The sequence below is a fragment of the Pelmatolapia mariae genome, linkage group LG18, assembly GCF_036321145.2.
Source record: "Pelmatolapia mariae isolate MD_Pm_ZW linkage group LG18, Pm_UMD_F_2, whole genome shotgun sequence".
NCBI classification, from domain to species: Eukaryota; Metazoa; Chordata; class Actinopteri; order Cichliformes; family Cichlidae; genus Pelmatolapia; species Pelmatolapia mariae.
In genome coordinates, this window is record NC_086243.1 from 26,241,576 (window position 1) to 26,355,000 (window position 113,425).

The following is a 113,425-nucleotide window of genomic DNA, read 5'->3' on the forward strand; positions in this document are numbered from 1 at the left end:
TTCTGCAACATTTTATACCGTCTTTGAAGATCTCCGGAAAGGGAATGGCTTGCGGAGTACTGTTACATATCTCCCCTTCTTTTTGTGGCGACGTTCCTTCCATTTTTCTTCGTCCACTCTAAATTTCTGAACAAAATATGGGAGTCATTGAACATTGTTTAGGAATTACAAGCGAAATGCTGTGACAACATTTTCCTTAATTCATAATAAAGCAAAACACACAAAAATGGCCAGTAAGACACACCGGTGCCACCAAGCTGTAAAATCACAATGTGGGGCACCTCAATATCCCACCACATGAAGAAGACTTCTTTTTAATGTTACATTTTGAAACCGCAAAGCATTGATGGACATCAGCCAGTCATTTTGCAAACCTTTCTTTGAAGCGTTCTTTTTGAGTCTTCGTACTCCTTCAGCAGCGCTGTGTGACTGATTTGGTAATGGACAACAAAGTCATCCAGCCTGGTGAGCCTTCCCGAACGTAGACGGATATGTTTCAGATCCCACTGGCTCTTCTCCATTATCCCCTGCGTTTTATTATTCTCAGTAATATTCTGAAAAATAAAATTAAGAAATCATTAAATGTAATTTTTTTTTTTTAAAGATACACATTTTTGTGGTGTGCAATGTTGTATGATCTGCAATACAGATGACTCCACTGGACCCGCCGTTTCTTAATCACTCCACACAAATATGTATATATACAAAAAATCATGTGTCTTACTTGTCTCTTGATCTTTCTTAAGGCATTGTATTTGTTGTGGTACTGCTCATACATTTTCCCAGTGCCATGTCTTCCAAGGTCACCTTTGGATTTTGAAGATTAGAATAATATTGATGTGTGTAATTTCATTTTATAAACTAATTACTTGTCTACTTTAAAATGGCTTAGCTAACATTATTGCAGACCATAATCCAGAAAAAGGAAGAAGATATTTGCTGATGTGCTCCATGAGCCCCTTGCTGTAGTAAGGGTTTGCCTCACCATCCATCTCCAATGATGTGTTGGAAATGAGCTCCTTAAAATGTCTCCCAAAGAGGTTGTTTCCCTTGACTCCCTAGCCAACAGACAAAACAGAATAATTATGTGATTTTAACATTGTGTGCACTCATCTTTCATATCTATAATCTAAAAACCTAACATTATGTTGTATAAAACATTTAAAATTAATTGTGACTTGTGATTATTATGCTATTACAAAGTATTTAAAAAAGATGTATAAGAGGCAAAATGTTAGCCTTTATTTTTAATAAAAATTGACTTCAGTTTACCTTCAGGTCCTCATCAGCTTTTGAGTTTCTGGCATTGCCATCAACATCAACATTGGCTTTCTGCATCCATAACTGCAGGTTGTGAAAATGTTTTTCGACATTCTCACCACTGCAAGGACTCCCAAAAACAACTGCAGCACTTCGAACCATGTCAGAGAGGTCTTTTAAGGAAGTTGCAGTAGTGAAGACTCCAACAGTGTGCATTGCAAGATGGTAGTTCTTTGGTGCACTGCAGGTTAAGAAAAAATTATCTTTAAGTGTTTCCAAAACAGTAATAATGTTTTCCGAAATTGAAAAATGAAATGCCATGTCACATGTCACAATAAAAAACAAACAAAGAAGTGAATACTGTATTAAAAGGACTACACTTACTACTTTTTACAGATCTCCTTGGCATTCTTCATAACATGACTAAGGCATCTGTGAAGAATTGGAACCTCGAAGTCTTCCTTGCTTCCTTTCCCCGAAGCGATGTTATAATAGTGATTTATTGTGTCAGACAGATTTTTTTTTGCAAAAGCTAAACAAATAGCTTGCATTAGGACCATAGATCCATCACACATAAGCATTAAAGGTGAGCGCATGGCTTTGCGCCCAAAGGCCCTTGCAACATCAGTCAGAAATGCTTCCAAAAAATATGTGACTGAGGCAGTGGTATGGTCACATGTTAAATATGTAGCCACTGGTAGGGGAGAGCACATTTTTCGTGGATTCCTTACTACAAGTTCATAAACATAGAAAGGAGGCGAACCCTTTCTTTTTTTCATGATACTTCCTGTAGCATCCAAATAAACTATGTCCTCCCGACAGCGGCTCTGGAAAATTTCAATGCTCCTGGAAGACCATAAAAAAACACCTTTTGGATGTAACATCACTTTCTGCAATACATCCTCTGGGTTGTTCTTCTTGTTTTCCACCATTAACTGGAGACTCATAATCTCATTATGATGAAGACGACTTTTCTTTCTGATTTCCAAGGCTATGTTTCTCAACACTTGAGGAGTTGGAACTTCATCTCTACACCCCGATTGCACAACATCATCATCCATTTTACTCATTTTTTCCAGATACATGGCTCGAGGTAATTGTTTTTCCAATTCATGGCCAATTTTATCTCTCTTATGAGCTCTTACTGGTCTTCTTTTCAGTTCGTAGTGGTTGTGCACACACTCAAGACCTTGAAAATTGACTTTTGCCTTTAGATCGTCTTCATTATCTACAGTGACAGTGACAGTGACTGGACAATCCTCAAAACTGCAGTAACCCAGACACCAGAAGAAAGGGCCCTTTCTTACTGAGTCCAAAGCCTTGACTCTGTGCCTTTTGAAAGCAAAGGAACAATATGGAAATACTGTCCGTATTCCGTCTGAAATCAGATTTGTCCACTGTAGTCCCTTGTATCCTCTTTGGGATCTCTTATTTTTTATATTAGTCCATTCTTTCCTTTTCAAGAAAAAAAAAGTCTGTTCAAGTGGGACCCTGATTCTTATAAATCCATCATCCGATGAGTTGCTGTTCGGCTAAAAAAAGAGGAAAAAGTCATTTTGTGAGAAAACGTTTTGTCCATGTTACATAACTACTACAATATCAGTAAATATACTTGAAATACTCGTGTATTTTAAGTATATTTACAGCCAGTGTTTCTAATGTCAGAATATATAGCAAAAATTCATGTTGAGAAGTGTCATGAAATATAAATTTCATTCTATGTTACAACATTTGATAAAATTTATTGATGCATTCTCAATCATCCAGGAAAGTAAATCTCCAAAAGTTGAATCTGTTCATCTGGACGTAGCGTTTTGTGGGAGAAACGTTTCGTCACTCATCCAAGTGACTTCAGTGGGCTGGTTTCAGTCATTATCCAAATGTACTGTTTATAAGGTTTGGGGAAACCTGCAGTCAGCTGAGACTGAAGAAGTCACTTGGATGAGTGACGAAACGTTTCTCCCACAAAACGCTACGTCCAGATGAACAGATTCAACTTTTGGAGATTTGATAAAATTCTTTATTTAATTGTATATTGTGTTTTTAAAAATACTTTTTATGTAATATAAAGTGGTCATTTAAACAATGATACTAGCAGCAATCTTATCAAATAACTTATTTGAAATCATTTTTAATGACTGACCTGCCCAGGAGACAGCTGTCCATCCTCCTGCGAGGAGATGTCCGGTGACAGAGAAGCGGCAGCTGATAGTTCTTCCGGTTGCTATTACATGAGTTGAGGGGTGTAACTTTAGTGTAATTGCATGGAAGTGTTAAAGAGAAATTATGATATTACAGACTGACTGACCTGCTCAGGAGACAGCTGTCCATCCTCCTGCGAGGAGATGTCCGGTGACAGGGAAGCGGCAGCTGATAGTTCTTCCTGTCGTAAATGACATTACCCGTAACAATATTAAGTTTAGGGATAACTTCAACAGTAACCCATTGACTAAAATGTGGTATACCAACATATTTGATATCAAACACATAGAATTTTATTTATGGAACCTGCTCTGTTGGCTTTTGTCCATTATCTGAATCCCCTTTGACTGGTATAGACAAGTTCTGTGGAGAACATGCATACATTTTTAATAAATTTGATTTTAAGAAAATAATGTAATACAATATATTTGTAAAAATTAAGTGAAAAGAACTAACCTGACGAAATGCATCACAAATTCTGTAGCGGTTATTTTTATTATTCTCAATACCAAGTGTCAGGCAAACTTGACCCCAGGGGCCGTCTTTATGAAGTGCATGGTCCTCCAGTTGCATGCCATGTTTTTTCAGCTGTTCAACAGTTTCAATAATGTCATTGATTGTAATCGTTTTCTTTTTGTTCTAAAACAAAAGATATAACATTTTCACTTTTATTTTTACTGGAAAATGTATATGAAAGAAAAGAAGAAAAAAATACATACCCCAAATAAGCAGAAGCGGTAGACTCTAAGTGAAAAAAAGAAAACATTACAGTGGTATTTATATCATTGATGAATATTAAATCATAACATTTTATAAAGAATATGTATAATATTGTCAACGAATTGAGAAGAATTTTAAATCGGTGCCACTAATTACAAAACTATCAACTTTGTTTCGACTGAAGTACTATTTGAACATGTTTTTGTGAAATACAATGCCCCTGAACAAAATGTGCAGCACTTGATGTTAAAAAGCCATTGCATGTGCCTGTTATAGAACACGTGTTAATTAATTTCTGCCATATGCTGCAACTTTGCCTGAGTCCTGTGCGCAAATCTTTTTTTGTTTTTGGTTATAGTGAAGCCTGTTATCAAATAAAAACAAAACAGTAATAATATGGTGAAATAAATGTAATTTTACGTGTTACACATAAGAAAAAAGACATTTTTACAATCAGAAATAACCTAGCTAATATCTTAAGCTAGGCTACAAGACTTGATTACTCAATAACATGTAATTGGAGATGAACTACTTTGTTAGCAACTTTTAAAAGTTAATATTTAAAGTTTATACTTAAAAAAAGGAACTCACCCCTTCTCCTTCTTCGGCATTTTTTCTGCACAAGACTTTTATGTTCAAAATGACATGTTTTGACCTCTAGTTTTTGAAATGTCGACAGAGACAGACACTCAAAGCTCGCCTGTTTAATTGTAGCGTCCAGTAGTGGGCGGTATAGGCTCTCAAACGATTTTGTTTGAGAGCCTATACCGTTTATAATATAATGGTAATGGCAAAGCCATAATGGTAAGTGGACCATTATGGCTTTGCAATATTGCTCCACTTGATTAAAAAATTGAAATATCTTTATTTATTCAGTCATTTTATTGTAAATTTAAATTTGCAGTTATTATCAAAGGAATACACATAATTGGTTGATAGGAAATATTAAGACTTAGACAAGAGACGTTCAAAAGAGGGGAAAAAAACAGAGGGGATGAGGGACGGTGACACAAGACAGTAAATTCCATTGGATTACCTACTGGAAGAAAAAAACAGAAAAGAATACAAGCAAAAATATAACATAGTACACAACAGCAAGTATCACAGCCACAACCTAGATAAGTATAAGTAACATTAGATAATAAATATTGGTGTCAGCACGGCCCCTGCCGAGAAACCTTATTATCTACATGTATTTATAATTGAGACGTAGGCACCGGCAACTTAGGAGAGGTTGAATACACAGACCATCCCTTGGATGCCATTCAGCATGCCCAGCACAAGTGATGTTGATGTATAGATTGTGGAATAAGACTGAGGTACAGGTGGTCGGAAGGGGACACAGCAGGAATGTCTCACATCCACCTCAGTGAAACAACTGTACGCCAAAGCCCTGCATGTGTGGCGCTGTGATGGAGTGTGGATGAGGAGTGGAGGGACGTGAAGGCAAAGTACTCTCTCGTGTGGCCAGGTCCCCCACTGACCCAAGTAGGCACCCCTGGAAGCCACAAATGCCCATCTGGACGAGGGCCTACATTAGCACCACCACCAAGCCCCATGGAGCCTGGGGTGGTGGGCGAACATCGTAACCCACCACAGAGGAAAATACATCCACCCAAACATTCAATAATCTCTCTGACTGCATAAGACAAAAGACACCACGGCTGAGTTTCTTCTCCACCTCTGTACTAATTTTAAAGTTAACTATTGTCTTTTTTGTTTTTTTTTTAAATGTGGTGAATACTTGACAAACAAAGTAAAAAGAAAAAAACAAAAAAGACAATTATGAATTCAAGGGCCTTGGAGATGTCATTCAAACTAACACCAATGCACATCAAAACATACATGTGAGTAACAGAAAGAATAAAAAAAACATTACAGAATAATTCTAAGGTGCAATTACCCTGTGGAAACAGGAATTTTCCATTTTAGAGCATTTTGAATTCGTTTAAGGTAGGTCAATTATGGGCAAATTGAAAATGCTTTTATTTTGGAAAGCAACATCAGACTGAGTTGATATTGATATGGTATCACTGTGGGGTTGTATACTGTTGATCTAAAGTAGAACTACCCTGTGGAAACAGGAATTTTCCATTTTAGAGCATTTTGAATTCGTTTAAGGTAGGTCAATTATGGGCAAATTGAAAATGCTTTTATTTTGGAAAGCAACATCAGACTGAGTTGATATTGATATGGTATCACTGTGGGGTTCTATACTGTTGATCTAAAGTGGAACTACCCTGTGGAAACAGGAATTTTCCATTTTAGAGCATTTTGAAATCACTGAAAATTAGGTCAATTATGGGCAAATTGAAAATGCTTTTATTTTGGAAAGCAACATCAGAATGACTTGATATTGATATGGTATCACTGTGGGGTTCTATACTGTTGATCTAAAGTGGAATTACCCTGTGGAAACAAGGATTTTCCATTTTAGAGCATTTTGAAATCATTAAAAGAGTCGGTCAATTATGGGCAAATTGAAACGGCCTTTATTTAATAAGGCTACATCAGAATAACTTGATATTGATTTGGTATCACCGTGGGGTTGTATACTGTTGATCTAAAGTGAAATGACCCTGTGGAAACAGGAATTTTCCATTTTAGAGCATTTTGAAATCATTAAAAGAGTCGGTCAAATATGGACAATTTCTAATTGCTGTGGGTGGATAGTGTTGATACAAAATGCAACTACTCTTTGGAAATATGACTTTTGATTTTAAGAGCATTCTGAAGTCATTGAAAGAGTAGTTCAAAAATCAAAATTCACAGGGCTTTTACTTTGAAATCCAAAATAAGATGGCCTTGATATTGACAGGGCGCTAATAATGAACAAGCCTAAATTATTTGTTATTATGTTCTTAAAATATCTGATAATTCACTCGAAGTTGGCTTTTATTTTGAAATCCGGTTTCCACATCCATTCCCGTAATATTTTGAATACACAGGAAACAGAAAATAAACTGGAGGCTGGCTTGACTGCAATGCTGGAATTGGAGGCTGGCTTGACACCAGTGGGAGGCAGGGGGTGGAGAGACCCGAGGCGGCCGCCGGTCCGAGTGTCAGGTGAACTGAACTTCAGGTAAGAAGTTATGACCTGCAGTCTATCTGGGTCAGATATAAACCAAGTTTAGGTGGAGTTTATTTTCGTTGTGCTGACTTTTTACCGTCAGTTACAATAACTCGTACTGCGTACTAGCTAGCATGAAGGAGTTTCTATACAGCTGGGTGGGTGCTATGATGTTACTGATAGTGAACTTTATTTTATTCATAAGGTTAGTTAGTAGAGTTGCCAACCATCTCCTAAAACACGGAATCGTCGCATATTCAGAGAAAATATTACACGTTTCTATTGAGGTGAAAAGGAACACAGTTTGTCCCGGACTTCAGCTAGAATGGAAAAAGACACAAAGCTGGAGTTATTCTGTGTCGTTATGCTGTCAGCTGCTTCTTCTTCTTCTCATTCTCTCCCCTCCCTCTCCTGTTGCTACTTCAATCATAAAACTGATCAATGATCAGCTGATCGGCTTTTCTCTTTTGTTTGTTTATCGCTCACTTTGCGCCAGAAAGAGGAAACCAGCGGATTTCGCGCTAAACAACAGCAGCACCTTTAAGCTTGTTCAGCTGTTGTTAGAATTTATTTAATATTAATTTCTAGTATCAGCTGAGGTTTGCTGGAGCCACAGCTGTAAAAGCTGCTGGTCATGATATCGGTTTGTTTATCTGGTGAGAGGGAAACATGAAGATGAAACCAGGAGATGTCCTTACCGAATCATCAGAGCTGAACAGGTGATGGAGAAACAGGTTTACCTTTTAGGTGACATAAATGAGTTGAAGGGAAGTTATATGAACTGTTTCTGAGAGACAAATAACAGCAGGATACTTTTCTAAGTAGCTGACAGCTGGTAACTGTGCAGGGACGGGTCTAGCAAAGTTTTGCCAGGGGGCCAGGTAGGGCATTAACAGGGAAAGGGGGGCACAAAGATATACTTTCTTATACTCATTTAAAATGTCTAGCTTTTATTAAATAATTATCTGAAGCTTACAACCAAAGTTTTTATCTGATGTAAAATGTATAGAAATTATACATATACCAACAAGACTGTACATCACTGTCACAACAGTGTCTGCTTTCATTCAAAGGCTTTATGGCTTTAATACCTGGTGGGCTGGTCTCTAGTCAAAGTGCCCGGGCCGATTTTTTTGTCCCAGTCCAGCCGTGAGCACGACACGCAGTGAATTAATCTGAGAAGTTGCATAAAAAAATAAATGGCCGGGCCAGCGGTTAATGACGGTATCTTAGCTAACAACCCCAACTACCAGATTCAACTTGTAATTGTCTAAAAATAACTTAGCCTACTGATGAGAGGGACATTTCACCAGTACATTCCAACACTTCACATGCTTCAGGAGCTGTCCGCTCAGTGCAGCATCAGCACCGCGCAAATACATGGATACATCCGTAGACTTGAAACTGATCAAACCAGAAAGCTTTAATGAGCAGCTGGATTTGTCTCGCATTAACTGGCTGAGTTAATGCCAGTTAATGCGACATCGAAATGCAGCTGATTGAACTGAAAAGCTCGATTCTGAGGGGGTCAAAGTTTTGCAGAACTACAAACGCAGCTGGAATCCATAGCTGTGCGTGTTCATGGAGCTTGCTGGACATCACTACCTGACAAGTTTAACTGTCTTCAGAACATTGCAGAGGCCTTATTGACAGTACTTGGCTCTACATATCTGTGTGAGCAGATTTTCTCTCACATGAAGAGCGTCCTCAGGTAGCCGTCTGAATGCTGGACACTCGGAAACCTGTGTCTCTGAGTGGGAGACCAGAGGTCACATTAACATGTGTATCTCTGTATTAACAAACATGCCATATTGGCCCAGTTTATTTTTCTTATCATTGTTGTGAGGAGACCATAAATAGCATTTACATTTTCTGTTGTACAGTTCATTTGCTGTTATGGAGTTCTTGTTATGGATAAAAAGTGTCTTTTTTGTTTCAAAATAGCTGATAACTATTCGATGATAGCTGCAAACATCTGCGAACAAATATAATTCTATAAAGTTGTTCTATATAGTGTGTAACTGTTAATACAGAGCGTTATTAAATTTATTGCTAATGCAATCATATGGCACATTGACTTCTGAGGAAATTTTAGATGGCACTCATCATCACAAAGGTTGCCTACCCCTGATCTAAACTATGTTAAAGTTAATATAGTTTTGCATGAAAACATGATTTGAAATATATTATTTACCAATTATGTATACTGGGAAGGAAAAGAAAATACAACAACAACAACAAAAAAAAAAACTAAATAGAGAATTAAAATAAAAATTTTCCATCAGTGCTAAACTGCATAATACCAACTGAAAGAAATGCATTTCTTAATATATGTATACCGTATTTTTTGGAATATAAGGCGGACCGTACTATAAGGCGCAGTAAGCAAACAAAACAGTCAGATAAGTCAAACTTCACTCAACTCATTCTTCTTGATTCCTCCACTTCCCTACTATTGATTCATTAATGTTGAATTCTCTCGCAGCTGCTCTAGTCCCATGTTCTACTGCATGACTGATAGCCTTGAGTTTGAAATCTGCTTCGTAAGTATGTCTCTTCACATGTGCCATTTTGTGGTCCTTATACACACAATACAGTAATATTATGATGAACCACAGTACGTATCACTCCGCGAGGCTCCTGACTACGGTAGCCGTAATGCTCCGACAATCCATCAAGCGGTGCGGCTTCGTAGCTTAGCAAAGTCGTACTAAAACATTTCTTGACAGGTTTTTGAGCGTCGTGTACCACATAAAATCAGTTTGAGATCAGTAAGATCAACCAGAATTCATACATAAGGCACACCGGATTATAAGGCGCATTTTTGAGAAAATTAAAGGATTTTAAGTGCGCCTTATAGTCCGAAAAATACGGTAACTGCAACACATTTACAAAAGGACAGACAGTTAACATATCACCACAACCCCAACCACCACAAATTGTTCGCTTTGGAAGTCATGTTATAGATTGTAAGTCCCTGTGTACACGTTGAGTAGCTTCTAGCTCTACAGAGGTTCGACTGTTTTAAAACACTGCGAGCAGCTAAGTCATTCCTGAAGGTAAATGGGGCAGCCAGCTTTTATGGAATGACTCACTAGATTGAAACAAGCTATAAACTTAAGCAAAGTCCAAACTAGGGTTTTTCAAACAGCTGGTGCAGCAGTATAAAATCCAGTTACCTTTTTTTTAAATTTGCTCTTTTCATTAAAGTATACAAAACTAATAAGCCATTCTTGATGTTATCTGAAACATACCAATACCATCAAGGCAAATGCATCTTTAAAAAAGTTGGATCCTTTATTTCAGGTTTAGATATTTAACTTAATATTTTAACCTTTAAGGGCTCCTTTTGGACAATTAAAATATGCCTGATTGCAGTTTTACTTTAAAAATCTGGCACCAACCACCTCATAGATAGTAAAATACAAAACATTTGCTTGTCTTTTGGGAATCGGACTGAGTTTTCCTTTAACCCTTAACAAGGAAGCAAAGCTGAAAGTACTTCCTAGTTATGTGTCAAACATATTCTTGGTTCTCAAGGTCCTTTTTGATGGCTTTTTTAATGCGGTCGATTTCATCTTCATCTGAGCTGTCATTGTCCTTCTTTTCACTGTTCAAATCTTTTCCATCCTTCTCTCTTTTCTTTGTTGTCTTTCTCTTTTTTCTCACTGTCCAGATCTTCTGTGGTCTTCTCAGAGTCTTTTTCTGGTGAGTTGAACTGCAGCTCTTGGTGTATTGAGTTCAGCTCCACCAGACCATCGTGCAGCTGTTGTGCAACCTCCCTTATTTTGGCTGCAAACTCTGATTTTGCCCCTTTCTTGAGTTCTTTGGAGTCTTTGGACACAAAGTAGATATCCATAACTACAAAGAGGCCAGTAAGCACACCAGTTGCCATACTAGCAATCTGGACTGCTCTGGCTGCGGTGCTACCTGCTACATGGGCAAACTGGACAAAACGCATGATCTCATTGGCATTGACGAGGATCGCCTTTCCTGCCATGGCGCCATCTTCATAGAATCTGCTAGTAAGTGCAGGAAAGTCCTGATTGTATGCGCTATTCTTCATCTTGATCAGATCAAACCTGCGCAGATTCTCAATACCCTGTTTGATGAACGTCAGGCACTTGTTCAGGTCTTCCATCTTCTCCTGGTAGTCCTGCACGATCTTCTCCACCTTCTTGCGGTCCATGGTGTTGTTGACCTGGTTGGAGATGCCGGCACCTGCTGATGTCAGACCGCCCGCTGCAGCAATGCCCAGGCCCACTGCAGTCACAATCAAGGAAGTTCCCATGGTGAAGGGAGCCAGGGCGAGGCCAGCAACAGTGGCGACGCCCCCAACGGCGCTGGTGGAGCCGCCTGTGATTTGAGCGATCTTTGTGTTCTTGCTGAACTTGTCGAGCCCATCAGCGATGCCGTTGAGGTCGATGACATGCTGCCAGAGACTCTCTGCCCTCTCCGTGAACAGTTTGTTGAAGACTCTGATGCCCTTCTGCAGCTTCTCGGCGGTCAAAGCAAAGGCCCTGAGAAAAGAAATTTAAGTCCTATTATACAAAGTAACTCCATCAAAAAAGGCCATTTTGTCTCATTTACACAAACAGAATTAGTGTTAATTAACCAAAATATATATATGACATTTAACTAGTGATTTTGAGGAAAGCAGAAGATCTTGTTTCTCAAAGCATGACAAAACATCAAACCTTTTTTTAAAGATTATTCACACCACTGTTTTCATTGGAATTGATTATTGATTATCCTTCTGCAGGAGAAAAGTTAAGTGTTGTTGTTTCGGGGTATGAGCTTCTTCAGTTCTCCATGGTGGATGTTTATGATGCAGATATATTATAAATTTTGTGTTATCCAATGGTGGGCCTAGCAATATTTGAGCAGCTCCAGAATAACTTTTTACATTTTATTCACATCACAATATGATAACAATATGGCAACAAAGAAAGATACCAAAGCAATATTTTATATTCAATTCTTGAATCTTAGCCATCGGAGCAGCCTAAACCTTCTGGCAAAGATAGCAGGCGACAAGGAATTAGCAGCCTCGATTTAATGGTTAATAAGGAAATCAACATAAAATGCTACCATCTTCTTAAGAGACACAGCAAAGACATTTTAATGTGCTGCCTCCCTAAATTGATGCATTTAAATCAAGATAATATATTGTAAAAACAAGTATAGGAGAACAGACCCCTGAAAGACCAAAAACAGCATTTAATGAAACAAACACCTATATTAAAGCATGATAAAGCTTACTTGGCCTCTTCTTTTTCTGTCATGTCTTTATGTTGAGGTGGGTCTTTCCATTCTGAAAAAAAAGAAAAAAGAATGATTTATCATCGTTTTGTGCATCTTAGCGGCCCAAAAGTATGTGAATGCAAAACTATTACACTCATGCGTGATATTAATCTGCTGCTATAACAGCAGGCCTTCTACCAGATTTTAACATCTGGCTGAAAGAATTTGGTCCCATTTCACCACAAGAACATGAGTGAAGTTAGTTTCTAATGCTGAGGGATAAGAATTACTCAGCAGTTGATGTTTCAAAAGGTGCTTAATAGGATAAATCAAGTCTAAAATAATCGTTTTCTTTGTGCAGATGACTCAAACGATGGTTAAGTATTAAAACAGTTGTTTCCACATGTTTGTTTCAGTAACTTAAGTGGTTAAAAATAACAAGCAAAAAAGCCTTCGCATTCTAAGAAAAATAAAAGCAAAGAAAATCCCCCCCCCCTCTTAAAACATTTCATTTTCAACTTACGCTCCACAGTTTTCCACCATTCCATAAGGTCCACATCCTGAAAGACATCATTAGGTTCCATGTTTGTTATTTTTGCTTTCCAAATAATGAGTGAAGACTGCATTAAAATATCAAAAACCTACATTACTATCTTCAGCTGAGGCAGTGCCAATACGGTAGTCCTCTAGCTGGTCAAACACAGACCTGTTCGCACCTTCACTCTGAGATGAAAGAAATAGTAAATAATAAAATTACATATCAAAACCACCATTTTAATCATAATTACTTCAACAAAAGATTGTGTCTGCCGTGAAACTGAAAAAAAATACACAGTACTTGAGCATGAATGAAATTATCATGCAACACATTTGGTCAGTTTCATTTTTTACATGGCTGTTGCGCATCTAAAGAGGAGGAAGTTTTGGTGAAAGGGATTCTGGGAATAGTGACTTATTTCTGCTGTTTTTGCAGAAGTTAAAGGACTCAACAGAGGAAAAAGGAAGCAGAGAAAGAAGTCTGGGTATACTGTAACCTAATCTCGTCTCATCTTCCATGGTATAGACAAACACTGTGCGACTGTTGTGTGTGGGTTTCAGCACTGGAAAGGGGAAAAACATGTAGACCACAACTGAGTCTGTTGGAAGGAGCAGACACTCTAGAGACAAGTTCTGCTAAGACTGTAAGTCTTTGTTTTCAGAGTGGAGGAAGGAGGCATTAGGTGACAAAAACAGGCTTTTTGTAATGGTAATTTGCAAGTCCTGAACAACAGTAGTTAAACCAGCAAAGTGTCAATGTAGTGGGCAAATACAGTGAGACTCTGAGATAAAAAAAAAAAAAAGGTTAAAAAGTTACTTTTGGTTTTAAAGTTTGATGTACGAGGGGTGAGAGGGAGAAGGAAAGAAAAGAAAGAAAGTTTCTTGATATATTATTTTGATTATATTGTCTACCTCTGCTTGGGCTGTTTCTTGTGCACGTCTCTGTATCACTTTGGCCTGAAATAAACAAACACAGACACACAGTTCAATCATTTGTAATACCAACACAGGACTTATCTGGATGTTTTATGATCTTAGACATAAAATAAATAAATAATTTAAATAAGTAATTTTTCTTCAAGGAAAAAAATAGCTGAAAAAGGAAAAAACATACAATTTCTTCCTTTTCACTTTCTTTGGTATTCAGGTTTAAGACTAGGTCAGTGAATTGCTCAAGAAGGCAGGCCATGGTAATTCATTTATGTAAGCTTACCTGCCAAAACAACACAGAAATACTCCTTTGCTCAAGAACAGCAGAGAAATTTGGAGCTAGTTTGTTTATTCATTTCTCAAAGAAATAAATAAACAAATTCTGTTTGTGTAACAGTATATCAGAAGGTCTTTTTACCACCTTAATCAAAATTCTTTATGAGCTCAAACAGAGTTCAGTGCTCAAGATTTTAAGGGAGAAGCAATTTTGGAGACATCGTAGTTAGAGCCAAGTTACACTGTTCTATTTCTGTCTTTGGGTAATTTTTATGCCATTCAAAGCTCAAGCAAGATTGAAAACGTGGGGGAAGCTTCACCATTTGTTAATAGCAGAGGTCACTGGGGTAGTTGAAAAGCTCCCTGATGGCAAGGCAACAGGTTTAGATCAGATCTGCCACCAGATACAGGCTCTGGATGCATGCTCAATTATCTATTTAAGTAAATCTCAAAAGGTAGCGCTTTCAGTGAGAGAAACGTTTCGTCACTCATCCAAGTGACTTCTTCAGTCTCAGCTGACTGCAGGTTTCCCCAACCTTATAAACAGTACATTTGCACAATGACTGCAACTAGCCCACTGAATGAACAATGGGCTGTGAGGTCAGTTCCTTGATCATTAATATGCAAATTGTCATGACCATTGATCAACAACCACCAATCAAAGACCATTGATCACTGATCAAAGACCATTGAGCAATGACCATGAGTACCATTCACAGAGAGTTGGGGAATGGCTGCAATCACAGCAACCACTGGAGCACAAACTGGGTGTCATCAGGACACTACAACAGAGAGCGAACACCATCTCCACAGACACAGCGGCCAGGGAAGCAGAAGAACATCACATCAAGAAGGCCCTGAGTAAATGTGGTTACCCCATCTGGACATTTGTCAAAGCTGGCAAATCAAATTCAAATTCAAGTTTTATTTGTCACACACACAACCATACACAGTATGACATGAGGTGAAATGCTTATTGCTGTGCCCAACCATTAAGTGATAGTAAGAACTGACAGTAATATTTACAGATTAACTTTTTACAGCAAGATGTGCAAATAACAGTTTACATAAGAAATTATAAATAAAAAGAAATTATAAATTGAAAGAAGTGTGCAAAAGGAAAAACCAGAGTGCGTGTGGAGATGAGATGTGTGTGAAAGAGTCCAGCCCTACAGTGATGTGATGTGTGTGAGAGAGTTCAGTCCTACACCAGGTTCAGTGCCCGAATAGCCTGGGAGAAGAAGCTCCTGCTCATTCTCTCTGTTTTGGCCTTAAGGGAGCGGAAGCGCTTCCCAGACCTCAACAGTGAGAAGAGTCCATTGTTGGGATGGGAGAGGTCCATCAAAATCTTCCTGGCTTTGGTCTTGCACCGCTTGGTGTAGATGGACAGCAGGTCAGGAAGCTCTGATCGAATGATGCGTTCGGCCGAGTGCACCACTCTTTGCAGATCTCGTCTGTCTTGCTTGGTGCTGTTCCCAAACCAGGTGCAGATGTTTCCCATCAGGACGCTCTCAATGGTGCAGGAGTAATAGGTTTTAAGCACCCTCAATGGCAGATGGAAGTCTCTAAGTCTTCTGAGGAAGAAGAGACACTGGCGGGCTTTCTCAACCAGGGTGTTAATGTGACAGGACCAGTGATGGGAATAACGGCGTTACAAGTAATGGCGTTACAAGTAATGGCGTTACTTTTTTCAGTAACGAGTAATCTAACTAATTACTATTCCTATTGTTACAACGCCGTTACCGTTACTAACAAGAAAATGTGGCGCGGTCGCGTTACTATTTTTCAACAAACAGACGGTTGAAGCTGTGGTCATCTTACCGCACGTTATATCAGTTGCACGGAAATAGCTGTCTATGTAAGTAATCTGGGCGCTACAGCTTTAAGTAGCTGCGCACGCTCCCGTGCATAGGATTTTAAAATTGACAATTTATATTTGCATTTAAAGTTATGAAATATGATTCAATAAACATGTTTGTGGTTGTTACAGTAAAAAAATCTAACTTTTTCTACTCGGATTTCATGTTTTTTGTGTGATTTTAGATCAATTGTGTTAATACAGTATGTCAAAATGAAAACATAACTGTAAATTCAGACACGTGAGGTTGTGCTGAAAAGAATGATACCAAACAAGGCAAAGTAAATAGTTTTTAAAGGTAAATGTGGAGGGAAAATCAAAAGTAGTCAAAAATGGCCAATTATACTCTGGACCCCAGAGGGTTAAACATTTTTTTAAAGTAATGCAAAAGTTACTTTTCAAGTAATTACTTACTTTTAGAATCTTGTAACAGTTACTAACTCAGTTACTTTTTTTGAAGAAGTAACTAGTAACTATAATTAATTACTTTTTCAAAGTAACTTGCCCAACACTGGGCAGGACCATGACAGGTCCTGAGTGATGTGGACACCCAGGTACCGGAAACTGTGTGTCCAGTGTGGCAAGGCGCCTAAAAGCTATAGCTGATCCAGGAGAGAAGGACAACTGCCTAGGCAAGAAACCCGTAGTGATCGGAACACAGTTGAGACGCATTTTTTCCCAAACACAGCGTCTCTGTGGCTTTTAACCCTTTCATGCATAGTGCCACCCACTGGTCAGCCAGTGTTGTCCACCTAAGTGGACATGTAAAAAACTCTTTGAAAAGTACATGTTTAAAAAAATGAAGTTCAAAAATCTTTTTTCATGCCTAAAGATGAATAAAAATACTTAAGAAAAAAATCCTGATTGAGGTTGTCATACTTCATGCATGAAAGGGTTAAACACCAAAACATGCTGCACCAAAAGGTGATCCACCCAAAAGATCGGGTCCCTCAACACAGAGTAATATAGTATTCGCTGTTAAGTGCCAGGAGAATTGCCATTCTGATCATTAGACTTCTCTAATGATAACTAGCACAGAATAAATGGGTGGATACGCTTTTCATGAAAGTGGCATGTAGCATGATGTCAGGTTGGATCAGTCTGCTCAAATTCTGGTTTCTCCAGCTCAGTGTCAGCTCCACAAAAGACGACCCCCCACCCCCAAAAACCCCCAAAACTGACTGATTATTTTTATGAGAATGTCGGGGGAAGCTTTGGTTGTGTTGTGTAAACCAAAATGGAAGAGAACTGTTTGTACATGTTTCATGTTTGAATGTTACCTTTACATCAGGCATGAACGGGTTGTGCTTCTTTTTTTTCTTGACTTTGGTCTAAAAGAAAAAAATAAAATAAAAACAAAAAAGATATCAGAATTATTGTAAAGGTCAAACACTGAAATACTCCTGCAGTACAATCAATAAATGTTTGTTCTTAAAAAAAAAAAAAAAAAAAAAAAGCTGTTCATGAACAGAAGGAATGTAGCTTAACGACCTCCATTTTTTCCTTGACCTCTTCTTTATTCTTTTCCTCCTTGGATGCAGATTCCTCATATGCATTCAGCCCCACATCATCCGATGCAGCCTGAAGTAAATAAGAAAAACAAAACAATAAAAAGGTCAACGTGAGCATGAAATAATAATCATCACGTCCTGGTTTATGTTAGTCACAACCCCAGACCTTTCTCTACTGATGAGTATAGATATAAAAATAGATATGTGCCATGTGTTTCTTTGTTTTCTTGTCTTTAGTCTAAAAAGAAAACACAAATAAAAAGGTCAAATTATTTTATTTTATTTTCTCCTATAAAAAAATAATCACGGTGTATTTTTTTTATCACTTAAAACACAAGGGTAAAAATGTGGAAATTAGGTTAAAACCTCTTTTTTCCCCTTGCTCTCCTCTTCATTCTTTTCATCTTTGGATGCAGACTCTTCATCATCTTTGAGCCTTTCATCATCAGTTGCATCCTGAAGTAAATAATAAAAACACCATAATGCAAGTGAGCCCAATTAACTAAATACACTTACCAGCCTGGTAATGAACAATGTAAAATAAAACATAAGTCCAGTGTATGACGGCTATCGGTTACCTTGGCTGCCGAACGTAAATGTGCAATAAATGGATTGTGATGCTTGTGTTTTTTCACTTTAAGTCTGTGAAAAAAGAATTATCATGTTCTGTTCTGTTTTCTTTCCAGATGATCCCACACTGCTACAGTAATGTTGAAGTTGTGGAGGCCAATCCATGGCTGATACTGTTTCACTGTGTGTTTTTCTATTAAAGTATGCTATAAAGTTTATTAAGATACCAAAACTATCAACCAGTTTGGATATATGCAAATAAAGCAAAATATTTGAATAAAGTCATGACTCCTGAGTTGGAAACTTAAAGTGCATCTTTTTAGAGGTTCCACCATCCAGGCTTAAAATAAAGGACTGGCTGAGAGGTGCTTTCAGGGGTTTTTGTCCCAACACTATAGCTCCTTTTCCATTAGTACCTACTGGGTTCGACTCGGATTGACTGGTTTTCTATTACAACCCAGTAGCACCTTAGCTGTGTCCCAATTACTAGGCCGCATCCTTCGGAGGCCACAATTGAAGGCCTATTACATTACAGCGACATGACGAGGGCTGTCACAATTCGAAGGCTGCTCCAAATGCGACCAACAAATGTGTCCTTCATTTCCCCGGATTTGAAGGATGGGTCGGTAGTATCCTTCGTGGCCCAACCTAAACTGGAATTGCGACCCAGCCAATTCCAGTTTCCAACAATGGCAGCAGCTACTTCGTTTTTATATTACTCTACTCCAGCCCACGTAGACCGCAAAGGCCGGGTCCTTCGAAGGATGCGGCCTAGGAATTGGGACACAGTTCTTGTTTGCCTGCTTGTCGTCATAGCAACGCGTCTGCGCATGTTGTTGTTGTTTTTTTTACTCATTTTATGTATTTTCAAATGTTTCGATATTGCTATTGTTGTAAATTCTGTCACAGGCGACTTTGTTTTAGGTGGAAAGGTGAAATAGTAATTAAGTTGCTTTTATTATCTTTGATAAATGATTGACACGACACATAATGTATAACACCATCAGGCAATGAAACAGTATTAGTATGAGCATATGACAAGGCAGTGAAGAGGTTAAAACTCCATGCGAGGAGTAAAAACCACGAGGTGTCACAAAGCAGACATTTGCATGTGTGGCTGTGACATAAAACACTCGATAAGAAGGAAGCAAGAACTTGAAAAGTTAGGATTAGCCACCACAAATACTTCAGGTTTGTTTTCATCGGCATGTAGCAGCACACAAGCTTTTATACCACACAGTATAAAACCCCCCCAAAAAAACAACAACCCCAGGCTCACGCACGTCATTCTATTTAGATCGGTCCATCTATATAGATATGTATTATTTTGAAAACCCAAAAAACTGGCATATGCAGAGGGTCTAGTCTGACCCACAATGATGACAAGACAAACTTAACGTTTTGCCCTCATCATCGCCGTCTTTGGCTACAGCAGGTTCATCTCCTTTTACACCTTCTTCACCTGATGGTCTCTGCCGCAAATTAAACTAATCAGTTAATTGCAATGGTTTTTTTTGTATTGTGCAGGAATGTACTGAAGTAGCAGATAATGATATTATGAATCAGGTTAGCCAAACATTTGATCAGTTATATCTGATCCCACAGGTTTGCTCACATGCTAAAATGAAACGCAAGGAGAAACTTCAATTCTTCACAAGAATAAAGACATTTCTGACTAATTTCATCTAAGTTTTTCATCTTTTTTTGTAGCGGCAGTCAGAAAGAACCATCCTTCATAGTCAACTTCTGATAATCAGTTGATAATCAATACTTGTCTAAAATAACATTAAACCCTTTTTTAGAGTCTAATCGTTGTACTGTATGAAAATGTTAATACCTGTTGGTTGTTCTGCTCTTGTCGACTGTGTCTAATTATTCTGTTCAGCTCCTGAAATTAAACCACAACAGTTTTCTAAACGATAAGGGTTTAAAGTAGTGCTTTAATACACATCATCACAGACAGAAACTATTCCCTAAACTCAGGGAGCTCACCTCTTCTGATGGTCGGGCAGGAACTGCAGGAGGCTTAGCAGGTTTTTCTTTCTTCTCTCTGGAGGTCATGTCTTTGCCTTCCTGTACAGGACAAAAATAAAATACTTGTTCCAAACCTGAAACTGAATGTGAAACAGCCAGTTAATGCAAAGTACTGGCTTTCTATTTATACAGAGCAGTGCATTTTAAACATTTTGATTCTTTTAAAGCCACTCAAATGATCTAATCTGTATTCTAACAGCTTTCAAACATAATAAAACTCTGGGCAATTAAAGCAAAACCTGAGAAATGCAAACCGTACATTGTTATCCTCACTTCTTCTTGGTTTTACTTTGTCATGTGACGACGTCCCCTTCACCTCCTGATCAAAGAAATCACATCAACAAAGAGAGCAGAAGTTAGAATATTCCAACAAAGACCACACGTCACAAAAAGAGGCAGCGGTGTTTGACTGCATGTGAACCTCCTGAGTTGGTCTGGATGGGACCAGGATAGCTGCACTCCTTTCCCTTCTTTCGTACTGGTTCATGTTACTTTTGACCTCACAAGGGCACACACACACACACACAAAAAACAAACACAGTGTAACTGAACGCACTAGCGCATGACGACAGGGAGGTTTGATAAGAGGAAGCCATGCATGGAGGAGAAGAAGGAAGTGGTGAAAGGTACGGAATAAGAAGTGTGAGTATTTTTGACTGCATGTATGTGGGTGGGTAATTTGAAGACTCACGGTGACGCATTAAATAGACTTACTGGTTTTGATTTTTCTCCCACTTCTTTTTCATTCTCCTTGAGTGTTTCTGCATCTTCTGTGTCTTTCTGAACAAAAGGAAAATAAATATTAGGCTTAAGAATATAAAAATGAGGTGGCACTTTCATGAAATTAGGGAACCAAATGGAAAAAAAAATACACCCCACACCAGCACTTTATGTAGTCTGCAAAATCTGTGGGATAAATAGTACCATCTACACCACTGCCACCATCCCTAATGTGTGCAAAACATCGTTACTGCTAAAAATGAACAATCACCACCATCACCAAAAAACAGCCACGATTACAAGTGCCTCAGTAACACCTTGACCAACATTAAACATATTTAGCAGTGTAGTTACTTTTTGGCGGAAAGATATCAGTTTGGACATGGTTCCAACCACGGCATTCTGGGAGGGAGAAAACATCAGGAGAACATTGAAGCTTAAAGTTAATAAAGCTTTTATTCGTGTGGTGTCCGAGACTATATTTACAGTGGCTTGCAAAAGTATTCGGCCCCCTTGAACTTTCCCACATTTTGTCACATTACAGCCACAAACATGAATCAATTTTATTGGAATTCCACGTGAAAGACCAATACAAAGTGGTGTACACGTGAGAAGTGGAACGAAAATCATACATGATTCCAAACATTTTTTACACATAAATAACTGAAAAGTGGGGTGTGTGTAATTATTCAGCCCCCTGAGTCAATACTTTGTAGAACCACCTTTTGCTGCAATTACAGCTGCCAGTCTTTTAGGGTATGTCTCTACCAGCTTTGCACATCTAGAGACTGAAATCCTTGCCCATTCTTCTTTGCAAAACAGCTCCAGCTCAGTCAGATTAGATGGACAGCGTTTGTGAACAGCAGTTTTCAGATCTTGCCACAGATTCTCGATTGGATTTAGATCTGGACTTTGACTGGGCCATTCTAACACATGGATATGTTTTGTTTTAAACCATTCCTTTGTTGCCCTGGCTTTATGTTTAGGGTCGTTGTCCTGCTGGAAGGTGAACCTCCGCCCCAGTCTCAAGTCTTTTGCAGACTCCAAGAGGTTTTCTTCCAAGATTGCCCTGTATTTGGCTCCATCCATCTTCCCATCAACTCTGACCAGCTTCCCTGTCCCTGCTGAAGAGAAGCACCCCCAGAGCATGATGCTGCCACCACCATATTTGACAGTGGGGATGGTGTGTTCAGAGTGATGTGCAGTGTTAGTTTTCCGCCACACATAGCGTTTTGCATTTTGGTCTCATCTGACCAGAGCACCTTCTTCCACATGTTTGCTGTGTCCCCCACATGGCTTGTGGCAAACTGCAAACGGGACTTCTTATGGTTTTCTGTTAACAATGGCTTTCTTCTTGCCACTCTTCCATAAAGGCCAACTTTGTGCAGTGCACGACTAATAGTTGTCCTATGGACAGATTCCCCCACCTGAGCTGTAGATCTCTGCAGCTCGTCCAGAGTCACCATGGGCCTCTTGGCTGCATTTCTGATCAGCGCTCTCCTTGTTCGGCCTGTGAGTTTAGGTGGACGGCCTTGTCTTGGTAGGTTTACAGTTGTGCCATACTCCTTCCATTTCTGAATGATCGCTTGAACAGTGCTCCGTGGGATGTTCAAGGCTTGGGAAATCTTTTTGCTTTAAATTTCTCAATAACTTTATCCCTGACCTGTCTGGTGTGTTCTTTGGACTTCATGGTGTTGTTGTTCCCAATATTCTCTTAGACAACCTCTGAGGCCTTCACAGAGCAGCTGTATTTGTACTGACATTAGATTACACACAGGTGCACTCTATTTAGTCATTAGCACTCATCAGGCAATGTCTATGGGCAACTGACTGCACTCAGACCAAAGGGGGCTGAATAATTACACACACCCCACTTTGCAGTTATTTATTTGTAAAAAATGTTTGGAATCATGTATGATTTTCGTTCCACTTCTCACGTGTACACCACTTTGTATTGGTCTTTCACGTAGAATTCCAATAAAATTGATTCATGTTTGTGGCTGTAATGTGACAAAATGTGGGAAAGTTCAAATACGAATACTTTTGCAAGCCACTGTAGATCTCCAGATTTAAATTCTGTGGAAGCCTTATGGCCACAGCGGGGTGGCATTCCTGGCTTTGTTTTGTCTTAGTCCTTTTTTAAAATGATTTTTTGAGGGGGACTTTTAAGCCTTTGTTGAGACAGGACAGTGGAGAGAAGACAGGGAATAAGTGGAGAGAGGGCAGGGGAAAGACATGTAGTAAATGGCCTCAGGGCACTACCTTTATAAAACATGGGTCACCTCCTCAACCCAGTGAACTACACCCACATCTTTTGTTGTCCTTTTTTTTTTTCAAGTGAGTGAGTTGTTGTAAATGAAGGCACAATAAATGACAAAAATGGTTTGAGAACACAGAGTCTGGCTGATTACGGATATTCAAGAAGTTTTGTCTCAGCAACATTTAATTTAAAGACTTAATGTAGGAAGATCTCAACAAGCCTGACAGGAAAAATGAGGCAGGACTGCAGACAGGGCCTATGGGAACAACTGCTTGCCAGGATTAAAAATGCACTTCACTCATTCCCATATTTACATCAATGGTGGTGAAACTAAACCCAACTTTTAACTGAATGAACAGGAAGCAGCAAGCTTCCTACTAAATAAGGCTTCCCCTCAGTGTCTGTCAAACGTAACTTGAATTAAATAAACTGAGAAATGTCAAACAAATGTACTTTAATCAGGGAAAAATATCTATAACCGTACCTGCTTATGGCCTGATGACTTCTTGTTGCTGACAGTTGAATCTTCTTCTATTGAGCCTGCTTCCTTTTCATTCTGTACAGAACAGACAGAAATTAACGGATGAACGCGGCTGTACAATCCTCAGATTTTTTTCCCCCAAGGGATAATCAGGAGCATCCTTACTTTGTTTGCATATCGAAATGGATTCAGCTTCGTCATTCCCCCAGCCAGTTTATTCTGGATATGAGGTAAAACAGAATTAAAAAATAAATAAATAAGAAAGAAAGAAAGAAAGAAAGAAAGAAAGAAAGAAAGAAAGAGGAAGAAGAAGAAGAAGATCCAAACATTAACACAAACCTGTTTTTGAGTGGGCTGGTTATCTCCATGGTCCACTTTCTCCTCGTCATCGTTGTTGGAGCTTTTCTCCTGTGGATGATGCCGATTTTGATTGAGTTAATGTCACAATAACCCGCTCACTTCGATCTTCTTCTGCTATCCAATTTGCTGTGGCTTCTTTCCGCGTCAGCACCATGGGAAGCAGAGCTTTTGGCTGCTCTGCTCCCAGGCTGTGGAACTCTCTACCCTCAGATGTAAGAAACACTGGTTCTCTCCCCCAGTTTAAATCTCAACTCAAAACCCATCTGTTCAAATCAGCATATTCACTGTGAACCCACTGTTTGTTAATTTTATCTTGTGCTTTTGTTTTTATTGTTCTTCATTTTGTCATCTCTATTATGTTTTATTCTATTGTTAAGTGTCCTTGGATGTCTTCAATAATCATTTTTAAAATGCTTTTGAGGCATTCGCTCTCTCCGTGCCTCACATATTTTAAGCGACCTCTCACCTGTTTATCACTGTAGAGCATGCTCTTCATCATTTGACTGAAACCATTATGAGGTAAAACAAAAACAGCTACCATTTAGAGTAAATCATCAAGCCAAACTGCTGTTTTCCTTCAAAAAAATTTAAACACTGTTATATTCGTGCATCCTCTGATTAAGCACGGGGAAAGGTTAAAATAATGAGGTCAGTGTATATCATCAATCACTGTGAGGCAAAATCTCAGGGTTAAGGCTCCTTTAAAGAGAGCTGAAATTCAGCTTGGTGAAACAACCAACCTCCTTGGTTTTAGGCTTCTCTGTGGCAGAACTGTTCTCCTGTGAGTCTCCTGAGTGGTCAGTCTTTTCCTTATCCTGGTAACATACAAAGTATGTATATCACAAACCAGAAAGCATAATCACATGTGCATCGCACAGGCAGGTAGAGGACGTGATATGACGTGATATTACTGAGAAAGGAAATAACCTGAGAGGAGGAGGTAAAGGGACTCCTCAAGACCTTTGCAACACCACCCTGACAGAATTCAGAGCAGCTGGTCTACCTCCTGAGCTACAGCCACCCAAAAGCTCACAGCACCTGGTATTCCCAGGCGGTCTCCCATTCAAGTACTAACCAAGCCCAACCCTGCTTAGCTTCCGAGATCAGACGAGATCGGGCGTGCGCAGGGTGGATGAATATTTCCTGTATATTGTAACAGTAACCTTATCACTTACTTTTGAAGACTTCTCCACGGCACTGTCATTACCAGCAAGGAGTTCATCATCGACAGACAAATCATCCTTAGCAAAAGGGAAATAGTAATCAAATAAAAAAGTCAGTCAGACAAAAACAGCAGTGTTAACTCCAAAACAACCCAGCATCAAAATGATTCATTGTTAAAGTCATACAAGCAATGTCCTTACATTTGAGCCCTGCAACAAATCACCAAATCACTTTTGAAAATAAAACAAAATCGATCAATCTTTTTTTTTTTCTTTCAAATGCCATGCTTTGTGTCTGGCATAAAAAAAGAGCATTTGGGGGTCGACTATATATAGTCTTAAACATGACTGGAGTGACAATTAGTGACACTTGTGTCACCTTATTTACTTATGGTAGCTGACTTTTGTTTGGTTTTGTTTTTTTCAAACGGGAAAAAACCAACTTACCTTTGCGTGGTTCTTGTCATTGCTGCCAGAGAGATCATCTGGTGCAGCAAAATCCTCCTGAAGGTCAGAAAAAAAAGTTTTAAAACTTTATCAGCGACAATACTCATAATAGTCCAGAAAATGGACTGTAACATTGTTATTAATCTCTTACCTGAGGGTTTGGGGATTTTTTAAACATACTGCTAAACTTCCCACCTGTCTCCTAAAGAAAAAAATCAAATCACATTAAAATTGGTGTTTGGCAAGGATTTGACGCTGCGCGCTACCTTAACAAGAATCACTCGGAAGCATCACGGCGTGGTATGGCTTACGGCCATACCACCCTGAGCACGCCCGATCTCGTCTGATCTCGGAAGCTAAGCAGGGTTGGGCTTGGTTAGTACTTGAATGGGAGACCGCCTGGGAATACCAGGCGCTGTGAGCTTTTGGGTGGCTGTAGCTCAGGAGGTAGAGCAGGTCATCTACTGATCGGAAGGTTGGTAGTTCGATCCCTAGCTCCTCCAGTCTGCATGTCAAGTATCCTTGGGCAAGATACTAACCCCAAGTTCCTCTCTGATGCATCCATCGGAGTGTGAATGTACTTAGAAAGCACTATGTATACAGAAAGTGCTTGTGAGAATTGTGTGATTGGGTGAATGTGGCATGTTGTATAGAGCGCTTTGAGTACTCCGGGAGAGTAGAAAAGCACTATATAAGAATCAGTCCATTTACCATCACTATTTTTATTTCTAGCTGCTTATAGGGTGAAAGCGAACTTTAAAACTAGTTGCTGCAGATGGAGGAAGCAGCTTTTAAAAAACTCACCTTAGTGTTGCTGTTCACAGGCAGATTGTCGTTGCTGCCTGAGATCTTAACGGTTGTGGACAAATCCTCCTAACAAGAGAAACAAAACCTTTTGACCACTTAATATGTATTTCAACACAGGTGAAACTACGAGGAGTGAGACCCATTTTGGAGTCCTTTTTAAAAAAAAATTAAAATTCTACTTGTCATCCACCTGACTCCTAAAAGTAACAAAAAGAGATGTGCAAAGATACATAAAGAGATGTATAAAAAACACCTTTTTTTTTTTGTTTTAAATGAATAAAGTAGCAGTTCCTTTGTTTAAACTGGCTCATCAGTCACATGGACAGGGAGGGTTCAGTGCCCCAAACATTTGCCAGCACTTTTTCCAGATAGCTGATGCATGCAGGTTTTTTCCCCCTCGTACAAACACACACAACAAAAACCTGTCCACTCAGGCACATTGCTACTGTAGCTCAAAATCACCAACGTATTGTAAGTCACTAATAAAGCACATTTTGATTTTCCAGGGGATGATACTAGAAAATTCACACATAAAGGTTTTAACAGATAACCATTTCATAAATCTCTGAAAAACATGCTCTTGCCCAGTACATTTATCTGTGGTTGAAGTGAAATTTATCATCTCCCTTTTTTCCTTTGGTGTTTGAAGTTACCATTAAGATTCAATCAAATAAATTCATTCATTCAGTTTGGATACTTTTTTGTATTATGAAGTGTTAAATGCACTTTTAATAACAAGCGACAGAGCCGGTTAGTTAACTGGAGAAATAATCAGTAAAAGGAGGCATTGTCATTCCCTATACTGTTATTTAAATGATAATATTACCATTTTTATTAAGATGTATTTCTTTGTTGCATTTCTTATGTTGTAGAGTTTTGATTGTATCTGTTGTAGAGATTTTGACTAATGCTTTTTGATGTTAGCATGGACCTCTCGTCGATGTAATGTAGTTTTGTTAATAAAGACATAAATGGGAACTTTAAAAGGGAATCTCAAATTGCTGTTTGCTGATCAGACCTACCTTTGCATTGGTGTCCTCAGACAGATTGTCATTACTGGCTGAGATGTCCTTTAGATCCTGAAGCACACAAGAATGCACAGTAAATAACAAATAACACAATAATATGCAGTTTAGCCAGTTAGTCATTAGTAGTATTTCCTGCATGAACCTCCAGTGAGTGGAGGACATGTAATAACAGAGTGTGTTTAACCTGTGAAAGCCTCCGCACATGTCTTGGTTTGGGAGATAGTTTCCGTAATCCACCCAGCACACCTGATTTATCCTGAAGAGAAATGTCCAGAAAAGAATTTCAAAACATAACACTAGGTAGGAAATCCACAGAGATTACATGAATTTTGATAGTCGTTGTTCTCTGTCCAACTAAAACCAAATCATTTATAGGTATTAAATATTTAACAGTCCAGCTTAATGATTGGCTAAAAGCAAATAATAGCAGCAGCTATTTTAATGAACTACATTGCAATTATTTTTAAATAATGTATTTTTTTTTACTCTGTTTCATTGTAGCTTTGAAGATTTTGCCCACTTATAAGCATTTAGTGGAGTTTTGTAGCTTTAGTTTACATATATAAGATCTGCAGGTAATTAAATAGGGACAGGATTGAAAACTAGCAATTGCTATAATTTCTGCACATCATCATTTCTATGCTTATGTTAAACTACAAGCAAAATATGACTTGAAAAATATGTATATCACAGAGAGAGAGCAAATTTACCTTTGACTTGCTGGTTAAACTGTCATTGCTGGCAGACAGTTCAGGATTTTGTAATGTCAAGGCGGCCTGCAAAAACAAAAAATGTGTTTTTGGTTATATGAAACTAAGAAAATTAAAGCCACAAAGGCAGAAAACTTTTATTCCCTGTTATCTTATAAATATTTAAAAACATGACCAATAAAACAAAAAGAAACCTGAAGCAAAAGAGGAAACAAACAGGAAAATATTACTTTTATCAATGCATGTGGTACTGATTATCCAAACTTGCTGTTAGGGCTTAATCATTTTTTTTCTTCTGTATACAAACTTAAAAACTACTTTTGGTTTAGAGAAAATTCCTGTGGGATAATTTTCATTACATACTTGTTTGGGATATTCATAACATAAAGTTTTGATTTGACAGGATTTGCATTTGTAGTATAATGTCATGTCTGATCCTCATTTTTAGGCATTCCTTTAAGCATTCCAGCATAATTACAACCACAAATATGAAAAAAATAATAATAATAGATTTAATAAAATTACTCACTGAACTAATGAATTAAATATCCAATTAATAAATGATATGATTCATTAATTGGAGATATAAGTGTGTAATTATAAAAAAAAGTTGCTTTAAATTTAATTACAAATACATACATTTGACTGTTTCAAGTTAATTAATTAAAATTAGTTACGGCTAATTGCTGCAATCTGTTGGAAGTCAGTCCTCGATCCAAGCTTTTGAAAAGACAACAAAATAAATAAACAAATAAGCATAATAAGGATAATTAAAGCTGCAACGTTACCTGTGCAGATGGAAGCAGTTCTTTAGACTTGGAGGATTTTTTGAATATCCCACTGAATAATGAGGCTTTTTGCTGATTGAGAATTAAAAAAAAGAGACATTCATTTACTGAAATCCATCTCAAAGAAACATTGCCATTAAAAGATGTAAATCTGCAGTATAAAAAAATGCCTCGCTGATTACAGTTCTGCTGTCAGGACTCAAAACTGAAAAGATTTTAACTAATGCAATTGTTACTAATACACTTACACATTTTAAGGCTCTCACTCCAAACTCATGTTTGAATTTAAAATCTGGAATTGAAGCTGATTTCATGTCTGAACTTGGAAAACATCATGAGTGATTTTTATATTTACAGCATGTGTAGGTACAAGTTAAAAGTGGACCACAATGCTTCTGACCACTTAAGTCTTCCTTTGGGCCTCACGGTAAATTTCCTGAGCAGCTCAGACATAATCAGATTGTTTAATATTTATTCCAGTATATTACAGGTGACATGTCAAAGAAAAGTTATTCATTTTCTGTGTTTTGTACTACTTTGTTTAGTACAGAACTTCATACTGTCCAAGCTGTGCATTACACTAGCAGCACATAAAACCATAAAAGTGTCAAAAATCAAATATACTATAAAAAAGGCTTTGATTTTGAAAGAAAAAAGTAATAGTAAACAAAAGAATTAATAAATTACTAACAGTTTTTGTTATAAGTTTAATTTATTTTAACTTAAAATCTTTATTAAGTAATTTGTATGTATCTATATCGAATATAATGGACACGCATGTGCTAGTATATTAAAGACTAGAATGTGAATGTACTACAACTATATCTCAACCAATCGTGGGAACATGCAGAGTCACCGCCCCAACTTTGAGTTTTGAAAAAGTCTGATAAGGAAAATGGGCATTACTTTACACAATGAAACACTGTCCGACAACAAATATAGTGCTGGATATGAGCCCTGTGGATCTACTCGAATGTTCTGGCTGAAGAAAACAGCAGGCCTGGAAATATTCTTCTGCGTCACAGGAAAAAACAAACAAACATGTTTGTTCATTATTGTGAGTGTGGTCTTTGTAGATTAGTTGGGGCAAGGTCCTTCTGGGCAAGTCATGCCGTCTTGGTGACACATTCAGGCAGTTATTTATTCCAGAGGGAGGATATTATTCCAAGGTCAGCTGTTGTAAGAGACCGGCTTTATTGGGCATGATGCAGGATCATGTATCATACAAGTGCCACCTTTTGTGATAGTCACCATAGATTTGGACTGCTATTCTTTAAGTTAAACATCACTAGTTTAGTGAATGGTACATACTCACTGGGGTAATGTTAGAGGACATTTAAACCAACGTCTCATAATTGTAGGATCAGGGCAAAGAATTGATTTAGAACAGTATCACGATATTTTGCATGGAGATATGGTATTGATGCAGGGAGACCAAACATCAATATTTTATTAAATATATTAAAATAGTACTCTGTGGATACTACGGACAAGAGGGCTCATTTTGGCTGGCAGACAGCTGGTTGTATTATGGTCATATTCCTATAGGACAGAAAGGTTGCTGTGTACAAATGCGACAATTCATGTGAATTTCTGTTAAATGCAAATTTACGTCCACATAGCAAGATATGATTTTCAACAAATAGTTTATATCTAAATTATCAGAAACAGATTGTATGGAATTGCCAACTTGACCCTGTTCAGTTGCAGACTTATAGCAGACTACTGCGTCTTGGTGTTGGTGTGCTTAACAATCTCTCATGTAAAAAAGTGAGAAAACTTTTGAATTAAAAAAATCGTATGTTTGAGCTTTGAGCAACCTAAGCAGATCTTTTTTTACCTTTACTCACTATTTTTAATGAGTTTTATGAGTTTGTCCTAGCGGACAAACCTGAAAAGTATGGAAGTTTAACAGTGAAAGACAGAGCTAACGAGGGATCCGGAGGGTTATTTTCGCCTTCGATCAAAAATAAACCCTTAAAGTAACCTCGCAGGCGTTACTTTGCGATGAAGAGCCAACGTGAACTCTCCGCATACTTATGCGTCTGTTTGCGGTCGCACAGTTTGCGGTCGCACAGTTTGCGGTAAAAGTCAGTAAAGTGTTGAACATGCTTACTGGCTGACTTCAGGAAGAAACAAAACAAACCTCGACAAACTAAAGTTGTACTCACAGAGACAGCTCCTCCACCACACTCCAGGTCCAAATCAAGGTTACCGTACCGCTCCTGTAACAGACAGGAGGTTACATATTTACTGTATCAACGCTATTTTTTATAAAGGCGTTCACCATAAAGGGCGAAACGTGTAACGGCCACCGTACCATTAACGTACCATTACAGGGAACTGCTGTCTCCCTTACGGTGAACTTGTCACGTTTGTTGTCAGAGGTTAACGGATATAAAAATAAAAGTCCCGCTCCTCAGAAGGACTTTGTGTCCTCTGCTTGTTGATACTGTCGGTTGTTTTCACTCAGCGAGCTGCGCAGGTCAGGATCCTCCCTCCTTTGTAGGAAAAAAAAAATTACAAAACAGAAGGAAAAAGAAACTGGCTGGGAATACTTCCCCCAGATCTGGGTTATCGCTTGAAACTGGCGGAGGTTCTCTGCTTCACCTATACCCCGTGGTCCAGGTGAGGGTGAGTGATCGTCTCCTCTGGGAGCGGTCAACCCGATTCTGCTGCATTCGGGAGCAGTTCGGAAATTCCCTTTACAGCCTTAGGGTATAAAATACAACTAGAAGGATATAAGCAGGTTAAGTACTTAAGTTAATGTCTCTCAAATAATTGTAAAAAACTGTCTGTGTACTAAAAATAAAAGCACCTATTATACCATCAACAGCTGTGGCAAGCACGCTTACTGTACATTTTAACCTTTTTCTTAATCAATGTGACATTTAAAGCTACTTCAAACAATGTTTGGCGTTTTAGAATTTGTGTAAATTTACACAAAATATAGCTCATTAAATACGGTGCGTTTTTTTCAAACTTAAAACTTAGATACATTTAGAGAAAATCCCTTCAAAAAGTATAGTCTGTGTTGAAAATCATTAATACCGACACCACTTTTGATCCCTCTATATACTGACTCTTTGAGGTCAAAAGAAGTCACTGCACAAACATTAATTAGAAATATCCGGGGGGTCTCTGCTAGAATTTTCATTAAAACGTTAGTAAATAAAATGTGTTTTTTTTAAATAGGTAAAACAACTGTGAAATAACCAGTAATTAAAATCAAAACAACCCATATCTGCTATCATCTAACGCTTGAAGAACTGTCAAGGGAAAATCATGTAAACACTTGAAAAATATGTAAAAATATTTAATAAAATATACACCAAAAAAACCCCAAAATAACACAATGGGAAGAATTTAAAAAAGACGCAAACACATTTTTCTCTTCTTCTGCTTGATTTTTTAATTAAAGAGATCTTTCACAAACGTAAACTAACATTTGAAGCTTTATTTTTTATTAACCTTGCTTGTCATGTTTGCAAGTTTCACCATCTAAATCAAAGGTAGGTCAAAAAATGTGTCAAAGTAAACATTTCAGTTTCTTTTTTCTTCACATGAATTTATTGCACATTTGACGCCAAAATGAAAGCATTCCTATTGGTCTTTGTTTAGTGTTGTGACTTGTTACAAACTATCCTGAATTCCTAAAGCTTAGAGTGTAACGCAGAGAGAATTACTCTGTCCAAGAGAGGAAGTAGAGCTTTCTTTCTCCGTCACTGCAGACCAGCTCAGTGGGTCTTTGTGGATTCACCTCCAAGATCAGAACAGGACCTCCACACACAAACAAGCCCACCTGCAGAAAGAAAAAGAGACAGGGTGAAGAAAATCATGCTTGCTTTAAGAGAAGTTAAAATAATTTGACAATTAATCTCACAATTTTTACAATATAAAGCCAGGAATCTTACAACTTTGCTGCTACCCTTGGAAAAACCCAGAAACTATTCTAATGGTTGTCAAACCAGGTCTTAATTCATATATATAATCAAATGTCAAAACGCGTCATTGGTATAGCGGAAAATATCAAATGTTGTATTTATAGGGGAAAGCTGAGGCATAAATCAATTTATTCCTATTCAGGAAATTAAGTTAAAAGATTTAACACACCTCACAAGTAGAGACTGTAATTTACTATAGTAGAGATAACTGTAAAGTGTATTTGCTGGGTACTGTTTTCAGCTGCAAAAACACTGTAAACACAGTAAGTCAGCAAGAATATGATAAGGAGACAAACATAATCTATGACCAGATTGTTTTGTGGAGTTTGTAGAGTACCTGATTCTTGGTGTCTCTGTCCCACAGCTTCACTGTCCGGTCATAGGAGGCTGAGATGATGGTGCTGTCAGTGAGTCTCAGCACACTGATCCTGTCACTGTGAGCCTGCAGATAAAGCATCACAATTACTACTACTAAGTCTTTTTCTAGGCAGGGACTGAAAATCAAAACAACCCCCCCGACTGCTTGAAATGTTCTATTCAATTCAATTCAATTCAATTTTATTTATATAGCGCCAAATCACAACAAAAGTCGCCTCAAGGCGCTTTATATTGTACAGTAGATAGCACAATTCTTCTGTTTTCATTTCAGTTCTGTTTCATATGTTCATGTCAGTCACACTCTTCTCTCACTCGTGAACTCTTACAGGCTTTCTTTTGCTCCATGAGGACAGCTCTGGTGGGCGATTGAACCACATGTTGCCCTCCACATCTCCACACACCACAAAATCTAACAAACAAAGACAAACACTGCAGGTGTGAAAAAATCTGCATATACACATAGAACATGGTATGGAAGTTATAGTGGTTTACTAATGATGTTGGCTGACTCATAGTGAAGATGTAAAAGGCTCTCATTAATGGGATTAACCTCATTAGTCATTGCCTATATCTGGTATAGGAAAGCTGAGGTGTTGCCTAGGTACCCGATGAAGATCCGATAGTCCAAAACCATGCAATTTAATCAACAGGAAGCAAGAAAGTGTGGTGGAATTCCTGTTTAACTGTCTTCTTTACAATATTTGAATACCATGCAACATGTTGACCATCATTTTTAAAGCAAAAGTGCAAAACTAAGGCAGTGATTTGTAGGAATACAATGTTTCAGTCACATGCTGCAGAAAAGGGAATAGCTTGACTATTTTTCTGAGACCAAATTGTCAAATTAGCATGAAAATAATTCACAAATTAACTGAAGTAAACCTATTTTACTTCCAGTTCTGGTGTTTACCATTGTCCATTGTCACAGCTGTTATTAGTTTTCTTCTCTTCTTCCCTTCCTCCTCTTCCTCATCACATTTCATGCTCATTGTACTGAAAGTTGATCCAAGGGTGTCTTCAATACCCATGGCAAACTGAAAATTAAGAGGACACAGTTGTCAGCTAAATCATTCAACTGTTTTTGACATTTTCACACGGGAAGTGACCCATGCTAGCCTTCAGTTTCATTACAATAAGAAGTCGGCTAGCCTATAGGACATGGGGAAAAAAATTTTCATTCATATACCAGACATCATTTAATTGTTTGTAAATTCAGTTATCTTGCATTTTCAATCCTGCTCACACCAGTTCTAAAATACCATTCTTTTTCACCCTCAGACTGGTTTTTGATGGTGAATTAAAGCTTAATGTGGAGGAATGCGGGTTAGTATACTCACAAGGAAGCCGATGTAAACCTCTTCCTCTGATTTGCCCATCAGCCACACACTTTTCTTATCATTGTTGATCACCCTGAGAAGTTCAACTTCATGGATCCAACTGATAACAAGAGACAACACACATTAAGGGTTACCAAAAACAAGCAACAGTAACAATGTAAGCTGAACTGGATTTTGGTAATGCACATATCAAAAATTGGCATTTTTTTAAAATCCAAGGTCACCTACAGTCTCATTTTATCTACTTTTATTTTCTGCCATGCATGTAGACTGCAACAATGGTGGGTGCCTATTTTAAGCATGGCTAACATTCAAAGAGGGGATATTCTTTATACGGTTCAAGTTGGAAGAAAGAAGCTAAAACAGCTTGTTTTAGACTGTGGTCCAGTATGAGAGGATTATTATGGAGAATAGATGATTTTTTTTTTAAAGCATGAAAAATCAATTACTTGCTGACTTTATGGCGCCAGTCGTCCTCACTGTTCATGTGTGCCACATCAAATATTTCTCCACTTTTGTCCACCCCAAATAAAGCAGTGCAGTAGAAGAGGAGCATCACTGGTTCACTGACTTTGTAGGTGGTTACCTTCACCAAGCTGGAAGCAAGAGACAAAAATTAAAGAACTAGTTAGTGTGAAGACTGAAACTCACACCTCATGTGATGTCTCCCTCCACTGCTGATGCACTGAAGCTCAAATCAGTTAAACTTCACTATCTTAATCAACAGAAAACAGCTTTCACATGCCAGTTTACCACAGCGCTTAGACAGTCATATGATTTTTTTTTTATTAAGCAAACTAGGCAAAATTAGTTATTGTCATTAACTTTATAGGACTAATGCAGATGAGAGTGCTTGGGCATCTTATGTATTAGCTGTTGGTGTTTACCTTGCTGTGTCATGTTTTTTATTCCACACCAGCTTCCAAACACCAATAAGTTTCACACTCGCCACAGCGATCTGACCATCAGGCATGGAACAGACCGCTGTAATGGGGTCATCCAATACCTGAAACACACACACACACACACACACACACACACACACACACACACACACACACACACACACACACACACACACACACACACACACACAAAGATGGATGGTATGGTCAAAACAAAACAAAAAAACAGATTTAAAAAGAGTTAAAAAAAAACAAACTATTTTTCTTTGTACACTTCTTCACCTGCTTGTGGCCAACCACAGAGTTGTTTTGCCACAACTCGAGCAAACCAGATTCATACCCGGCGAGGAGCAGGTCGTCATTTTGACAGAAGCACAGAACTGTGACCGAGCCTTTCAGGTTTGGAGGACTTGCTGTGGAAAAAAGAAGAAACACAGTTTTCATAACAAAAGGTGTACAAGGACCCTTAATAACAGTGTAATTACTTTAAAGATAAGGCTACATAGGGCACCAGTTTAGCTCACAGCATGTGTTCGGTAGTACTTATTTTATTTTTAGATTTAAAAAAATCTTCTTTGATTAATTCAACACTGGGAGATATGAGTATCAATTAGAATTTCTTCAATCATTCATTTATGTTTTAAAAGATACAATAAGTTTTTTTGAGGCTTTTTTTTAATATAAAAAAGAATTTTGTACTCATAAAGACACATTGATTTGTGCGTAATTGCATCTGAAACCGAAATGATGCACTCTCGTAAACTTTAAATCCAGTCATTATAAGTACATAGATTTGTGTGGTGGATTGTGGGCACACCATTTTGACCGAGATGGACATTGCAGTTAATTGGTTCAAGATTTCCTGAACTGAAGTCTGGGCTCTAACACAAGAAGATGTGCATAAACATACTTATAAAATATTAGAGTGCACCTGTAATTTGTAAGGATGTTTTTCTTGAAAGGAAATGAAAATTATAAGGAGTTTTAAATACATTTTAAGTAGCTAATTTTGCACAATATTGGTGAGAAATTTAACGGGAACATGGAAAGATAATTAAAGACATTAATATTTAACATCATACCTCTCTCTTTCTGCATCTCTCTATATAACGTCCTCCTTATCAGTGCACAAAAGGGGAGCATTTTAAACATCATTACTCATAAGCACTTACAGCTGCAAAAGGCCACATAATAATGCGTCGTTAACCAATTTTCAAATGTTCATTACCTAATTGCAGATGATAAATATTGACTTTTTAATACAGTAAAAAAATAAATACCGAGAGTTAAATCTATTTTCAAATTTGAGATGTTTCTACTGGCTTACTGTGCCAATTTATGGAACATAAGCTGGAGCCAAACAGCTGGTACTAAAATAAGAAAAATGAGATTTGTAGCTCCCTAAAAGTTGACTCTATTCACCTGGACGTAGCGTTTTCAGTGGGAGAAACGTTTCGTCACTCATCCAATTGACTTCATCAGTCTCAGCTGGCTGCAGGTTTCCCCAATCTTATAAACAGTACATTTGCATAATGACTGAAACCAGCCCACGGAAGGAACAATGGGCTGGGAGATTGGTTCCTTGATCATCAATATGAAAATTCTCATGATGATTAATCAACAACCACTGATCAAAGACCACTGATCAATAGCCATGAGTACCATTCACAGAGAGTTGGGGAATGGCTCTAATCACAGCACTGTAAGATGGCGAAAGATGTACCCTCAGGCCCCCTCCTCGATTCAGAGATGGTCTTTCCCTTTTCACGTAAATGGCCTCCTTGACTCCGCGCTCAAACCAGCGTTCCTCCCTGTCCAGGATGTGTACATCCTCATCATTGAAAGAGTGTCCACTGGCCTGTAGGTGTAAATAGACTGCAGAGTCCTGGCCTGACGAGGTAGCTGTTCTGTGTTGTGCCATCCGCTTCACCAGAGTTTGTTTAGTTTCCCTGATGTATAAATCCTGGCAATCCTCCTGGCACTTAACAACGTACACTATGTTACTCTGTTTGTGTCTGGACCAATTTTTGGTGCAGTTTTTGGGGTTTAAAAGCCACAGAGACACTGTGTTTAACTATTCCGATACTCCTGACACATACGGGATAACTGCGGGTTTTTGCTGAGCTTTCTTTAGGTGCCTTCCCAGCAGATTTGTAGACACTTGTGAGTTGATAATTATGCTGTGTACCATTTATATAAATGGTATAAAAGTAAAAGTCTCAATTTAAACCAAATTTTTTTTACCTCTTGTCCATGTCCAGCATCTCAGCGAGCGGTCTTCAGAAACAGTGAAGAATTGTGGGACCCTTTCCTTGCAAACGACTCCATGAATTGCACCGCTGTGACCGCGAAAGGTGCTAAAGTGCTCCACCTGGAAATAAACAGACATATCTAGTCAGTGAGAAAATACAACTGAAGAAGCAGCAGAGCACTTTAAAAATTCAGGATTTTTTTTATTTGTTTGAGAGACCTGTAAGGGTTTCCAAAGTTTCACTGTGCCATCATCAGACGCTGTGAAAACGGACATTTCTTCTGACTTCACTTCCTTCCCTTTGTCTTAAAAACAAAGAGTGGGCTTAGAAATATCAAATATTAATTTCAAAATATGCAGTACTAACGCATTACAGTGTACTGAATGATGGAAAGAGGAGGAGACTGTGTGTGTAATCACTTCCCAGCATGTTTTCTCAGGCGTGGTACCTGCATTTGGGAGGAGAGAGCAGTGGTGTATGCGTGTCACGTGAGCAGAAATATGGCAGATTTCAGTGTTTGTTTCCCACTTCCAGACATGCAGTGCCCCCTCTGCACAGCTGGCTATCACATATTGTCCCTGCACACAGAAAACACCACACAGCAGGTCAACACAGAAAATAATTTATGAAACCAAAGAAAAAGACAATTTGGTGCTATAGTTAAACAGTTCTTTACATTGCACACAATATATAGGGCTTGTTTACTTAAAGCAGCATAAGTGACTCACCAGACAGCAGACAGAGGTAAGTGGACTTGTCCAGGAGATTTCCCTCAGACACTGCCCAGCCTGAAGGTCCCACAAACAAAGTCTGCCATCGTTTGAAGAGCTTAACTGGAACAAAAACGAAGAACACATTTTTGAAAGCACTTGTATGTTGCTTAGATGTAATTAGCAGATATGCGTGTCTGTGCATTGCTCCCATGAAGTATGGGTGCAACTCGCCCTCCAAGCTTGCTAGCCCTAGCCTTAGCTGATAAATTAACACTCCATCTTCTTATGCAAATATGACCACTTAAGGCTCCAAAAAAAGGAAAAACAGAAAATTACTTAACCCCCCCCCCCAAACACATAGACCCCACACAGCCAAAAAACAACAACAACAACAAAAAAACAACAACAACCCAAACATGCACAGCAACCTTCTTCGATACACTGTTTATTAACTAAATGAGCTAAATTTTTCCATAAAAGCTTTGTACAAAGTAGCTGTACAGCATTGCTTGACTAAGTTTTTTTAATTTGTTTTTTTTAAATTGAAAGACTTGACCATAAACAGTTTAACTATCATGAATACAGTAAATACGACTAAAGAATTTTTACATGAAATCTTGTGATGCCATCTGTTGCCTGTCTTTAGTTGCCCTGTTGAATTTGATCTTGTTGTACTGTGAGGTAGCAGTGCAATATGGAGTCAGGTGTGAGACGTTTTCGCACCAATGACACTAAACGGGAGAAAAATTTCAAAGCACCACTCATAACCCTGACAAGGATCAGGCAAAGGCCACTAATTGTATTTTTCTTTCCACTGGCCTACAATAACTGTGATTGTAGTAAAGGATAAAGGACGCTTGTTTGGTTGGTCTCGACATGCCCCCATCCTCATTTTAATATAACATCACAGCTTTGTATATATAATTATTTTGATCGCTTGGCTGTGGACCACAGATCCCACTTTCAGAACCACTGCTTTATGACACAACAAAATATGAAAAGAAAAAAAAGAAGAAAAAAAAAAAAAAGACCCACCACACAGTCTGCAGTCCAAACGCAGCCTGTGACCCAGTCTCGGTGAGCATGAGGCAGAGTCTTAGAACGAACAGCAGGAGCAGTCACACCCCACACCATCAGAGCCTGAAACAATGTTTATGATAACAGGTAAAGAGAAAATGTAGCTCTCTACAGAGGTGGAATATAACAAGTGCATTTAATCAGCTACTGTTAGTGTTTATGTTTCTGCATTCCACACTGAAACACTACACTTTTAATTACACTGCATGAGTTTTAGTTACCTTATAAGGTAATTTAGGTGTACCAAAAAAGCTCACAAGTTTAACTCCATGGTAAAGGCACATATGCACAGTGTGCCAAATTGGGCAGTGTCCCTAATCTGAATCTATGAAGCACTGCAACTACATGTTATTATTATTTTTTTAATTTTTTTAAAGTAAGAATAACCCAGATTTCATGATTTCACCTTCTCAAATGAGACAATGTTCTCCCCACTCTCATCATGAATTCACAGTTGTAACCTTTTATTGAGGTACTCTCGTGAGGTTCAACAAAATAAGCACTGGTTTCACGTCTCTGGGTAACTGATGGCATTTCTCAACATTTTCTGAAAGCTGAAGGGGGAAAAAATCTGCCAATTCCTTCCATTAGCACAGGTACCTGATCTTTTCCACCAGACAGCAGCTGTGCACCATCTGGACTGAAAGCCAGACACGTGACTCCTCCACTGTGGCCCCTCAGTATTGAATTTGGCTGGATCGGAGGGTCACAGGCCAGATCAGACAATAACCACAGCCCAATGGTAAAGTCATCTAATTCAAAGAGCAACATTATAAAACATTTTTAGACAGAAGTCAAACTGACTGGAACTTGAGGAACTTTTGATAATGCCCTGAGAAGAAAGCATAATCACTACCACCAATCACACCTACCTGAAGCCGTTGCCAGGTACGTGGAGTTTTGTGCGAGTGCCTGGATGGTGCCTGACTGCACACCAAACACTCCCACCATTTCCAGGACTTCCATCATTCCCTCCTCTTCTTGTTTTCTCTTCCACACCCGCAGAAATTTGTCACTTCCTCCAGACACCAGCAGATCGGTGTCAGTCTGCTCTGCTTCTAAAACGACCCACAGCATGCACGGTACAGACACGTCCAGGTCCACGGAGGCCCAAAACTTCGCACCTGAAAAGTTAATTTTTGTTACAGTTTGTGTCTTTAATAGTGCACACACATAAAAAGAGCAAGAAAGGAAAAAACCTAAAGGAGATTATTTGAATTTTAATGCTAGAGATGTCTTTTTTGAGCCACTGGCCCCACTTCATACATACGACACACACACACACACACACACACACACACACACACTTTCTTGTAGTGATTCCATCTGGTAAACATTTCTGAAACATTCGTAGCTCATAACACACCTGATCTGAGGCTGAAAAGTTTGATGCCATCAGCGTGGTATCCCACAGCAACATAGTCTCCATTCACAGCCACACACAGAGCAGCAGGCTGAGACGTTACAGCCTTTAGCTTTTTCAGAGGAGGTTCCTGCATCCACTTAAAAAAAACAACAACAACAAAAAAAAAAAAAACATGAACATGAAGATGCTGAAAGAGGGCATCTCACTAGAACATGTAGAACTACATGAATGACCAGGTTTTTCCACTAATACAGCCCCACCTTAACACTTAACATCATCAGTACAAGATCCTTGTAAATGTGCAGCATCATTAAAGTTAAAGGTGGTCCAGCAAAATATTAGAACTTACATCATCGCATTTTAATACAGTGACAGAACGTCCAAGTCCTCCAGACCAGAGGTTGAGCTGTTTACACAGAAAAAACAGAAATGGGAGGCGTTGATGATTAGCTTTATGATCACTGAAATCTTTGTTTGTGAGAAGATACTGGTGCCTGTTCGTGTGCTGACTTTCTCCTGATAACTGCACTATAACTGCTTCACAGGTGGTGCTTTTTGAGGTTGTTTTTGAGAAAATAAACAGCAGTGTCATATCAGTTACCTCAGATAAATCAGAAAACAACCAAAGCCTATCTCCAAATGTTGATTCTGTTCTGATTGAGAATGCATCAAGACGTTTTAAGACGTTTTAAACCAAAGCCTATGTTATACAAAATCAAATGGTGATTAAAATAAGCAACATTTGGAGGGAAAAGCAGAAGCTTTATTATGTGGTGACTGATGCGCCTCACCATGTGATCAGAGCCAGCGCTCAGAAGCATGGATCCTTCCTCCAGGAAGGTGAGGGACTCTGTGGCTTCACAGTGAGCCTGGAAACATCCCACACAGGTGGAGGTGGGCACTGACCACACCCTCACCTCCCCAGACACAGAGCCAGAGCAGAGCATGGAGGAGTAGGGAGAAAAAGAGAGGCTGCGCACTGATCGTGTGTGGCCGCACAGGGACTGATGGAGAGAGAGAGAAAAACAGTGAGTGGATTATCTGAAATATTTCTTCTTTTAGCTGTTCTCTGTCTCTCTGTTCAGATATTCCATAGTTATATTTATGTATGTATTATACTCATTCTCCTGAAGATTTTTAGCAGAACTGATTCATGTACTTTTAAAATACATTCATGGTGAAAATGAAATAACATTGCAACATTCACAGCATTGAGCTCACTGTTAGTTTTTTATTCTTGAGCCAGTTCCACATGATCACATTTCCATTCCAACAGCCAGCAGCCAGAAGGTGACCCTTAGGGTCAAAGGTCACACAGTTCATAGGGCTTCTGCTGAGCACGGAGGACACTTCAGTACCTTTATCAGAAGACCACACCTGAAGAGCAGAAACAGGTTTGGTTAATACAGTCGAGGAACGATGTCAAACCTGGCAGTGCAGCATCAGGCTGTAAATCATAATAAAGCAGCTGCACGAATGACTAACAACACATCCCAGCTTAATCGTCACTTTCAGCTTTCACCCTCAGGGAGACAGACTAGAGTTGGAGAACAATTTCAACTTCCAATGATTATGAAAAAAAGAAAGCAAAGTTAATTTTTTATGCAACTGTATCTACATTAGGGCTGCTCAACTTTGGCAAAACTCATAATCATAAGTCTTGAACATTATTATACACAGACGCTGGAAAAATAGTGGACATATTATACCTTTCTGTGAACCTTAATTACAACCTAGCTGATACTGAAGATCATTTCTTTCAATGAACACTCTACAAAACTAAATTACATAACACTGTTTGTTTTTGATCCACATGCGCATTCCTGAGGTCCTATTTCAAATGATACTGAATCAAGAAAGAAGTCGAGGCAGAAAAACACAAACATGAAGAGTTTTCTTTTTAGTGTTACTTTAATCATGAAGTCGAGGGAAACCGTGGCGAGGTGCTTCTTGTCTGCAGTGACATCACTTCCTGTTATCCTATTAGTGTGGCCATCAATAACGGCAGTCCTACAGAAACACAAGTAAAATGATTTTAAAGATTCAGTGCTATATTTGAAAAATTTTAAATCTAAACCTTTCTTTTAAACCTTCTCTCACCTGCATCCATTTTCAATGTCCCACACTTCTATTCGCCCATCAAAGGAGGTGGTAGCAAGTCGTAAGTCCTTCAGGAAGACACAGCTCGAGATGCCGTCACAGCTGCTGATCAGAGACTTCACCTCCTGCTCACAGACAGGAGAAAGTGCATATTAGACATTTTAAAGGCTTCTTATTCTCAGCAAGTGTGACAGCACATTATTTATGTATGAATTCATTTTTGTTTAATCAGGGCAGAAAATGTCTCAGCTAGAAAATTAACAGCAAACGCATAAAGTTCACATTAATGATAATAAATATCAATTGGAAATTAACTACACACAAATGTGAACAATGAATCCAGTCTGCTACTGATCTCACAAATTCAAAGCATGAATACAAGCTGCTGAGTTGATCCATAACGTTATAAAATGTGTTTAAAACAAACACATTTGTACCTGTCCAGTCTGCGTGTGGATGAAATGCAGAATTCCCTCTCCGGTGCCAACCACCATCATCTGGTCATCCTGGCTCACAACCAGAGAGGTGGGCTCCGAGGGGAAGGTCGACAGCAGCTCACTGAGTTCAGGAGTTAAAATGCACAAGAATATCAACACAATAAAGCAATATGGACTATATTATCCAACATATACATACATATTATATGTTTTGTACTTCTGCTGGTATTACTGATCCCACAAGTACATTTACCATTTCCTATAATATGAGCATCTACAATTTACAGTATACATTGCAGAAAAGATGCAGAAAGATTTTATTTATTTCTTTATTTATTTATTTTAAGTAAAATAAAAGCCCATAAAAATATGTACTCTTGGACAACAGGCAAAAAGCCTTCAGGAAAAAAAAAAAAAAAAACTTCAGTTGGTGACCTCTAGTGGTCAGAAGATACCATCAAGTTCTGCAAAGCTACTGCAGAAACATGGCGCTACAACACAATGGACATTCCTTTGTTTTTAGAGGAATAGACCCCAGTTAACACAGAATTATGAACCATAGCTTCAATTTCTGTATAAAATATATCTGAAAATAGCACATCCCTTTAAAGCAGGGGAAGGGGAACTTCAGGCCTCAAGGGCCGGTGTCCTACAGGTTTTAGATGTGTCCTGTATCCAACACAGCTGATTTAAATGGCTAAATTACCTCCTCGACATGTCTGGAAGTTCTTCAGAGGCCTAATCATTTGATTCAGGTGTGTTGACCCAGGGTGACATCTAAATCCTGCAGGACACCGGCCCTCAAGGCCTGGAGTTCCCCATCCCTGCTTTAAAGTATGACTTCTACAGGTGCAACTTATTTTTATAGTTTTAAGTTCATGTTGGTGCTAAAACGTTTACTCTTAATATATTTTTAAAGTGCTGCATGACCACTTTTATTACAGTAAGAGACATCAAGAACTCTTCTACTGCCTTCTACTAACAAAAAAAAAAAAAAAAAAAAAAAAAAAAAAAAATCACCTTGAAGGAGAACCCCTTACCTTTTTTCTTCACCATCCCTGTTCCCGTCAATTTTCAGACACTCAATTACCCGCACTCCTCCTTTGCCCACCATGCCTTTTGCCCACGTGTGAGCGGAGGTTTCTTGAGGTTCATTGAGGGCCTGCTGAATGAAAAGAGCTGGCCAGGAGGAGAGTGTGGAGGCATGACGCCGCAAGAAATTACGGCAATCCTTTAAATTGTCCTGGATGGCAGCTGAGGGGACAAAAAGAAACTGGAATGAATAAAACAAACACCTGGCAAGGATTTGTGGGTAAAGTACTTTCAAGCACTTACATGATGGTGCAGACTCTTGCTTCTTATCTGCAGAAATTACAAGATATAAATATCAGGAATTTTTGAGGAATGTAATCTCACAAAAAAAAAAAAGCCAAAAAAAACCAACAAATTTTAAAATATACACAGCTGCACACAGAAGAGATGTAAAAGTTTAAAAGGAAACCCCCCTAACAGGCTTCAGAAAGTTACTCACCATACCAGCTGTATGTCTCCAGGAGGTGGTGCAGGAAGCCGTGGCGCACATTAGCATAAAGGAAATAATAGCTGGAAAGCAGGAAAGAAAGTTCCTCCAGTTGTCCACTTTGAATCTAAACAAAGCCAAACAAAAGCAGTGAGAAGTTAAAATCTTCAAGAAATATCATCTGTAGCTACGATTCGTAGAAGATTATGCCTTAATACAATTTATTGTGCTTTATCTGCGGTAATTATGACAAATTACTGTAGTGTTTTTTTGCTGAATTTTATTAATATCATGTTGCACAGCATGAATTAATGATGGAAGATTCCTAACCAGGCTAGAAGGCAGGTGCGTGATAGAGTTGGCTTCACAGTGAAGGAAGGTATTTTGGCCCCGAGGGTCAGCTTGTGTCCACAGATGAGCTGTGGGAAAAACAAACAAAAAACTCACCGATACATTTACAGTGGTTTACACTCAGTATACTAAAAGCTAATTATGAGTACTTTACCTGCCAGTGTGAGGTGAGCTCTGGTTTTGTCACTTTCTGCTGGGAGAAAAAAGTCCTCAAAGGCTCGCTTCACCTCCGGATTGGTTAAAGCCAGCAGGTCGTCAGTGTTGTGGCAATGAGATGGACCAATCAGACTGCAGGAAAAGATTCAAGTTTAATGCTTATTTAAAACTTTGTAATATGGCTTAAAACTCTAAACACAATCGGATCAAAACCTGAGACAAAAACTAGAGAAAACAAAAAGAAAAATAAAAGATATTGTTTATTCTTATTAATATCTGAGTTATATAGAAAGAGAACGCAAAGAATTACATAATAACAATACAGTATTTTTAATTATTAAAGAAAATTCAATAAACCACACAGATCATTGCCTCTTTTTCTGTGAATACAATGTAATATGTCATAAACCTTTAAATAATATGAGCTTATACCTTTGTAAACTCTGCACTATGCGGGTGAAGGTTGCCATAGGAATGCGTCCTTTGGGCTCTCTGGACAACTGCAGCACTTCCTGCCATGTGACCTGTCCATCCCGTAAAGACAAATCATTGCATGTGTTCAACACGGAGTATAAATCTCTCTCCTTCAGGCCTGTGGATAAAAAGAAGGAAATGTTGAGGCAGAGTAAGTCACTTTAGTTTGCACTCACTCCTCAAATCAGACTTCTGGTTAGAAGGAGTGTATACATACATCATACATACAAGATGAGATTTATTAACGTTATTATTAACAACAACAGGTTGTTAAATAAGGTTTCAACTTATTTGAGCTATTTTCCAAAGATCTGAGGCAACAACTATAAACGGTACAATGCATTCAATGTGTATACAGCCAGGAAAAGCTTTTGTGTTTCTGTGTGTGGACAGAGCCTTTGAAACAGTTTAAGATTGCAGTTGAAGAAGTATCCAAACGTAAATAACCTCAAAAAGAGGTTATTAGGTGACTAATAAGATGGAACATTCAGTGAATGTTTCTGTTTAGTAAGTTACTACTTCATATTTAGATTTACAATTAAATTTCCAAAGGTGGAGGTATTTAACTTTGATGAGTGGAGGTTAAAGCTATGGTGTTGTAAAACCATGATGATACAATAGTAATTGTTGTCACTGATGTTCATATCGGTAATGAAGCTGGATAAATAATAAACGATAACTTATGGAGAAGGTGTTGGATTAAACACTTCCTCCCACTCCTATTCTAAATCTATCTATTCTTATTCAAGAATAAATGTGCAGTTAACATATGATATTGGGACATCAATCTTACCTGTGGTGCTGACAGTGAGTGTAGCCAGGGCCCAGCGGAGTCCCAGCATGCCTCTGTACTGCAAGCAGAGTCTCTGCAGGCTGTACTGCACCAGCTGTCTCAGAGACTGCGGCAAGTCCTGCAGGCTCTCCTTCAGCTAGGACGCAAACACAGAAGTCGCTTTCACACATGAACTCCAGACAATGATGTACAAAGATGCCTTTTCTTAAATATAGGATGCAACTAGTGTGTACATAAGGAGCCGGCAAGTTGAAGACCGTTTAATGTGGGAACAGATACTAGACAACTCCAAAAATTGGAGGCTGACAATGAAGTCTAAAGTTTAGAGGAAATGTATACCAAGCAAAATAATTAGCACAACAGTTCATTTGCAGTCAAGCAGATCCTGCACTGGTCTATTGTGGAAGAGAGAGCTGAGTGTGAATGTGTCGATTTACTGGTTAAATTACTTTTCTACTCACCTCCATGTTCCTACATGTAAAATTAAATAAATATTCAAGTATTTTAGTAATCTTCCACTAAACACTGTATTAATATTTCAGCATTTCTTTATTACCTTTATTGTAGTTACATGTTAGATTAAATTATCACATAAATTAAAATACCAGAGAGAAGGGAGCTAAAGCGGTGAGTTCGAACCTTGTCAAAAGAAGCAAAGTTCCTCAGGTCTTCACAAGCCAGGTGCAGGTAAAGAGGACTGACTGCTCCCTTCTTGGATATTAGTGTCTGGAGCTGGACAAACACACACAAGCATGACATAGTTTAAATATGAATGTAAAAGACAAATTTAACCATCCAAAGAATGTTTTAAAGTCAAAGATATCATAAGAAGAACCTGGTTGTTGAAAGCAGAGTCGCTGAGTTTCTTGCCAAATGCATCCAGTTCCTTCTGAACGATCTCCTTTCGGTCCGGCAAGGTAAGCTGTCCCAGCGTAAACAGGAGCGTCCCTTTTTTCTTGGTTAGTGTTTGTAACAGAGCTGCTTTAGACGTGATGCTCACCACCAAACAGACACCCTGTTAAGACCAGGATTATTTGAGATTAACTGCAGTTAAAACTGAAACATAACCAAAGTAAATAAATGGATGAGCAGCCCTGCACATTACACATATAAAAAAAAGTTTATGAAGACAGGGATGAAAAAATTGTGGAGAGTTTTTCACCTGCACATAAGATTTCATTTTTGCAGGTCATCAACTTTCAAATATTTTAATGCAAAATAAAAGTTGTGCACACCAGAGAAAAAAAGGATCTATTTCATTAAGATGGGCTGTATCTGAACTTATAATAAGTAAAATTGCAGCAAGTGCTTTGAAATAAATGTATCTGAGTTGCAAATCTTTTCTATTTTTTATGTGTGATGTAGCACCTTTTCTCCCCAGGTGACCCGTGGAAGCTGTTGTGGGATCCAATCAGAGCTGATCTGACCTCTGCCATCCTGGACAAGATCTACCCCATCAACTAGCAGCACCAGAGGTTTGTTCCTCTTCATATTACTTAACGTGGAGTGAAACTCTGACAGCAAATCTCTGAGAAAAGGAAAAAAAAAAAAAATCGGTCATGAAACAGACAGCTGGAAACCACTGTAAGGGAACAGATTACATGACCAAAAAGTTACTTACTTATACGAATGAGGAAAAGGTGATTCCTCCTCTGTGCCCTTTATCTTTCTCAGCCACTTAACAAGACACCGAAGGAGTTTTTCCACAGAGTGTGCTGATTGGCTGGCGGCTGTAGAGTAAGAGATTACATCGCAGACGAGGTTTTTCCTGGACTTAACTCCAGTCCTGAGGGCCTCAGCTAGAGCAGCCTGTGTGTGAAAATAATAAATATACATTTAGGCCAGAATATATTTGACCCTATGAGCTCTGAATACCAGCTCAAAAGATAATGAAACAAAATAAAAAATATCAAGATACAAAGTCACACACAGTCGCCAATTTTTAGAGCATCAATTGTATTGGACAAATTGAAATAACAAACATAACATTACAAAAGGGACTTGCCGCTCTCTAATTTAATTAAAATGATTTTCTGAAATCACCCCTTAGAACTTGTTCTTGTTTTTAATATAACTGTGTAAACATTAGACAGGTTTTGCTATATTATTGTTTATTTTTACTTATAAATGAGACATTTAGTCTCAATAGGATTACCTGTATAAAAACAATAAACAATACAAAATAAATAAACAAATAAATAAACTACAAATAAAATGTCTTGATGCATGCTCAGTCATGAACAATGGGCTGTGAGGTCAGTTCCTTGATCATTAATATGCAAATTCTCATGACCATTGATCAGCAACCACTGATCAAAGCCCATTGTCTATTATGTTTCTCTAATGCCATCCTCTAAGACAGCGGTCCCCAACCCCCAGGCCATGGACTGGTACCGGTCCGTGAGTTGTTTGGTACCGGGCTGCAAGAGTTGAGGGTCGGGTGTGAAATTTATGGTTTTTGGGGGTTTTTAATGGTTATTTTTTTAATCGTTTTTATCGTTAACTCGGTTTCCTTGGGTCTTTTCCCATGTGTTATGAATAAATCTTCCTTTTTTTGGTACCGGTACTGGTTTTATTTTCTTGTATTTATCCGCAACACCTTAAAGGCCGGTCTGTGAAAATATTGTCGGACATATACCGGTCCGTGGCGCAAAAAAGTTGGGGACCGCTGCTCTAAAAAGCCTGTTTGGAAAATTAGCTGGAAAGTAAAGACTAAGTAAACTTCTCCTGAACGTGAACTCCAACACATTTCTTGTCATTTCCTTTCATCTGAAAATCTGAAGATGTTTGGCCTCTTATGATAATTGGGATTGCCTGGTAGAGAGAATGAAACCTTTCCTTACCTAAAAGGTTACAGGTTAAAAATCTAACCACGTGTTTTTGGAGATTTTGAGCTTGAGTCTTTGAGAAGTGCACAAGATAATAAATGACTGTTGGCTTGTTATGCAGCTTGGAGAGGAAACCGCCAATCAATTAATCAATTAGTTAAAAGCAAAAATGCCAGAAAATCTACCTCGTTCTAAAACATTCAAAAAGTTCAGACACCATACTCAATTTTGATGCCTTCATGTGGTGTTTCCTTTATTATGCCCACCTCCTACACGTGCAGCAGGTTAGAAGTCTTTCAGAAATTTACCATGAAGACAGTTTTGCCTTCTCCAGGTCCTGCCTCCACCACAATCATCCCTCCTTTCGTCTGGGCCTGCTCCACCAAATCCACAGCGTTAGACAGAAGCTTCGACCTGCCAAAAAACTGCCTCTGCATCGCCTCCTGGTGGACCTCCTGCTCAAACACCTCTGATGCAGCCTCAGCCTCCTCAGCCTTATGTGAGATGAGTAAATATGAAGTGTTTATTGAGCCGATTAGTAAGGTGCAGCATTGCAGAAAATCTAAGAATAAAGATACTGAAGTGGATCATCTCAGAAGTTTCTACCTCTACAAGCGAAATCAGAGCTTATCAGACTTACGTCGACAAAAAGCTTTTTGACAGCCATCCAAAGGTCCTCCAGCACAGCGTTGCCAAAGTCCTCCAGGTTTTTCAGATATGGTTTCCCAGCCACAACGCCTCCCCACTCACACGAATAACTATACCACAGAAAAATTTTGTGAAATGTGGTTTCATTTCTAAAAGCTGAATGTTAACTGACTCTTTTAGGACTGAAAAGCAGGAACAAAACAAGTTAATTTTCTTATTAAATTTAATTTAAATATTTAATTTACCCAACAGAGATCAGAACAGAAACCTGGACATTTCCAGGTGACTCTGTTCATATAAAAGATGTCCTTTATGACTCTAATTTGACAATAATTAACATCAACACATCAAACTTATCAGTTATTTATTATGGTCTGTGGGGTGACACACATAAATAAGTAAAATACAACTGGTGCAATTTGCAGACCTTTTCCCTACCTGCTCATCTTTTAAGGCTTTTAACTTTGGTACAAACATAACATTTAAGACCAAAAAACAAAAGTAGAGAGCATACAGTGAAAGCATACTTTTAAACTACTTAGATTATGTCTTTAGTGTTATAAGCATGTGAGTGATTGAGACAACTCACTTTTCAGTGACCTTGACATCACTGGACAAGAGTCTTCCCTTCAAAGAGGCCATTTTATGTGCAGCGTCCGTTGATTCAGGAGCAAAATGTGATCTCCAAGCCACAGGAACTGAACTGAACACCAATAGAAATACTGGATAAAGTAATGTAATGCATTTCTGCTATACTGCTGTTGGACTGCTATACTTAAATCAACCCCCCAAAACAAAAACCCAACATGTATAAAATGTATAAAAACATCAGATTAAAATATTAAACTACATACTTGATGATGTTCGGATCTCTAAAGTAGCAAAGCATTCGCTGGTGTGCTACGTCGGGATAAAGAGCCTGAAACTGACGGATTTCCATCTCTGTGATAGACAGACCTGCTGGGGCTGAGGCCAGCTGCAAAGAATAAGAATAATAAGAATAATTTATAACTTAAAACAAAAGTCATTATTATACTCAGTTTGTACATCTTAACATGCCAGGCATGTGACACATTTATTGTTATGCTTGATGTTTTTGTCTCTAATGTTATATGTTATGCACTACTACAGCACTTTAGGTTTCTTAACCTTCATGTAATCTCTAATATGAATGTTCACTCGTTTCACAATAGCTATATAAATTTTATTAAACACCTATCAAAGTAATTATCATCAATGAAGTTAATTACTGTGCTAATTTATCTCCTTGAGCCTGGTTCTGCTTGAGATTTTTTCCCTGTTAAAAAGGAGTTTTTCCCTCCCACAGTCACTAAGCCCTTCCTTATAGAGGATCAGGTGCTTGTTGATCCATCCATGCATTCGCTTACGCTTATCCCTTTCAGGGTCAGCTGGAGCTTATTCCAGCTGTCTTAGGGCAATAGGCAGGGTACAGAGCCAGTCTGTCGCAGGCCTAACACATTGACAAAGACAACCAACCCTATGGGCAATTTAGTGTTTTCAATTAACATAACCCCACTAAGTACATATCTTTGGACTGTGGGAGGAAGCCGGAGTACCCAGGGAGAACACACGCAAACACGGGGAGAACATGCAAAGTCCACACAGAAAGACCCTGGACTGATGGTAGAATTGAACTCAGGACCTTTTTGCTGTGAGGCAACAGTGCTGACCACCGTGCCACCGTGCTTATTGGTGTTTCTTTGTAATATTTTAGGGCCTTTACTTTACAATATAAAGCACTTTGAGGCAAACTGGTTCTCACAGAGACTGCCTTTATAATATGCTGTTCTTGGTATCTAAAATTTAACATCTAATTTTATATGTATATAAATATGGCATAAAGTTAGTTGTTAGTAAGATAGTTGGTACCATTTTCTACAAATGTTATAATTCATGTAGGCAGAACTCTGGTTGTTTAATGTCTGGAATATAGGATTATAATTCATTCTTGCATTGTTAGACTCAACTGTCATTTCCTTAATTATCACAAAGATTTCTTCTAAAAGATCATAACTTAATCCATTTAAGTTTAGTGTCGGTGTGATAGGTTTGGTCAGAATATGTTTCTGTTTGTTCTGTACTTTCCAGTATTTTCCCGGTCACATTTACAGAGCTTTTCCTGTTACGCCTGTTCCATAAGTCTTACCCAGCTGTACTGTGGGAGGTCTGGTAGGTCAGGCTTGGGGGGCACCTGACCGTATCTTTCCCCGAGAATTCCCACCAACATCTGGCTGCGACACACCTCTGACAGGCATAACTCTGAGGCCCGTTCAGACTCCTCCTCTGTCACACCCCAACGCAGTTCTACCTCTTGCAAGTAGAGGCAGTGTGGTGCAGCGCGTCGGCGTAGCTCTGGGAAGACGCTCCGCACCAAGATGTCACGTTCAGAGTGCATGTCTCTGAACGTGGAGGAGATGAACACCCGCACACCTTGCCATCTGAGGATGGAGGGAGGAACTAGAGTTAAACTAATGAGGAGAAATAGGTGGAAAAACATCTTAAAATGTAAAACATACCTTAATTTTGGGCTTGCTGGTATTGAGACCACATTGCTTGCGGTCTGAGAGTGTTGACCCCCCTCTGGTGGAGGAATGTTATATAATTTGTCCAAATGCTCCACGTGATCGAGCAGCCTGGAAGATCCTCTCTCTGCCACAAACCTGGTCAAATAGTGAAAAAAAAAAAGAATTGGGGGAAAATATTTATTTACTTTCTTGATAACTCTAAACTTTTGTTGTATCCATACAATAATATGCAGCTGGTCATCTTAGCTTAGCAACAACTAGAAACAAAGGAACAGGAAAGGCAGGTTCTGTCTATGGGAGGGGCACACTTTCGGTGTGACCAGCTGCACCTTCCACTTCATCACTGGACGTTCCAGTGGAAAAACCTTTTTAAACCTTATATTCTGTCATTACATTATACAATGTAAGGTTTTAAAGCCTTACTTTAAATAAAAATCCTTATAAGCTTTGTTAATCTCATCCAAAACTTATAAGGATCCTTTTAAATTGATTTAACTGCTGAAAACGTGCAGTTTTCATGTCAGGATGAAAATAAAAGTTCATTTAACTTATGCTTCCTCGAGGTGTTTCCAGGTGCCTGTGATGTGGCAAAACCTGCTTCCAGAAGCAAATTGACAAACATCTTCAACAGTGAGTGCTCAGTACAAGTCCTAGCTGGAGTTTTACGATGTTTCTTCCCATATATTTTGCATCTTTCCACTGTAACTCTAATAATAGTGTTGAGATAATGGCTTAACAGGGTAACCTGCTGCTATTATTATTAGTTTTTCAGGACATTAAACAAATGTGATATTACATTTTACTCAAGAGGCTCTTTTCCCCAGCTTTGTGTTAAGCTAAGCTAACCAGCTGTTGATTCCAGTTTCACACTCAACAAAAAAACATAAAAGTGGCATCAATGGTTTCATTGTGGCGAAAAAGTAAATGATCATATTGGTTAAAAGATGAATGATGACTAAACATCAAGTAAAACAGACACTTGTTGTTATCAGTATTATTCAAACACTTTACTGTGCCAATGGATGCAACATTTATTTCATTTATAGGAATAATAAAAATGATGCATTTTACCTCAGCACCTGCTCACTGAAGCCTGTCAGCACTACGTGGTTCCTGTCAAGGGTTTCTGAGTTTCCATCACTAAAACCAAACATTGCAAATTTTTGCATATTTGAGTTTTATCATCCCAGTGATGACTGTTTTTGCTGTTCCTGACAGAACAGCAAACATTTAAAAAGAAAGAAAAATGACATCATTACCTATCTGAACAAATGTGCACTACAAGGGCACTGCTGTTTATTTCCGTCCTGTAGTTCCTGATGGCAAACCTGACTTCTGTACTTAGCCAGGACTCAGACAGCACGATGATGTTGCTCACCTGAGGTTTCAAAAGTATTTAAGTGAATTTAAGAAAGAAACTGTTATGTGAGTGAACCTGAAAAGCAGGCAGAAAAACAGTCCTGTGCCATCTTCTTAAATGAGCTGTAGATTCTCATCTGTGCCATGTACAGGCAAGAAAAGTCCTGCAACTGTAAAGCTCATGACCCATCCAGGCAATGAAAACAGTAACTTAAGTCTATTATTAAAGCTGCTGTTTGTGAGTGAAAGGAGGGAAGTTAACAGTAGGGATACAGCAGGATTATTTAAAAACTAATCATATTAAATATTTTTGTTATAAAAATAGTTCAAAACGATATGGCAGAGAGTAAGAAAATACAGTTCAGAGAGATGTTAGTGAAAGCATGAAACAGAAAACTGAAAGTGTAGGTGAAAACAACTCCTGTGTTACACCTCTGCAGGCAAACGCATCATCACAAACTACACATGAAAAATAAACTAACCTTTTTGCTCTTTAATATTCTGTGAAAGTAAGCTGTGTCACGTTCTTCAGAGTTGTCTTCATAAATGTTCTGCAAAAGAAAAAAAAAACTTTATAGCAGTTTGCACAGTTGTCCTCTATCAACAACTATAAGTATAGTTTACCATGCTTGGTTTAAGAACAATTATAATACCAATAATCTTCATTACTCAAATCAAAAACAAATAAAGAATAAGATGCTATAACAGAATTTGGACCTTTATTTGCTTGAGCACACTTCTGACATTTTCCAACAGGACATCAGACTTCAGCTTTGCTTCTTCCCACTGATTGGAATAAGTTATGCACAACTCACAATCCTCTGTACTGCTGGAGATCATCAGAGCGAGCAAAACTGCAACCTCTATCTTCTGTCAAGATACATGATAAATAAATGGGTGGAGAGGTTAACAGGTTCCGTCATTTTAATATGCCAAACTTTTTCCAGACACAAAAAAATAAATAAATAAAAATACAGGGAGTTACACTTGGAGTGAGTTTGTCATGATCCTCGATATTCGTCTTCCTGCGTCTCGGTTTTGGGTTTTCTGCCTCTTTTTCTTCATTTTCTTGTTCCTCTGGGTCAGGAGGCAGGCAGAAGTCCAGTTTCTGGATCGCAGACCGATCGTAATAGATGCCCGGAGAGAGCAGGATGAGTGTCCGTCCAGGGAGCGGAGGCACGTTGTAACGACAGGAGACCTGAACGGCTGTCTCCAGAGCTTTACGGTAACGGTCCAACAGTACAACAGTGTAGTTCCTCTGACTGCACACATACAGAAAACTTTAGTCTTACACTCTGTGCAGATTGATTCTTTTTCTCACTACCAAATACATTTTAATCTGAACAGATCTGCAACATAAAAACATTTTCAATGTCATTATAAGCAGTTTTGTGGCAGTATATAATTACATTTTCTTCATGTGATGCTTTTGTAACCTGTGCATCACTGCAAAAGCAAATTATATATAGAAAACATCCAAACAATGCACTGTAAAGATTAGCAAACCAGGAATGTTTTTGTTTTTTGTTTGTTTTGTCCAAAATTAAAGGAAAAAGGAAAAGAAAACATCACCAACTCAAAAATAACATTCACATACTTGGCTTTTATGAGCTGGGCCTTCTTCATTCTATACATTCGAGAGATAAACGGCACCCTGAGTGTCAGCCTGATCCTGCTCTTTTTAGTTGTTTCCCACATCAGCCGCTTTAAGCGCTGGCTTTTGGGAATCTTCTTCAGGACGTCCATCAGGATCTTGTTGGCAGAGGGTATTTGTTGCTGTGCTGCAGAGGCTAAAAGAAAAAAAGATTGAAAGGAGAAGTGCTATGTGTGTCTGTGTTTTTTTGTTTTTCACAGATGTTTACACCTCATCTATGGAGGGTTAGGTTTTGTGTCATTTTGCTGACAAATTTTAGTTAAAAACTGGTCACATAAACTTAAAAAAAAGTATGAAAATTTGTGTGTGGTCGATTAATTCTTAGTTGTAACAATGCCTGAAGTTGATTCAGATTGTAAACTCATTGCTTACAGTCCACATGTTGCAGAGACCAGTACAATTGGGCCTAACAGTAAAGGGCATACATGGCAGCCCTCTCAGACTAGAGATTGGCTGTTCCTAATTGGCCCCCAACACTGTAGAAGACTGCCTACAGTTCTTAAGTGCTGCCAGGATGAGGAAACTGTCTTCCTTTGTTGTTGTCTTCTTGGAATGCCCTCTTCATGGCCCATCTCTGACATCCACCATTGAAACTTGGCCTCCAATTTGGAGATGGTACTAGGGTTCACTTCAAATAATGCTGCAATTTGGTTTTGGGGAGTAAAAGCTTGAAGTTGCCCTATAGCACAGGCCTTAACCAGATCAGAACTGATATGAATTCAGCAATTGCAATTCCATTGTCAATATCAATTATCAATTTGATTTCTTAGTGATTTGCTAAGACAGACTGCTTTGACAGCCACCACCATCTCTAAGCAGCATATCAAAGACATTGCATTTTTGCAAATAAATTGCATACTCTGCGGTCAAATGTTTGTGAATGTTGGAGGTATTTGCTGTCTTCGTTGTAAATGGTGTTGTGATCATTATTTAAAAATGTAATGTATTACACATATCACACAGAACACTTTTCTTAAAAGTAATGCATTGTGTTACCTTCTCCTGTGAGCAATTAAGTAATTCATTATACTACTTGTTTCGTTACTTTCGTGCAACTTTCATGCTGAAACGCACTGTCACATAATAACCAGTTAATAGCATAAACCTTAGCCTAGAGCCTGCCATACAAACACAAATCCCTATCCTAATAATGACACACATATGATTTAAATATGAACACAAAGCAATGATGAAAACCAGCAGAGATTTCAAAGAGATCACCACAGTAATTCTACTGTAGAAACACAAACCAGTAGAAATGGAGGCTGAAGCCTTACGGCTCATCAGTGAACCTGTTGAAGTTCAGGGTCGGGCTGCTGGGCCTGGGTTGACATTCACTCAGCTTTAACATCACTGTGGGTTCTTGAATAGCTTAGTGTTAGCATGCTGTCAGCGCAAGTGCTTGAAAAAAGCTGAGGTTCTATTAGCAGCATAATGCAATTGTTTCTGTCCTGGACGCAGTTTCCACTTTACATCGTGCTCTCATCCTGTTGTGCAATAAAAATAAAAGCAAGGTACATATCTACGCTGCAGACTTCGCAAATCTTTTCCTTCTTAGACACATGAACTGAAATCAGCTGATAGTAGGGGAATTGATAGGCAAGCAGACTAACAGTTCCAAGAAATTGGACTACTAGGAACCGGTTCTTTACAAGAGCTGGTTCTTGATTCCCATCCCTAATATAAGGTGCCAATTAATCACCTGATTGTCAGAGTCAATAGCAGTCAATTGGCAAAAAAAAAAAATAATCCCAAATATCCCAGCTGTGACTGTAGGGACACCCTGCCTCCCCAGTTCACATTACACCCAATATTTGATCCAAATTATACATTCCAATGAATCATCTAAATTTAAATAGCCTATCTGATGTAATATAGACTGCATCAACTATAGTGCATCTCACCAATAGCATAGAGCTCCATGATGACTTTGTAGGCAGCGAGGAATCTAAAAGGAAACTGTCGGCTCTGAACAACTGCTTTCTGTAAACAAATTACAAACAGTTATAGAGAACCTGATGAGCTAATTTCAACAGCAAAACAATTTCACTCATCTTTTACTCATTTTTATATTCTTTAAAATAAAGGTTTATAGTGTGTTTCACCTCATTGGTCAGTCTGCTGAGGATCTTGTTGTGATGAGCCTCACTGATGCCCTTAGTGATCATGTTCCTCAGGTTTCTCAGCATGGCCATGAATGGAAGAGACTTGGTGTCTGCGAAGGGGAAACATTATCTGTCTCTGTGTGTGTGTCTGTGTGTATTTGCAGGTTATGTATACATGCATGTTCTGTCTACTTTAACGTCTGCTGTAATAAATATTAAATAACCAATTTAAACATAAAATTCATTGATGTGTTGTAAAGAGTGATTGAGGGCTTTTAACTTGAAGGAATGAACTTCTGAAGCACACTGAACACACAGAGGGAAAGCTGATGCGTTTTTTTCCTATCATCATGTGCTGTAAAGTGATTCAGTGGTTGCACTGCTGTGGTCAACAAGCCCGTGCACGTTGTCCAGTTCAATAGAAAGCCTAAGCTTTTTTGTTTCTCAGACCTATGAGCTTCTCCCAGGTGGCGGCCTTGTTGCCCTCCATACTGAGCAGGCGTTCCCACGTCTGCGGCTCCTTAAGTTTCATTCGCTGCCCAGCTCTCTCCCTGTCCCACACACCTTTCATTCCACTGTGTGTGAATGCCTTCGCGTCAGCTGGATACCTGACAACAACAAAAAACACTGCATTTTTATATGCACCTTATTTCTACCTTCATTTCTCTAAAGAATAAATATCAAAGAGGGTCAAAAAAGGATCTGCAACAAAAATGTGCTGCATTTTACAAAGAATTGAGTACAAATTCATTTCCTGAGACATACCAGCTATCTTATAAATTAGAAAGAATAATGTACCTCTAGTACAAAAAAATGAAAACACTGCATACATTTATATTTTTAGTAAGACTAACTTCCCATCTCCAGCATTTATAGCCAGTACAGAAAGATTTTAATAAATGGTTCTTGAACAGATATGGTGACAAGCATCTGTAAACATATAAGTAAACAGATACAAGGTGTCCATCACCTGAAGAAAATTAGGACTTGTGGATGAAGCATAATAAAACAGTACGGGAATTACGTGTTATTTATGTGCTTATGCAACGTGAAAGGAAACAAATTCTGAAGCACAATTCTGCAGGTCTTACTTTTTTCCCAGAATGGCCATAACGTGTTCAGCCGGTTCTTTGATGTGAAGCCTCTTGATCATCTTCTTTATGCTGAACTCGCTCTGCTTCTTATCCACCACCTTTAACCGCAACTGCATCCAATCACAGACACAAATAAACCAGCCGTAGCCGACGTCTAAACAAGAGTAGAAACGGCTCTTCAACAGAACAAAAGCAATATTAAAATGATGAATGAGTCATTCATTTTTTCAGTTGTTTAGCAGGAACTTTTTCAAATCAGTCTGCACTAAATGATCTCACAACCTTGTCCTTTCTTTTTATATGAACCATTTTAGCACTTTTCCCTTTAGGTCAGAAAAGAGTTTGCTTAATCTATGAGATCCATTACATTTATGATTAAGCCCATTGCACAGATGTTTGCAGCAGGAGGTACACATCCAACCGTGCTCAGTAAAGACGTGTAGAAAATTGACATAAACAGCAAAATATAATTATTTACACCACAAAACGAAACACACATTTTATTTTAGTTTTCACAAAAACAGTATTGATAATTCTGATAGCAGTCAGGTGACTCGTCCCCTGCTGCTGGCTTCACTCACAAAATCATAAAGGTGCACACCACTGGAAGGCCAGAGGCTGCAGTTTCTTAGTAGTTAGCAGATTTTCATGATAAGAACAACTCATACTCTCTCTGAAACAAGTTGTTTTAGCTCCTCTCATTTTAAGTCAACTTTTTCCTGATTGGCCGTCTGTCAAAAACTGGTTTGAACAGCAGGTGTGTGGAGCTTCTGTGCTCAAGGCAAAAGGCGGTCCAACTGAGTGCTAGCAAGGTATGCCTAATAAAGTAGTTGGTGACATGAATCATTGTGTGACGCTCAAGATGATTTTCACTTTAAAATAACTCCATGGAAATTCTAAAGAGTTACGGCCCACCGTAGTGTTCCTCTCACTGTTTGTGTTTGGGGGGTTCGGTTGAAGCATGACTCATAAGAATGGACAATTGGTTGGTTTAGGAAGGAAGAGTGAGTCACCGGCACAGAAGAGACAGAAATATGGATTAAGTAACTTTTCCCTTGTGCTATTTTATTTTCTAGTGAATGAATGAGTCTGTATTTTGTTTGAATTAATTGTTTTATACACGCATAACTCTATGTACATATTTCTATTTATACAGTTACTCTTAAAAAAAAAAAGCAGGATGTTGTCTCCTCAAAAGTGTAGCCTTTTCTGCTAGTCACTGGAGCACAAGCACTATGCCTTAAATATAAAACATTAAGAGAAAATAAAGTTCTGGACCTCACTAATTAGTAAAGCCTGGTTATATCCTTGTATATATGACAGGAAATAAGAACAAGATTAAAAGATCTATTTTAAGAAAGCTCTTCATTAAACAGTAACTAAAAAAAACAGAAAGGAACTGAAAGGAAGTGCCTTATTTAGTGACACAACAGTAAAGTGTATTGACTTACAAAGTTCTTCAGAATTGATGCATTTGATCTGACCAAGTCCGCCCACTCCTTCATCTGTTTATCGGTTGGCTTCTGGAAGTCACAGATGCCATAATAAGTGTGGTCAGATACAGATATTTAAAGCATGTATGTATAAGAAGTGAATTTAGAGTCAGCTAAAGCAGTTTTTTCTGGTTGAGTCAGTGAGGCAGAACTCAGTAAAAACAATAAAAGCAAAGTGTTCATCTCTAGTACTAAAAGTTTTTTCCCCACTAAAGAGGTGGCTATATTAGTATTACTTGGTTAGACCTTAATTTCCACATTGAGACCTTAAAAGTTTAGGAGAGAACATAATCACTGAATGTGTACCTTTGCTTTGCGCTTGTTGCGGTTGTGCTTACAGCGGTGCTTGCGTGTGTTGTATTTGGCCAGCTGATACTCGCTGAACTGCTTGAACTTGTCAGCCATCGCCTTCTTCAGGCACATCGGCAGAGAGCGGCTGAAGCACTGGAAACATCAGATTGTAGTGTGAAGACAGACTTGGTACATCCAGATCGTCCAGACCATACAACAGATAATCATTATGACTTACTGTACTGTAGATTCTGACTATTTCCAGCCAATCAGACGGCAGCTGTACAGCAGCACAGAAGTATCTGCGGACATGTGGCTTGGTGGGCGGCAGGTTGGCAGCCAGAGCCAATAAGAAGTTCGCAGTGATCCGAATATTTAGCTTCTGACGAGTGTAAAGTGCCACCTAGATTGGAGCAGACAGACCATATAATATATGATATACATGATTATGGCCCCGCTGTGTACCATTCATTAGCTGTGCTTACTCTCATGGCGCACCACTTTAAATTGGTTATTTGAGAATACCTGATGTGTGTGCATCAGGGCTGAAAAATTAAGCAAACACCAAAGTGGAAAAGAAAACTGCAGTTCCCTCAATGAGACCTTCAGCCTGGCTCCAAAAGCAATTCACTCTCACTAAAAATGCTCAACTATTAGCAATAAAAAGTAGGTTCTGGTCTCTATGAGTAATTTCCTTCTTCATAACAACTCTAAGAGGGGTGATAGTTTTTGTTGCTGTTGTTTTATAACTCACTCGCTTTGATAGAGTTAGGGACGTGGCTGATTTCATCGACAGGTGGCTAAACCTGATTGTGCTATCCCTGACCTCTGATATGAGTGATTAAACTGGATTTTCTACTGTGTTTACGCTGTTGGACCCTTTGGGGAATTTTTTATGGCTTATCTGATTAAAACACAACATGTGTTCAGTGGGTTCATAGTTCATCTTGAAGATATATTGGTAAGACTTACAGTTAGGTATGCAAACATAGACAGCTATAGCTGACTGCCATCTTCTAAGTCTTATCTCTGCTAACTTAAGCCACTGAACTGGACTGCTCTACCATGTTTTGCTGCTGGAACTTTGAGCATTGTTAATCACATTATCTCACTAATAATACGGCTTGTTCAGTGAAGCTGAAAGGAGAAGAAGTAGTCAAGGTAGATGAGTTTAAATACCTGACTTTAACCATCCAAAGCAATGTACAGTGCACAAGAGAGGTGAAGAAGAGAGTGCAGGCAGTGTGGAGTAGGTGGAGAGATGAGTGTTAGGAGTCGTTTGTGTCAATAGGATAGCAGCAAGAGTTAAAGGTAAGATTTATAAGATGGCAGTGAGACCCACTATGATGTATGGTTTGGAGTCTGTAGCACTGACAAAAAGACAGGAGGAGTGACCGGGATGGACAGGATTAGAGATGAGTATATCAGCTGAGCTGAGCAATTTGGAGACAAAGTTAGAGAAGCAAAGCTTGTGAATGACGTGAAGCAGGACATGCAGGACATGGGCTGGTGTGACTGAGGGGGATGCTAGAGACAGGGTGAGATGGGGGCAGATAATCTGGTGTAGGAGGAGGATATTTCTTTTTCAGTTTTGATCAGTGTGATTTTAGCATCTGAATGCTAGCAGTACAGTCTTATCTGTACAGTTTTTGGATGCAGCTTGCAAACCAGGTTGTTACCTTTAGTTGCTAACTCAATGCTCTATCCTGTTGTCCAAATAGGATCATTTCTGGCTCTAAATAGTTAGCATGACTAAAGTGAAATAGTCTGTGAAAATATCCTGAACATCCAAGTAAAGCACTTGTTACATGTTGGGCACACCTTAATGCAAACTGACAATTTGCATGTTGGAAGCTGTGTGACCTTGTGATAAACCATGCCATTTTTATTCTGGGTTGAACTAAAGACGTTCATAAATTCAACCAACAATACAGGCTTGTGGGAATTAATTGGTCTGGAAAGTCTTTGCAGATCTCCTCATGACCTACATGAGGAGACTGTAAAAGAGTTGGCTAATTTGCATGTAGTAATGTGTAGCTAGTAATGCACTCCATTATAACAACACATTTGTGCAGGCAATATTTTCCTGAAACAGAGCAATAATTTAATATTGTCTATGATATATACAGTCATAGCAGATTTATTCCGTTGTCACATGGTGTTGAGTGTTTATCTGTTTTGTTTTTTTTAATTTGCTTTTCTACCATATTGACATGATAATGAAGTCCTGGTGGAGTTAAAATATTAAAAATTTAGTTCCCATGCATACCTTCAGAAGAAACTGTGGGTCATAGGCAGAAATATCCTTTGCCAGGTTTGTGATTCTGGTCCAAACACTGTCCTCTGAGTCCCAGTCCTTCTGGCCTGGAGCTGTGCTCTCATTGACCAGAGAGCAACACACAATGTTCAAGAGGAAATACTGAAGGACAGAAAAAGACAAGGAGTCACTTTAATCAGCACCCAGGAGTTCAATTAGGGAGCACCGGTCTACAGAAATGTAAACTTGGCGACACCAACACAAAGAACTTATTTTCTACAACTTTTTTGTCTTTCAGCTCCTCTTCGGCCTTCTCGTTTCGTCTTTCGACCTCTCCAAATTCCTCCTGTCTGACAACTGCAGTTTGTTCAAGTTCTTGTTCCATCAACTCTGTTTCCAGTACAGGCAAGTCCATAGTTTTCTCAGCATCAATTCCTTCAGCCTCATTATCTTCATCCTCAGAAATCTGCTTGTGCAGAACAAATTAAATTAAACATAACATGCAACAAAAGTTTTAATAAAAGTTGATGTGTTATGATTTTATGTTTAAAGAGGAATGAGGAATATTTCATGTACCACACTTGTTTCTTCAAAACTGAAAGGCATCACTTCAGATATCTCATATCTATCATCTGGATCCCCTCCATCATCCCTTTTCTCTTCTTTACTCATGAGATCATGGTGGAAGAATGAAGGAGTTTGAGCAAAGTTAGTGAGTAGAGCACCACTGGCCAGGGATGTGGAGAGCAAAGAGTCATTAGGGACTGAGGAGGTCAAGGAAAAAGAATGATGAGATAAGTTACTGTCTAGGAGCTTGTTCTGGGTGCTTAGGAGGGGAGAAGTGAGGGACGCTGCAAAGGAAGAGGTGGAGAGAAGGGAGGATGAGGTGGAAGATAGTTTGGAGGGTTGGAGAGAGGAGCAAGAGGAAGGCTGTGCTGCAAAATTTATGAGTGGGGAGGAAAGCTGGGGCATTATTGTGGAGGCTTGATCTAAGAACTTGTTCTCCAGACTTGGGGGAGAATAGTTTGAAGTCAAACTTCTCCCACATGTTGCCTGCTGCTGCTTCTGCACTCCTGGGGCCAGACTTGCTGACTGCAAAGTCAGAGCACTCATCTCTGCAGAAAAAGAGAGATCAGAAGATCAAAAGCCACTCCTCTCCTCTCAGTCACAAGCCATATAATCCTAGAGAGCATAGAGTATTGAGTGGCAGGATTCCTTCTACTGTTTGAACAAGCACTGTTTTATTGTATCTAAGGGCGTGAACCATATTACAGGAACAAAGTCTGAAAACATGATGCCCAACAGACTGTAGATAGTGTCATTGGGAAACATACAGAATAATGCATGGATAACATGCAGAAATGTGATCAAATATAAATATGTCAAATATAAATCCAAATATAAAGGGGCCTTGAAGCAGACCGCAAACGCAGCTCGAAACTAAAGTAAAACTTGCTAAACTGACACATAATTGGGACTACCACGTTTAAACTTGGTGTGGTGCTCTCCAGAGTTTGTTTTGGATTAAAAAAAACCCCCAAAAACCCCAAAAACAAAACAACAACGTATGTTATGTCATCAATTTGACAATTATGTAAACAACAAGAATAAGGGCAGTAAAATCAACCACCAAAGTCAGAAATAAAACAAACACTGATATAAGTTATACGGAAAGAACATTAGCTCCAATGAATGAACTGTCAAATGCAAACACAGCACAACATTTGTAGCTGAATTCAATATGGGAGCAAATGTTTCGTTCTTTGCAGTGACTCAAGTTTTCATAGGCGTGGTTAACTACAAGGACGATTGCTAGACACAGGAAACTCACCGCAAAACCCACAATTTCAACTCCGTGGGTAGAGAGTTTGATATACAACGTTTCCGTCAGACGTTATTTTCTGTTTCGAAGCCCCTTCAAGTCAAGAGTAACCACTGATTTCCTGTAAACGGCTGTCATACAAACACCTGTCCTGTCAGCCGGCTATCAAAAGACCAGTGATTGGTCAGAATACTGTGTTCGTAATACGTTTGTTTTTTTTTACCGTAATACCGGACATATGGGTGTCGACCAGAAAAGACCAACTGTCACGCGCAATAAATTCAGATATATTTATTTGAAAAAGATAACAATCTTAGATAAACGAATAACACCATAAAACATATCTAAGCTGTTTAATGTTCAAATAATAAAGTCATTATGTAGGATGATGAAGTTACCGTAAATGCCAGACTGAGGCGCAAAGAGGAAACGCAAACGCTCTATTTCCGCTGCAGCAGCCAGAAAGGGTACATCAAAAAAGAAAGGAAAATGTGGATAGTGAGGACGAACTGAGGCCGGAGGAGATACGTCGAACTTCAACTACTCCTTTCACAAGGCCACGTTACTGGGCAGTTGGGATTATTTAAACTGTCCATCCGAGTATTTTACCATATTACGGGTCGTTTCGAAGTTAATCCGTCCACCTCGTTCTGTGGTAGTTTGTTTTGAGGAAGCAGCGCGGCTAGTCAGCTCAATTAGCCTACCAGAGATGGGGACGAGAACGAGTCGCCTACAGGAAGACGCGGTTTCCTCAGCTTTCGGGAAAGATGGGACAAAGCGGGATTCCTGTCGGCGACCTCGCTGCACGAGGCCCACCAGCCTCGTTGTCGACTTTTCGGTGAGCTTCGACGACACTGAGGCTAACCGAAGCCGATCGGAGGAGGGTAGTGACTCGGACCCGGGGCAGCTCGGAGCGAGCGCGGACGGCAGCCCCGCTGACCACCACAGCATCCCCTCTAGCATTGGCCAGGCGTCACCCGGGGACGACGACAACAGCGAGGGGAAACCCGAGGAAGACGGCAATGTTAGCCCAGAGGCTCCCGTCGACGCAGAACACCAGCAGGTTGAGGAGACAGGCCGCACACCACACCGCACCTTTTCCGAGCGGCTGCCCGGGAATCGGCACTCTGCCACCCGTGTTGGCGCAAGGTCCGCCCGTGTTCGAAGCACACACCAGCGGCCGGTGTCGGAGGCTTGGATCGGCCTTTACCGTTTGAACAATCGCCACGGCAGTAAGTTAACATCTAAACAGCACCAGATAGATATGTATATATATATTTTTAAAATACAATCTTTAGCATTTGCGCCACATAAATGACATTTCCTTAGTAACGGGGCTGGTCTGCACCAGTAATTGTGGTTTGGCTCGTTTTTAGATGCCAGGAAAGCTTGCATACAGGGAGGCGTTTTTCCACAGAAGCTACATAAAATCCATGGATGTGTTGAAGCTTGAGGATGACGGGAAAAGATTGCTCAATACCTGAGGAGAAGGGGAAAAATGTGGGGGTTGACTGTGCTTTCATTAGACAGCTGATGTTAATCTGAAGTCAGAGAAAATAATAACACAGGGCTATTAAAACCTTGACTAAGAGAAAAATGCAACTGTTGCATCCTTAAGTAAAAGACATGTTTTTTTTTGGATATAACGGCATCATAAATGCCACAGTGCAACCCTCAATCAAGCCAGTCTGGAATTAAAATGGATTTGCTGAGGAATTTACATTCTTGGACAGATAATCTTTTTTTTTTCCCTGCTCGCATGCTGACTAAAATAATCAGAGGACCTATTGTATGAAGCAGACCTGTGGTGTAAAACTGGAAGTGATGATATACAAGTCCATTCATTTCACAAGGCCTGCTGACAGTGGCTGTCCGTGGTAAATCCTGCAGCATGAAAGTCTAAAAACCTTAAGCAACAAACTGCCTTTTAAAAAAAAGAAAAGAACTTGCATTAAAATTGGAACATGAGTGTGCAGAGGAAGCCAAAAAAATTTGCACTTGTCTCGGCCTGCATTAGATAATCAGATGAATAGAGATGGTGGAGATGTGATGGCAAGCGTGACATTTTGAGCCAACACAGAGCAGTGTGGTGGATTTCCCAGGCCAGCCCTCTAGCAAGTGTAGGGAAATGGGTCACAACTGCACATGCCTGCTCACTGCTGGCAGCGAATCATAGATGGAGGAGGCAAATGTAGGGCAGCGAGGCACTGTTTCTGCCTGACTGTCCTATCTACGAATGGCTCGAGCAGTGGCCATCCCTCAAGACTGAGTCAGTGTTTTGAGCAGTGAGTACAGTCAAATAACGCTATTTCAGGTCAGTTACACTCAGGGCAACGTCTTTCTCACCATCTCAGGCATGGGAACGCCTCATTTAGCATGTGTGTTTCAGGCTGCTCTTTGGTTTGCGGTTTCAGCTTGTGCAACCTAGATGTCCAAACACAGCACTTGTGCTCAGCGCGCATCATCTATCATTTATATCGCGCTGTGACACACCGTGTTAATCTTGGGTCTGTTGTGTCTGTGCCCTCTGCAGATATCCGCTGTCCTTTCTGCTCAAAGCCTTTCCCGGGGGGTCGGATTGAGGATCACCTGTTGAGTTGCCTCACATCTCCCCCTCTACCTTACAACAGTAAGTATCGTGCCACTAAAATACTCCTACAGCTGTGTTTATTAAAAGGCTGGTGACACTTAATGTCAGGGTTTTTTCCTATGCATAAAAAAAACATTCTGGCACTCATCAAAGTGCCTTTTGACCTTCCCAGAAGAGAAGATCACAAAGTCTCTGACAAAAATATGAGCAACACTTTATTTTTAAGTAGGCTTTAATTTAATCAAGTCAAAAAAGAAACTTTTGTTCATCAAACTGAACGTAATAAGAGGAAAATTCAGACTTCTGTAGACTCATTGCCTTTGCTATATATGGACTGGTTACATGCATTGCCATTCCCCAGAGGGCCATTTTTAGCCTGGAAAAACCCTGATTGTTGATTTGTGTGTTTGTGCATTTACAGCGGATGTGCTCAGTAAAGACAGTGGAGAGTGTTCCATCTGTTTGGAGGATTTGGTACAGGGAGAGACCATCGCCAGACTGGCCTGCCTCTGCGTCTACCACAAGAGGTATGAATGAAATTAAAATAAAATATAGGGCAGATAAGCTTGTTTCTTCGCTTGGGACAAAACGTGACATTAAAAGTAAACTCACTGGGCAAATGTGGTGGTTTCCAGAGCTGACATCTATCTGAAACAAGGACGCAAAAGTTGTTCTGTACTGGTGTGTATCGTGTATATAGAGCTACACTTTTCTGAGCATTACAGATCGGTTGCTCATGTCCCAGATAGGATGTGCCAGACTCAACTCTGTAATCTTTGCTAAAGTGATGGAATTGGGAAGCCTTGTTTTGAAATTTGAGATAAAATGGATTAAAGCCAGAAAAAAAGGGAAGACTAAATATTTTTTCAGTAAGAGCTTTTACAACTGTGAAAACACATGCAGGATTATTGCATTTTAATTTGACGCTCTTACACAAATACCAGATGTGAGCACAGAGTTTTCTAAGTGGCAATGACATTTCTAGGAAAAAAATAAATGACTATCAACTTTAATAATGTGTTTCAGCCCATTTGACATTTTTAAAACGTGCTGTAATGTTCAACGCTTTATTTTTTTGTAACTTCCAAGGAATTAATGACATTTCTAGGAGACTTTTTTTTACTGTGATCCTGTATGTTGTATGTTTCAGCCAATTTATTTAACCCCCCCCCCCCCCCCCCCCCAAAAAAAACCCCCACATTGATAGTTTAAAACAAACTGTAATGTTCATCACTTGATTTTTTGCCCAGCTTCCAAGAAGCCACTGATTTCCCCTTAATCTCAGTACAGCCGATTTACCGAGATTAGCTAATCGATCACTCAAGATCCAGCCTGCTGTATTTTTTATAACTTTTTAAAAAATTACAGATAACATAATTAGTTCTCCAAAAGTTGATTCTGTTTATCTGGACATAGCATTTTGAGTGGGATTTGTTTTGCTCCTTAGTAAGGCAGGCCTTTTTATGCATCACTAAAAGTAGAGCGCAGGACTAAAAACACTGTAAGCACAGTCATGGACAGAGTCTGGTCAGTGCTCTGCGTGTGGCTCATTTGGTGAATAACAAATGTACATTAGTTGTACAGATTGCAAGTTTTGCAGTTTTATGAATGTTTACGTGCACTGCTGCTGCCATATCGGATTGTTAAGTCTGGATCGGTGAGGCTGCTCCGGCTTTCTAAGTTTGAAAATTTCTAACTTCAAATGGAACGCGCTGCCAGAGCCGGTCCCAAGCCGGGAGACGAATAGGATCACTAATCAGGTGTGAGGTATATGAGGACAATCTGCCATAATTTTGTTTTGTGCTTTACTAGCTACACTGCTAACAGACCCAAAACATTGAATATTTCTACTGAATAAAGAAAGTCAGTTGGTTACTTATGTGAATACATCGTGTGTGTCTTATAGAGAAAGGAGCACAACCTAAAATCTCCTGCTGGTAAATGTTTTGCTTTAGCTGCTGCTCCTTTTTTTGTTTTGTTTTTTTGTTTGTTTTTTCCATCCAGGCTCATTAAGTATCGACTGTTTGTCTCAGCTCCAGATTAGTGACTTAAAGCCAATAAAAATAAAAGTCATTACCATCTGAAAAACATGAGGTGAGGGCACGAGTTAAAAGTAAAGAGGCCATTAACTTAAGGGGGGAAAAAAACACCTAACAGACTTTTGCAACTCAAAACAAAAAGACAAAGGCAAACAGCCAAAAGAGGCCCCGAGGTCTTTGGGCGTCTTATCTCTGCTCCATTTGCATTCAGTGAGTCAACGAGGCCTTAAAGGTTTGACTGCTGAATGTTTACCCTTTTATTTTAGTTTCACACCTCCTGTGAGTGGATTAGGCCTTGTGGGAGACGCTACAACCACAAGCAGACCTTCGAGCTTCTCCTACATTAGCATGAGTTGATTCAAGTATATCGTCTTGGTGTCTCCACATTCTCAGTGTGCTCTGTCTCCCTGCAGCTGCATTGATTCCTGGTCAAAGGTGAAGCCTTGCTGCCCTGAACATCCCTTTGATTGACTCATGGGGTCACATGTATTCCACGCCGTGACCAACCCGACTCAGGTACGTAGACTGCTGACCTGATAAATGACCAAAACGTGCAGCTAGTACTGCCTGCAGTGAAGAGTAATGGTGATATTATGGTTCAGCAGTGGTAGCGTGTGGGCAGTCCGGACTGCCAGTCTACTTGCACAGAGCGCCTGGTTTCAATAGGGGCAGCATGTGAAGTATGTGGCACAACCAGTCTGTGGATTTCCCCTGTTTGTGCCACCGTTGGTCCGTCAGCGAGCTGTGGAGAAAAGCAAACTTATAACAGACTCAGTTTCACTTCAGCTCTTTGAATTTGAAGACAATGCCTCTCACTTTCGCGGTTAACTCTGCTGTTGCTCCCTTCCCTGTTCTGGCCCTCTTACCAACCACTCAGCATTCTACCGATGCACGGCGTCATCCGTGTCCAGCAGCATGCATTTGGGATTTTGGAGGACTGCAGTGGAGCATGTTTGCATCCCCCTAGGGAGATGCATACGCAAGTTGACACAATTGTGGTACACTAAATTACGCATAACTATAATTAATAAGTGTAATGTATTTAGGTCACACAGTCATTTAAAATGTTGCCAGTACTACAGCTTTTTGCATCAGCAATTGTGTTTTTGAAGAACCAGGCCTTCAAAGCTATGAAAGAACGACATTTATTATGAGTCCTATTAGCACTAAATGAGGCCTAGGTGTAACTAAACATTCAATACACTAAGCAGGAAAGTGCTGGTGAGACGGCGAACTACAAGTCCTTCAAACCCCTGAAGACACATTAAGTTGTACATTTAATTTGCAGAAAGTGTGCTCCGATAACCCACGTGTAGGTTACACAATGAAATGAGTCGCTATGTGCATGCTTGTAATTAACCAAGCTACAGATTAAACTACAGATAAGCACCGCTGTGCGTTGCAACTGGAACAGGAAGTGAGACATTGCCACAGCAGGAGCCAACACCAAATAAGATTGCCAGTATCCAGGACTTGTTGGCAAGTTGTTTAAAAAAATAAAATGTGTGGTTAGATTTGTTATCTGGAGGGAAACAGGCCCCCACCTTGAGTGTGAAATTGACGCAAGACAAAAGAGCTGCGACAGTTAATTATGCCATTATTGACGGATCCAGTGATTGCTTTCTTGATTAGCTATTGTGTGCCAGCAATGTCTGTAAAATGCTAGTCTGGTATGCACATTAATTTCCCAGTGGATGTGTTATAGATTTATTTACTTACTGTTCATCAAAATGACGTGCTTTTCAAGATGGATTTATTAGTTGTACTTTTCAGAAAAGTAAAGAAATGCAATGTGACTCTTTTAGTTTAGCGTTAGTGTCTGAGCCATAGAGAATATAAAAGATGAAAGCAACTATTTTTTAAAACATTTTTTATGGAGTTCTATTTTGAGACCTCAAGATGAGCTCAATAAGTTATCAGACAATGCCCAGCATACCCTGGTTAATCCTGCTTTCTAAAACAGAATAATCAGATTGAAAAAAAAAAAAAACAGAGCTTATGTTTTATTCAATTCAATTTTATTTATATAGCGCCAAATCACAACAGCAGTCGTCTCAAGGCGCTTTATATTGTACAGTAGATACAGAGAAAAACCCAACAATCATATGACCCCCTGTGAGCAAGCACTTTGGTGACAGTGGGAAGGAAAAACTCCCTTTTAACAGGAAGAAACCTCCAGCAGAACCAGGCTCAGGGAGGGGCGGCCATCTGCTGCGACCGGTTGGGGTGAGAGAAGGAAAACAGGATAAAGACATGCTGTGGAAGAGAGACAGAGATTAATAACAGATATGATTCGATGCAGAGAGGTCTATTAACACATAGTGAGTGAGAAAGGTGACTGGAAAGGAAAAACTCAATGCATCATGGGAATCCCCCAGCAGCCTACGTCTATTGCAGCATAACTAAGGGAGGATTCAGGGTCACCTGATCCAGCCCTAACTATATGCTTTACCAAAAAGGAAAGTTTTAAGCCTAATCTTAAAAGTAGAGCTGGGCAATATAAGATTTTTTCATATCACGATATGTTTTTTTTTTTTTTTTCATTTCAGGCGATAACGATATATATCACGATATAAGCCAAATAACTATATTTGTAAGATTTAAATGTGCCGTTGCTCACAAGTAAAATGTGAAATAATCAGCAGCTTGTTTTGATTTAAATATTTATTTCCCATAATAAGTTCAACAGGGTAGATGTACTTAAGGAACATGAGACTTTTTCAGATAAATAAAGGCAAATATTGCAAACTACACAAAAGGCAGCCGCTAAAGCGTTTAAGTTTCAAAATAGAACAAACAAAAGACTACTAAATTGTCAATTCCACTTAGAAACAAAATATTAATTCTAAAAATAAATCTTAGTTTGTTTTACAGAAGAACAGACAAAATTGACTAACTTTTGTCAATATCAAATAAACTGAGAACTAAACGGAAATTCTCAATCTCTCCTTGTTGTATAGCTTAGCTTTTCAAACAGTTTTAACAGTTACTTTAGTCTGACAAAAGCCGAATGACGAATTAGCGCTTTCAGTCAGAGATTGAGCATGCACCGGTTTATTGTATTTCCAGACTTGCTTTCGGCACAATTTACAGTGCGCGCTACTCTGTTTTTTTATCAGACTTGAAACAGCCGAAATACCTTCACACTACGGAACTTCTATGGCCCTTCCGTTCGACAGTCTCTCCGGCATTGGAACCATCATCTGTTTTCTCTTCGGTAACCTTCGGTCACGCTCTCGGTTGATTTTTCTCTAGTCGGCACACTCATTTCCTCCATTACCGGGGCGGCACGGCGGCTGGCTGCTTCCCAAACAAATACACATGTGCGCCTTGGCACTTGTGCTGTACGTAACAAGTCACGTGACGTGACGCTGCGGCTGTGATTGGTTCGGCTCTGCGCGACTTCATTTGGATTGGCTGTTCTTCTCTTTTTTAAGAGGACAAGAGAGATGAGGCCTATCGCAGTAGTTTAATTTTTCTATCGAGAAAAAGTTATTTCGCAATACATATCGTTATCGTTCTATCGCCCAGCTCTACTTAAAAGTAGAGATAGTGTCTGTCTCCCGAATCCAAACTGGAAGCTGGTTCCACAGAAGAGGGGCCTGAAAACTGAAGGCTCTCCCTCCCATTCTACTTTTAAATACTCTAGGAACAACAAGTAAGCCTGCAGTGCGAGAACGAAGTGCTCTAATAGGGTGATATGGTACTACAAGGTCATTAAGATAAGATGGGGCCTGATTATTTAAGACCTTGTATGTGAGGAGCAGGATTTTGAATTCAATTCTGGATTTAACAGGAAGCCAATGAAGGGAAGCCAATACAGGAGAAATATGCTCTCTCTTTCTAGTCCCTGTCAGGACTCTTGCTGCAGCATTTTGGATTAACTGAAGGCTTTTTAGGATGTTTTTAGGACAGCCTGATAATAATAAATTACAGTAGTCCAGCCTGGAAGTAATAAATGCATGAACTAGTTTTTCAGCGTCACTCTGAGACAGGATATTTCTAATTTTAGAGATGTTGCGCAAATGGAAGAAAGCAGTCTTACATATTTGTTTAATATGTGCATTGAAGGACATGTCTTGGTCAAAAATGACTCCAAGGTTCCTCACAGCGTTACTGGAGGCCAAGATAATGCCATCCAGGGTAAGAATCTGGTTAGATACCATATTTCTAAGATTTTCAGGGCCGAGTAAAATGTTTTATCTGATTTAAGAAGCAGAAAGTTAGCGGCCATCCAGGTCTTTATGTCTTTAAGACATTCCTGCAGTTTAACTAATTGGTGTGTGTTACCTGGCTTCATGGACAGATAGAGTTGGGTGTCATCAGCATAGCAGTGAAAATGTATGCCGTGTCTTCTAATGATACTGCCTAGGGGAAGCATGTATAATGTAAACAGAATTGGTCCTAGCACTGAACCCTGTGGAACACCATAATTGACATTAGTGTGTGAAGAGGACTCTCCATTTACATGCACAAATTGGAGTCTATTAGATAGATATGATACAAACCACTGCAGCGCAGTACCTGTAATACCTACAGCGTGCTCTAATAGCTCTAATAGAATATTATGGTCAACAGTATCGAACGCTGCACTAAGGTCTAGCAGGACAAGCACAGAGATGAGTCCACTGTCAGAGGCCATAAGAAGATCATTTGTAACCTTCACTAAAGCTGTTTCTGTGCTGTGATGAGCTCTGAAACCTGACTGAAACTCTTCAGTTCCATTCCTCTGCAGATGATCTGTTAGCTGTTTGACAACTACTCTTTCAAGGATTTTTGATATGAAAGGAAGATTGGAGATTGCCCTATAATTAGCTAAGACAGCTGGGTCTAGAGATGGCTTTTTAAGTAAAGGTTTAACTACAGCCAGCTTGAAGGCCTGTGGTACATAGCCGATTATTAGAGATAAGTTGATCAGATTTAAGATTGAAGCATTAATTAACGGCAGGACTTCTTTGAGCAGTTTTGTAGGAATGGGGTCTAAAAGAGGGAGTAATTATTGAAGTTAACTCAGAAAGATCAATTGGAGAAAAAGAGTCTAACTTAACACTGATGGTACTAAAAGTAGCTGTAGATAATATTACATCTGTGGGATGATTATTGGTAATTTTTTCTCTAATGATTAAAATTTTATTTGTGAAGAAGTTCATGAAGTCATTACTAGTTAGCGTTAAAGGGATGGTTGGCTCAATACAGCTCTGACTTTTTGTCAGCCTGGCTACAGTGCTGAAGAGAAACCTGGGGTTGTTCTTATTTTCTTCAATCAGTGACAAATAGTAAGATGTTCTGGCTTTGTGGAGGGCTTTCTTATAAAGCAACAAACTATTTCTCCAGGCTAAATGATGATCTTCTAAATTTGTGACACGCCATTTCCTCTCCAGCTTACGAGTTATCTGCTTTAGGCTACGTGTTTGAGAATTATACCACGGAGTCAGGTACTTCTGATTTGAGGCCTTAGTTTTCACCAGAGCTACAGTATCCAGAGTCGTACGCAGTGAGGAGGTAAAATTATTAACAAGGTAATCGACCTCTGTTGGAGTAGCGTTCAGGTAGCTGCTCTGCTCTATGTTGGTACAGGGCATTGAAGACTATAACAGTGGGTGGATTATATTCTTAAACTTAGTTACAGCGCTTTCAGTAAGACATCTACTGTGATGAAGTCTACTCCCCACTGCTGTGTAATCAATTATTGTAAATGTAAATGTTATCAGGAAATGATCAGACAAGAGAGGGTTTTCAGGAAACACTGTTAAATGTTCAGTTTCTATGTCATATGTTAAAACAAGATCTAGAGTGTGATTAAAGTGGTGGGTGGGTTCTTTTACATTTTGACAGAAGCCAATTGAATCTAATAACAGATTAAATGCCATGTTGAGGCTGTCATTTTTAGCATCTACATGGATATTAAAATCACCCACAATAATTATTTTATCTGAGCTGAGCACTAAATCAGATAAAAAGTCTGAGAAATCAGAGAGAAACTCTGTGTAAGACCCAGGTGGACGATAGATGATAACAAGTAAGACTGGTTTCTGAGTTTTACAGCATGGCTTTGAAAATGAGTGACTCAGCGCATATATCATCCAGGTTAGGAAATCCCTGAAAGATGATTTTGTTCATTTGGATTATGCTGATGTGGATACATCCACTTGAACAGACTCAACTTTCTGGGACTGTGTACATAATTTCATCAGGAAAGTGTTCAAAGGTCAAATCCCAGACGTCTTTTCCCATAAAAAGCAACCAGAGAGACTGCACCCTGGTGGCCATTTAAAAATAATGCAGGTTTAAGACACTGCTGCACTGGTTTCGCTTTTTAGACCAGGAAACTACCTCCGTCTGTTACAGTTTGATAATAGTTCGTCAGATCCATCCGTTAAAAAATGCTCCAATAAGCACTTACGACATGCACGGGGGAAAGGTCCAATTTAATAAACCAAAGTAGTGGATGAGGCCGAGTAGAAGCTGCTCAGCTCCACCTTCCAGTCAAAGTGGCCGCACCTCCAACTCCATTTTCCAGGTGGATGAGTTATAAGAAAAACTGCACTCTGCTCTGGGGAAAACTATGCTTAGAGGCCAAAATGTTTTTGTTTTGTAAACGGTGTAAAGGTTTTGTTTGTAACATGGGAGTCTTTGTGATTGACTCACTTGTATTGTCAAGCATCAGGGGACATTTAGGGGACTTCTGCTTGTTATCGATGGCTGGAAGTTGCTCTTTGATCGAGCCCAAAATGCAGCCTTTTTCCCCGCTGACTCATTTTTAGAGTGCTGCTCTACTCCTGAAATAAGGGCTTCTGCTGTAAAAAAAAAAAGAAAAAAAAAAGAAAAAATGTTAATAGTGACATCCAGCATTTGCGTCACAAAACTCCCTGCTTCTGGATTTCTCAGTGTTCACAAAACACTGTGTGTGTGTGTGTGAGTGGGTGGGTGGGGTTGGGAGAAGCTGCACCCTCAAAGTTTTTGCGTCAGTGCTGAACTTAATAGTGTTTGTATAGAAAATAAATGCTGGCAGCACAAAGAACCTCTGCCTGTGGCCACATTGTTTCTGTAAAACACCAAAAACAGAAAAAAGATATAGAATTGACATAAATTTTCACATTTTTTCTGTCTTTGCTGCAGTCTGTTTTTCAGCACAGTCCCCACAGCCTGTATTAATGAATCTTTTTTTTTTTCTTCTTTTTTTCGTGTCTTTTTCTGCCCTCACAGGAGACTACACTGAATCCGAAAAAATCCCAATAAAAAATGTGTAATTGAACAAAAGAAAGCCCACTGTCACTCTTGGACACAGACTACAAATACATGAGCGGAGAACAGACGATCCTAAGAGGAAGCTGCACATGAAGACACCTGATGCTCTCTACTGGGATCGCTCCCTTTGAGCTTGACCATTTCAAGCCAAACTCCTCCTGACAGTTTAAAAATCCGTGGTCGAGACATCCCCTCCCGGTTGGAACAGAAACGACGGCGTTTACCCGTCTATTCTGCACACTTGGCTTTAAACTGCGGAACGTATAAATATTATCATCCTAGAACGAACTTAAACCTGGCTGGGGGGGTTAAAAAGAAAAGAAAAAATGGTCTTAACTGTGACTCTGGATCCTCTCCTGTGTATTTTCTCTCCCTCCCAACGGGATTGTTTATTTTATCAAGTGTTTTGCAAAAAAAAAAAGAAAAAAATCCAAAACAGAACGATTATCGTTCCATGTCATACATCGGATGAATGTTTTCTCGGCTCACCCCAAAATGAACCAACCTCACACTGAAAGCGCGAACTGTTACCATGTAAACATTGCTTTATTTTGATTGAGCTGGAGGTTGAGGACTTGTATTTGGTGAATGGGGGCTGCTGTCATTAGGTGTTTTTTTTCCTCTCCTGTTACATGTAAACATTTCAGGGGATGTTTGGGGGGCGGAAAAATAAGTCATTTTTTTGGTAGGTCAGACTCTTGTAGGTGGTTGAATAGCGGTGGGTTTAATGTGCTGCTACTTGGTGAGCGTTCAGGAGGGTTTGTAGGTATTTTATAGGGCCATAGTAGCGCTGGTGTTTGCACCAACTTGTGCACTTTTGTCCCTCAGGCTTGTTTTAGTTTAAACCATAAGGTCCAGGATAAGATTGTTTGTTTGTGTGTGCGCGTGTGCACGTTCAGATAACGACCAGGGACAGACTATGTCCTGAGCACGACTGTAAATTCAAGTGTGTGTGTGTGTGTGTGTGTGTGTGTGTGTGTGTGTGTACGGGTTCGTACTATCCTGGTGGGGACCAAAATCTGACTTTTACTATCCTGGTGGGGACTTTCTGCACCGTGGGGACCAAAATCCAGGTCCCCTCGGGGTTGAAAGCAATTTTCACACTCAAAATGCGGTTTTACTGTCAGGGTTACAATTAGGTTATGGTTAGGTTTAGGGTAAGGGTTAGGGTTAGGCATTCATTTTTAATGGTTAGGGTTAGGGTAAGGGGCTAGGGAAAGCATTATGTCAATGGGATGTCCCCACGAGGATAGCAAACCAGACATGTGTGTGTGTGTGTGTGTGTGTGTGTGTGTGTGTACTGTAAATTGCCCAGAAGTCTGCTTGGTGAACCGGCTTAACTGCATTCAACATCCTTCCTGTTTAACGTTGCATTTGGTACGCAACATGGCGGCTCACATGGTCGAAACTTCTACTTTGAAAGCTGTTTTGAGTTTTTGTCCCCTGCCTCCTCTGTCCTCTGGGGTGTCATTTGGATTTTTTTTCTCCGCTTTTGGACCACGCAACAGTTTCGCCATCTGGTTACACAAATGCCAGATCGAAGGGAGATAAAGGGACGGGTGTATTTTTGGAGCAAGTGTACACCATGTGGTATCTGCCTCTATCCATAACACTGGAGGCTACGGACAGCTGATGGTTAATTATTACATAAGCAGCCCCCCCCCCTCCCATTCCCTTTGTTTTTTTTGTTTTGTTTTTTTTTAGGCTATTTTATTATCACAGTGCTCATGTTTATTGCTAAATGTGTTAAATGGCTATCCTTGGCCTTTCTTTTTGTGTGTGTGTGTTGATTGCCTTTTGCCTGGTGAAGGGGTTCTTGTGCAAGGAGGTATTTGTGGTGTCGTTTTTGGGGGCTGAGCTGAAGTGGAAGCCCAAACAGTAAGGCTGCTCAACAGATGCTGTCTGATACAGGTTGTACGTAGGCCGGTGGAAACTCTAGCAGAAAGAACAAAAAATATATTGCAACAGATTGCTTTTGCTGCCTGCTCTAAAGGTGTTTAACTCTCAGCACTGCAGTGGTGTGGGGCGGTTTAGAGGTTGGCCAAGAGGTGAGCCATGCGCACAGGTTTGTTCACCCCAGCCTCTGTTGGTCTTTTCTGTCTCCCCCACCCCAATGTTCTGCAGTCTGCGGTGCTATAACCTGTCCCGTCATTAGAGGGCAGCCCTGTGCATGTTTCTCTTATTTTGTATTGGAGAAAAGAAAAATAAAGCCAAAAATAGTTTGTTTGTGCATTTAGGTCTGTGTTGTTGCGGGGGACAGGGCAGAAGAGGAGGCGCATCGATCATGTAGATGTTCAGATTACATTTGTTGTGGTGATAAGTTATGATATTGTATACTTTGGCTGGGAGGGTTTTAAGGGGGGGGTGTTTGTGTGTGTGTGTGTGTGTGTGTGTGTGTGTGTGTGTGTGTTCAGAGGGGTGTTGGTGGCAGTTGGGTTGTCAATAAAGATTACAGACAATCCAAAACCGCCACGTTACTCTTGATTTACTTCCTTAACCCCCTCTAAGCTGTGCGGTGCAATACCTCAGATTTTTACCAATGCTAGCTAAATGCTCGGTGTGCAAACTAGCCCCTCTCCAACCAAGGATGGTATTTTGCATAAATATTCTCAAGTCTTTGGTTTCGAATCACAGGGCGCTGTTTCCCTGCCTGCCCTGTGATTACAGACCGATGTTTAAACTGTCACCACAGCGGTATCTGCATCCCCAAGATATGGACAATCTGCCTTTACTCTGGTATAAAACAAACAAATTGAGTTTTATTTATTAAATTGTAAATATGTAATACAATTCAAGAAAATTGCTTGGTCCTTGTCTGTTCAATATACTGTTTCTAAGCTCCGATCTTTTGTATGTCTCAAAAATTGTTTTTATATGTATTTTTTACAATAAATATGTGTGACAGATGTTTTGTCCGTGTCTGTTTTGTGTGTGTATATATATTTGTTTTGGTTTAAGTTGTCAAAAATGTGTCTCCTTGTTTGTGCAGCTTGACTGCGGCGCCTGCTTAAGCATATGTGTAGATTTCAGGAGATACATTGGACATGTCATCTCCATATGAACAGAAGGAGAGGAATTACTTATTGTTTAACAATTAATGTAAAGTAAGCAGAGGAAGGTGTTTTGGTAACTAATCTTAAGCCATCGTTGGCTGTTCTTGTTTGTTGTCATCGCCCGATAACAAATAATTCCTAAAACTGATGCAAAACATCCACAATGGTGATGTCCTCAGTGTGCAGAAAAATGTGCAAAATTGCTACTGAAGCAGATTTGTAAACGACATCACATTTCAGCAAACAAAATGCATAAAAGTAGCACGATTTCAGATACTCTTCATGGTCCAACTCTCATGACTGAAACCAGGCAAACACAGAAGATATTTATGTGATCTGAGCTAGAAGGGAAAATGCATAAAGGCAATGTCTCAAAAAAAAAGTCTGTCATTTGATCGTGCGTCATTTTACAGCGAGAGATTATTCACAAGTGGGAAGGCGGTCAAGACAGTTGCCAGTCTTCCCAGGAGTGAACGTCCCAACAAGGTCCTGCTCAAGGACAGACTCTGCAATCCTCTGAGAAACTTAAAATCTAAGAGCTCCAGACTAGAGGCCTCAGTTAGGATGTTGAATGTTACAGTTCATGACGGTCCGATCAGAAAAAGCTGAACAAGTGTGGTTCTTGTTTGGAAGGGTTCCCCAGAGCAAGGTTAATGTAGTTAACTAAAAATAACTAGATGTGAAAAAACATTTTATAGGACACATCTGTAGTTTTAGGATCTGTTACTTTGGTAAAAACTGTATTACAACAAGCCTGCTGAGGCATGTGTTTATTGAGTTTCTAGATGTCTCCAAGACTGTGAGTCATCAGCTTTCAAAAGGTTCTGTGTTCTTACTTTAATACCTGTACTGATGTTCCCAAATCTTACCTCTGACATTTGCCCTCCGTAATATAATTAAAAAGAAAAACTTACACTGATAAAACTAAACATTTTGGGACAATAAAAACGAACTTGAAACAGGAAAACTACCCTGGGAACGTAAACTGAATTAAAAACAAAGTGAAAATAAAATTAAAAAACAATTAGAAAATACAAAACTATAATAACTCAAGACACCATGGCTTAGATTTCCAATGGCACATCTGAGGGGAAATGTTTTGCTATAATGCACAGAGCACATTACCCCAAACATCTCATACCAAGTGTCAGCCACAGTGGTGGAGAGGTGATGATTTACGCTTGTTTTTGCAGCCACAGGACCTGGGTCCCTTTCTGACATTGAGTCGACCCTGAACACTTCTGTACATCAAATATTCTAGAGTTGAATGAATGACTGGGCTTTGGTTTAATTCTAAATAAGTTAACCAAATGATGTAAAAATGGATTCCTCATAGATGAAATAAACTTTTAAAAGAAGAAAAAAAGTATTATTCAGATACTATTTAAATTTTCTGGTATTTGTCATTTTTTGCAGCGATGCCAAAATTTCCTTCACTGTGCTGAATTTGCTGCTTTTCTTCACAAATGAATCAGTAAATTTATGTATATAGAATTTCTTTTAGACATTAGGGCTGTGCGATATGACCAAAATCTCATATCCCGATATTAAGACATCTATCGTTGATAACAATATAAATCACAAAAATGCATTTTCTGTAAATTCTGTGAATCTCGGGCAGCTCGACTTGCGTGAAGTGTTTCCAGCTGGGCGTCATGTACCTGGAGTCCAGTGTTTTAACTGATGCATGGAACTATACGTTTTTAGACATAAGTTGTAACGGCCGCCGTTTTCTTTATGAGTATTTATTACACGGCGTGCTGCGGGGAGAAGTCTGTTCTAACGTTTGAGTCTAAGGTTTATTTTTTTTGCACCTGACAGCTCTTTTTTGCTTCTCATCCGTAAATACTCTGCATCTTTCACGTGATTCAGTTTATTTTGAAAAGTCTCAACAGGATCTTGAGCTTTATTGTGAAAGGTTCATGTGGAAAATAAACAAGCGGACACGCCGTGGTTTTACCATCGTTGTTGCTAACGACAACGCATAAAAACAAGTGCTTGTCTGTCTGTAGTGTGGTTATATTCAGTGTTGGGAAGGTTACTTTTAAAATGTATTCCATTACAGATTACAGAATACATGCCCCAAAATGTATTCTGTAACGTATTCCGTTACGTTACTCAATGAGAGTAACGTATTCTGAATACTTTGGATTACTTAATATATTATCATGCTTTTTACAACTACGTGAATGTACTATTGCTGTGATCAGTGTTGGGAAGGTTACTTTTAAAATGTATTCCACTACAGATTAGAGAATACATGCTCCAAAATGTATTTTGTAACGTATTCCGTTACGTTACTCAATGAGAGTAACGTATTCTGAATACTTTGGATTACTTAATATATTATCATGCTGTTTACAACTACATGAATGTGATTTATTACTATTACTGAAGGTCCGCGGCTCCGAACCGTAGTAAAGGGACCTCTGGCTAATACATCGAGTTCCATGTCGGGCTCGTAGCCGAAAACTAGCTTTACTTTGTTGTCTGGGTCAAGTTTGCTAGCGAGAGACAGAGAGAGGCGTTGAAAGGCTGCTCCAAAAACTTATTGTTTCGGAGGAAAACACGAACACAGCGTACAGTCGAGTCTTAATAGCTTACTTACAACTGGGCTCGTCAGGCACTCTTCTTGGCTGCAGTGGTTATTATTATATTTACATGCTTCCAGCTCCCGTTTTTGCTCGATGACTACTTGTATTTTTCCACTCCCTTTTTCTCCCTCCTCGCACTCACAGACACATAACGGGTATGGCAGTCCATTCTCCCTGCAGCACGGACTACACTGCCCATGATGCTACATTCTTTAGAGCTATACCTGTAGCATTCTGCCTATTAGCTTAGCACAACAACAACAACAAAAACGCGCTCTCTCACCCAGGAAACACGCAGAGAGAGAGCGTCACCCTGTAACCATGGCAACCGCAACGCTGCCGCCTGGAACAACAGAACATAGCTGTCAAACAAACCCAAACAGTCCTGACCAATGACTGTATAAATATGAAACCGGAAAGTACCGCCGTGTAATCCATTTATTTCAACAAAGTAACTGTATTCTAAATACCACCTTTTTAAACGGTAACTGTAACGGAATACAGTTACTCATATTTTGTATTTTAAATACGTAACGGCGGTACATGTATTCCGTTACTCCCCAACACTGGTTATATTAAATATAAGAGAAAGAGAGAACTTTAAGAAATTAATATAGCCACTACAGTGACCATCAAAATGATGAAAAAATATTGCCGTAAACAGTTTATTTTGCGACACCACGAAACAATAGACGTTTTTATATCGTCATCCGATATATATCGTTATATCGAACAGCCCTATTCGAAGATGCCCTATCGCACTGTTGAACTGTTAACTTTATTACTGCATAATTTATTAAAGTTAGTTTGAAACAACTTACATGTCATGCCCTGAAAAGTACAGTAGTGTGTCATGCTTCCTCTTTTCAGGTGTTGGAGTCCAGCTCAAAGGCAATGCGAGTCATGGCACTCAGATAATCCTGAATAGAAATCTATGGAAGATCTGAGCAACAGCAAAGAGGATGGGAGAAGCAAAACAAAGGGTCAAAAATGTTTTTTAATCTTTATTTTAAGGCAAAGTCATCAGACTTTTGAAAGATTTTTCATTGTGTTAGTGTGGTGATTCTACACGTGGTTTTTACTGACCACTGAAATTAAAGCTGATCATTCCTTAATATAACTTTCCAGGTTATAGGGTTGGAGAAGGACTTTTGTTTTGGATCTAAATATGTTAAACCAATGTAAATAACATAACAGTATAAACTGCATTGTAGAGGTGAAGCAACTGACGAGTCATCTTGTAATATCACCTGTTTTCTGCTGTCTGTTGTTAAATTTTGTGCAGATACAAATTTGTCACATATTTGATAGTTTTTATTTTCCCTTGTGAGGAATTTTCTGTTTTTGTTTTGTTTTAAATCACTTCAAGGTGATCTATTTGGGGTTTTAGACCATTAGTCGAACATTTGAAGATGCTACTTAGCATTGTTGATCAATTAAACTGACTGGTTGGTAGTGGAATGAAATTTAAGGCAACCTATGAACCAGAGTGTTTACTCAGCTGTATGGCTTTATCCCATTTAAAGTCCTAAAAGAAACAGTAATTGGATTTGTATTATTGTCATAGGCTGACTCAAAGACTGCCATTAACTGATGCACTTATTTTACAAGAATCATCAGTAACAAGCCAGCATATCAGTTATTTCAGGCTTATATGCATATGTGGCAGACAGCAAAGTGCACACTGCTGAGCATAGAAGAGGTTTGTAAGAGCCAGACAGCACAATGAGGGAGCTTTCATAAAGCACAGTACACTGTGTTCAGGTCGAGACATTATAAGAGAGAGAGAGAGAGAGAGACGTGGCACTCAAACAATCCTGAATTTAAATGCATGAGTGAATTTAGCAGGAGTAATAAAAATCAAATCCTTCCAATCCTTATTTCAGATAAAAGTCAGCAAACCTTTTAAGCAGTTTTGATCAGATTTTGCTTGAGATTCCATACATGCAGTTTTTGTGTCCTGTAACCACCAACATTACAGTTAATTGAAATAATGCTTGAAAATAAATGTCCACATATCAAAATCTAGCTCAGGTGTAGCTCCTGCAGCTGATGAGCATGTATCTGCAAGTCCCAGCACAGCACAACCATTATGCAATGGTTTAGGTCATTGTGCAATGAAGACAAACATCACACAGTTCCCATTTCTGAAATCTGAGCTTTAAGTTTGTGATGTGGTCATTTCCAACTTCCAAATTTCTGACTTTATTCTGAGTCTAAATCTAAAAATCAGGGAGGGCACAACATGTTACCATTGCATTTAAAAGCATGTTTTGTTCCTTAGTTCTTTTTACAGTTGAAACCACAACATCCCCTCAGTATCTGTGTACTGAAGCTTTCAGCTCTACCACATGATGCCCCTCAGCCATTTCCTCTTCTGCACTCGACGTCACCATTGAACTCTAAGCTTGAACTTCTCCAGAAATGGACCTGAAGAAAGTAAAGTAACTTTAAATTTTTAAGAAGTGTGCAGCAGCCAGTGTTACAAGAATCACAGCATTCGTCGAGGAAAGAATGGATTTTCCTAAATATCAACACACACTATGGTTGTTTTGTATAAACACAATGAAAATGAAAAGAGGCAGTGAGGTAAACAGACCTGAAAATATACCACAACCCTCTTCAGAAATATAAGCTATGTTGTAATTAAAAAAAAAAAAAAAAACTGTATAAAAAATAAGCCAAATCCACACAGAGAGAAAGCACACAAATGAGCACACAATGAATGATGCAGCCACTATATCAAAATCTAAGGGAAAGGAGAGGACTATTTATACATATAAGGTAATCAGGGAGCAGGAACAACTGGAGGAATGATACACAGGTACAGACAATCAGGACAATGAGACAGGGGAAGATGTAAAAATCAGTCATTTTTAAATTTTTACAGTACTCAATTCTGGAAGTTCAGACTGAGGAGGACCCTGGGAAGTCCCTGGACACTTTAATGGCCAATGATCTGTTAAGAAACAAAGGAGATTTTAAACCCTGTTAGTCATCAGAAGGTTTCACCACTTTAAACTGGAAGGAAGTGAAACTCGATATCACGTAAGTAAAATATACAGCTGCCATCGTCAGCCAGTCCAGGTTTAACATGTAGCCTTCATCACATAAAGTACTGTGGGATTATCAAGCAACAGAGGTAGGAAGAGCATTAATTTACTCTCTATTATAGACCTATACTACAGTAGGTAAAAGGTAACGCCCTGTGTACCTGACACCAGTGCTTCTCCTACTGGTAAAAACAACTATCTGCAAGTTTTATAGTTTACTTAATTTGCACTGTTCTTGTCATTTAATTGTCTGGACTGCTTTTTCTAAATAAGGCAGCATTTTTCATTCATGGATCTGATCATGTCTAATTTCAGACTCTTACTTTATTGATGTTGTGATCATTATTTACGTTTTGCTGTGTTTAGACGTTCAGATTCTTGTGGATGTCTGATATGATTTCCAGTCATTGTGTGGCCAAAAACCTGAAAGGTTTAAAAGGCCACCATGACTTCATTGTCTACAAGTACTCTAAACTTAAAAAAGATCAAGGATATTCACAGCAACAGTTTATTTGTAACAAAATTAGCTAAAATAATATTGTGTAATGTGCATTAAACTTAAATGAAGTAAAGTAAGGTCATTTGTGTTCAAGTGTTTAATTTTTAAGTAAAGACAGCATGTCTAATTTTAGTGTGAAAGCTGCAATATAGTTTGCTGCAAACACTCAAAATGCAGCTACAAAATAAGTTCAGTTAAATTGGGTATCATAAATCTTTTAGCCAACATCAGCTGACACAACACCAACTTTCCCACGGTAAATGCTGAAATCAAACGTTTTACTTCTCAGTGCCCACATCATTCTTGTGTAACATGTCAGCAGCAAGCCTGGATGTTTTTTTAAAAAAAAAATCTGCATCTGACTTAAGCAATGCTGTGGATGACCCTTCTGTCCCCAAATTAGAATTATTGCAGCTATTTGAAACCAAATATATGAGTAGAAATATTCTTTTAGTAGCTTGGTTACTGATTTTACTGACGTTCTCGTGTTTTATTGTATTTTTTTAAACCTTGCACTTTCCACTTGTGCACAACTGATGTTTACTTGAGTTTAACTTTTACATTTGGTTCCTCTTTTGTCACTGACTTTCAGTTTTTACCAGAATGTCAGCAGACTCCATCACTTCCAAGGAGACACAGCATGATCCCGGCTCTGATGTCCCCTCAGCATCGATGCATTCCTACCAAGGAGAGCCGCCTCCAGCCTACTCTGAAGCCCCACCAGTGTACAAACCACCTCAAATCTCTCGTTATGAGTCTTTCCATGACATAAACCCACAGATATCATCAGAAACAACTCCGCTGATGTCCTCATCTTCCTTTGATGACGAGATAGTGAGGAAAGGGTTTATTAGAAAGGTTTGTACGCTACGTTTTGGACGACAACTCTAAGAATCCACCATAAATGTTGAAAATCTTTCTGAGACATGTGCGCCAAGTACTCTTTTTATTTGCTGCAACACAACAACACAAAACTGCTTTCTTTTGTTGTTGTTATGACCAGTAATTTTAACTCCATTTAGCTATAAAATAAGTAATATTATGCACCTTAAAAAATCTGACTAAATTAAATGAGTAAGTAAACTTTCTTGCCCCTGAAAAATGACATATTATTCTATATTCTGAAACTGAAAATAACACAAAAGCTCATAAATGTAAAGCAATTTTTAAAACTAAAAACTAGACTGAAACAATAAAAGAGGAAAAGAATCAAAAAGGAATTAAAACATACAAAACTTAAGTAACCCTGAATTTCACAGCCAGTTACAGGAAGCCGTAATGGCACGTCAACATAGCAGCCAGATGTTTCGTCGGGTCTACTTTCACACAACAGCCACTTGGAGTGGGAGAAGTTGGGTGTTTCAAATCCTGTTTACTTTTAGGGAGCTGTTTTAAAAGCTATGCTCTGCAATCAATTTGATTTTATGAACTGGTAACTGCAGCACGTGGTATTCACATGTTACAGTTGGCAGAATCAGGAACTATTTTGTGCCTGTTTGCTGAAGATTAAGGAGGCTGTTTCTCTCACTTTCTTCCTGAGCACAAATAAGTAGATTTGAGAAAAGAGAGAAGTCAAACTTATTTTCAAGGACCACACAAGCATCCTTGAATTTCCACGCTCTCCCTGAGCCTGCAAGGATCCTTACCGGGTACTCCAGCTTTCTCCACAGTCCAGAGACCCACACTTTGGTTAACTGTTGATATTAAACTGGCCAAATGTGATCGGCTGCTACTCTGTTAGGCTGGCCACAGAGTAACAACCTTTCCAGGTTGTATCCTGCCTCTCACCCTGTAACAGCTGGGATAGGCTTCAGCTGCTAAGTGACCCTGAACTGGATAAGTTGAAGAAAATGAATAGATGATCAACATACAGCCCAATTTGATCTCAAGTGGGACTAGCCAGTAAAGAAATTATATAATAACTCATCTTTATTTTAATATAGAGAACTAATAACTAATGTTATTGTTTTAAAAACAATAACATTTAATGAACCCTGCTTTTGCAGATGATAAGCAGCCTGGTAGACCTTAAAAAAGTGTAATTTCAACAGTATATCTGATTTATTGTACATTATAATTCACAGCGACTGTTGAAAAGCACAAACTCTTCACATTTACAGGTTTCACGCACTAAACATTGATAGTATTTCACTCTGTGATTGAAATAACTTCTCGAGATCTAAAAATACTCAACTTTTAATATTCTTTGACTCCAGTGTGATGAAGTTGGTGTTACCTCACCAGGTACTGAATGCATTTTCCTGAAAAATCAAAGATTTCTTTGGGCCATCCTGGGGGCTGGTCTGGGGTCTTTGGTGAGCCAGCTCTGGCCCCAGAACTGCATGTTTGACACCCTGTTTATAATATTTCAAAGCAGCCTCTGACTAAGGCAGGAAACAGCTGATACTGCTGGACTAGTTCTTCTTTGTTAATGTGAGTTAAAGTTAAGGAAAAACATTTGCAGTTTTCTTTTACAGTGTAGTTACTTAGTAATAAAGTTGTAATTTAAAAAACAAAACTCAGCCTTTTCCCTTTTCCTGCACAGGTTTTTAGCATCGTGACGCTCCAGCTGCTGTTCACCTTCACTGTAGTGTGCGTGTTCACCTTCTCCAGCGTGGTCAAAGAGGCAGTGCAATCAAACATTTGGGTCTATCTCAGTTCCTTCATCGTCTTCGTTGTGGTCGCCATCGCCCTCACTTGCTGCAAGTCCTTCAGCCAGCATCACCCGTGGAACATTGTAGCACTGGTGGGTCACAAATAACAAAACCATGTACCAAATGGATATGAAACACGGCACAGTCACATTTTGGAAAGAGAAGTGAAATACTTTGGTCATGCAGTCAGGATGGCACCTCAGCTTGTGAACCACTTAACTGAAAACTAGAAGTTAAAGTATAAGTGCTAAGTGCTCAGCAATAACTTTTTTAAAAAAAGGAAATAAAGGTCAGAATAAGAACAACAGCAAAAAAAAATATATATCAGTGATGACCTTTGTCAAAGATTTAGACTGCCACAAACAGATGGTAAATGTTCTGGCACTTATGTAGCACTTTTCTATTCTAACTGAACACTCAAAGTTTGCTTTTTACATTTTCCAAAACAAAACCTCTAAAGTTTTCTCTAAAGGGCAGCAGATTCACTGAGTGATTTGAGGTTTGGTTGGCATGTTAATTTAGGAAAGGCTCTTCCTGTTGTTGTTGTTAAATACTGCACGTACAGCAGAGCAAAACGCAAGCAGAAGCTCACTGCTGCACCTTTTCTTTTAAAAACACTCATTTAGTGCATTCGTGTCTGAATGCATGGCAAGTGTATGAATGAGTGTGTATAAGAGAAAAAGAAAAAGCCTTAAACCAAACCTGCTCAGGTGTTCTGCTTTCTTATCTAGGTCACCTCAACCCAGCAATTCCTGGAAGAGACTGGCAAACACAACAAACTAGAAAAGCAGAGGCCAAAAGGCCACATTGCCCGAATATAAAAGTTTGTTTTTTCAATGTCGGAAACAAGCATCCATACCTGAAAACCACGTTCACACAATTTCTTCCTGGCCCCATGTTCTCTTCTGTTTTCATTATTCGATATGTTCTTATTTTTATTTTATTTTATTTTATTTTATTTTTTTGAGTGAAAATAAGTGGAAAATGCGTTTCACGTGTTCTGGAGATGTTTAATGCACTTAATTTTCTACCTCCAGTTTGTTGTCACCGTGAGCATGTCATACATGACGGGGACCATCGCCTCCTTTCACAACACCACTGCTGTGATCCTCGCTATGGGAGTAACGCTGGCCATTACTATCTCAATCATCGCCTTTTCAGCGCAGGTGAGACCGTCAGACTGTGCAGAAGCGCTGCATTTGAAAAGCTTTCTTCTTCTTCTTCGCCAAAGCAGAGTGCAGATTTCTCAGCTGACTTTGAAGTCAAAACTCTGAAAAGTTTCTGTAAAGAAAATCCACAGCACATCAGAATGACACAAAATGCATGCAGTGGAAAATGTAACGTGAAAGGGAAGCTGATTAACTATTTGGTCATAGATGCTGATATTTGTAAGACTGATATCGATATTTGGTTATTCAAAAATCGAATATTCTGATATTTCAGATATTTTTTTTTCTTTCAGACACATGAAACATAAATAGATTCCCCTAACATTCATTATCTGCAGTTATTTATTTACTGCTTTAGGTTCTGCCCGACTCTGCTTGGATCAGGGTTGTTTTGTTTGTGGCGTTTCCAACATGTGTTGCCAGCAGGGAGTTGCAGGTTGCCCTCTGGTGGACAAACTATGCAACTTCACTACTCATACCATGGTTGAAGGCTTCCATTATTATATATATATATTTTTTTACCTTTTAAATTTTCATTTATAAATACCGATACTGATCAGCCCAACCAATAGTTTTTTAATTCTCCCCTCTATTTTTTAATGATTAAGCAATCTTTAATTTTAAAGAAAATTATAAATCACTGGTCCCGGCTCCTTCAGTGCAAACATTTGCTAATTTTGCAGGGTTTTTTTTATATCACAGTAAATTTAATATTGCTCATATTGTAGATTATTTCTCATCCAAGACATTTAAATACATCAACATAGTCCCTTGGAGAGTATGCAAACACTTTTTCCTTACATTTGAAAGATCTGAAATGCCTTATTTTATGAGACTCTCATATGCTTCAAGATTCAAAAGATTAATATTTCACATGTTCATTTCATGTCACATGGTTACTGTGCACTACAGAAAAAAAATCTAAATAAGATTAGACACTGATAGATTATTCAATAATGACATTCATGTCTTTATGTCTTTCTGTTATTTGCAGACTCGCTATGATTTTACTTATTGCAACAGTGCTTTGTTGATTCTGGTCGTGGACGTCGCCATGTTTGGGATATTTTGCACCTTCTACTACAGCTACATCGCTGAAGTTATCTATGGATGTCTGGGAGCTCTGTTGTTTTCATTGGTGAGAGAAGGAAAAAGATCCAGTAAGGTCCACAGGTTTTCGAACGATGACACTTTTGAAATACAACAACAAAGAGTTTCAGCTTTAATTCAAGGAGTTTAAATAAATCTGCATTAGCTGTATTTTGTTTAATTTAAAATACAGTATGGTATTAGTGTACAGGGGAAAAATTACACAATGTGTCAATGTCCAAATCCTATAGACCTTGCTTCAAAGGATAAAAGTATTTTACAGGAAAATGAGTCACACAATTAGACAACACTTTTCTCACAATTCTCTTCAGGTCTCATTGCCACGTGTCACAATTTTATATATCTTTCATATAAAATGGCTTTTATGTAATAATTTGATCACATTTTTCTCACCCTGGTCTAAATCTCCTCCTCCTCTGCCTCTCTTAGTACCTGGTGATCGACTGTCAGCTGGTGATGGGGAGGATGGCCTACAGTACAGATCCAGAAGATTACATCAACGCTGCTCTCAGAATCTACCTAGATGTAGTCCTAATTTTCCTCTACATCCTGGGGAGGAGGTGAAACTGCATATACAAAACAAACGGACACTTCAGACTGTGGATTAAAATGTCCTTTATCATTATGTACTGTATATAATCTCCTTGCATCATGTCACAAAAAAAAAAAAATCAATGTTTGCACAGAATCTTGTCTTTGTCTCAGATTTAAATCCATTAAAAATCAAACAAACAAAAACACCACACTTTATGTTGAGTCATTTTTTTTATTCCCACTCTTCAAAATTGAAAAACCTTCATCCTCATAACAGATCCAGAAGAATATTTGTGTTACAACAAACACCTACACTAAAACCATCCTACCCTTAATAATGATAATGAGACCTTCAACTGATCCAAGGACGTTTAGTAATATACATATACAGGGACAAAAAGTAGTGCAAAAGGTTTTGTGTATCCTCTCCATGTCAAAGAGATACATTTAGTATAACAAACCTCTGTCGAACAACAGCTTTTGATACCAGGATATACATGATACCAGGATATAAGAGAAACTGTAGAAAATCCAAGAAAAAGTTGAACTCAAAGTTGATGTTTTCCCTCAGTTGGTCCCTCATGGTTTCCTCAGACACTCATTTATATATGGAGATGCAGAACCTTTAGCAAATCCTGCTGCCAGCATCAGTGATTATTTTGAGTTATTTCAACCAGCAGTCAATTCTAAATAAGATGTCAAAGAAGTGAAAATGCTGGCACTAATCCCAAGATGGGGAAAAAAAATCAATCCATATGCAAGATTTTCCTTTTTAATATAATTTATTGTATAATGAAACATCCACTAGTCATGCCTGTGATGATGCATCTACAGTTTTTGTCTTGGGAAAGACCCTAAAAAAATTCATTATATTATCAAAACAGCTGTAAATGATTTTTCTCAGTTGAGCAATTGCTGCAGCCTTATATGAATGAGTGTTTTCAGGTGTCCAACCCCCACCCATGCCCCAAAACATAGAAGTTAACGCTACATGAAGAATGACCAAAAAAACCTAAACATTCATCCATATTTCACAAAGGCACACAGTTCCCAAGGCTTCACCACAGTGATGAGTAGTTAAACTTTACACGCAGCAGGTACCTCATGCGAGTCTGTGCAGGATTGTAAACGATGAACTCGTTGTAGAGGAGGGAGTAAGCGTTAGATTTACCCACTCCCGTTTTCACGCCAGGCCCCATCGGCACCGTCACACCGTCCCTGAGAAAGAAATCGAGAAACAATAAAATAAATCCGTGGGATTAACACAAATGACCTTTGTTTAAAATTTCTTCTAGGTGATTGTAACAATTTCTTCCCAAAAAAGGAAAACATTCTGCACTCTTTGGCTTCAATTTCTTTTTTTTTTCTTCGGGTATTTTTAGGATCTTTGGGGATCCATCCTCTTAACTCCTTCTCCAGTTCAGAATCATGGGAAAGCTCAATCGCATCCCAGCTATCTTGGAGCGAGGGGCAGGGCACCTCCAATCTATTAAAAGGCCAACACAAGACAGACAACCACTCACATTCTTATTTATCGCTAATTTAGAATTACCAATTAACCTAACAAGCTGAGGAAGCGCACATAGGGAGAGCATGCAGACTCCAGCTGGCCAAGAGACTCACACCCAGGACCTTCTCGCTGTGAGGCAACAGTGCTAACCACTACACCACTATGCCATCCATCTTTGGGGATGTTTTGCAAATCACTTAAACTGCAGTCAAACAGTGTGCAGCAGTATACTACAATTAATTTGCAAATAGAATAAGCTCCGTTATCAAACCTTGGGCTTGTATTGGACAAATGCAGGGCTGCTGTTATTATGCAAGTGATAAAGATATGTTCCAAACCTCCTGCTAATTTTAACAGAATTAGGTACATCATGTGAAGATTAAAGAGCATTTTAAGGCATTAAAAAAAACTGCAGTGAAAAGTCGTAAACTAATTTCTTCAGCTTCAGGTAACTTACTAACAGGACAGGTGCAGTTTGTTAATACCAGTCTAACAGAATATAAATACTGCTCATGGCATGTAGGTTAAATGTAGGCCTAAGGTGAGACTTGTCACTATATATAATGACAGAGTCGTTATAGTGGAAACAGGATTCAGTAATTAACAGGCCTTAATGTAGGACTGTAAACCGTGCGTTAATATTTTGAAATTACTTTCTGTAGCATTCTTGTTTTTAGCATTCTTGTTTTTAGACAACTCAACAACAACAAATAAATATGGCTCTAAAATGTTCACACTGCTGAATCTTCTCTATCGTTTTTGTAGATTGTGACTATGAATTTGTTCACTGGTAAATGGAGTGCATTGAGGGAGCATCGTTCTAGTCTCACTGACTACTCACAGTGACTTCAACCCAGTGTTTCAAACACATCGATTTTATATGGGGCACAGTTATGTGAACACCTCTTCAATATTTGGCAATTTATTCAAACTTGTTTTTTTAATCCATCTGAAACAATTCGGATGTTGCTAACCACCTACCCCTGGCCCTTTCCTGCTGGTCTGTTTCTCATCCAGCTACATCTCCAGTGAGTTTGAAATCCAACCATGGGATCACAGTTAGACATTTATACTGCTTATTCTTCACAAAGTGGGTCAATCTATTGATGCATGCATTCATTTTCTCCCACTTATCCAATTCAGTGTCAGACAAAGGCTGGAGCCTATCCCAGCTGTCATAGAGCAAGATGCACCCTGGACAGGTTACCAATTACATTTAGAAACTATTCGTATTATTTAATAAATTATTTGAGAAAACTTTGTGCACCTATTTTCACGCCTACACACACCACTACCACAACAAACACTGCCACCCACCACATTCATATATGCTACGGTTTTATTGCAGCCTTACAGGCTCCTTACACGCTCCTTACACACCTAAGGGATTTAGGAAACTGTGACAAGCAGACTAGAGAAGCTATGAGTGTATAACCCCACAGACTGCAGCAGTTTCAACCATCTAATAAGGTCATAGCAAACCACAAACAAACTGCATTTTCTATCATGGCAGGTCAGACTTCATTTTCACAAATGGAGCTAAACACATTCACTGCTGTGTTTCATGCTCAGCTGACTGGTCTGCAGTGAAAAACAGAATTTGGTGGAAGCTATGGAGGAGAAGCGGCACAGCAGGAAAAACTGCAGAATAAACAAGGGGAAAGCAAGGCCAGTGCATTAACGAATGAGTCACCATGTAGCCAGCAGAGTTCAGCATTCAGTATTTTGACTTTCATTTAAGTGGTCTCACTCCAAATTGCCTCTTTCTGTAACATAAACATCTGACATTTATATGAAGTGCTTGAACATGGCCCTCAGTAGAGAGGTCTAAGTAGATTAGATAAACAGCTTAGGTAATCTATACAAGCACTATGGGGTACAAGGGTCTCTGAACTAAATGCATCACTTTAAATCAGTGCTTCCCACACAAATTGAGCTTTAGACTTTACTTCAGTGGGCTCCACAGGGACATTAAAGCTGCCTAAGTGTATTCTGTGTTGCTTTTTAGCATTTCTTTTATTTATTTTGCCCATCTATTTACAATATTCCCTTCCTTTTGTTTTAAACGATAAGTGATCTCTACACAATTTTCCTGGCCCTTCCCATGGTGTTTTCCCACCAGCAGGGTGTCGTTGTCCTCTTTGGTGTCATTCAGCTGCTCTCCAGAGAGTCTGTTATCCTGGAGTAGTACAGACTACAACAGCAGCTGGTAATGACAGTTCCTAGACAGCTCTGGAAACGTGCTGTAAGCTCAGCAGCTAACCTAACTCGCAGCAGGTGGAGAACTGCTTCACTGAACTTAGAGGTTGCATGCATCCCGTCTATACTGTCCTTGAATGAGCAGTGCTAAACAAGATAGGCAGCTGTGTTTTGAGTGAGCTAAAACTTACGAAGGCCTTGTTTTAAAGCAATGGACCAAATAACTGAGCAGTAACTAGCCTGTGTTAAATATATCATTATAATTAGAAAGACTTACAGTGTGACAGAGTTTTTAGGGTCAGGTCCAGTCTGTCCCAACCCCTTGGTGCTGTGTTTTCCAGCAGGCAGATTGTTTGCTTCATAGTCTGCATCCAGCAGCTCATTAGATTCTCCCAGAGCGACCTGTGGGCAAACAGATTATGAATATTTATCAGTGCTGCATTATATTTAAGCCACTACACTTTGCAGAGGAATTTTTCTGGGTATCAAATTCAACTTTTTTGGCTTCCTACGGGTCTCTACCTGAGACCTCAGCAGTAAACATCCTCATTGCAGGATCAAAAAAGTATCTGGATATGCGTATAACTACAAATTATAAATATAACTGTTCAACCTGCAAAAACAAAACTTCATTGCAGATTACAGACAAGACATTTCCTTGGCAGCAAATTTAAGAAATTTGGAGGCCAGAGCAGCTGCAACAAAACTTTAATAATGAAAATGATTAATGGCAACAAACAAAAACAAACAAACAAAAAAAAAAAACCACCCTTACTTCACAAAGTAGCAGCAGTCCAACATTGTTGTTCTGGTTGGCAAAGCAGTAGTTGGCACTTTTTGATGACATGTCAGCAAAGTAGATACCTTTACCAAACTGAGTGAAAGAGAAATGAGAAAATGTAATATACTGATGTGACTTCAATTTCAATGCCTGAGATAATTTCATTTTGAAAATTGATAAAATGTTAAAGACTCCTTAAAATGTAATTATTTAGATCAATTTTACTGATTTTTTCTTAAAAATGTGTTTCACTTCTGTTACATACAAGCTGAGACAAAGTCAAACTGTGTATATTTTATTTGTCTTTCATTCTCTCACCGAGGTTCCTACACCGTTTAAAAAAATTAAAATCAAGACATTTTTAAGACACCAATGAAGAACAATGATGATAACAATATGTACTGTAAATATTCAATAAATATTGAATATTTAATATCCAGGGTTTCCGCTAGTGTACTGCAACCCATGTTGGACCTAAGACTGGTCTTAAGGACTGGTCTTTTTGAATTTTGATATTCCATCCTACCATGTAACCAGTAACAGGAGCTTCAGGGGGGGCCACTCGAAGTCCCTGACTGAGGATGCCGACCCAGTTAGACAGACGGGAACCGTGCCACAGCAGAGTCCTGGCAGACAGGTAGATGGTTAGCTTGGCTCATTGTGAAAGAAAACATAATTTTCATTGACATCAATGTTGGATTTTTATCAAGGCAAACGTGCAACAAAATAAATTGGATTTTGAAGTCAGCTTTAAGTCATAAAGCAGTAACAGTATTTCTTCTTACCTGTTACTTAACTGTGACAGGAAACTGTTGCTCTCTCCGTCTCTGTCCACTGAGAAAATGTCAAGCACGGTCATGGTGTAGTCACAGTGGGTGGAGGCGTGAGTGGTGTGCAGATACTGCTCTATCACCTTCACACAAAGAGGAGGAAAGTTAGCTCGATGCAAAATGCTGAAAGGAATCCAAGATAATACTGAAGACTAACAACTACACAAGTTCTAGTGTGAATGGAAATGTAGTCAGCCAAAGGAAATCTCCATGGTACCTACTCAATATCAGTCATTTCACTGTGAGATATATGCACGTTATCTCTTGATTACATTAAACAAAATTTGCCACCGTTTACAGAGCAGTGCCCCACCAGATAGGTATTTTAGTCTAAGTAAAAATAAATAAATAAATAAAAAAACACATTAAAAAGCTAGTATTTCCAGCATATCAAATATTTTTTTTATTTTAATTGAAATCATAACAACAGAGCCTGTGCTGTTTTCACATTTGGAAATGATAGGAGGTTTCACAAAATCAGCAGCAGCAGCTTCTGCTGACAGACAAACTATCTGTGTTTGCAGACAGACCTTCCTGACATAGTGTCAATTAGTTTAGTTAGTGTAAACATAAATTAACTAGCAGTCAGAAGGTCACAAGTAGTCTGTTCATCCTGCTGCCAAAAATAATATATGAGCCCTGACAGGTTTGGCATTAATAAAGTAACACCAGCAATTGCCCTACCAAGGAGAATATGATGAGAAGATTCACCACAAACTATCGACTAGTCAACACTGAGGTTGTAGCACTTCAAGTGAAATAACTACAAATGAATAAATTATTCTCTGTGCATAACGATTTAGATGCAGAAAAGTCTTAAGCAACTACATCGGCCTATCAAATTGTTTTGAGGCTAAGAACAAGTAACATCAATAATGTGACACGGTTTGGTAGAACTGGTTAGTTAATTATTTAAATCACACTGACCTTGTACTCATTGCTGCTGGAGTCCAGAGGCTGCAGTTTGCACTGGAGGGAGTGATACTGTCTGTCCAGAGGATGTTCATCGCTGTCTTCACTGGACTTGACCATTTTTACTGCTATCTGGATGTCACTCAGTGCCTTTAAAACAGGGATGGGAGACATTGTTCAGTTAAGAAAAAAATTTTAAGCAAACTGAAAAAAATCAAAACATTTTACCTCCAAAAGGGCAATTTTGGCTTTCAGCTCTTCTTCTGTTTGGATAAGTGGGGGAGTTTTCAACCTATAAGGGTTACATCTTTTAGTTACAGCAAGACAGGAATCGGTGGTAACTATCCACACTCTGGTTTTGTCTAAAGTTTCATCCTTTTACCCAAAGTCATGTGGGATGCGGGTGTAAAATTGATTGCATGCTTCTAAAAGGTCACGACTACTCCCTTTCTTCTTCTTCAAGCAATCCTCGATCTTCTTCAGTGCTGAGTAACCTGCTCGGATCTGCTCTGGGGTCAGCTTGCCTAAAGGTAGAAAGGAAGAAAAATGTCAAGTCTGACACAGTGTATGGAAATACTGGTCACTCTGTCACCAACTTCATCTTCTCATTTAGTCAAATCAACCTATAATGATGAATTTGAGTCATACTGACCAAGAGGAGCTTTCTTGGTGTCAAACTTCATCTCCAGCACACACTCCTCCATGGCTTTCAGATCACAGATGAGCTCCAGGAGAGACTGAATACTTGAATCCAGCTTGGAGGTTTTCTTTTTTGGTACAGTATCCACTGTGGTCTGATTCTCCTCCTGGAATGGTGAAAAACATCCAAGAATACAATCTGACACATCCAACCTTTTAATTCAGTTCAGTTTTACTTATATAGTGCCAAATGACAAGAACAGTCAGCTCAAGGTGCTTTATATTGTAAGGTGAAACCCTAAAAAGATACAGAAAAAAAATCCAAACAATCAGACAGCCCCCATATAAGGAAGCAATTGGTGAAAGTGGGAAGAAAAAAAATCCCTTTTAACAAGGCTCGGGGAGGGGCGGCTATCTACTGTGATCTTTTATTGAATGTAACATATTTCTGAACATATTTCTCCAGTGCAACTTCTGCTGACAGAAGTTTCAGCATTATAACACTTAAAGACTCCTTACTACAAATCTATGGTACAATTCTTCAACAACAGAGATGACAGTTATCCGGCCCCCAAAGAGCTAATTAGGACCCAGAGATGCTAATCAGCTCAGGCCTCTGGACTGAGGTGTTTATGAAGCAGTAATTTTGTGGCTAGTAGTATGGCTTTTTTCTATTCACTTATATAGGAATTTCAAAGTAAGAACGCCCAGAGGCTTTGCCAACATGGCTGCTAAATGCCAAGAATGACTTTTAGTAAGACTTTTCCTAAACGTACCTTTTCATTCGTGCTGTAGTCCATAAACACCATGTCATATTTTCCAGCTACTTTCTCAAAACTATCTCGATGCTCCCACTCGTTCTTGGTCTTCTCAAAGAACCTGCAGCAAAACAAACAAGTCGGAATTTCACCAAACACACATCCATGCAAGGCACCTGGAAAACCTTTCTTTTTCCACTGTCAGTCACATAAACTCACTTTTTCTTGAAGACATCTTTGGCCTTCAGCAGGTCTCCACCACAGGCCGTAAGGCTGTTTTGACCTACTTTACCCACTGCAGAAACAAATGATAAAAATCAACAAAATGCACAAAGGTGGTACAATTTCTGCAAAATGACAAATATTTTCAAACAAAAACTGTCAGTTGACATTGAACATACCCCTGCCCCATCTCATCCACACACTGTAAACCTTGGAGCTGTCGTCCTCCAGCAGCTGGATCAGGTAATATTTATTGTTGTTAAACTGAAGATTTGTCTACAAATTGAAACAAATGATGTTTACTGCAGGCTAAAAATTGGAAGCTAAAGCTAAAAAACTGAATTTGTGAGTTTTAAAGTGTTCACTTTTTCATTATTACCTATAAAGTACTACCTATACTGCTCCAGGACGAAATAATAATAAATGTTATTAAAGTGGATCTATCATGCTATCGCATATTTACTGAACAATGAGGTCAGCGTGTGCACAAATAATCCCTGTGAGCCAAAACCTCAGGGTTCAGTCTGCTCCAAACAGTCAGTTTCTGGCAGGTTTTTCAGCTCTTGACTTTAGATGATGTCGTAGACAGGGATAATCCCCTAGTATGACCATCTAAGGCACACAGCCCTAAAAAAAACTATAAAGATGGAACTGAGCATAGTTTATTTCCTTTTAATTGTGTTACCTGGTTGAGCATCACGTCGTAAACATCATTTCCTTCATTGTAAACATGAGCCTGAAATAGAATTATAAAAATGAGTTATGCAAATCAAAATAATCCCACCATGTCTGCATTCAGGAAATATAAATATTTGTATATAAAATATTTACTTTTTTGTGTTTAAAAAGAACAGATTTGCAATTATGTTAAAAAATAATTTAAACAGAACCAATTACTACTTCTTATATTTTCATGTAACAGTCATATGTAAATCTACTGACAATTAGGTAAGATGAATTTAATTATCTTCTAATTGTAACAATACTTCTCAGATTTATTGCTTATCTGTTTAGTGTGTGGAAAAATGCAATCATATATAAGGTATTCAGTTGAAAACAACCATTTAGAAAATGTAAGCTTCGCTGAAAGATTTATTTGTGTTTAACCAGACACTGATCAGAATAGTTTGTCACAAGAGGAACTGTAACTGGGGGAAAGCTTTGCCTTATAGCAGCCAGGTGTCAAACCACAAGCATGACTGACATGAATCGTGAGATTTATATATCGTGTGGATGCAGACACTGTACCTTTCCCAGTTTGGCTTTACATTCAGAGTCTACTGGTGCTTTTCCCTTCATGACCACTGTCTTCACAACTTCTGTTCAGAACACATCAAACACAAAAGAGTAGTGAGGTGAAGAAACATCTACAGTTCAGATGCAATTCCATGCTCACCTGATCCTTAAAAGCTTTAAAAGTTACTGTGCTTTGATAATGACCAATATTGTCATGGCTTTAAAATTTTGTAAGTATATATAGAAATTAGATCCATGTTACCTTCACTTTTTACTTCTTCTTTGGCTTTTTTGGGCATTTCTTCAGTTTTTGTCTGTCTCTTGCTTTGTCCTCTCCTCTTCTTAGCTGCAGGCTGCTCTTCTGTGTCTTCCTCTTCCTCTTTAACTTGAGCTGGTTTCTCATTATGAGCAGCAACGTCACCAGCTTCATTCGGACTTTCTTAATAAAACAGGACAAAACAGGAAAGACTGTGAGTACCTCCAGGAATTCAGATTTTTCAGTTAAATTTAAACTGAAATAAACTATATAAATTTCATGAAATTATGTTTTAGATACCATTTCTACAAAAGACATTTATTTAAAAATGAACTAAACTGCAGTTAAGAAAATATCAAGCAACACAATTTAAAAATGAGGATTTATGAAAACAGAACACAGGGAGCAGGGAGGATGACAGAAAACTCACATCAAAAAAACTAAAACAAAGTGATGCTGTAGGAGACAACAACAGACATATGTGGTGTAATACATAATTCGCACACCTGCTTTTACAGTCTGACAGCGAATTTTCCGTTTGTACTTTGTGACAGGATTGATCTGAACCATCTTCTTCAGATCAACTTCATAGGCTGTCCCCGAGCCCAGAGAGAGAGTGACAGATGTTTTCCCCGAAGAGACGGCCGAGTCCAAGACGGCACAGGCTGATGGAGAGTATGGTTCCCACTGTCTTTTATCTCCCATCCACTGCCACACTGATTAGAAATACACACAGAAGAAAATCTAACTCTTACACAGTGGCCTTTTAGAGATCAGAAACAAGTCTTTAAGTTATTAAAACTCTGTGTGTGTAATACCTGTTTTAAACTTTCTTAATTTTTGTCCCCTGACAAATACCAATCATATTAAAATAAAAAAGTATTAATGCTGCTGTTGTTTAAAAAAATGAAGCTTTCTGAAGTATGGATAAACTGGAAAATAGTAAAGAGAAAAATAAAACCAATACATGCTTCTTTTTTTCCCCTGGAAGATGCAGATAGCTGTCAAACATTTTAGGTTAATTTTAACAGAAGCAATACAAAGAGTGGCTGCAAAAAAAATCAGCCTTACTTTTAAAGGGAGCTCATTACACTCGAATTCTCCCCTTAGTTTAACAAATGCATCAGAACAAACTGTTTTTTCTCGCCTTCATTTCAGTGCAAACTCCCTTTATTCCAAGTTTGTTCTGATTGGCTGCTCTAGGCAAACAGAAGGTTTGAAAAGTAGCATGATCATGTTTGGGTTAACCCTCTCCCTGACATCACCTGGAACAAAAATTTGAGGGAAAATGTCAAAAACTAAATGTTTACAGTAATTTAAAGCATAATCATTTCTACACACATTGGCATCATTATTTTAAAATTAAAGTGGTCATATTTGACATAAACATTCCAGAATGTTAGCAGTATATATTTGACAGAAAGCAGGTCACATTAGAAAAGACCCCTTCGCTTTTGGTATGCAATAAATGTAGCTTACAACAAATAAATACTTTTTTTATTGGTCGTTTTAACCGCTCACTTAGGAACTTATTTTACCTGAAATTTTAGAAGCGCAACCGGATTTATCAGCAAACCGAGCTACAAAAAATGTTTTCTTTGTTTTTTAAGTTGACAATTTTTTTTATTATTATTTCACACAGACAGTACCGGTGTCTGAATTATGAGTGAAGCTTCATAATATTGATCTTCATGCTGTCTCCTGTCCGAACATGTCCACAGTTCAATGGCGTAGTTACCCTGCAGCAGCTACAATATTATGCTAATAAGACACACAGACCTGTTTTTGACTGGGTTTCTCCATTTTCTGGTGCACTCTCACATTTATTTCTCGAACTTCTCGCTCGCCTCATGGTGGGTTATTAAAAATAACTATCTGGCTGCTGTTAAAGGGGAACCTCAGCGATAACACTAAAACACGGCGGGAAACTTTTCCCCACCGTACTACTGTTTCCTGACCGGCAGCCGCACTGCAAACGATTGTTTCATGTGAAGACGAATCACTCCGCCGTGAAAACTGAAGCCATTGTTGTTTCCGGCGCGAAGGCGGTTAATATGACAACGATTTATATTAAACGCAGTTCAAAGTTTAAAATACATTTAGGTTTATATTTGTTTTAATTTAGTCCCAACTTTGTCTATGCTGTGGCCGAGAGGTAAACTTGATGTCGCAGATGCTGGACAGTAGGCGGAGTAGCACTCTTCGTTGTTCTCCTGAGGTGGGAACAGAGATTAGGGGCGAAAGTGTTCCGCCTTAGGTAATGGTCGGAATTATTTTGTTGAAGGATTAGTGGGATTCTAACGTGACACTTAAGGAGGGCTGGATGAAAGTTGAATTTTAAGCCATTTAAACGTTTGTAGAAGCAGATGTTATGGTACCGCGTAGATTTAGCGCCTGTGTTCTCTGTCAGAGAACACCTCTGGGGATGCTGGTGTGCCGGGTGAGTACGGATTGATATTACCACTGAATGCAGCTTTTTAAGCGCAGAGGTCAGACACATAAGCTATAGAGAACAAAATAATTTCAGTCTGTACATTTACATTTTATTTTTTTGGCATAATATACACCATTTAGTCGTGAATCTACTCCACCTGTCCCCCAGATGTCGGGGCTGCCAGCTCTCACTGATTTCTACGTTCATTCAAACACTGCCCAAACACATGTCTGAATACTTTGAACTGAGGGCAACACTGTGGGGAGTTTTCTGGGTTTATTATCAGCTCAGCATAAAAAATCTCTTGGCTATGTCTTTCTGACATTATAACTGGAGTCAGTAAGGCTGCTGTCTGGTTCCCAGTTACCTTGGACTCAAACATTTCATTAAATAAACTAAAAATGCACTTACTGGCCACTTCATTATTTACACCTTGCTAGCACTGGATTGGACCTCCTTTTGCCTTCAGAATACTGTAATCATAAGTAAGTGGACATGGTCAGCAACAATACTCGAGTATATTGTTACACAAACAACCACGTCACGTAACATAAATTGCTTTTCATCCAAATTTTGATGCTTGGTTTGAATTTCCATAGGTCTTCTTGTCCATGTTTGCATGCCTAAATGCATTACGTCGCTGCTATGTGATTGGCTGATGAAATACCTACGTTAACAAGCACTCAAACAGTACATGTGCCTAATGTAGTGGCCACTGATTCTTTTGAAAAAATGAAACACAGATTTTGTTTGGTTTCTTTGTTTGTTTGTTTTTTTCTAAAATCTGGCTTTAATTGGATTTCCTGTTTTTATTTTCCTCATATAATCATATGAGGAAAGTTTAGTTCAGTTTAATTCAAAGGTCAGTAAAACGGCATCATTTAAACCTGTTATTTCAGCCAATGAGTGCAGCTACACACCCGCAGCCACAGGTAGATTTCCTAAAGGGTGAACCACACAGAAAACACCCAGGTGTGACCAACTTGAAAACTCTACGGCTACCTGAGGAACTCCACGTGGCTGCACAGTCAATTATTCACAGTAAGCTTAGTGTTGGTGAATCAGCTAATATAACAGATCTTTCTGACCAGCTTCATTGGTTGAAACCCTTTGCCTCTCATCCATCTCTGCATCTGTAGGAGCTCAGGTGAATCAGCTTCCCGAGCGCATTTGCAAGCTCACGAACTTCCTGTGGAGCAGGAAACGAGCGGTCGAGGATTTAACTCTGAGGCAGAAAGCTGTGAGCCTGGAGAAAGAACTGTGGGAGAAAGCCATGCAAAAGGGAGGAGGTGGGTGACAAATGTATAAATTTATTTTTTAAAGTAATAATACACATGCAACAAGATCATATCATGCAGCAGCTAGAAAAACAAATATACATTTATTCTGCAGATATTGACGAGCAAGCAATGGAAGACCGCATCAGGAGGAAAGTTCTCTCAGAGCTCCGAAGAACGACATATCACTGGGCACCCATGAAGTAACATGTCTTTTAACTACAGTGTTATCCATTATCAGTTTTTCACGTTTCAGTCTGTTCTGAATGCCTCTTTGTTATATTTACTCATTCCTAAAGGAGAAAAAGCCTCTTTTACCCATAATAGGAGAAGCTAACACTGCGATTTATGACAAATGGTGAACATTTTATACCTTTAACAGACTTAAGATGCTTTTTTAAATAAACCCAGTGAATGGATGCGCTCCACCATGATCCGTCCTGAAGTTGTAGTTTTGGTCTTTAAGTTTGACGTGCAGTAGATTTACAAGCATCTCACTGTGTTTCAGGTATGATGAAGAGCTCGGCGTGGTCTACATGGCAGCTCGACTTGGTGGTGGTTACGCTGCAGTGAGGAGAGCTCTGAATGAGGTAGCAAAGTGCTGTGGAGGCGATCGGCTTACGTGGTGATACAGGGAGCTTCCTTTTTAAGAGTCGCTTGAATCCAAGCACAAGTTGTTTTTTGTGGTTAAACTCAGTGATACCTGCAGTTTTTCCTTTTTCCCCCTCATCATTTAGATAAAGAAGAGGGATCCCTCCTTTGCTCCTCACACTCTCCTGGATTTTGGTTCTGGGTTAGGAACAGTTGTCTGGTTAGTGTGCAACACTAGTTAAACATGTAAATGCTTTAGTCTGAATAGCTAAACTAAGTTTATAATCTGGCCGTTTCCTCAGGGCATCTCACGCATGCTGGGGTGACTCTTTGAAGGAGATGGTGTGTGTGGACAGCTCAGGGCCAATGAACATTTTGGCAGAACGACTTCTGAAAGGTAGACACACATGTAGACAATTTATTTTTGTTTCTTTATGTGAAATACAGATGTTAATAAGAACTGACTGGATTGTATTTTTTTTTTTTTTATTTTTTTTTTTTTTTTTTGAATTGAGCAGGTGATGACGAAAGAGCTGAACCCTGCATCAAACAAGTGTATTTCAGGCAGTTTCTCCCTGTGTCTCCTAAGGTAAAACTCCCTCAGCTTTTATTTAAGTCACAATGTGTTCACTGTCAAGAATTGTAAAAATTCAGTGTGTTATTAAAAATGTATATGCAATATTCTAGACTTCAATTCTGGGTTATACGTGGATTTTTTAATATTTTTAGTCGTTGTTCTAGAAAACAATACAAACAGACAAAATCAAAAAATAAAGAAAATCCGAATATTTTTGATTTGCTGTCATTAATGTTCCAGATAATCTCAACAACTGGAAATCCTGACCATCCTTTTTCTCCTTTCAGGTGCAGTTTGATTTAGTCACTGCAGCTTTTACCCTCTCAGAGCTGCCAAATGTGAAAGACCGAGAGGAGGCAGCATTCACTCTTTGGAGAAAGACAAGCTCATATCTGGTGAGATCAAATAAAGATACAACTTAAGAAAATGAATGGTGAGCCTCTGGTGTTTAAAAGGAAACAGAAAAAAAAACTATTACTCGTTGCATTTTATGTTCTAGGTGCTGGTGGAAAATGGGACCAAAGACGGCCATCAGATACTCATGGAAGCCAGAGATACTTTATTGAAGGTATTTAAACACACTAGATAAGACAGCAGTTCACAATAGTTGTTATTGATCAAACTAAATTGTTGGTTTTCTGACTCGAGAAACAAGAGAAGACCGTTTATGACTCCAGGCCAGCATCAGTGTTTGCTCCAGTAAGTTTAACACCCAGTAGATTTAATTAAAGTCATACTTAGAGCCATTAGTGTCTCAGTCTTATTGCGCGTCTATTTATTTATTTATTTTAGTGTTCGCATGAACTGGTGTGTCCCAAACTGGCCCATGAGCCTGTCTCACCCTGCAACTTCCAGCAGCATTACCAACCTCTGTCTCTACCCAGGGTAAGACTCAACTGTCTATGTCTGTTTACAGCTTTTCACTTTAAATGGGATCTATTCTGTTAATTACCTGGTCTCTTTCTTTTTATTCTTGGACTCCACCGGAGCAGCATTGCATGAATTTTAAATTATCCTTATTTATGTTTCTAGTGGCTCAGCTCATCACCTGTCTAAAACAGACTGTTTTGGCTTTTCAGCCACCCTCCCTTTAAGTCAGCTAAGACAACACTGGTGAATTAGTGCTTGAGTAGTACCGGCTAATATAGTCAGGCTCACCTCAACGCACAGCTGGTGCTCTGCAACAGGTCTCCTGGAGAGGGCCTGGACTCTCAGTCTAGAGTTGCCCTCAGAGAGAGATGGCAAGCAGTGGTGGGTATACAGTTATGGTCACAAGCTCTAAGTAGTGACAAAAATATCACAGATAGAAGCAGTAGAAATGAACTACCTCCGCAGGGTGGCTCACTGTTGTCATTTGGGAGTCCTTTCTGAGGGCTTCAGAGTAGATCCGCAACTCGAAAGGAGCTAGCTGTGGTTTTTTGAGGATCTGACCTGATATGACCTGGACACCTCCTAGGTGAGGCATTTTGAGCATATTCTACTTTGAGAATCTCTGGGACAGACCCACGAGATTATGCCTCAGCTGCTTTGGAAACACCTCGGATGACCTGGAAGGGTGACGGGAGGAGAGGAAGTTCTGAGGCTTTTCTTCTTAGAATGCTGGTCCTGCAAACCAAGCAACAGACCAAATAAGACTAAAACATTTTAGGGTAATCTGCAAAAAACAACAAAACAGAGCCTGGTCTTCTGTACCAGGCTCTGCTATTAAAATCAGCTGCACTTTATTCCCTTCCGTGAACACAGGTGAAGTTTCGTATTATTGCATATTATCAGGAAACTCATATTTATTTAATAGCATGTAAAACATAAAAGACACAAAGTCTTGTGCCAAGATTTTATTTTGGATTGAATTCGTTATTTTTAACTTCATAACTTTTTCTTCATGTTGCCTTTTAAGTATTATTAATTTACACTTGTCTTATATTTGTCGCTGACAGAAGGTGCTATATATGCAAACATGTTTTGTTTTTTGTTTTTTCAGATAAAGGCTGAATTAATTCCATATCAACCCTTTTTCTTTTTTTTTCCAGCACAACGACCGTCAGATCGAGAAGTTCAGCTACCTAATTTTGAGGCGGACAGAAGCGGTGGAGGAAGGCACAAAGGGTGTGGAGTGGGCCAGGCTGATTGCACCAGTGCTGCGCAGAACGAGGCATGTCCACTGTCGCATGTGTTGCCCGGACGGACAGCTACAGCACATGGTGGTGACAGCCCGTAAACACAGCAGGTAAAAAGAAAAATCAGTGTCACACAAATTCATCAGCTGCAGAATAGGTTTAGTCATTTTCCTTAAATGCTAGCATAGAGCAGGGGTGGGCAACTCCAGGCCTCAAGGGCCGCTGTCCTGCAGGTTTTAGATATCACCCTGGGTCAACACACCTGAACCAAATGATTAGTTCATTACCAGCCCTCTGGAGAACTTCAAGACATGTTGAGGAGGTCAGCTGTGTGGGCTCAAGGATACATCTAAAACCTGCAGCACACTGGCCCTTGAGGCTTGGAGTTGCCCACCTCTGGCATAGAGAGATGAAGACAAAATGCACACTGCAGGAGAGAGAAGACAAAAAGTACTGACATTCAGTAGTGACAGGTGAATGCATTGGGAGGGAAAAGAAGAGAGTGAAGAAGAACTGCTCAGTGCATCATGGGAAGTCCCCCAGCAGTCTGACTAAAGGATTCTTCAGGGTCACCAAATTCAGCTCAGGTTTCATCAAAAAGAAACGTTTGAAGTCTAATTTTATAATCGAGAGGATATCAGTCCTGAATCCAGAGATATTAAGACTCTAGGTCGGATCGGATACCATAGGGTTTTTAGGATATGTTGTTAGGGACCAGGTGCATTAAAATAAACTAAGAAGAAATATGTCATTAAAATGCTTATAAGGGCTGCGTACTGTTTGAATTTGATTCAGTGTGGGGCCACGCAGTTCATCAACAACGTTTCCTAAAATTAACAAAACTCCTCGGGTGTTTAAAGATTTCCTAGACACAGGTAGGCACACAGGAAAGATGCGGGAAATACAGAAAGAGAGAATAAGGGAAGGAAATGCAGCAAAAGATCTGACTTGCCTGGCCTTCAAACTGGGGAATCGTTGATCAAAGTTTGCTATAATTCTGAATTATGAGATGAGAAAATGTGTCAGAACTAGACCAAATGGAGCAGAAATTCATTGTAAACCTTCTGTATCTCATAATAATCGATACTCTGTGCTACAGGCAGCCTTTGGTTGCTGGATATTCTTATTTCTTTTTGTTGTTTGAGTTTTATTGTCACTGATGGACTTATTTGACTGTTCTGGTTTGTATTGGGTTTTTTTTCTGTTTAATTGTTCTATTTCAATGTCATTTAATCAGAGATATGTACCGCTGCGCTCGGAGCAGTGACTGGGGAGATCAAATGCCGATCATTCGAGGTGTAGATGAAGATGTCAACAGTGATTCAGAGTGACGATTCAGCCGTAAAGACAGACTCTGTGGAAACATACGATACATCGTGAAACTGATAATACTTTGATTTATAGACAGAGGAGCTGCAAGTTACATATACATTTCCTCTCTGCAGTTTTCTTTATTGTGTACCACCTCCAATAAACCATTATATTTTTTAAAAGTGTGATGCTCTTTGGACTGAAATGTGTCTTTTAAAAAGTATTTTGAAATTGAATTTACCTTGAGAAGCATTTCATTTTCAATGCGGTCCAAACAAATCTTAAAGTTGTTTATTCAGCAGAACAATACATAACATGAGCTTTATGTATTGTTTTTTTTGTAACATAACATTTCACAGCCTTAAAATAAAAAGCGTAAAATTTCTTTTTGCACACGTTTCAGTGTTGCAGGCTAATTCAGTGACACTGTGAGACTCAAAGTGAGATTTCAGCAACATTTTAATTTACTGCAGGCCACAAAAAAGATCCAGTAAACTTGATTATTAACCTAGACTTATGTAAACCGACTATTTAAAAAAAAAAAAAAAAAAAAAAAAAAAAGACTCCAGGCTATGACCTATAGCTCCAATAATTGTTTCGGTGCTTCACCATCTGTAATGTGGTCATGAAAACAGCTGGATGTCATGTCTGCCATAAACGAGCTAGACTTTCTTCTTTGTTGGAGTCATGAACATCTTGTGTTGTGATACTTTTGCTGTCATCTGTTCTCTCTGGATTCTGTGGTCTAATATCATGCTGCAGCAGCTTGAAAGAGCAGCATTGTAGGAGCACTCACGATCATCCTAATGACACACACTTCACTACTGGGGATAGTTACAAAGCTTTCTTCGTTATGAATTAGTGACACGTTTTTATTGAACATTTCAAAATAAAACAACAGAAACTCTTGTAGAGGATATAAAGTCAGAGACAGAAACGACAAGCAACAGGCGCATCTAGTACACGTAGAGCTGCCGCAAAAAACCACAGCTCAGCAGCAAGCGCAACAAATTCTGGATCCTTCGCTCTTAGTTAGTAGTTAGCATCAGCAGCGCATGCTGCATCTGCTGTGAAAGGGCCTCTATGCTGCGCACTGTGACTCACAGCAATGGTCCTGGGTCAGCCCTGACTCTGTGTGAAAGTAATATTACAGTAATAATGGTATTTCTAACCACTGATATACCAAAACTTTATCCTTTCAACAGCTACCGAAAGATAAGGAACCTGGCTTGTATGAGCCCTATGGGACATTCATATAGAGATCCCCCAGCTTCAAACTGTATTACAAATACAGGAAAATTTGAGAAAAGTAACTCCAAATTTGGAGTTAATAAGTCCAAATTTCGAGTTATGGATACTTGGGGTTTTTTTAGTGGCGGAAACGGGCTTCCATAGTTTTCCTTCATGGTGATGAAGGAAAACGCTGGGCTGGGGGTTGGCACTTGGCATGTAAAAGAGCATTTATTCTTCCAGGACCTGCAACTCAGTAAAGCTCCCTGTCCGAGAGCCAAACCCATCTGTTCTCTGATTGGATTGTTACATTTGTGATTGGCATGACATTGACTAATCAGTTGAAAGGAAGAAAAAGCGGGTCAAAATTTACTTGTGAGTTGAAATCCACACAGACAGGGAACCTGAGCACAGAGTTTTACACGTAGTGTTTTGCTTTGTATCTGTAAGCAGACCTTAAAAAAAAAGTTGTAACTCGTTAACCATGCAAGGAAAGTTTTATTAACTGGTTTATGCAACTATTCAGATCTTTTATTTATTCCTGACTGAACTGCTGAACAGCAGGATTCCAGTAAGTAAATATTAAGGCCACTTTAGAGTGAAAGCTAGACAAATGGTCTGGCATTTATATACTACTGGTCTAGTCTTACTGACCATTCAAAGCACTTTGGACGGCAAGACCAGTTTAACCAAAGATTTAGGGGATTATTCTTTACACTTTATCTGAATCTCAACCATTAGAGTCACTAAATACTTTAAAAAGCATGTTTTTGGACTGTGGAAGGCAGCTCAAGTACCAAGGAGAAGCACACAGGCACAAGGAGGAAATGCAACGTCCACACGGAAAGACCCAGGCTAGGGTTCAAACCAGGAACTTTCTTGATATGTGGCAATATTACTAACCACTGTGTCACTGACATTTTTTTTTTGCATTAATTAGGAGTTAATAACAATAAACACGGTCACTAGTTGCGGCATTAATGGCTAGATGTACAACCATCCAAGATTATTTTCTGTAGCTCTGTTCATGAGTTTGAACGAAAGGAGCAAAAGCTGCTAAAGGAGAAAGTTTAGACACATCTGTCATCAAGACTCAACTCTGTCAGATTTATTTTACAGAAACACTTCAGTATCAACAATCATGTCCCAGTGCTTTCTAAATGTAAGCAAAGATGCTGTCACACCCGGCTTTAGAGCCGCTTGTTATTGTCCCAAATGCGGGGAAACACTTTAAAGCAAAGCATGACATTTTATTTAAAACAGTTTTTCAAACATGATCCCATAACTGCTCTTTAGCAATATGAGAAACACCAGTTCATCAGTACACAGATCTGATGAATAAGTAATTTACAACAGTCTTTTACTGAGTCATGATCCTGGGATTCATTTTCAATGACTCGTTTAGGCTCATATTTGTTTATTCTTGTATTACAGTAAAAATGAACAGCCGTACTCTCTTGTTAATTAACTATCTCCTTCAAAGCTGAGGTCAAGTCAGGGTAGTTGTACTGAAATCCAGACTCCAAAGTCCTCTTGGGTATGACTTTCTGGCCTTGAGTAAGGATCACGGCCCTCTCCGAGCCCAACAGGGCGTTCATGACAAAGCCAGGTACAGGAAAGATGGTGGGCCGCCCCAAGACCCGACCCAATTCTTTAGTGAATTCATAGTTGGTGTTGAGAGCCGGTGCGACTCCGTTGAACACTTGTGGTGATGAGGAGGATGGAGTGTCAGCAGGGGGCTCCAGTGCATGGACAATGATTCCTGCCAGGTCTGAAACGTGGATCCAGGGAAATGGTTGTCTTCCAGATCCCAGGGTACCCCCGAGGCCGAGCCAGAACGGCAGCAGCATCTGCTTCATGGCCCCACCATCACGACCCAGCACTGCCCCTGGGGAATGCATGGAAAATAAGAAAGCACATATGTTTTTCACTGTAGCCATTTTAACTTGTTTAATGATTGCTGCATTCTTCCAATGAGAAGTGCATGCATGCTGGCTCACAGTGATGATTTACTGGGACACTCTTTATAACTGAGAAACCATTAGTTCTAGCTTATGCTCTCCATTCAGTCAATCTAGATTATCTGCTCTGAATTGGCCCACGAGGTAAAATTTTAATTCATGCTAGAAAAACTGAAAAAGAAAAAAAAAAGCAATACAGAGATAAGATAATTTAAATCTTCACATGTTGTGTATGCATGTACAAAATGCAAAAGTTTAACAGACTGATGGTCTTTTAAAGTTTTTCTTTGGACGCATGGTAGCCTTTTCACTCTTTTTAAGTCTAGTTCTTGTACCTGATCGTCTTCAAAGGAAAGGTTTCCCCTGCCCCCCCTTTTCTTTTTTTGTTTGTTAAACCAGTTAACACTGACCTGTGAATCATTCAAGCATGAAAAAGGCACCCAATTCAAAAAATGAACCACTGTTTTTAAAATGTATCCTTAGGCACTTGGTTATTAGCGGCCAGTCATAAAAACACAATTTTTTCCACATTTCTTTAAGTCGATTTAGTCAATCTCTGAAAAATGCCAAGGATAACACAATTTGACAGGCATAAAAATTGTATTTTTGGTGATTCCAAAATAACTATGAGCAGAACACTTAGGCTATGTTCACACTGCAGGCGAAAGCGCATCAAATCCGACTTTTTTTTTTTTTACCCTATCCGATCATGGTATAACAGTGTGAACAGCACAAATCTGATATTTTCAAATCCGACCTAGGTCACTTTCGTATGTGGTACTAAATCTGATACATATCTGATGTTTTAGAAAGCGACTGCTGTTTGAATGGTCATGTCGCATTTAATCCGTCTTTTACGTCACTGACACAAGACAGATGCCAATTATCAGCGCTGGAGAAGACAAACGAGAAAGCATGGCGGCCATTGTTAAAGCACAGGCTCTCTCTTTTTCTTTTTTTTTTTCCAGTTTCCTTCTTTTTCTAATTAATTTGTCAAAATTCTGTCGGTTACAACTGTGCAGAAATTGATAGACTGCTGCAACAACACCTACTAGCTCTGTAGCCGCCATTTTTACTTCCGTAAACAGAGCGCGTTGTGTGTGACGTCTTCTTTTGCGCTTCCGGACCGCTTTGAGGGCCATGAACCGTTCACACTAGAGCGCGTT

General features: G+C 39.1%; 7 protein-coding genes, 1 non-coding gene and 1 pseudogene across 9 annotated transcripts in view; 4 read left to right on the forward strand and 5 right to left on the reverse strand.

Moving 5' to 3' along the window:
* Positions 1-8,223: 8,223 nt before the first annotated feature.
* Positions 8,224-31,545, reverse strand: LOC134616781 (microtubule-associated protein futsch-like). Its single transcript, XM_063461785.1, has 26 exons — positions 31,297-31,545; positions 31,148-31,201; positions 28,977-29,048; positions 28,189-28,254; positions 27,663-27,734; positions 27,473-27,529; positions 26,448-26,516; positions 25,795-25,845; positions 25,644-25,700; positions 25,209-25,274; positions 24,774-24,848; positions 24,013-24,081; positions 23,839-23,892; positions 23,677-23,748; positions 20,927-20,992; positions 20,472-20,531; positions 20,171-20,251; positions 20,016-20,066; positions 17,975-18,064; positions 17,589-17,678; positions 17,378-17,428; positions 13,946-13,990; positions 13,142-13,219; positions 13,020-13,056; positions 12,515-12,566; positions 8,224-11,772 (listed from the first exon to the last, which is right to left on the reverse strand). Exons 1-26 carry the CDS (start codon positions 31,297-31,299, stop codon positions 10,860-10,862), a joined length of 2,451 nt encoding a protein of 816 aa, XP_063317855.1. The 5' UTR covers positions 31,300-31,545; the 3' UTR covers positions 8,224-10,859.
* Positions 25,060-25,177, reverse strand: LOC134617776 (5S ribosomal RNA; annotated as a pseudogene).
* LOC134617674 (5S ribosomal RNA) lies at positions 25,949-26,067 on the forward strand. The gene has a single exon (XR_010091565.1). It is a non-coding gene; the product is annotated as a 5S ribosomal RNA (ribosomal RNA).
* An 832-nt stretch (positions 31,546-32,377) lies between the features above and the next one.
* Positions 32,378-65,030, reverse strand: tep1 (telomerase-associated protein 1). Its single transcript, XM_063462333.1, has 56 exons — positions 64,885-65,030; positions 63,630-64,168; positions 63,337-63,519; positions 63,066-63,215; positions 61,035-61,199; positions 60,812-60,949; positions 60,464-60,535; positions 59,010-59,122; positions 58,369-58,526; positions 57,919-58,028; positions 57,718-57,796; positions 55,757-55,949; positions 55,145-55,421; positions 54,877-55,029; positions 54,642-54,710; positions 54,060-54,178; positions 53,872-53,940; positions 52,792-52,935; positions 52,422-52,713; positions 51,109-51,230; positions 50,844-50,957; positions 50,247-50,364; positions 49,915-50,100; positions 48,400-48,587; positions 48,147-48,306; positions 47,614-47,793; positions 47,418-47,510; positions 46,779-46,914; positions 45,944-46,103; positions 45,510-45,643; positions 45,335-45,423; positions 45,017-45,131; positions 44,821-44,847; positions 44,526-44,739; positions 43,486-43,606; positions 43,049-43,173; positions 42,859-42,958; positions 42,170-42,325; positions 41,740-41,952; positions 41,298-41,354; positions 40,949-41,084; positions 40,455-40,706; positions 40,183-40,334; positions 39,541-39,645; positions 38,521-38,625; positions 38,241-38,370; positions 38,011-38,096; positions 37,785-37,911; positions 35,823-35,953; positions 35,523-35,641; positions 35,085-35,231; positions 34,636-34,735; positions 34,209-34,332; positions 33,625-33,707; positions 33,258-33,362; positions 32,378-32,778 (listed from the first exon to the last, which is right to left on the reverse strand). Exons 2-56 carry the CDS (start codon positions 64,164-64,166, stop codon positions 32,659-32,661), a joined length of 7,851 nt encoding a protein of 2,616 aa, XP_063318403.1. The 5' UTR covers positions 64,167-64,168; positions 64,885-65,030; the 3' UTR covers positions 32,378-32,658.
* Positions 65,031-65,325: 295 nt separating this feature from the next.
* Positions 65,326-79,652, forward strand: zgc:66427 (uncharacterized protein LOC406256 homolog). The gene is made up of 5 exons (XM_063462230.1): positions 65,326-66,107; positions 67,409-67,504; positions 67,887-67,992; positions 69,918-70,020; positions 76,711-79,652. Exons 1-4 carry the CDS (start codon positions 65,585-65,587, stop codon positions 69,973-69,975), a joined length of 783 nt encoding a protein of 260 aa, XP_063318300.1. The 5' UTR covers positions 65,326-65,584; the 3' UTR covers positions 69,976-70,020; positions 76,711-79,652.
* Positions 79,653-86,554: 6,902 nt separating this feature from the next.
* On the forward strand, positions 86,555-91,520 carry si:ch211-284o19.8 (protein lifeguard 1). The gene is made up of 5 exons (XM_063461586.1): positions 86,555-86,809; positions 88,497-88,697; positions 89,643-89,771; positions 90,769-90,912; positions 91,314-91,520. Exons 1-5 carry the CDS (start codon positions 86,555-86,557, stop codon positions 91,446-91,448), a joined length of 864 nt encoding a protein of 287 aa, XP_063317656.1. The 3' UTR covers positions 91,449-91,520.
* A 147-nt stretch (positions 91,521-91,667) lies between these two features.
* Positions 91,668-102,866, reverse strand: parp2 (poly (ADP-ribose) polymerase 2). 2 transcript variants are annotated; one of them, XM_063461583.1, is made up of 17 exons: positions 102,541-102,866; positions 101,268-101,477; positions 100,768-100,944; positions 100,518-100,588; positions 99,955-100,005; positions 99,449-99,545; positions 99,267-99,342; positions 99,066-99,168; positions 98,303-98,456; positions 98,033-98,174; positions 97,879-97,942; positions 97,666-97,800; positions 96,694-96,821; positions 96,435-96,534; positions 95,903-96,001; positions 95,405-95,529; positions 91,668-92,636 (listed from the first exon to the last, which is right to left on the reverse strand). In XM_063461583.1, exons 1-17 carry the CDS (start codon positions 102,611-102,613, stop codon positions 92,477-92,479), a joined length of 1,965 nt encoding a protein of 654 aa, XP_063317653.1. In that variant the 5' UTR covers positions 102,614-102,866; the 3' UTR covers positions 91,668-92,476. The 2 variants fall into 2 exon arrangements, with proteins under 2 accessions (XP_063317653.1, XP_063317654.1); XM_063461584.1 differs by lacking the exon at positions 102,541-102,866 and adding an exon at positions 102,300-102,340.
* A 149-nt stretch (positions 102,867-103,015) lies between these two features.
* Positions 103,016-109,229, forward strand: mettl17 (methyltransferase like 17). The gene is made up of 14 exons (XM_063461883.1): positions 103,016-103,201; positions 104,095-104,236; positions 104,335-104,484; positions 104,588-104,675; positions 104,981-105,062; positions 105,210-105,283; positions 105,366-105,460; positions 105,582-105,652; positions 105,928-106,035; positions 106,140-106,208; positions 106,289-106,339; positions 106,433-106,525; positions 107,671-107,867; positions 108,995-109,229. The coding sequence occupies exons 1-14, from the start codon at positions 103,133-103,135 to the stop codon at positions 109,086-109,088; spliced, it is 1,383 nt and encodes a 460-aa protein (XP_063317953.1). The 5' UTR covers positions 103,016-103,132; the 3' UTR covers positions 109,089-109,229.
* Positions 109,230-109,637: 408 nt separating this feature from the next.
* Positions 109,638-113,425, reverse strand: part of sdr39u1 (short chain dehydrogenase/reductase family 39U, member 1) — a 14,647-nt gene continuing 10,859 nt past the window's right edge. Inside the window, exon 6 of the mRNA XM_063461729.1 lies at positions 109,638-112,186. Coding sequence (XP_063317799.1) covers positions 111,759-112,186 — 428 coding nt within the window. The 3' untranslated portion in view covers positions 109,638-111,758. The remainder of the gene's footprint in view (positions 112,187-113,425) is intronic.

Bases quoted from the DNA above. Each gene is read 5' to 3' on its own strand.
- zgc:66427 (XM_063462230.1), top strand. From the start codon at position 65,585: ATGGGGACGAGAACGAGTCGCCTACAGGAAGACGCGGTTTCCTCAGCT. The intron at 66,108-67,408 runs GTAAGTTAACAT...TGCCCTCTGCAG, and splicing joins TTTGAACAATCGCCACGGCA to ATATCCGCTGTCCTTTCTGC. The intron at 67,993-69,917 runs GTATGAATGAAA...GTCTCCCTGCAG, and splicing joins CTCTGCGTCTACCACAAGAG to CTGCATTGATTCCTGGTCAA.
- mettl17 (XM_063461883.1), top strand. From the start codon at position 103,133: ATGGTACCGCGTAGATTTAGCGCCTGTGTTCTCTGTCAGAGAACACCT. The intron at 105,063-105,209 runs GTAGCAAAGTGC...CTCATCATTTAG, and splicing joins TGAGGAGAGCTCTGAATGAG to ATAAAGAAGAGGGATCCCTC. The intron at 106,526-107,670 runs GTAAGACTCAAC...TTTTTTTTCCAG, and splicing joins AACCTCTGTCTCTACCCAGG to CACAACGACCGTCAGATCGA.
- tep1 (XM_063462333.1), bottom strand. From the start codon at position 64,166: ATGAGTGCTCTGACTTTGCAGTCAGCAAGTCTGGCCCCAGGAGTGCAG. The intron at 53,941-54,059 runs GTAATGATGTCA...GTTTGGTTTTAG, and splicing joins GTGCACATTTGTTCAGATAG to TGATGGAAACTCAGAAACCC. The intron at 37,912-38,010 runs GTCTCTCAAACA...GTTTATTTCCAG, and splicing joins AACTTTGGAAACCCTTACAG to GTGGAGCACTTTAGCACCTT.
- parp2 (XM_063461583.1), bottom strand. From the start codon at position 102,613: ATGAGGCGAGCGAGAAGTTCGAGAAATAAATGTGAGAGTGCACCAGAA. The intron at 99,343-99,448 runs GTATGTTCAATG...TTGTTTCTGCAG, and splicing joins GTGGATGAGATGGGGCAGGG to TGGGTAAAGTAGGTCAAAAC. The intron at 98,457-99,065 runs GTACGTTTAGGA...TCACCATTCCAG, and splicing joins ACTACAGCACGAATGAAAAG to GAGGAGAATCAGACCACAGT.
- si:ch211-284o19.8 (XM_063461586.1), top strand. From the start codon at position 86,555: ATGTCAGCAGACTCCATCACTTCCAAGGAGACACAGCATGATCCCGGC. The intron at 86,810-88,496 runs GTTTGTACGCTA...TTTCCTGCACAG, and splicing joins GGAAAGGGTTTATTAGAAAG to GTTTTTAGCATCGTGACGCT. The intron at 88,698-89,642 runs GTGGGTCACAAA...TTCTACCTCCAG, and splicing joins CGTGGAACATTGTAGCACTG to TTTGTTGTCACCGTGAGCAT.
- LOC134616781 (XM_063461785.1), bottom strand. The intron at 18,065-20,015 runs GTATTAACATTT...TATTTACTTCAG, and splicing joins AAGAGCAGAACAACCAACAG to GATGCAACTGATGATGAAAG. The intron at 11,773-12,514 runs GTAAGCTTTATC...TTCTTTTCTCAG, and splicing joins ACAGAAAAAGAAGAGGCCAA to GGCCTTTGCTTTGACCGCCG.